Source organism: Ischnura elegans, chromosome 2 (genome assembly GCF_921293095.1).
Source record: "Ischnura elegans chromosome 2, ioIscEleg1.1, whole genome shotgun sequence".
Classification (NCBI taxonomy): domain Eukaryota; kingdom Metazoa; phylum Arthropoda; class Insecta; order Odonata; family Coenagrionidae; genus Ischnura; species Ischnura elegans.
Genome location: NC_060247.1, coordinates 57,945,598 through 58,065,494, shown reverse-complemented (window position 1 = coordinate 58,065,494; position 119,897 = coordinate 57,945,598). Strand labels below are relative to the sequence as shown.

Below are 119,897 nucleotides of genomic sequence, written 5' to 3'. Positions count from 1 at the left end.
GTCAAAAATAAACTGGTTGTTTATTAATATTTTATCCGATATAAGTTAGGGAGTTGAATCAAAGGGAAGTTAATTACGAACAAATACTTGTTGTGCGTATTTTATTTATAGTGTTTCACCACCATAGACTACATTCTAGTTTAAAAATCTAAATTAGGGTACTTGAAATTATGTTGGGAAATTTGGGCAATGCAGTCCACCTTTTTTTAAGCATATACTTTTCCAGCTAATTGAGATGACCATAGCGCCATTTTCATGTAAAAAATAACGAGAGTTGACTGCTTAATTACTGTATACATTTGCAACTAAACCAAAAATTTGTACGCTGACGTACTTAAGTTTTATATTACCATGACTGATGCATTGTGATGCATGTTATACTAGCTTCTTTTCGTCAATAAAATACAAATTCTTTATATCTCAACATTTTTCCTATGCGCAGAAAACCATCGCCGTGAGAGCGAACGTAAAAATTAGTATTTTCTAGGGTAATTGATTGGAGGTTTGGCTAGATAGGTGGATTCTACCCCCGGGTGTAAAAACCGTATCGACGTAATTCAGAAATTATAACATGGTAATTCACTCCGTCACTTCTGTAATCACTGCAATCCAAGTCGATTTTTGGCCTAGCTAACAAGTTGTCTCTACACTATTCTGTCCACCGCCATGTCAACCTATCCTTCAAGTCTTCAACCACTTGTTAATTCCATCTTAGTCTTGATCTATCCCGTGGGCGCCTTACTTCTGGCTGACATATCCATACTCTTCTTATCATTACACCCTCCTCCCCTTTTCTTACATGACCAAGCCACCTAAATATCCTTCTTCTTATAATTATATACACATATGTATTTTTTGTTCTACTCTGTCATATATTTAGTCGCATTCAATAAAATCAGATGTATGTATGAGTTCATACGTTTGTCTTGCTGATAATTGTTTATACATACATACTTATGTATTTTTTGTTCTACTCTATCATAGGGGAAAGAGGGGCAAGAGTACGCATCTAACAAACAATTACACAAATTATGCATACAGGTTCAAGCTATTATTTTTATTTTTTTCTCAATTTGTTCACTTTTTCATGTACCACAATACTTATCTTCCATTGCAGCAGAATAAATTAATAACTGGAGTTATTCAGCAAAATGTAAGAGAAAAACAAATAGGAAACTTGCCCCTCACGCGGGGCCTCCCATTGTGGGGCAAGAGTCCTAATCACTGTTTTCACATGTGAACCTTCTATTTCCATAAAATGAGGTACAATGTTCTTTCCTCCATGTTTTACATTTATAACACATTATCCAATAAACAATTGGCAGATCTGAGTACAATTTTCCACAATCTACATAGTCATAATCAGTTTTTCCTTTTAGGTGAATGCTCTGTTTGCCGTTCAGAAACAGCCGCTTAGTACTACAACCCTTTACTTTCTTTTTAGATATATTCACGTTTAGTTTCTGGGTGTTGGGGAACTCGTAAGAATTTCAGACCACTTTGAATTCTTTTTGCCGATTTTACGCTTTCAATGCTTTTGCATATGGTCTAATGCTCTCAAGAGAGACATGTGCCTCCCGATGTCTGCTAGGCAAAGTATTGTCGCAAGTTGTAAGCAGTAAATAGTAAGAAGAGTAAAGTAGTCAAGGTATGGACATGAATTTGGAAAGGGAGTATAAGGAAGGAATATTTTAAGGTAAAAAAGCTTCCATGACAAAACCAGATCATCAGCAGCGAGTTTTGGGTCTCCCTTGAAATGTTTCAACCAGCCATTATAGATGTCTAAATTAATGAATACTAAATCTATCGTAAGCAAAAGATTTCCTGGATATGATCCAACTGCAAGCTTATTTTCAAACGCTATATGTTCTATTGCACATAGCGTCTTAAGACGTGTACGCAGAGACAATCTCCAAAAATTTTTTATCCTAATGCTTCCCAATATGTTTTTTTTACATTTTCCGCATTATATTTCAATACAATTATTAAAAAAGTAAATATGATATTTATGGCAGAAACTATGAAGACATAGAAAAAGCAATCCTATAAAGTGGGGCAGGAGTCAGCGTCCGTGGGGCAAGAGTCCGCATGCGGACACTTGCCCCAACAGCACTTGCTACACCTAATACGCCATAACACAACCACATAGTGGGCTACAAACCTGCTGGCTGCATGAATTTTTTAGGCAAAGAATACATGTAGAGGAATGTCCGAGAAACGCAGCAATTAAATAAATACCCAAAGCACATATAAAAATTACGCGGCCCTACAAATTAGATAAACGTTGGGTAAAACTGAAAAATAAGAAAAACTCACGTTCTGTCGTTCGTTGTCTTCCACTGAACGCACCCCTTTGTTACATTTGGTCACGTTAATGAAACTGAATGTCTACAAGTGGCATCATCCAGGTATTTAGAGAAATAATTCGGAAAAGGAATCTTGCCCCATGCGGACTCTAGCCCCTCACTCCCCTATATCTAGTCGCATTCTGTGACATCGCTGTATAATGTAAATCTACTTATTCTTGTAATATTTCTGACTCTATTATATTTATAATCATATATGCTCCTAAGGGACACACTTGTCCCGGAATAATAAATTTCATTATCTATTCTATTCTACTTCCTATCACAGCCTCTATATCTGGTCTTCTGCATAGGTTCCTGAGCTCTCTGTTTTTCAGATTCTCCATTCGTACTTAACTGTCATATTACCATGAATGATGCATTGTGATGCATATTATTCTAGCCTCTTTTTGTCAATGCGATCTCCATACCCCTTCTAGAATTTGGGCCACTATATACTTCGTAATATTTTATTTTTAAGTGTCATTAACTTCTTATAGGTCGCTTTTGTTAGGGTAGTAATAAACTATGGTTTTTTTTTAGGTCGTCCGACCCCTGCTTTAGAGATAAAAGGAGGGAGTTAGGAGGGGAGGCCTTCCTACGAGAGCACCTCGAACAGGGAAAGAAGCTACAAGAAAAATCACGCTTGAGATTGACGAAAATCTTGCTACGGGACGAAGGCCTGAGCGAGGTTATTATACAATGCACGACTTCGAAGTTTGTCCTAATGTATAGAAGAAGGATGTGACTTTGAGGTTACCGAAACATTTCTTGTGTGCTTGTTTTCTAAGTCGCAGGAATAAGAGGAAAAAGTCATATCCATTTTTCGTCGCCTCTGCGCTAATTACTATTAATATTACCAATTAATATTTTTTTTCCTTTTCTTGACCTTATTTAATATATAATATGGTATTTCCTGGAGTATAGGTCAATGTTCCTTCTTTATGTATAAATATTGTGTATCGTCTTATTCTCTGTATTTTATATTGTTTCACACTTTTTCTAACATAGCCCTGAAGATGATTTAAGAAAATAAATCGAAACGTTGGCTGCTAACTTTTGTTTAAATGACCTATACTCCAGGAAATACCATATTATATTACCAATTAACCAAGATTCAAACGAGGGAATTGTTCAAATCGCCTGATTTTTTAAACGATACATAAAAAAGGAGCAGTACAAAGCCAATAGTAAATTAACAATTGACCACGTGAACATATCCTGCAAAAGGAGCTTTTTACGGGGGTATAGAACAGCCATAACATTTACCTCTCCATCCATCGCCTGTGGAGTTAGTCCGTGGTCCCCTTGGTGCCTTTCGTTAAGAGCTGGCTGATGATAACGCTGGGTTTCTCTCCACTTTTCCTTCTATTCCCTATCCTCAAGGCGCTAATGGCGTGAGATTTCGGTTGGATTCTCCAATTACCTGGGTTTTAAACGCGATTTCCAAAAAATATTGCTCCCATAGTCCATTTTATACAGTCGTTGAAGTACAAGTAAAGGAGCACCATTTGAAATTCCCATTAAAATCAGCCGTCTGCCGTTTGCTAGTAGGCCTACCTTAAGGATTGCTAAATTTTCATGGTATGTAATATTTCCACTCTCTGCACTCGAGAGAAATTAGCATGCTCCAGCATCATGTCATTCTCCAGCTTGTTTGGGCGATAAGGGGAATTCTGATAAAGGGGCTCCACTCTGCTGCTTAATCTGGTCCTCTCAGTGCAAGGGCCAACACTGAATAGCTTTCAACTTTCTTTTGATGTCAACTGGGGAAACTTTATATTTTCCTGCTAGATTTTTGAGTGTCCTAAATAGGGAAACTTATACGTGTATCGTGTGCATAAAAAATTGCTTTGAAGATGTCTAGTTCATCATGTGAAATTATTTTCAAATCATTCGTCATGGTAACATTATTACTTTCCATTAGCGTCACATCCAATGACGCCCGAGGCACCACCGACATACTCTCAGGTAGGAAGTGTTGTTTTTTTATTGTAGATTATTATTGTTATTACACTTAAAAGAGATTTTTATTTATTTTAATAATTTATTTCCCCCGAGTTTTCATTTATTTTGATATGAATCTTGTTTTGCAATAGAGAACGTATATTATTTCCAATTGTGTTACAATACACATCAGATTTGAATTTTTGAACTCTGAATGCTTTTATCAAACGCTTAACATAATAATGACTGCATTAAGTTTTCATTAGCAATCCATATTTTTTATGATGTAAAAATTACATCTTAGGCATTTCAGTTTTTCAACGGTGTATGTTATTCCATGGATAGTGTTCTTGATTGCAAGATATTGGTGTTTTCTCTTCCATTACTAGCTGCATGTTTGCTCTAATTAGTTGTAAAATAATATTTTGTTGATAGTATTGTTTAGAGTTTTGCACACATAGCACACACAGAGAATCATTATTTCCAAATGGCTTAATTAATAAACGTGATCCTGATTTTTGTGGTGCTCTCACCCATAGGCATTTACATACTTACAAGTATGGTCAAAAAATCATCAACATATTAGGGTGCATGGCATGTTCTCAAGTTACAAATTTTTGTTAAGATTGTAAGTGTACTTGCCATGGTTTCTTTGCACCTCTAATAAGGAGTATTGCGAACTTTCGAGTTATATAAGGATATTCAGAAGAGGCTGTCGGTTTTTAAAAGATTAGAGCTTAATAATTCTTCCCGAAAATCCCGAAAATTATATTGATTCACGCTTATCATGGATTTTGATTTATTGATGCTAATATCATGAAGGACACACTACAAATATTGTATCTCAGTTGAGTTGGGCGAAAATTATACGCGACGTGTTCTGAAAAATATTTGGCCTTTTATCTCTGACGTTTTTAAGCTATGTGAAAAGTCAGGATCTCATTTCCCTGCCAGTATTTGGGCGTTCTCGTCAACGGGGCTTAAATAATATTCATCATGATAATATTTTACTTGCATGTATTATCCTATGATACAGTAAATGATTGTAAATAAGTATAGCATCTGGGTTTCTCTTCCCATGTTAAATCAATTGACTAAATATCCTTTGCCATTTTTCTCTTAAGATGCATCTTCTTTTCACGCAAGAAGTGGACAATGGATAGATGGGGAATACATCGAGGATGATGCAGACAGCATTCACTTTGATGAAAGAATCCGGACATTTAGTTTTTTGAAGGTAGGTAGACATCTTTATCATCTTATTTAATTCGTATTACGTACCTCCTCATCGATGTTTCACGAAAAAAATCGTTTCTTATTACATTACATTGCCCATAATATTCCGAAGTTATTTGCTAAGAATGGGCCATAAAAGAGCGTATTTATGCACACCGACAGCTCCTAGGGTTGGATAAACTATTCCCATTTTTCCTGGTGCGCGTTCGATTTGCTGCAGAATAATTTTTCCGCTCAAAAGTTTTTTTTCGTGCTTCTACACTATGGAAGTGAAAATGTTGATCGATTCATGATAAAACTTGACTTTGAAACCTTGTGATAGAGTGTGCTTCAGCAGGCTTTCGTTCGATCGAAATGGTATCAATCTTGGGGTACTCAAAGCGTGCCGAAGAAGATCCCTTTTTCCTGGTGATATCATTTATCCAAAGATAAATTTTATAACTGATATATCAAGTTCTTTATCGGATGGAAGAGCTTCCTTTTACGGTTCCATAGTTCATTTGGGAATTATATCATCTTAGAATCCATTATTTTTAGGCATGATTTAAACTGTAGAATCAACAAATTTTATTATTCACAATTTAGTGTAAATGGCTAAAACTCATGCGATTGGAATAGGATCTTTACTTTGCACTGTTAAAGTCACAATGTGGATCCTAAAAAACTAAGCTTTTTCAATTATGATCACGACGTGTATAAATCCTAGATTCCGGACAGATGTAAATAAATACATTTCTTATATCTAATTATTGAGCTTTCATGGTCTATACACACACTGCATGAGTAGTTTATATGCTATTTCGAACAACCAAATATTGCAAGATTGATTTTTCTTCATTATGAACTAACATAACCGTAAAGCAAAAACTTTAAATCCAGTGATTCAAGATTATGACAATGCAAAAAGTTTAAACTGTTTTTATGCACAGTGATATACTAAACCTGTCTTTGAGTGCCCATCGATGTCTGATTTTTTTAATGCATGCTCTTGCAGAGAAATCAGCCTTGCACAACGTCATCTGGTTTGCCTGGAAGATGCCTTAAGCGACAATACTGCAATACTGTTGGGAGAATATTCTGGCAGCCGAACGATAAAGATTTCTGCCTATTCCGTGGGGTGTAAGTTTTTAAGTATAGGGGAGATAGAATCGTGGGTACTTTCTCAAAAAATTTAATTTACAAAAATCTCTTGGTGAAAATATTTGCTAGATTCTAACACTTCTCAGGGGTATAATGTTCAATTAGTCCATTCGGAAAGCTATCTGAGCTACCTTAAAATGAGGGATAAAGATTGATCCATCACAAAACTAAATCTGGGCATACAAACTCCTACTGCGTAATTTTAAATTATATCTCTATTGCACAGATATTCTTTTCCCTCTGAAAGCTATGTTACTATTAATTATGTTGATGCTTACTTGCACCTATCCTATTATTTCCTACCTATGATTAGAGGTCACAGGATAACAAATAAATACTTGATGATGCCTGAATCCATGCACTACGGAATTTTCCTGACGCCAAGGTCCATATTTTTCTGTTGTCATAGGCTTGCAGGTGTATGCTGCCCAGACAATGAGCAGTTTACAAAGGCACCGTTGCCGGTTACTTCCACTGCTGCTGTACAAACCTCTTCAAACATGCAGAAGGAAGTGATGCCTACAACTTCCAGCCCTCTGAATATGTCCCAAATTGGTACGTTTGTAATCGATTTTGAGACAATCGTATCTTAGGTATTTTACATTGATGTTAATGGGAATTTTTCATTTAAAATTCATTTTCATCGACAAAGGTCAACAAATCTGAAATCGGTCGGACTAAGTTCCCCACTCTGACCACTCATTTCATATTAACGTATGCCTTGCATTTTAACTCCTTGATAATATGTTCTAATTGTACTGTTCCAAGGCCATCCTCGAATGAACGAATGTATTGAATGTTAAGAAGACGTTTCTTCTCTCCGACTCATTTCAGCACCTCCTCATCGCCCACTCGCTGGATCAATTTCATATTACCAACAGTGATTTTAATTCAGCTCTTCTGGCGTCTCTCAGAACATAGTCCACAATTGTTTAAAATTATTTTTTCTCCAATCGGGCTTTATTGGACAACGATCTAATGCGTAAAAATACTAAATACACTTCTTGTAGCGTTTCCCCCGTTCATTTAATTAGAAAAGAAACTATGAGACAACTCATGCCTATAGTTATTAATACTTTACTATTAATAATATATTTGGAATGTGATTTAAAAGGGTACGAGTTGACATTGTGCAATAAGCAGCGAATTTTGAATGAGATTACTGAAATCACATCATTGTAAAATCACTTCAGAGATGATAAGGCATGGAGTAAAATTTAACGTGGTTGGAACCCCTAAAAAGTGTTTCACTCAACTTCATTACCGGAAAATTTTAAGTCATTACCTTAAAATGAAGTGTTTTCTAAATTTCATCACAATCATCATTTAGCAATGCGAAGAGTTTAATCCATGTTATGATATTTCCTGGAGTTTAGGTCAACGTAAACGTAAACTCCAGGAAATATTATAACATGTATTAAACGAGGTCAAGACAAGAAGAGAAAAAAATAAGAGTTTAATGTCGATCTCCACTCAATCAACGGCTCAGTAAGTCTTTTAACACTCATCATTTTTCCAAGTTACATCTTCCATCAAGTGCTTAGTAATCTATTCACAGGATTTCCTTATTCTCATGCTTATCTGTCGTAATAATCGCAGAGAAGATTTATCGAGTTTCACAACGGTAATATTTTCATCCAACACATAGTACTTCATGCAACGTTCAACATACTTTTACAGCGTTTACCTACCATATTATCCTCATATTTTTACGACCATTGCACGCAAGTTATTTTAAGGTTGAGAAGCCAAGGCGTACAAGTGATTTTTTTAAAAATAGAGTTAGATACAGAAATTGATTGAAAGAAACATTCAGAAACTTGGTTGCCAAGGGATACGAGTGAGTCTCTGTTCTGTGCTAGCATCGAGTGGAAAATCAAATGCACTGTATACTAAATATTATCTTGTTGATCTCGTTTTGTTTTCTGTACCTAATTTTTCTACCTAACTCTGTTTAGAAAGTAAACCACTTACACTCCTTGGCTTCTCACCCTCTCATATTACAGCTGCGAACTATGATTGATATAGCAAGGGAGAATTTTTTGGCTAATGAAGACGATGGAGATTGTGTGCATTATAATTCAAAATGCACTTCAATCTGATTTCTCGGGGTGAAGGCTGCGGCTTGGCCCAGCCGCAAGAGGGCCGTATCACGGGAGGATGGAGGGTATCCGGAGAGGGTCGTTGGCCCTGGGTGGTCGCAGTCATGCGAAACAATGGAGCCACCCACTTCTGCGGAGGCACCCTCATCACCAACAAGCACGTCATGACCGCCGCTCACTGCCTCCACGGGTAAGAACCTTGTGTACATTTCGCCTAAATACTCCTTTAACATAACGATAATAAATGGCTAAGTAACGAATAATTGCTACGGATTAACACTTACGGTACTTGCCTTGGATATTACTCGTCCATTTCGGTCATGAAGGGGCTTCTTTCAAATTATTTCTTCCGGCAAAAAATGCTTCTGGCAAACCTTTTGCCCCGATTTGATGTCAAAATATTTTCTGGGTATGGCATCTGTCCATTTCTTCAACATAACCAGGCAATAAAAAAATCGCACTTCCTCCGGGTTACTATTGTAACCAGACGTGCATCCCGGAGCAATGCAATGATATCCTGACATCCTTATGCAATTCTTTTAGTATCTGAAGACAATTGCTCGTTCTAAATTAGCTTCTATATTCGACAGTATGATGAAAAAAGATCATTCCCGTACCACATCACCATAAAACTAATAAGATGCTTTGGGTTAGCTATACTGCTGCCACCTACGCGAATGATTTTTCTTCAGCGACAACGGCGATGATTTATGAAACTTTAGTGCCAAGTTCGAGCTTACAACCCATGCTCTACTTCCCGCCATTTTGAGATTTGATAAATGTGTAGCATCTGTATATTGAGAGATAATTTGAGTCACGTAGTCAGAAATTGGCTTCGTTGGTCCTTGGGAAGTAGATGGGTTGCCTTCAATAGGGCAATTTCCTTCATCAAACAAAACGAAATGCATTGATTGCGATTCGTTACCCACCATCAGGGTTTTCATAATATACAAATTATTTGGTTTTAGATATCCCAGTTTAAACGAATGGCAATTGTCAATTTTAACCTCATTTGAAAAAGGCTAGATTGGTGCCCATGCGATGCCAATCCACCTGACATCACAGGGACCTAGTTTCTACACGAGATGATAGGAGTTCTACATCGTCTGAGATTACCAATGCATGCATGAGTCACAGAGCTCAGGGAAACATGTCTTAATAATCACTTCTTAATACTCTTAACAATCAGGGTACTCAGGTACCTGCTAGCAGCCTGCGTCGTATCAGCGCTCAAGCCTCGCCTCAATGTCACCTCACAGGGCGGCAGCGGGAACCAGAAATACGTCACGCGGACTTTTCCCATCATTCCTACTTAGCCGTCGCGTTTTCGCGCGATTGAAATTTTTCACTTTTCGTTTAATCGCGAAAAATAGATATCGTCAGGGCTTTTCGTTCAAATTCTTCCATATAAAGATCTGCGACGACAGGTGATAAAGGAGAACCCATGGATGCCCCTTCCGTTTGTTCATATGATTTCCCTCCCCAAGAGAAATAGCAATTACGAAGGCAAAACTCCACCATTTTCGGAATTTCTTTCGGAAGGCCTTTTTCTGTCAGAGTCTTAATGACTTCGATGGCATCTTCAATAGGTATTTTGGTGAACAAAGACACCACGTCAAAACTAACAAGGAGATCCTCTTCCGTAATCTTATATTCCTTTATAATATTGATGAAATGGAAGGAGTTCTTCACATAGGTTGCAGTTAGGCCCGAGAATGGCCGAAGGCTATGGGCAAAAGGCAAAGGCACATGCTCTCTTGCCATACGTGGCTGGAACGTCGGAAAGAATTGCTAGAGTTCTCGCCAAACATGACGTTCTGACGCGATTTATAAGTTTGAAGAAGACCTCTGACCTCCTCCGGAGTGAAAAAGATCGTCATCCATCAGATATCTATGAAGGAGTGTATGAAGTAACGTGTTCCTGTGGTTTATCATACATCGGGCAAACATCTAGATCCCTCAAATGCAGAATAAATGAACATCTTAAGGCAAGCGAAAAGAAAAATTTTCGTCTTTCTGCGGTTGCAGAGCATGCATGGTCGGAACCTGGGCACGTCATACTTTTCAAGGAATCGAAAATCATCGCCAGGGAAAATAAATATTTCCCTAGGCTGATAAGGGAGGCGATTGAAATATCGAGTCACCCAAAGAACTTCAATAGGGAAGACGGCTATCCTTTATCCTCATCTTTCAAACGGCTTTTCCAACAATGGAATTAAAAATCAACATCCGTCTGACTAGCTGTAAATAAATAAGGATCACAGATCTGCAAATCATTTGGACCCGAAGACGGGAGCTGGAACGCGCCCGAAACTGTCGTCCGCAAAACATGTATCAACGCGGTGTAAACCCGGAAAACCATCACCAGTTAAATTCATTGTTCGCAATCGGAAGACATTATTATACATGCACCTACGTTGAACAATGCAGGGTCAAAGTAGAGATATCCGTGGACTGGTGGTCTCTTTAGCACATGTATCGCGGGGATCCACCAAAAAGGGTAAAAAATTGGGAGTTACCCTCAAAACCAGTGGCGTAGCCAGGGGGGATCTGGGGGGTCTGGACCCCCCCCCCCCCCGAAATAGAAAAACACAATTATTTTCCTTCATAAAAGAAAACAAAATATTGAAAAATCAAGAATTTACAATACATTTCTTTGATTAATTAGTGTTTTTCTTGATTGTGAAAAATATTAAAGTTAGGTTAAAGCCCATTAATTAGTACCCTGCTTTTCAAAATTTCCCCCCTGGTTTTGGACCCCCGAACGAAATTCCTGGCTACGCCACTACTCAAAACCTAACCCTGACTGTGTGCCTTGAGAAACCTAGGTATTTCACTCACCCAAATCCGTTGGACTGATTGTGAGATGTTAAGCGATTTAGGCTGAAGGCCACTGGAGACTCGGAGGCTGAATGCTAGGCTTAGATTGTTTGAACAATTCAGAATTGATATTTTTAAGAAGGGACACGAAGAACGTAATATCAGAGCCCCGCTATATTTCCGGGTCCGACAGAAGCGATAAATTAAGAGAGATATTTAGCCGAACGGATAGATAAGGGAATTCCTTTTTCCTCCGAACCACAAAGAACTTTAATAAATGCTAATCGTCATTTCGTTAGAGCATTTCCTTTTTATGTGTAAACGGCTGGTGCCCTTATACCCCCTGCCATATGTCTTTTTAGGCGGCTTGCGGATTAGTGTGTGGATTTAGATGTAGATGTGGAAACCCAATTATAGTCCTGAATTCAGAGCCGTCTTCAAGCAAGTGTGGGTTTAAAAGATAAGGAGATAGTTCAAGAATAAAATGGAGGGGGTTAAGCCGTATAGTTTCATCTGGGCTGTTAACTAATAATGTTGGGTGAATGAGAAGTTTTGGCCACGGGTATTACAATACTGGGCTAAAAGTATTCCAGTTGGTCACAAAATTTGCTACGTCCAGAGAATTTTTAAACGAGTTTGCGAATGTCACCACTTGCAACGCTGATGTTAGAGCAATCCCGAATTTCAGGGGAAAATGAGCTGTAATTAGGGCTGTGGACCGAATGATAATATGGTGATGACACATTCTATCGAGTTCGTAACTTTTAAGTGCTATTCTTCACGAGTGAAAATACTACATTGCAAAAATCGCGAATAAATGGATCGCCACCGCCAGAGAGTCTACATTTCTATCAAAATATTTATGGCCGTCGCTCATCGCCTGCGCCCCATCGCCGCGCTGCGGAACACTTTGTAATCATCTCAGAAAGCGCGCGAAAAGGCAGTAAGTTTCAAATCTCAATGCAAGCTGCTGCGGGATGGAATGTGGTATTCTCTATGTAATCGTCTTGGTTAATGGCTCTATCAACCAGGTATAAAACATTGCTTAGTTCATTTTACCGGCAATTCAATGAACTGTCTCTTTGTCCACACAATAGTTCAATCTGTTAAGGAAAAGAAAAGGGGTTCCCATTCGTAAAAATGCGGAGAAACACCATTATAACCCTTTTAATATGAATTATTCACCCGTAATTTTCCCCTAATATTATATCCATATTCACTTACCTTGCTCAGCTAATGCAGTATGGAAAAGTGTCTCATGTTTTTCAATAATATACACCATATCAAGCCTGAATCAGTTGGCATTATCCACTAAATATCTTGTTTATCTTGTTATAATGAATTTATCTTCTGTACTGAAGGTAAAATAGAAGCAAGCGGTGTAATATAAAGTATTTTTGAGTAAAAATTCAAAATATATCGTTGTGGCCTAAAGAGTGGAGGGCTTGGCTGTTGATTGAGGGGTCCTGGGTTCAATTTCCGGGTGAAACCCTCGGACTGCTCCAATCAGAATTTCGAAATTTCAAAAAAAGTTCGAGTTGGCTCAGGTAAAGGAACTGGACCATAAATATGTGAAATTCATAATCTTTTGCTTAGTTCGGAGTGAGCTCTATCCTCGCCTGTCCAAACCAACCTTCCGATTGAATCACTGAGTGGTTGAGTGTTGTTAAGTGTTAAATGATCAAGTATTGTTATTGCAAAGGCTATAAATGAGACCTTTTTTATTTTAAATATAAGAACAAAATGAAGGATATAAATAGTTTTTGCAAATCTTTCAATGTAGGTGGTCAAACCACTATTATGCACACAACCTTTGTTTAAGCAAACTTCTGATGATTAAGATTATGCAATTGATTATCAATATTGGAAACTTTACGATAGATTGATTGCTTCCCAGATCTTGTTTTAAAAAACAAGTACTGCTAAGGAGCCAAAATATTTCTTGAGTAAATAATAGTTAACGTTACAAATGAAAAACAAATTACTGTAAATTTTGATGCCTCTTTTAAGAACCTATTATTTAATAAATTTTTTGATTCTGCATGAAATACTCTTAATAATGCTTTTTCACGTTTTTTTTCAGCGTGAAACCAGAAAATTTAACCGTGAGACTTGGTGAATTCGACTTAGAAACGCCGAGCGATACTGAAGTTGTTGTAGGGGTTGATAGGTTTGTAGTATACCCACGATATAATAAAATAACTTACGAGAATGACATAGCTATTTTAGTTTTATCAACTAAGGTCGAGTTTACTCGAGGTGCTATTTGGCCAGCTTGCTTACCTCCTGAAAGCCCGTCTGACGAAGACATTGAAGAAAGCGACCCGCTGATGAATGCTACCGCTATTGTTTCAGGTATGGTTGTAAAAAGTCGTGTTTTTATACGTACGGTTGGCTTATTGATAAAAATATTGAATTTACCGTAAAATAATTCCATTCAGTAGATAATAACAGTTGAGCATGAGGTGATAAGGAATATTAATTGATTTCTTTACTGCAAACCACCTATTATGAGGTCATTTGGTAAAATAATGGTATATTTTAGTTATTATGCAATAAACCTCCAGCTAAACTTGCGTTAGGACATCATATTTATGTTTCCGAGCTAGCAGAAATGGTATTTGCGGCTTAATTCCATAAGCTTTAATGAAGTTGACGCACAAGAAAGCTTAAAATTCTCCTTATTTACTACTTAACATGAAATTACAATTAAAAACATAATATGATGATACAAGGATGTTCTATATTGGAGCATTTCTTAGCCTTTTTTTTAAATGAAGAGAATAACCTGTTCTCCAGTGATCGTGCTGAAAACAGCTATCATTTACTCTCATATACTCGGCCTTGACGCACGTGGGAATAGTAACAGCAACCTTGGGTCATTGACGTCATCAAACAGCAGAGTTATAGTGCATTACTAAGAATGGTTGGACGGGGATATTGTTTGTCGATAAACTCTGAGAAGGAAGAAGAGTGAATTGGAATCAAATTAGGCGCCATAGTAACGCTCCATCAGACTCAGCACTCACATAGGGAGATACTTCGCTTCAAATCTGGAGATTTTAATTTTTCACGAATAGTTTTTGCCGGCTGTTAATAGCCAATCATTTTTCGACATTTTCAAATAATAATTTCAAAATAAATAACATTGTTTTCTACAGTTATCTCCCTTGTTGTTGATAGATGGTGGTTTAAAAGCTGTTTGCGAATAAACCTGCCAGTGTTTATATCAGTTGTGCGGTGTATCATTTTTTTCAATTTTAATGACACAATATATCTCTGCAAAGGAATTCAGTTACATTTTAAGATGACAATTTTTTTTATCCGTACCAAGGCATGTAATAAGGCCAGAATTTTCTCATAAAACAAGCCCACTTTGCTTCTTTCAGGATGGGGGCACCTTTACTTTGGAGGCCCAGCAAGTGATATCCTTAATGAAGTGGACGTCCTTATTTGGAAACAAAAGGACTGTCGAAAAGCTTACGTGCAGCCTATATTTTCCACTGCTCTCTGTGCTGGCTACAATGCAGGAGGCAAAGACAGTTGCCAGGTAATACTTACCGAGTTTTATTCTGTTATGGCATAGAATTATGGATTCTGTGCTATTAAAATTATTCAAAACACTTTTCACATGATATTAATAACGTGCACATGAAAATGAAATATTTATATAAGTTTGCAGTTTATTTAAGTGGCAAATAATTAAAATAGCTGTTGAATTCTTTACCATTAATTCAAGCGTACTTTGAAAGAAGAATAAACAAAAACGTAGCTTAAAAAGTTAATTGTAAATATTTTTACGTTAAATTCTCTTTTTTACTAATAAGATGAAGGTGTTAATGAATGAATATATCCTGAGAAGATAAGTTGTAGTTCCCATCAACTCCTTCACCCTGCTGAAAATTGGGGAGGACTTCATCACCGTCATTCGCTGGAAAAACTTCTTTCAAACCTGTGTGTTTTACTCTGGGCCCTACTTAAAATCAAACTTGAAAGTTAACCATGTGCTTCATCTAAATTCTGAGGCTGGGCTCGTGTTGAGTTCAATACGCTTTCGGTGTTCATCAGCAGCAATTCTTCCCGATGATGTCATTAGGCGATTATGCCACGATATCTCATTTTGTTATTTAACATTGGACATCGAGAAATTAAAATTTCCAGCGCATTCTCAGGAAAGGGTAAATTTGTCCCGTAATCACGAGAAGATGCTAATTTTGGAGTTGAAGAAGAAGGAAAATACGCTTAAAGATAACGTTTTACCCAGGTTTTCCACTCCAAGAAATACAAATATCACGTAATTGCTGAAAAGTTTGCCCTTTAATCTTCAAATGTAAACAGCATTAATTACATAATTCGTGAATAAAAATCTACATAAATGCTTGAAAATGCTTACGGACAATTCGAGATTTTTCTCGGATATTTCACGGCGCTAACGACCCATCTAAAACTTTGTATTATCAAATACAATATGGTGTACCTAAGTTTTAAATTCTTTGTTGCAGATGGTTTTCATACGAAAATAAAGGACCAATCGCTGCTCTAAAATTTCGATCCTGATGCTTGCAACCTTAACATTAATGCAAGCGTAATCAATAAATTGACCTCTCTTTTTCATGGTTTTCATGCGAAAATAAATGACCAATCGCTGCTCTAAAATTTCGATCCTGATGCTTGCAACCTTAACATTAATGCAAGCGTAATCGATAAATTGACCTCTCTTTTTCATGGTTTTCATGCGAAAATAAATGACCAATCGCTGCTCTAAAATTTCGATACTGATGCTTGCAACCTTAAAATTAATGCAAGTGTAATCAATAAATTGACCTCTTTTTTTCATGGTTTTCATGCGAAAATAAAGGACCAATCGCTGCTCTAAAATTTCGATCCTGATGCTTGCAACCTTAAAATTAATGCGAGTGTAATCAATAAATTCACCTCTCTTTTTCAGGGTGATTCCGGTGGACCTCTGGTGGTGATGTCTAAAGACGGCCGTTGGGATGTTGTGGGTGTGGTGTCTTGGGGTATCGGGTGCGGCGACGCTGGGAGACCAGGGGTGTACACCAGAGTTGGAAAATTTCTGGACTGGATTGTGGAAGTTACGTCGTAAGAAGGAACTCTCAGCCTCCGCTGTTACTTTGTAACATCATTGACACTCTCTCTACATTTCCTAAACCATTTACCGTGGACTCTTTCCTTATGTATGTACTTTGTTTTGGAAGTAAAGGCTAATGCGAGTTACTATCTAAGGAATTTGTAGACTGTAGTTTCCTCTTTCATTCTTAGCATGAGCTCATAAAAATCACTAAGGAGCAACACTGAAACGAAAATTCAATTTCCATTTATACATTTAATGGTTCAGAGGTTCGAAAGGTATGAAACAGCTAATATGGTGAGTGCTGAAATATATTTTAGTTTTATCTACTCTTGATTTGCAGATTACATTCTCTAGTCATGATACTTATATTCTTGGCTCTATATATAATCTGATTCATCAATTTTTCTTTCCTATTTGTGGTTTTGAGAATCATACTGATCCATATTTTATTGGAAGCTGGAATTTCAACTTAAAATTTTCGATACTCGAGAGAGTTCCTACGCAGGAATTCGCGGTCTATTTCGGAAACTAATGGTGACAACAAGAATCAAGTTAGGCATTGAAAAATTAATGTTAATTTTCTCTTAAATGATATTCATTTCTTTTATGGAATACCATAATCATTAACCTCGTAGTGTTGCCTGAAAGTAGAAATGGCAAAATGATTTTTTTTTCTGATCAGTAGATTGAGCAGATAATAACGATGCATGGATTGTAAGATCAAATTGCTACCACTAGCTATTGAAATTAAAAGCATTCAACTTCTGTCTGTGTTTATTACTGTGGAAGAGAATTAGTACACTAATGTGGAAGAGAAAAATGAAATAGCCATGTGTTTTGTGCTTTAGGCATAACCCCAATTTCTCATGGATGAAGCATCATAACATCACTAAATTACTATCAGAGAAATATAAATTAGCAAGGCGTATAAGAATCCATTTACAACTATAACTATCTATCGGAATATCTATCTAACTGTCGGAATCTACATATCACCATGCTTGTCCTTTTATGAATTATTTATAAACATCATCACTAGTCAACAATCCTAGGATTGGTTTGACGCAGCTCTCCACTCAGTTCTCCTATCAGCTAATCTTTTCACTCCCACGTATTTCTTCTTTTACACATCTCTCTTTACTTGTTCCATATATTTTGTTCGAGGTCTTCCTTTTCCATTCTTGCCTTCCACCTGTCCTTCGACGATTGTCTTCATCAGGCCATCATGTCTCAAGATGTGGCCTATAAGGTTGTTCCGTCTTCTTATTAAGGTTTTCATGAGGCTTCTCTTCTCTCCTACCCTTCTTAGGACTTCCTCGTTGCTAACTCGGTCGATCCATTTGATTTTCATCATTCTTCTGTATGATGAAAATCAAATGGATCGACCGAGTTAGCAACGAGGAAGTCCTAAGAAGGGTAGGAGAGTATTTATAAACACAGCCAAGAATCAAGCAACTGCGGTTGGATACCGATCAGATAAGGGTTGGAATTCAAATGCCTCAATTTTTTTGACGAGTGACGAGTTAACTGATCTTAAAGAAAAAATTCACTGAGGAATTTTTCGTTATCAGTCCAGCCTTGAAAATTTTTTTATTCAAAAGTTGTTATCGTGCCTCTAATTTTGTACTGAATAATTAATGTATAAAACTATCAGCTGTCCCTGATGAATAAAAATGTTAGTAATTTGACCAACTGAAAGCTTTATCTGCGTACACAGTCACTCAGTTCGGTATGAGATTATGTATTATATTTTTTTAACTATATTTCTATTACTTGTCATAGAAGAAAATGGGTGAATTTAATTTCGCACTTAAACACCTTGTATTGTTTTTTTCCCTTCTGGATAAATACTCGAGGATATTACCAAATAATTAACAATGAAAACACTTTGTTACTCCCACAAAATACACAGTTTCTATTTATTACCGGTTTCGGCTATTACACCATTTTCAAATACTGATTGTATTTGAAAATGGTGTAATAGCCGGAAGCCGAAGTATTTGAAAATGGTGTAATAGCCGAAACCGGTAATAAATAGAAACTGTGTATTTTGTGGAAGTAACAAAGTGTTTTCATTGTTAATATGGAACCCTTCCACCACGTAAATGCTTCAAGTTTTGATTTAATTACCAAACAAATTTAATCGCAATTAGGGTATCTACGCAGGAAAAATGACTTTTATTGCTATGACCAGAATGCAGTTACGTTTTGAATTTTTAATACTGCAAAAACTGCAGTGGCAGCAGTTTATCTGAAGAAATTCTGTTTGCGTTAGCATAAGTTTTTCCAGAATTTTTTGCCCCCTCCCCCACGGTCGCTTGAGATCACTTACATGTTATATATGCTCCCTTCTCATCTCACCATTCTGCTTTTATTACTTGCCTGAAGATTCAAAACTTTGACTCTATTTTCAAGAAAATATACAAAAAATTTCTTTCCTTGGTGTGCTTATCACTGCTCCAGGTGGGATAAGGAAGGAGCGAAAGCAGGGCTGAATTAAGTTCGTTGTTTTGGGTGGTTAATTTCTTATTGCGGCGCCTTTCTTGCATGCCACGCTGCGATAATGCCTCTGAGGTATGGTATGCGAAGGGAAGTTTTTTTTGGATACTTATCAATTCATATGAATATTTTTATCGATTATTTTTAAACTATGTTTGTTAATCAGGCGAAATAAAAAATTAATTTGGATGGCCAACTTAAAAAAATACCATCTTTTCAATTTTTACGGAAATTAAGGGGGGTGGCAACCGCCCGCCTTCCTCAATCCGCTACAGTGAGAAAGTAACAAGTGCAGAAGAAGTGGAGGGTCAGTTCCAAGGGGAAGAGTTGAATGTGGAGTGGATAGTGAAATGAATGAAACAGAGGCACTTGGCAGTGGCACGGCTTATAGCCTGAAGTGGGATCGTATTTGATCGTTTAAATGTAATATATCAAATATTTTTGCGACTGACCTAATCGTGCAAGATCGGAATGTTTCGAGCGGCGTGGCGGCAATAGGTGGGACTTGCGACACTCGGGATGTCGGATTGGGAGAGGCAGCGGCGGGCGTTGCCATGTTTTTTCAGAAGACTTTGTCAGTGCGTAGAAACGGAAAACTGTCTCAAAAACCCTCTTCCCACTTGGCAACACAGCTAACTTCCTCACGAAGCGGACACCACGGAGATCTGAAAGCGACTGAATTTCCTGGAGGCTAGGCTCCGCCCATAGCGCTTTTATTGGTTAGAATGGAGTCACGTGCCCTCCGCCCTCACCCCCAAACAACTCGGACCTGCCTCTCAGTCGCAAAGGTGTTTGAAACGAACTCTAGGAGTGTAAAAGTTCGTGAAAATCCCTGTTCAGCCGACAATAGTGCAGCAAATGTTGTACCGCGTGGCGCTAAACCTTCACTAGAATCAAGCTTTAAGTTTTGAAGGCAGGGAGGTTGAAAATATATTCGAGGTGGTTGGAAGGGTTATGTTTATGGTATTCGATCATAGTAGGAACAATGTGAGCCTAATGCCGTGTATGGACGATCATCGAACCGTTGGAAAGCGCCTCAAAAAATGTTCCGAAAGAAATCAACATTTTACGTCTTCATTAGTCGTAACACGGTACATAAATATAAGAGCTATTATTAGTTTAAAGTATACCGGGATTAGCCGTGGAGATAACTTTTATGGGAGTCACCCGCAATGCACAGTCGTGCGAAAGATCGCAAGAGCTATTATTATTAGCATATCGAAATGGCGCCATGATTGAACCGGTAAAATCCAAGATGAAGAGATGTGACTGATGGGTCGCACCAGTGACTGCTACGATGGGCTGATTACTTCGATAGGGTATTTTTTCATGCTACTCATTTCAATTAGACATTTTCTTTCCATTGCATTGTATGATTTGAATTATACCTCTTTATTAGACTCCATCCTGCTTTGACGTTTTCAGTTTCCACAATGACAAATAGATTTATTTTGAGAAATTTGAGGTGTCATTGTAGCTAATAGTAACGGATTGAAGTGATCCCAAATCGAAATAAGCTGGCAAAAAGTTATTTTTTTGACTTTTTTGCCAGCTTTGACACTTTCAAACTCTGCAGTCTGTATACCGTAGGGTGGCGCACAGGCCCTCCAGCAACCTGTGTCGCTCCTTTCCTCCTCCCGGCGCTCACGGCTGTTTCCTTAAAGAATCACCAACTGTCACATCTGATAGAATTATTAACTTTTTTATCTTATCATAATATCTAGATCTAAGTAGAATATTTGTAAACTACTCAAATAACTAAGAGGAGTGATATAATGTACGATATGCTTCGACGATAAATAACGAAATTGTCGAAAGTTATTCCTTAGCCATTATACTGTATGATTTGTGAAATGTTTTATATTTCTCATAATATCCTAAGCTTGATACAATATTATTTTAAGAGTAAGCACAAAGTATATTGTAGAATAACATAAAACGATGTTATCGCATACTAATGAAAAGGATATGAATATTTAGTGCCAGACAGGTCAGTGTGATTATTGTGTTGTGGAAACCTTCAAAAATGACATATTGAGGGCAAAACACCGTATACATAGAATAGTCGATTTTAGGAAAGTTTAAGTTAATATATGACTCTTTTAACCCTTTAAATATCGAATTAACTTACTTACCAACTGATTTTTATCAGTTTTTTGGATGCCCTATTTATTTTACAACTAATTAAGAGATATTGTGAAAGAAATCCCGAACAAAAATTTTTAAATGCGTTTTCAAGCATGCTCCCAAATGGGAACTCGCCACAAAATTTTGCTATTGCTTGAAAAATAAAAATACACTTGACCAAAAACTAACTTTAACAGCGTAATGTATACTGATTTTTTGAATAAATGAGCATTCGTCTCTGGAGAGAGAGTGTAGGGGAAAATATCTAATGAACCGCATATTCACTACAGGATTGATGAAAATAACCAATTTTGAAAAGGCGTAATTAACGACAAATGTATACACAAGTCATGCGGTTCACTCAAAAAACACAGGTATACTTTATTTGCACAAAAAAGCTATAAAATAATCACAGATATGGAATATAATATTCATGAGTTTTTATAAAGCTGATTCCATTCGTGAACATTGGACTTAATTAATTAATTATTTTAAGTTAATTTCATTTTATTTCCGTTTAAATCGATCAATTCTCACACGCCGCGTCGCGGACACCTTTAGCCCTCAGTTGATACCGTATCCCGAGGAATATACTTCATAGAGTGGGCAGTACGGACACCACGGAGCTGAGCACTTCCACTCCGATTTTGGCCAACCTTATCTTCGTACTTTAAGCAGCGACAATAAACATTACCTTGTGGCCTCTATCCTCTATCGCATATTTATAGGGTGGTTTCCCATTATTTTTTTATTGCCTAAATCGAAAGATTATTACTCCTGGAGTACGTATTTCACGCTTTTAGATTTTTTAATGATGATATCTATTTTTCGCGATTAAATGAAAAGTGAAAATTTTCAAGCGCGCGAAAACGCGACGGCTAAGTATGAATGCTGGGAAAACTCCGTGTGACGTCGTTCTGGTTCCCGCTGCCGCAAGTGAGGTGACCTTGGGGTGAGGCTTTGAGCGCTGATACGACGCAGGATGCTAGCAGGTAGCAGAGTACCCTGCTAGCTGATAGCGCTTGGCTTAAAGTCAAGCTAAGGAAACTTTCCGACCTTATCCAGTTTTAATAAGTGATTATAAAGAGATGTTTCCCTGAGCTCTGTGCCTCATGCATGCATTGGTAATCTCAGACGATGTAAAACTCCTATCTACTCGTATAGAAACTAGGTCCCTGTGACGTCACGTGGAGTGGAATCGCATGGGCGCCAATCTGGCCTTTTTCAAATGAGGATAAAAATGACCATTGCCATTCGTCTAAACCGGGATTTCTAAAACCAAATAATTTGTGTATTATGAATACACTAATGGGGGGTAACGAATCGCAATCAATGCCTTTCGTTTTCTTTGATGAAGGAAAATATCCTATTATAATTCACGAAGTATTGATGTTGGGGCTGAAGTCTGTTATTTAGCTCTCAAAATTCTAAACGAAGTCCATGGAAAAAAAGGCCGACTTTAACAGAAGAGAGTGCTTTTTTCTGTTTCAAGTCAGTCCTTGAGTATAATCCCATATAAATGCGATTTCATTTCTTTCCTCCCACTTCTACCTACCCTTGTAACCTCGCGTGCATAAGTGAATAGTCTTTGCTGCGGCTAAAATTGGTGTAAATTGACTTTTTTCCTCCCTCATCGTTTGGTAATCTCCCTCGACGCGGGCGAGAGATGAGGTCAGCAGCGACAAAAAAAAAGTTCAAATATCCGCCGGTGACGTCACGCTCTAGAATAAGTTTCTCCTAGACACTAGAGTGACGAAATTATTAAGTGTGCTATGATTTGGTGATAATTTACAACTACTAAATGGATGACGTCTAGAGAGACGTCGAGACGTCGAGACCTGATGATGACGTCTAACGTTGAAACCATGGTCGTGATTAAATATTAATGTGAAAGTACAAAGTTCTTCTTTCTTAATTTAATTAAGGATGAAATAGAAATGAAAGCTCCATGCTTCCAATGAAGCACTAACCCTAGAAGATTTTCAGAGTGTCTTTATAAATTAGATTTCTCCAACATCTATTAGAGAAATCTAATATACACATGCATAGCCGTAATAGTTCTATCTTTTAGGCCGTTATTCGGTGTAATGTTTTTAATTTTAATTTTCTAGGACACCCCGATCTATCTCATGCTAGGAAACAAGTAATCCGAAACTATGGATGATAACAAAAAATATGAAGAACTCCCTTCCCAGAACCGTCGCGTTACATTTTGCCAATTTTTACGCACTGGAGAATAAAGTTTCGACGAGCTTTTTAATTTTTTGAGCTTTAAATGAAATGAGCCCTCGAATATGACACTTAAATCCATATAAAAGATCATTGAGCTGTGGCAGTTTTCTCATGGAAACCATTGACTATCAATGTTTGGGTCTAAACTTTACCTAAAATTTTGTACAATGTGGATTTGTAGAAATCCCTTATTATGGACCAATGTGCCAAATATTAGATAAACCAGTAGTCGTGGAAGCCTGTTTAAGTCAAATTACGATAGTTACATAAGTAAGGCGTTATTGTCCGTTAAAATATCTGGGAAAAGTGTTAATTAAAAATGTAAGGGTTGTATTAGCCACATTCACGGAGCCCTTTTTTGTTATATTTGATGGATGTTCCCTTGATGGAAAAAGCATTAATACTCATATCACATACGAGAATTATTTGCTTTGTACCGTATCATCGTGATTCTAATTTATTGCGCTAACATTTTTTTTTGATGAGACATTGCCTGCTTCAAACTTATTTTAAAGTCTTCAATTTTTTAAGCATATGAAGGAAATCCTGGTCATTACTTGCATGTGTCTCAAATTTGAGAATTTTCCTCCGTTTATTTTTCAGTTGCAAGTTTTCCATTTGAAATACCAGCAAATGTTTGCAATGGTCTACCCTGTATATCCTCATGGTAAAAAAGTTGAACAATGACGTAGGAATTAAAGTTTTATGTCAGCAATATTTCGTCAAAACGGACAAATTGTGACTGCTTGAGGGGGAATGATGTGTCCTTTCAAACGCTGCATTTACCTAAATCAACAGCTAGATGATAAAACCGGGAAGGGAATCGTAAAACGCTGTGACTGAGTAAATGAATGCCTTTTGAATGGTTGTTAGACTCTATTCGTTTGTGTGTTCGTTCCTCCCTTCCCTCCCAGCCATCCAACGCTGTCGGTTGAATCTTGAAAAGTTTGTTTGCATTGTCATTGTTCTCCTTCACCTCACAAGCCGAGCGTAGGTACCGATGGGTCAAATTCGCAACGTGCGTTTCGTCACGGCAAGGTGAAGCCACCTCTCTTGCATGCTTTTGAAAAGTATCTCTCCCTGCCGCACTCACAAAAAAGGTTACCTTACAAATTTGGGTCTTGATAAGCTTATGCCTGCATGATGATTCGGTGTGAATCCCGATTGAGAAATGCAGCGACCGACTTCCAAGCAAAAAGCCAATTACGTCTAGTGATTTAATTTTATGGCTTGTCCCGGGATCAAGCGGTTTGGATCCACGGTGCCATTGTGCGCTATGAACGAATCATAATTGGCGCCGAGGGTTTCCCCGAATTTTTCTTGTTACAGGTAGGTTCGCAGCTGATGTTCACGTGATGTGTTTTCCAGTTTGTCAAAAATGTGAGTGTCACAGCAAAGTTCAGAAAGTGGTTTCGTATTGAATAGTAATATTCGTAAAAGAATATTTGCGTCAACATGAAAGGGACCAAGGTGACAGGGCTTCTGTGACGAAAAGAAAAATACGCGGAAAGTTAACTCAATCTAGACGTTTGTTATTAATTCCTCTTGATTCATTGCCTTAACGTGATTTTTTTGTTGATCTCTTATCAGCAAAGTTCAGACACATAAACTCCAAATTCAATTAATTATGCTTGAAATCTATATTAATGTTGTAATGTCTTTTAGAATTATGGAAATCCTCAATAGAAAAAATAAAGAGCGTGTTAGCCCAGACAGATGCGCGCTTAACTGCTGGTCGAAGCCCTGAGTGGAGTCTCAGGATACAGGACCTACGGAATCAGAAGGATCACTTCGCCGATTTCATTTGGTAATTTTTCTCTGCACATGCGCCAAGTCCGCCATGTTGTTGAAGAGTAATAATGTGGATCTTGTGGTAGAAGGGTGCAAGCGACTCGATTTTTGACGCGGTAATTCCGCTGATTTATTTATCTACGCTGGTGATAGGAGTTAGAGAAGTATTGTTTGACATTTTAAATTATATACTTATAGCCTGTGGCAGACACATCTAAAGCAGTGAGTTTGAAATGCCTAAATGCATATTGCATAGGGAATTGGTGCTCCGTCCTGAACTGCAACAAGTCCTGTAAGAAAATTGAGGGGATCTGTTTCATTCGTTTTCCAACGGGGGAGACTAGGAGAGAGAAGCTAGTAATTAATTATGGAAGGAAACTAACTCGATAAAAAACAAATGTTGAGTTGTTAGATTAAATGTTGATAAATAATGGAGCAAAAACTGTTCAATACACACTCGCAAAACAAAGCTGTAATCGGTGCTTATCCTGAAAATGGAAGTAAAACCTCATTTTATTAGGCTTTGTACTAAATTAGGAGTGCTTTATAGAATAATTTGATACGCAACTCTTCAAAATACAATCCAGAATTCTATCTACAGCTGCTCCACCATTGAGCCGTTAATTATAAAAAGTTTTTTTTTTCAATTTCTAGTGAAAAATTGGTTTTTCTCTGTATTTGCCTTTAAAAGACATTAAAAAAGTTTTCATCGATTTTTATGTAGCAATTTGGTCCCTGATTGAGCAAAATTTGGGATTTTCTGCTGAGAGATAAAATATCAACGATAATGGGGACAAAAATATATAATTTCAAAACTCTTTGGCCATGATTCGAAAAAGTCTGAATGGTTCTTAAAGATGCTACGAGAAACTTGAACTACAATTCGAAGAGTTTATGGGCTACAGAAATTATAGCAAAAGAGAAGGAGGAGGAGAAGGAGCAGGCTTATGAATTACCAGTCACATCCTGAACTGCAGAGCAACCGTACGAAATCCTTATATCTGAACCGTTTGGAATAAAAATTTTTGCCTGAAAAATTCATGTCCATAGCATTCTAAATGACAACTACAACCGTTATCTCCAGTATAATTGTAGTCGTAAAGCGTAAAGAACTATCTGGATAAGTTTTTTGCCATGATGAAATAATTCGGTGTCAAGTGACATCAAGCAATCGCATATACAAGTACTTTTTATGTATGGCGCCAATAGTTGTATTTCCCTCAAAATTAATTGCTACAGTCATCATTCATCCGGTAATATATTGGTTGTTTTCCAACAGTATTACATTTTCCTGGTCATCAAGGTCTAAAGTACGATTAATGTTCCATTTCCTTAGAAGCTGCACGTGGCAAATAATTTACATACATACATTCGAGCTAGCTCTCTCAACTGTTTCGAATGAACTCTCTGCATAAGCTATCTCTCTGATAGGGGCTGGAGCGTTTTCTGGAATTAGATTAACTATCTGAAGTATAAAAAAAACGAATAATTCGACAGCGAAGTAGCCTAGGACTAACCCATTCACCTGGAGGCCACTGGTTCGGATTGCGTTGGAGTGGTTTTTTTTACCACCATGGGCATATTTATTTGCAAATGTCTACCTCTTTAATTGTTAAAAACAACTAAATTCTCTCAATTTGCAAGTATAAAGAAGTCATATATTAATAAAAACATTAATTAGTAAGAACAATGCTGATTCAATTGTTTCGTTTTACTCACTTTAATTCAGGTACATGAGTATTCATATTTTGTACTGCTATCTATTACTTTTTTAATTTTCAATTATTTTTTCAATGTTTTTTTGGAGTAATGAGCTTAATAATATGTTGTTAGTGATAGTTCATGCCGGCCTATATTACTTGGGGATTTTTTTCGTGTCTAACAATCGATTGGCTTAATGAATGAATAAGTTAAAATTCAGTTCACTGCAAAACATTTCATGAACATTAATAAAAGAAGTGATAGGTATCCTTAAGTATTATTGTCACTACCGCTGAAATTGATCGCGATTCACAGTGAGTTTGAAGCTTTTATATGCGCTGTGTGCGGATACATTCTTGAAAATACAAAGGAACAAATGACCATTTAATTCAGGTTTATGGACCAAGAGGACAATAATAATGGTGGTATATTATGTCCCAAAGGAGTGTACGAAGTACGAACTTCATATACCCTTGACCCTTTTAGATGGAAGTAGGCCAATGCCGACGCTGTACTAAGTTATGCATCGCCCACGCACATTGGTCCAAAAAATCCTTCCACAACCGACTTACTCAGCCACCGTCGGATTTCACAATCATCCTCACTAGCCAGTAGCTTTCCACCATAAACAATTCGCATTAATTACGGATTCGCTTCTATTCTCGGTGAACAGCAATGCACTTGAAAATTTGGCATTTACGGCGTCGTATGACGAGGAAATGACAACACAAGTATTACGTTTGACGTGAGGCCTCTTGAGTAATTGTATTTTCTTCTCGGGAACCGACAACGGATCCCACCTACGGAAGAAGAGCCCGAGGCAAAAAAGGTACGTATGGCATGGAGAGGCTTCTAGTTAAAAGGTAAAAAAACAGTTGGCTTTTATTTCATCAAGTGGTGAATGCACGTCAAGACGAGTCATTGGCTTCAGTGATAATGGAGCTGGCCGCGAGTAAAAAACCGCAAAACGAGCTATGACGTCAAAACTTAATTAATGCGTCAGGTGGAAAATTCGTGTGAATATTAAATGCCCATTTAATGCAATTCAATCATACTCTAACCTCATGTCGACGGATTAACCCAGCACTTAGACGCAGTCTGTGGCTAGACTCTTTCTCATTGAGCTTATAGGAACATAAAAAGATGATGAGGTTTTGCAACCAATCTGGAAAGCTAAAAACGTTTTCATTGCCCAAGAGTAAGTATTACTGATAACTGTCTTCCATTTTGGAAGTAAGGAAATAAAACTTTGTAAGGTTCACTGTTATTTAATTATGGGCACGACCCGGGTTTCGTAACTTGGTTACATCGTAAGGTGACTGATCTTGCATGCATCATACATTTATAGATATATCATCATACATTTATTTACATATACATACATGTATAAATGTATGATGCATGCAAGATCAGTCACCTGACGATGTTACCAAATTACGAAACCAGGGTCGTGCCCATAATTAAATAACAGTGAGCCTTACAAAGTTTTATCTCCTTACTTCCAATATGGAGAGGTTTCACAAAGTAAAGCCTGAAGTTATTAATTAAGCTGTCTTCCACTTGGAATGGTGGACATGTAACTCCAGACTCTTGCTTTTATTTCAATTTAATTTATTTTCACAATTCAATAAACTTTTCCCGTGCTAATACCCTCACGTATCTTTTTCCTATTCCTAAATTTCCTCTTCCTCCTTCTTCTCCTACTTTTCTCAACATTTCCCTTACCTCCCGCGTCAAAACATCTACAAACATTCAATAATCCAACCAAGAAAAAAATATTAAGTATCCAAAAATTACAGAAAACATAGAAAAATTTAAAATTATATTTAAAAACCTAGACGTGGTGCGATAATATTTCCTTCTTGGGTATCTTTTGGAAGAGTTACTTCGTGAATAAGATCATTACTTTCGGAATCGTAGTGTTTTTTTACACTAAATATATGAAAAAATAGCTGGACCTTTCGTTGCTCAAAAATTGACGCAATAATACGTTTGAATACATCTCCTGAAAAATCTGCAAATGATAATACTGTTTTTGATGAGGCAATTAGAATGAGGCAGAAAAGAGCCCGTCTAAATTTCGACAAAATTTTGAGCAAGGTAGACTACAAGCAAAGACTTATTGACTGTATTTCCTTAATGGAATTGAAAGAAAGTCACAATTTTCCTCAGCATGGCTGGTTTATTGATTCCAATTCAAGCACACTTTTTCCATGAGGCATAAAAAATTCAAGATGGAGGTTAAAGACGAAACAAAAATGATGTAGATAAAATATTATTTGCGTTACTAATATCTGCCAACTGAAATCAATGTTTTTCACAATATTTTCTATTTCTTATCCCTTGATATTAGTTCCGATGAGCCATTATTTTTCGTAAACCATGTCTAACTAACTATTCTTAATACGATACTATGTGAAGAGTATGTATATTTATGCATGCATAGTTATTGGTATAGATTATAACCTCGAGATAAGATTCAGAGACCAGAGTTTCAACACATGATGCGGACATTGCTCCTTCACTCTTCAATTGTTTGCATAACTGACCTTAGATAAAGAATTCATTGTTTCGCCAGTTGAGCGGCCGTGTCTATATCAAAGATCTAAATAAGATTTGCTTAAGCAGAAGGAGAGGCCATTTTGGAGGTATCACGTCATTTTTTGCGATATTTTTGATGAATCAAAACTATGTACGTAATGGGAAATCTAAGGAATGGAGGCAAAGAGTCAGTGAAATTTCTTAAACTTCTCGTTAGACATTTCAAACAATCAGCTGCTTATGTATAAAACCATGGAGATATTTTTAAGCTTTGATCATTAAAAATTTGAATCATACTGCCTTATCGAAAACTAAAATACAATGTTAAAAAACATTCATTATTTTACTTATATGTAAGATATGTAAGTAACATGTGTTTTCAAGAATACCCTCACCAAGTGAAAGTGATGTCTGAAATCGACAGGAGTATTTCCATAGGGTATGTTCCGTGAACACCTTCGGTAGAAGTTGTGAAAATGATAAAAAAAAACGTCACTTGACTGACATAATTAAAACTTAAATGAGAACTCTATTCTCTCCGTAGCCTTTTATGTCCTGATCGGGCCTGATCCGAGGCCCTACAGCGCGGCCTTCGGGCGAGTATCCCTTTCCCAACCTAAGAGTAAGGGTCAAATTTTAATGGCAAGTAACTATTTGCTCTAGATCTTATTCCATCCCATTATTATTGCCGGAAGACATTGTCCTTAATCCGTCTTTGAATTTAACATATCCAAACCAAGAAAGGTGTTGAATTTTCCTTCTCTCACAAAATTTCTAAGTATATTAAGAAAAGTGAGACCTTTCAATGCAAAACGAAAGTCTATTTTTCTTTAAATATTGGTAATCATAAATTGGTTTAGTTTTACTGTCAGCTCAAGCAGTTTGTTCTAGGGTTCAGGTTTGAATCATACTGCCTTATCGAAAACTAAAATACAATGTTAAAAAAAATATTCATTATTTTACTTACTTATATGTAAGTAAGATGTGTTTTCAAGAATACTCTCACCAAGTGAAAGTGATGTCTGAAATTGACAGGAGTATTTCCATAGGATAATAGGAGTCATAATGATATAGACTCATTATGTGCCCTTGATGTGTTTTTGTCCTGGGTTTGAGCTTTGGAAATACGAGCATGAATTGGAGTTTTTTGAGCGAACAAGGTCATTGCATAAAATATGCTGGTAATCGTATCTTAAATTCATAGAAACAAACAGGTAGCGAGATATATGTCCTTCATAGGCAAGCGATCTCTCTGAGAAAATAGCGTACAATGACGTAGTTAGACGGAATAGTTTATTTGGAAATGATGTGGCCTCTTTCATAACTAGGCGAGGTCGAGTCCTTTCTCTTTTTATCCATTGCGCGCTGAACTATTATGACTTCATCATATCTGGCTGATCTTATTGTATTCCGTTGAAAATTTCGAGTGCGTGGTGGAGGGGCAGAAGGAGAAGGAGCCGGTACAATGTGAAAAAAGAGAGCTATATTTGAAATAAATATTGAGGGCTATATTGAGGTAGAAAAGATATTAGAAAATCGAGAATACCGTAAAAAGGGGGCAGATGCGAATTGAATGATATGAGATATAAATCGTAAAAAAATTGAGCAATGCAATCGTTCAATAAAATAACTCAAGTTGTCTCAACATTTTGTTTACGTAAATCTATCGAGGTAACTGAAATCTTTCGCTAATTCTTCGACTCTAATACTGAAAAAAATCGTTATTTTCCGCATATTACAAACTTAATTCCTTCGTATTTCAAATGTGTTCCACAATTTAACGGTTGATTTTTATACCTTAATTCGCTTGAAATGTCATCCAGATTAACATCTTAAACTACCAAATATGCGAATAAAGAACTGTGAATCGGGTAGAGTCAATAAGAGATTGAAATTCGACGACAGTTAGCATTTGATGTTCTGCAAGTGGAAAACAGAGTTTGTTTGGCCTTATTCATTCACGTAAACTTTACTTTTACTAAATGAAAATTTTTGATGCTTGAAAAAAATAGCGTGCATTTCATCTTCATCTAAATACTACCCCGCAAGCTACCTATAAGGCGTGTGGCAGGTGGTGTTAGGACATCAGTCATTTACACATAAAAAGGAAATGACGATTAGCATTTAATATCCATAAGAATAAACTAAAATGGTAAACTTCCACACAAATTTGTTTATTTAAGTACCGACCCGGTTTTGACACGTAGAGTCATTATCAAGGTACCATTTGACCTTCCTCGTTCTATGTATACCGTCCAGCAAGAGAAGGGTGGGGTGGAAAGGATGGAAAAAGGGAGGGGGGAGACAGTTTGACTAAAAAGGTGGGTAATAGGGAAGGTCTTTGAAGGGGGGGGGGGGGGTCGAGGGATAACGCAAAGGCAGTGAATGGGGAAGGTAAGAAGAGAAGTCATAGCAACCAGGAAAGGAGCGGGTGTTGGTGAAGGTCGGAAATTAATAACATCTATGTATTCATAATAATAATAATCTTTATTTGCCTGAAAGACAATTATATGCAATACATAAATTGTATAAGGCACGTCAAAAACACAGGTTGGGTACAAATAAAAGATATAAGGCACAAACAGCAAAGTGAGGTGAGCATATATAATATTACTGTGACAGGTACTCTGATATAGAGTAAAAGCAGCCTGAAAGTAAAAAGTCTTTCAGCTTGTTTTTAAATACCCCTTGACTCATGGGATCTTTTAGCTCCATAGGGAGCTTATTGTACAAAAGTAGACTCATAAATTGTTCACCACAGGCAGCACTTTTAGTCCGTACATAGGGGACATGCAAATCTTTGTGCTGCCTCGTATAATGAGTGTGAATGCTGGCGTTTGGGACAAAGTCTTGGAAGTTAGTCTTTACTTTGAGAAGTATGGTGAATATATAAAGACAGGGCACAGGTAATATTCGTAGATCTTTAAACAATGGCCGACAGGGTGTCCGATAAGGTTTGTTGGACAATAAGCGTACCACTCTTTTTTGAATTTTGAATATGGTAACGGCATGTGGAGATCATAGAGCGGGGAGGAATGTTCAGCGTCAAAAGAGGCGATTGGGTAGAATATACTTCATCGTTACAAAATTGATGCGGGCTGTTGGCAATTTCAAATTTCTCGTAAAAGTCCAGCTTTTGCCCTTTGTCTATGCTATGTAAAATATCAAAATCAAAGTTACTAACATGTTTACAATAGTTCAAATATTTAGCAAAACATAGTTTTTCATCTTTATCGATAAAACTTTTCCTGTGTTCAATCACTCGATCTTTAAATCTCCTCCCAGTCTGTCCTACATATGGAATTCTAAAATTTTCCATCCCCTGAGATGTCGAGGATAAAATATCAAAAATGTAAATCAGTTTTAGAAGACGTGCAAGGAAGGTTAAATATATATTATTCCATATTTCCACTAAAACGTTCCAGAATTAACCAGAGATTTTACATTTTTGGTAGAGGTAAGCGACAAGCTAAGAACTTATCACAATACATTTATTTATACGGATTTTTTAATTTATATTGAAATTAAAGGTGGATTTGTAAGTAAAGTTAATTAATTAATTTTATTGATTTTAGCTCTAAAATATGCATTTAGAGGGAAATGAGGTAGGTTAAGATGTATGGATAAAGATCCGAAGTGGCCTATTAATAGCATTAGACTTCCGAGACAGCGTAGCCTTCCATCTCATCTTGTGGATGATGTATTTTAACTGAAGTTTACTACATTTCGAACGAAAGGAGAGACTGCGAATCATTTGCAAAATCTCCGCCACCGCAGTGATTCCAGCTCGGGCCCTTGGGTTGGGAAGATTAGCCACTAAAATTACCTCAATTTCATATTTTACTTATCCAATGAATTAAAAGATCCCTCAAAATAATTTAATATTGATTGAATATGCGAATAATTATTCCATATTTATCCCTCAATTTCTGTCTTGCTTTGATAGTGGTGCAGTTTCACCCCATCACATGTGAAAAAGTTCCGTGAATTCTTCAACCGTTACTGTTCCTCTCACCCATATCACTTACGCTATGAAGAGCAGCAATTTTTGGGACGATAATATTGCGTTAGACTTGAAATCTTCACGTGGGAATTGGGTAAACGGAGGTCGCAAGATAATGAGAAAATTTGATGCGAACTATTTTTCACTTTCATGGGTAGGTTAATCCTAACGGTGGAATGGATAAAAAGAGGAGGATAAAAGAAAGATAACCCAACAGATTTATTTAAGGCAACGTTTTACATCCCCTCATATACTTGAACCTACACTGAACGCCCCCCAATTCAAATTATGTTGCTTTCAGTACATGCTGCTAGATATATACTTCAAAATTTCAGAAACTTTCGCTATTCGTCGTGGAACGGATTTTATTGTATCATGTGGCAAGCGCAGAGCAGTTTGCGGGCCTTCAATGCTGGTAAGATGAGTTCGACAGCAATAGGGTAGTTTCCTTCATCAAAGAAAACGAAAGGCATTGATTGCGATTCGTTACCCCCCATTTCATTCGTTACCCCAGATTTCTCTAATAGATGTTGGAGAAATCTAATTTATAAAGACACTCTGAAAATCTTCTTGGGTTAGTGCTTCATTGGAAGCATGGAGCTTTCATTTCTATTTCATCCATTTAGTAGTTGTAAATTATCACCAAATCATAGCACACTTAATAATTTCGTCACTCTAGTGTCTAGGAGAAACTTATTCTAGAGCGTGACGTCACCGGCGGATATTTGAACTTTTTTTTTGTCGCTGCTGACCTCATCTCTCGCCCGCGTCGAGGGAGATTACCAAACGATGAGTGAGGAAAAAAGTCAATTTACACCAATTTTAGCCGCAGCAAAGACTATTCACTTATGCACGCGAGGTTACAAGGGTAGGTAGAAGTGGGAGGAAAGAAATGAAATCGCATTTATATGGGATTATACTCAAGGACTGACTTGAAACAGAAAAAAGCACTCTCTTCTGTTAAAGTCGGCCTTATTTTCCATGGACTTCGTTTAGAATTTTGAGAGCTAAATAACAGACTTCAGCCCCAACATCAATACTTCGTGAATTATAATAGGATATTTTCCTTCATCAAAGAAAACGAAAGGCATTGATTGCGATTCGTTACCCCCCATTAGTGTATTCATAATACACAAATTATTTGGTTTTAGAAATCCCGGTTTAGACGAATGGCAATGGTCATTTTTATCCTCATTTGAAAAAGGCCAGATTGGCGCCCATGCGATTCCACTCCACGTGACGTCACAGGGACCTAGTTTCTATACGAGTAGATAGGAGTTTTACATCGTCTGAGATTACCAATGCATGCATTAGGCACAGAGCTCAGGGAAAAATCTCTTAATAATCACCTATTAAAACTGGATAAGGTCGGAAAGTTTTCTTCGTTTGATAAGGCATTAATAATCCTTATTTAAGCCAAGCGCTATCAGCTAGCAGGGTAATCTGCTACCTGCTAGCATCCTGCGTCGTATCAGCGCTCAAAGCCTCGCCCCAAGGCCACCTCACATGCGGCAGCGGGAACCAGAATGACGTCACACGGAGTTTTCCCAGCATTCATATTTAGCCGTCGCGTTTTCGCGCGCTGGAAAATTTTCACTTTTCATTTAATCGCGAAAAATAGATATCGTCATTTAAAAATCTAAAAGATTGAAATACGTATTTCAGAAGCAATTATCTTTCAATTTAGGCATTTTAAAAAATTAAAGGAAACCACCCTATTGTATGGTATGCTTTGAAGCTTTAAACGGCATACATGAAAGTGTTTGATGAATTTCGCACCCTGTCACGAAGTGACTGAAAAAAATTCAAATCATTTTATGCCACGATATACGGTTTCATCGCCTCATTTGAAAACACTCTTTCGCATTTTATGCACATACGCCTATGCTTTTTCGTAGATGACTTCTTTTTTGATTAGTCGGTTCCTGTCATATTTTTCTTATACAAAACTTAAATTAAAGAGCATTAAATTTTGTTAAAATTAAATTAAAAATTTATTAAAAATATAGAATACGGGTATGCGTTAAAGATAAAACGTGGATTCCATTTGTAACTGTTTGCTTTTCATAATTAAATTACTGAAAAACATACAAAAACATCAAAACGAAATATTTATGCTCTCGTGGAATAATTTCAAAAATATATAAACAAGACCTAATTAATGTATTTTTTTAGAATAAGCATCGTGGCATAGAACTGGATTTTTAGCCTCGTTTTATTGATCTTGAACGGTAGTAGTATTATATCGGGTATACGGAAAATATTAACTAAGTTTATTTATCTTACATGGGTATTGTAAATAACAAAAGGATATGGAATATGTTTAACACGCGAACGGAAATTTCGGAAATTTCGGCGAAAGTGCGAAAACTCGCACTGTCGCCGTGCATAATAGGGAAACCATATAACTCAGATGCCAAAGTAAGCTCCTCGTGAATGCAATTTATAATACTGATATAGTCAGTTGAAGGTGAGTAACATTTATTTGGCATTTATTCTATCGGCACGAATCATATAATTTCATGCCATTCCCTAAGTTGTACGAGGGTGGTTTGAAAATTGATCCGAATCACCACGAGTTGTCAGCGCTAGAGCAACGAACTTTTCACGTGATATTCATAGGACTGTTCGCTGTAAACGCATGCCACGTCAATGCTCGTGGAAAAGAACTGTGTCGGTGACGTGACTTTTTTGTTGTTCCCGCATAGTGATTTGCGAAGATGGAAAAATCGAGATTCGTGCAGTGATTAAGTACTTCGTAAAGATAGGTATGAAAGCAAAGGATATTCATGCCGATTCCCAGAATACACTTGGAGACTCTGCTCCTTAATAGTTAACCGTTGCCAAGAGGAAAAATGAATTTAAATGTGGTCGGGAGAGCTTAGTTGATGGTCCGCGCAAAGGTCGGCCAAGGAGTATCACAACTCCAGAAATCATTGCAAAAGTGCACAAAATGGCAATGGAGGATCGCCGATTGAAAGTGGGTGAAATTGCTCTTGCTTGCCAGATGTCATATAAAAGGGTATATTATATTTTAACGGAAAAATTATAAATGAAAAAATTAACTGCAAGATGAGTGCCGCGACTCTTGACGCTGGATCAAAAACGCATGAGAATGGACATATCGGAACAATGTTTGACCCGTTTAAGGGAAAACGAACAAGTTTTTTTGCACTAGTTTGTGACCAAAGATGAACATTGGGTCCATTACTATTCCTCAGAGACAAAACACAGCCAAAGCTGTTGAAACATGATGATTATCCACCTCCAAAGAAAGTAAAGACAATTCTTTCGACTGGAAAGGCCATGGCATCGGTATTCTGGGATGTGAAGGGGATTCTGTTTAGAGATTGCCTTCCCACTAGGCAAACAATTAATAGAGAATACTATGCTTACATTTTGGACTAATTGCAACAAAATATACGCGAAATAAGGCCAGGTTTGGCAAGGAAGAAAGTCATCTCTCATCAATACAATGCGCGCCTGCACATATGTGCTGTCGCCATGGCAAAATAACACAAACTATGGTATTAATTGTTGCCACTTCTGCTTTATTCCCCTGATGTGCCTCCGTCAGATTTCCATCTCTTCCCAAAACTTAAATTTTTTATGGTGGACCTGGTGGATAAAATGATTACCTTCAAATGAAGAACTGATAGCCGGAGTTGACAACTATTTTTCAGGCCTAGAGAAATCTCATTTTCTAGATGGGATCAAGGTACTAGAATATCGTTGGACCAAATATACTAATCTACAAGGAGATTATATAGAAAATAAAATAAGTTTCAGTGATGTGAGAACATTTTTTCTATTCCATTCCGAGAACTTTTCAAACCACCCTCGTATTAATAAGATAGGCAATTCAAGGGTCTGTTGCGGTGAAATTAGCTTTGCTTTAACTTTTGGTTACTACTTTTATGTAGGCACTTGGGATCAAATAAAGTTTATCCCATGGCAAGGCCAAATTTTCATTTGATGACATATTGTCAAGAGGAATTTTTTGAATAATTATGATAACTACTCATTACATTCTTTTCATTCCAGGAATTAATGTGAACATTAACATTGGTCGAAAAAAGCTGCGCTCCAATGAAATGAAAAACCGTGGCTTATATCGTACCGGGAATTAATTGGATTGATATTCAGCTGGCGAAGGGGATATGTATTCGTGCAGATATACGAAGTATTAGAGTAAAGTCCTCGTTTTTAAACAATCCATTACTATTTCATGGTAACATGAACAATATATTGGCCGTTTATTTTTGTAATATAATTTGCTGCCATAAAATGATGCAAAATATTTTATAATAGTATCTACCACAACAAGATAATATGATGCTATGAATGAAAATAACCTTTCCAATCAGCCTTGAGAATATCATTGGAACGGACTTGTTTGGAAAATGATTATTCAGGTAAATATTTGATGCAAAATCACCGATTTTAAACATCAGAAGACTTGATTCCTCTCCGTTTCATTACTCTTCAACTAACACCCATTTTGTAGACACTCAACCTTTATTCCAAAGCACTCAGTGTCGTAAATTTGTGCCAACGAGAGCCAAAATATTATTAAACCCGTTAAAAAGCTTTCTTATTTTATTTTCACGCTACGTTCTTTTCACGCCGGTTAGCCCCGACCATGGTTACAAAACGAGGTGTGAACGCAAGTTACTGTTAGGCGTGGTTGGAATTCTGACCACCGTTTTCCGACCATAGTTGGCGGTAGTTTATGCGTGTGTGAACTCAAGTTGGTTAAAAGCTGGTTAGAAAAAGAAGAAGGTGAATCTGCAACGGTGGGATAGGAGGAAAGGAAACAGAAAGTAAAGCATTCGAAGAGGAGACGGCCTATATTGTTGGACAATGTTCGTCAGAATTAATTCTAAGGAAAGTGTTATAGATTAATTTCGTAATTTGTTGTATATTATGAGATTTTAAACCTGATGTAAGTTATGCAATACACCATAGTTCGTAGTGAATTAGCCATTATCTCGCGTTGTATTGGTACAGATATATTGAATAATCTCTATAAATTTTTTGCTAGAATTATGTAAAATGTGAGAAACTACCTTAATTAAAATCCGATGGTCACAATAATTTTAATGTTTTGGTATGAGATCTTTGTCCCAGTTTGAAAAAGATCACTTATGTGCATACTTGAACTAAAGTTCCTCCCATATCAATATAAAATATCAGGCTAACTGCTAGTTAGATATAACTATAGAAAATAAAGTTATAAACGTCGGGTGATACTTCATATCTTCAACAAATACCACGTTTTCTCTCTTATTTCATAAGTTTAATTTCTACAATCAAGTCACATTTCTGCACGTTATTCGTCCACCATTTAATTGAAGTAAAATAGTTTTAATTTACGGCATAGCATCAGATTAGATCATGTCCTTTGTCAAAATCGGAAAACAATACTTGCTATGACTATAGTGCAGCGACAAGTGTATCTCAATCCCAAATCACCACAAGTGTGCCTCAATTGAGGCTTAAGTCTCAAGATTAGGTCCTCTTTTCTTCACCTACATCAATGATTTGTCAAGACATCCGAATCAAGGGCAAGTAGTAGTATATGTTGTTGATATCAACCTAATTATCACTAATGGTGGCTTTAATTCGTATGCAATAGAGCAGTAGAAAAATGCAAACGACGCTATCGATGAAATGATTAGTTGTACGAACACATCTTAATTAACTTCTACGAAGCAAGGAACAATGCTCGATGACGCTGGAATTCAATATTTAATTCATAAGCAGCTCATAATATGCAAGTACGCTGAAAATAATTGCAATTAACACAAGAACTTTTCCCTGCACATTCTCTATTTCCCTCCAACAGGTTATTCGCTCTTGTCAATTCCTTTTTCACTTGGAATTACTTTACCACTCATCAGATTCCGCTAGTGTCTAACCATGGTATATGTGAACGCACGCTGGTTCTGACGTCATCTTACGCTGGTTGAGAATAATGGTGGTGTGAACCACTGGTGGTGGGGCATTAGAGCGAGAAAGTCATTGAAATATTTATCAACTGTTCTCACTTCAAAAACGCAAGGAAACGGATTATATTACTTTTAATGCGGGTAACAATGCAAATTAAAAAAAATAAGCCTGAAAACAGAGACAAAATGAAGTTTACCGAGACTTCGCATTTGTCTCGTTTTCAGAACCCTCCGGCACCCTCCTGCCGTCCACTATAATAGACTCTTCACGCCCCCATATACGAGCACCGCCTTCTAGGGGGCATTATCGCCAAATTTGGGAACCACTCATTTAAGTTATTATCGATTCAAAAGACTTTCAATCATAAAATATACCGGATGGACTCAATAAAGCGGCTTTGTCTCTGGAAAAAGTGCATAAATTGAAAAAATAATCATTTCTGTGTATACTTTAGGGGATGAATTTTGTTATTAGTTGATGAAATGAATCAAAACTCAAATGAAGGAGATGACATTTTGTAAAATTATTTTATTCACGATAAAATTAAAATGATTATTAGCAGAGCTTACAATAAATGAACCAAGTAGAGTGAGGAAGTATTTTAATTTTACGATGAATGAAATACGAGTGGTTCATCTCGAATAAGTATTATAAAAACATGAAAACAAGCATGGGATCTGCCGTTAAATAGTAATTTTGCGTATCGAGGACTCGAATTTTGTATCATATCCCTTGAAAAGAGCTCGGAAACGGTAAAAATCTAATTATTTAAGAGGTGAAATTATTTATTTATTTTTTTTTCAAAAATTAAAAATATCAAATCACCAAGTTTTTCAAAACGTTGAGAAATGTCTCAAAAAAACGTTGAGAAAACGTCTCAAAAAAATGAGAAGAGACTAAAATGTGTAAAACCTTTCGAATATGGCAAATGAAATAATAATCTTTGATAGATTCACTGAAATATACGAGATTATTTATTTTTTGACTTGTATTTGATAAAAGACGACTCGGGTTTCATAAAATAGTTCGTCGTCAGGTCGTAACACATTTACTTTACGACGTAAATATATAGTGAAACTCGGGTTTACTTTTTTAAATATATTAGTGAATCTAACAAAGTTTGTTTCATTTTTCATTCCGAATGAGACAGTGACGTGAGTAGGAAAATGCTTTGAGAAGGGGCCTTCAGGCAACGGGTATCCGGGGAAGAATGACATGTCAGGAAATACATTTAAAATTATTTTCGTACTTAATATTTGGGTTTCATTCGTAATTCTGTGGGGAATCATCACAACAGGAAAAATATTAGTACCTAGTTTTGAACATTTTTAAAAAAATTCTCTGTGGCAAGGCCCGCTTGGGTTAGACAAACTTTCCACCGATTGTTCTATCACATTGTTTGTGTCCGCCGAGAGGTAATGTATGGTGCAGGTGGGGGGAGGGGAACAGTGACGCTAACACTTCTCAAGGTGGAGGGGGGAGGGGGCTCGCGGGTGTGAGAACTCTTTGAAGGGAGAGGACGGAAAACGGGTGGGAAGGTCAGGGAGACTTAGAGCCTCGCCGGTGAGAATGCGAATGTGTATATAAAGGCAATCCATGGCGGCGATCCGCCCTCTTCGCCACATGCCTTATCCCTTCCCCGACACAATACCCACCTGGGATAGTCAGTAGAGAGCGAAGAGAGATAAGACGCTCAGACGGGAAGCGGTACGGATCGTTTTGAGGATGAGCGGAGGCAAGAAGCCATCCGTGGCCCAGGTGTTCCAGGGGCAGAGCGTCCTGGTGTCCGGAGCCACTGGATTCGTCGGCAAGGTGCTCCTGGAGAAGCTGTTACGCTGCTGTCCAGGGGTCGGAAGGATATATCTGATCGTGAGACCGAAGAGGGGTAACAGTCTGAAGGAGAGGGTGAAGGATCTCCTGGAGAATACGGTAGGGATTTTGGTACATTGGTGGAGGAAGGAATTTTTGTGATACTCATAGGTACCAGTGACGAGTTGCGGGTCGAGGGCAGGGACAAGGAGGGGTTCTGGGGGTAACCTTCCAGCAGTGGTGGGGATCCGAACAAAATCACCATTATATCTAGTGTACATTGTATAACCAATTTGCCCTTCTCTGGATCCGCCACTGCTAGTGACTGCCCGCTCTTGCAGCATAAATCTACTGGGCAAATTTGGTTATGCATGTGTAAATATCGTTTACTCAAGTTTCTTTGTTAGTGGCCAGATTAGTAACGAGTTAAATAATTATTCAAGTTCATGCGCACTTCGTCAAAGATATTTGTATAGGGGTGTTGTATATTGCTCAACCGTCAGGTTATGGGTTGCACCAGTGATACTGATTCAAGCACAATCTATTTGTATGCATTCGCAGAATGGACTTTTTTCATTATTGACAGTAATTTCTAAAACATAACGCTGTTACCTGAGTGGCTACACCTGAAAAAGGTCCTTCCTATGAGTTTTTCACCGAGTTTTTAGTTTCCTCTTAGGCCTTAACATCCGTTTTAGATCCCAAAGATATTCCAATACACTTTTAAAAATTTGAAGTGTTTTTATTGTGCCTTGGTGCGATCGTGAGAAGAAAAAAAGTGGACAGTGATGATTAAAAGTGCCAAGCTTCATGCCCCAGTGGGTGCCCTCCCAGTAAGAGAGACTATAATTTGTTCCGTTTTCGTACAATTAAGACGCAATGAACTTGCGCAAGGCCATTGAACGAGAAAAGCAATCTCACCCTGATGAAGTTTTCAGCGATTGGGGAAGAAGTGTTGAAATAACGACCGCAAGAAGACGATGATGCAATCATGAGGCAATTTTAACCATCCTAAAGATATACCAATCGTGGAAGTTTTTCTCATTGGGCAATTAAGTTGATAACAATAAAAAGGTATGATACTTTTTCACACAATTTATTTAAGACGACCGGTTAAAGTACTATACCTTTTTATTGTTTGCAATGGATTTTCACAAAGTTAAGCCAGAAACAATCGAGTTTAATTAAGTTGATGCTTTTTGATATTTAATTAAAACCTTAAAAATTAGTGATATATGCATTTATAGACCGCGCTTACTAAATATGCTTGAATTATCAAGCATTTTCTCGTACATAGTTATATTATTTTGGCAAAATACGCTGTCATGATATAATGGTTACTAATTTCACGTTTACTATGAAATGAATAGGAATAATTTGTGTGCTCCAATTTACTCGGCATTCTCCCACATGAAGTCTAGTACAATCCTCTGTCTGCCTCATGTGCGCAAGCTAAACCAGTTTTATTGTAATTGTGTTTCCTAGGGTAGAAGGCCAACGACTCTACTTAAGTGATAGTAGAGTGAGTTAATTGAATCTTCAATCGCAGATACTTTTAGGCAGAGTTTTCCTTTAGAACACACATACCGTTCGTGCAGAAATTATGGCATTAGTTTACTACAGGATCAAAGCGTGAATTAAGGCTAGGGGAAAGTAATTTTCAGCGGAACTCTGGAGGGTTTTTATTATTATTATTATTGCATAAGTTACAATTTGGCAACTGGCCAGGTGGTAACATGTATATACAAAAAATAAAAACACAACATCCCCACAAAGTCACATATCAACTAGACAGTTGTACAAATTTTAAAATTTCATTAAAATTTCTAAAAAATTAAATACTTTTTCAGCTTTTTCTTAAATATTTTTACATTATTATTTTCACTCTTTCTTGATGAACTCAAGAATTATTACGTATATAACACAGCGATAGTCAGTTACTCCAAGCGTATTTATGTAAATAATTTGCGGGAAATGTTTATAAAAATATTTTTACATGCCCTACTAATCCAGTTAAATTAGGTTTACTTAAATTCCATCCATTGGAATCATTTATTAACAATTCATTTCGTCATTTTTCCGAACAGGACTTTCATGCGTTCTTCAAACTTTATTGTTTCCTAAATATGTATGTCGTCTAATACGTGATAGAACATTAACGTGCTGTAAATAATAATATTCGGGGGACTTTTCTTTCCGATTACTAGTTTAGTATTTACCGTATTTTAAGATCTATGGTCATAAACTAAATCCTTTTTTGGTCAAAAAATATGTTTGAAAACATTTTTCACCGATATCTGTGCACAACTACTACTATTTGTCAGATTAATTTCCTCCACATGTAGTATATTTCTGTTTCTTTTTAACTATATTCTTATGGAAATAAATAAATAAAACTTTATAAGGTTCACTATTATTTAATATGGGCACGACCCGGGTTCCGTAACGTGGTTACATCGCGGTCAGGTAACGATGTAACCTCGTTAAATAACCTGATGTTATGCAACCTGACGATGTTACCACGTTACAGAACCCGGGTCGTGCCCATATTAAAATAATAGTGAACCTTACAAAGTTTTATTTCTTTATTTCCAATATGGAGAGGTTTCACAAAGTAATGCCTGAAGTTATCAGTTATATATTCTTATGAGCTTGCGTGGTAAAATTTTTGTACAATTATTGTAATTTAATGCCCACGCCCATTGAAATGGAGAATTTGTTTAGTATGCAGCTGAACTCCTTTATTATTTTCCGTTTTGATGGAGATCATGGCTGAATGCCGAAGCATCTGGCAAAAAATTGGTGGTAAAAGTATTTTGGAGGATAATATCGCTCATTTTTCCGTAATCCATGTGAATATTAGTATGATTTCTTGAAGTAGATATGGATTGCTACTTACAAAATATATATATTTTTTTGATTTCGGTAATTGGATTCCAATTCCATTGTTTTATTTCATATTTACCTATTGTATATTACTTATGTATGAAAAGTTCATCAGGAAAAGAGAAATAAATTGATAAGGTAGGAAAGATAAGTATTGCAACACATGGCACGAAAAGATTGAGGACAATCGCATAGTGGTAGATGAATAAAGCCAGAAATCAGAGGGTAAAAATGCGGATTGACTGGGATACTACCTCTTTTGCAGCCTTAATTAATGTTATAAATAATTAGATATTGGATATTTTGACTGGTACCCACAAGGGATACCAGTCAGGCCGAATTTTTTCCTTCTCATTTCTGTTTTTTTTTTCTATCTAATACAGAACCGTTGTCCTCGTCCTTTTTGTGCTATGTGTTTCAATCCATTTCTTTCCTGCCCTATGAAATTATTTGCATGTTCGCGCTTATGGGGTCGTGTGAATGAATGATGGAGTAAATATATATTATTAAGACCTGATGAAGTCTTCTCGCGAAATTAGCCGGGTTAGGATGGGCATTGCTGCCAACCGAATTGGGCGAATCATTCGCCCTGATGACGATGGCAGAGAAGGCCGTCGAAACGTTGGCATCAATGTTCATCCTGACCCGGCTGATTTCCCGAGAAGACTTCATCATCAAGATGCGCCGGGAAAGCACCAAATCCTTTGTTATTAAGACCTGTTTGTTTACGCGATAAATTAAAACGTACGAGTTAATATCTGTTTGCATGAATGATTTTTGTGCACCGTAACGGAGCATGTACGAATGCATAAAATGAATTAGAACAGGTTCAATTTTCTGTACAGGCGTTCGCAAAAATTGGGAGGTTACACGGTGCATTTTCGTGTTCATTCACGTGTTCATACCTATATTTAGGCATTAATTCGCACGGGTTAATGCACCGTTTAACCAGGCCTTTACATAATAATTGTCCATTTCAGTTCTTCGACAGATGCCGATCCGAACGGGGAAGCATCAACTGGTGTTGCGGCTCCGCGGAGGTGGCAGCCACGGAGGATGACAAGAAGGGTCCTCTGGTGGTCGCCATCCACGGGGACGTGTCCGAGAAGGGCCTGGGACTCGACGAGAAGGACAGGACCCACCTTGAACTGCACGTCACTTACGTCATCCATTCGGCTGCCACCGTGCGATTCAACGAATCCCTCCGACAGGCCGTGTTTCTCAACGTGAGGGGCACCAGAGAAATGCTCGAACTCGCCTCAAGGATGCCTCTCCTTAAGGCTGGTATTCTTTCACAATTTCATGCCGTGCTCGAAATATGACAACGATTATTTTTCATGTGACCCGGATTGCCTGAGCTGCTATTTGAATTATGTAGTTGACCTGTGGCTGAGATTATCACAGCCATTAAATGTCAGTGGATACGGTGCGTAAGGCATGAACAAAAATGCATATAAGGGAGAAAAACCGTATAAATTGCATGTGTGTAGCGTTACCGACGAAGTGCTTTGACGGCGTTCGCCACCACTTGGTCTAGAAAAACGATAGTAAATTAATTATAACATCAATTACGGCTGCGAAAGAGGTAAGAACGAGAGCGCATTTCTAATGTTCAGTGCAAACGTAAGCGGTAAATTTGTCGTTCAAGTTTTTGTTTATGTTTTTGTAAGTGCTGTGACGGCGTTCGCCACCGCTTAGTCTAGATAAACGATAGTAAATAACTTATAACATCAGTTACGGCTGCGAAAGAGGTAAGAACGAGAGCGCATTTCTAAAGTTCAGTGCAAACGTAAGTGTTAAATTTGTCGTTCAAGTTTTTGTTTATGTTTTTGTAAGTGCTATGACGGCGTTCGCCACCACTTGGTCTAGAAAAACGATAGTAAATTAATTATAACATCAATTACGGCTGCGAAAGAGGTAAGAACGAGAGCGCATTTCTAATGTTCAGTGCAAACGTAAGCGGTAAATTTGTCGTTCAAGTTTTTGTTTATGTTTTTGTAAGTGCTGTGACGGCGTTCGCCACCGCTTAGTCTAGATAAACGATAGTAAATAACTTATAACATCAGTTACGGCTGCGAAAGAGGTAAGAACGAGAGCGCATTTCTAAAGTTCAGTGCAAACATAAGTGGTAAATTAGTCCTTCAAGTTTTTGCATTCGTGTCCCTCGTTTGCAATGCCAATCTAAAACTTGCAGGAGTGGAAAAGTTTCCCACTCTTTTTCCTGCAAGATTTGCTATCTTTTCAGGAATTGTGGTTTCCCTAGCGACAATAGTAGATTTTTGAGGCATATTTTTCAGATTATGAGTCCTTTTTAGCTCAATTTTCATAGGTTCAGACCCTGATAGAGAAGAGATTTTTCCAAGAAATAATGAATCTCAGTTGAAGGGAAATGCAACAGTAGTCCCTTGGTTCAGGGCTGGATAAATGTGATTTCAAAATTGTCTACTCTTTTCCTCTATTTTAAAGGGTTGTTTACCCCATTCCCTACAACTGCAGGGAAATGCCATTAATATTTATTAACCAAATATCGTTATTCATTTTGCTTGGATATACCAGATAAGTCTAAATATTCTACATTTCTTGTTGGGTTTTGACAAGTAATATGATAGAAAATAAAAGAGAGATGAGAGAGGAATTTTCGTATGCGCTCATTTAAGGCATGAATTTACGAGCGAAGGAAATACTCATTAAATATCAATAGGGAACCCCAAAAGTTCTTTTCTTCGTAGAGCTAAGTGGTGACAGTGTTGATGAAAATTAGTCATGTATTATCCCAAATCTTTCATTGTCTTCTCTACCGAAGGCTGCGGATTTATATCAGTTCCTATCAATGATAAAAAAAACGGAAGACTGTAAAACATTGGTACTATCGTCAAGATGAATTTCATTTTTTCCAGAATTCAAAGGAAAGCCATCAACTTATCTTGAGTGCTCGTCTAGACACGCAAAAAACTGCATTCTTCAGCTGTTTCAAATTTCTCTTAAAATTTATCGAAATCATGCGATATGCTGTGGTTGAGTTCGTCTATCGCTTGGTCGAAGTATACGTGCCCTCTTGTTCTTATCTTAAGTCCTCCAGATGATTTCTTCGACAAGGTTGCACGTTGGATGAGGAATCTCGTAAACTAAAACAAGAAGCTTATTGGATTTTTTGATTTCGTTAACGCGCGGGAAATAACTATCACGTTATAAAATGTCAGATGAGAAAGAATTATCTTCAAAAAGGGTCTGAAACTCACGCAGACTTCATGCTACAGCAGGGGAATATGTCAGTGACCCGAAAACCTAATGGTCATTAATTATGTTATTATTACATAAATGACATTAAGTATTAAGTAGGTAGGCGATTAGAGGATGTAATATTACAGTCATGTGCACTACTTACAGTTTCATTAAAATAATCTCAGCATAATTCGACTATTTTCGGCCTACGTAAAGATGCCAATTTTAGTATGCGGCCCACCGTCATGAAATGTTTGATTTAAACGCACGCATAACTCCAGCTTGACCAATATTTTTTGGTGACGGATTCGGAACCTGCTAAAAATGTATGCTACTACCTCGAAATTTTTAGGGCATATAAAGTATGCTGTGGTCAATATATCCTTGTATCTCCCATTTGAAAAGTTTTCCGTTGAGATTTTTATTATTTTACCATTCAGAATATTTTGAGATGACAGGGTTAGTTTGACGCGAATAATCCGTCACAAAAATAAACCGGTTGTGAGAGAGCCGTCTTCTTAATTTCATTTCTACGTATTTCATCAAATTCATTTTTCCTTAGGCTATTTTAGTACGAGACGTTTTCAGTAGCATATAATGAACCGGTTATTCTAAAATTAAGTATGATATTAATTAAAGTCAGCGGAGGAGAACGGTTAATTCTTTTCCATGAGTTTTAAAACGCACTTAGCCCTATACAGTGTAAAATCAGAAGAAATAAGCGTGATGGAATGGAACATCTCCATATTTAAAGAAACACTTTCAATTTCGAGGAAAATTGCAAGCATTTCTTTCACTATACAGTTTAACGTTCTTTAATGCGAGTGGTTTTGGTGAAGTCATGATTGTATCCATTACGCCTCGCTTGAGTATGAAATTATTCAAATAACTAGTTTGAATACAATTTTGAGTATACTATTGTCTAATTCTTTTCTGGTTACATCCAGGGTCCAGCTTTTTATGATTTAGGTACTATCTAAAAACATCGCCCTCCTCTACATTGGGAAAGATCGACAATGCCAATGATGGAATACTTTGAATCAGCGGCGGAACTCTGGGGGGGAGGGGGGGGGGATAGATCACCTCCCAAAGCATCCGTAGTCCCCTCCTGTGCCCCTCCATCCCCCCAAAGCATATTCCTAGTTGTGCCACTGCATTGAATTATATCCGATCAGAGCTTTATTTCGGCCAATACTATGCGATTGCCTCTTTCATTTATATATGAAGAAACCAATGCACGTAATTATCTGCTTTGAGGTTTTTAAATTAAAATACAGGTCAAAAATTCTTTTACTAAAGGTGTAAACTGTAATATTTCTTATATCGTTGGAGTTTAAACAAATTATTTGATTATGATTCAATTGGCTTCATTCTGATTCATTGGACTAACCTACGTCACTCAAAGCGATTAGAAATAGAAAATTATGGGGGTGATGGGAGGATTCTTTTCCGATGCCGAGAATTTGAAGCGTTGCCAGCACAGTCCGTATCGATTTGCCGTGGAGGCTGTTCATAGCAAGGGCAACCATACGTGAGTTGACTTGAACTTGCTTAGGTTTGTTTTCTTCTCTATTTGAGGGATTGCGCTGAAAGAAAGAAGTGTGCGCAATGTGCGAAAAGTTTTACTGCGGAAAAAGTCATGTGCTTAATACGGGATTCTAACCATAATTCCGAAATGTCCGGACAGAAAAAATAATAGTATGATAACGCACGCGCATTGGAATAGCTATGAATTTAAAATACACGTTCATATGTGGATAAAATCTCCATGTCATTTCTCTTGAAGGAATTTGCATCTATATTTTGTTTTTGCCACGCTGGAATCAAAATAGATTGTTATATTTTAGATAAGTACTTCCAAACTTTCCACTATTTAGGAAACTTAAATTTTTATTAGATACCTGATTTGAATGAAATGTTGTGCTTGCTTCAATTCAAATGTTTATATGTCAGCAGGACCCCATGCAAATGATGGTAGCCAAAAAACAGGTTGTCCTTAATGGCTACCTAAAGTTACTCCGTTTTATGTCATTTTAATTCTATTCTATTCTGTACTTTTATTTTTTGGAGTAATAAACAATTATATTATTATTAAATAAAAAGCCGTTGATTCAGATAAAACGACATGTTATGTTTAAATCACTTTTGTGTTGGAATATGAATCATTTTTTTGGTAACATATTTATTTAATTGATACCAAACCTTAAGTATATTGTAGAAAACAAACAGTAGTTACAATTTTGTCTCAGGGGTTTGATTGAATAAGGGGTCTCATAAAAGAGCAAACTTTATGAGACCGTTGATTCATTTTTTTATTTGCATTGCAGGCTTTCGTTCACGTGTCCACGGCGTACGCACATGTGTCAAATCACAATAGCACGATAGAAGAAAGGTTTTACTCAGTTCCGGCGGAGCCAGAGGTTGTAATCAAAGCTGCGGAGGAAATGGAAGAAGACGAATTCGAAGAAGTTTCGAAAAAGTTTGTATTTCTTTCATTTTGGCACGAAGTTACGGGTTGTTTTGTTTGTTAATTACTATAAGGTGATAATATATCTTTCTATGGTATCCACAAAAGCTAACACAGTGTCTTCCATTAATGTTTTAGATATTTTAAAGCTTACTTTCCGTGAAAAAAGGGATAGTCATGCCTATGGTGTAATACTTGTCAACTTTTTGTGACTTGGCAAAAAATATACAAGGCATTGTCACTTACCATTGTGATTATTCATGAAGGATTGTGTTTCAATCCCATAGGATCGCTGAGACGTATCATAATACGTATTTATGCACCAAGGCCTTGGCTGAGCGGATGATTGAAAAGGATTACAGCCATTTGCCAGTATGTGTATATCGCCCAGGAATCGGTAAGTTACGCAACCTACAAAAAGTATATCATAACACTATAATTATTGTGATAAGGCCATTTTCATGGAGTTAGACGTTGTCAAAAGAAACTAATTTGAATTCTGTACCGCCACGTTCCGTTCAAAAAACTTCCTCATCAATTTTTTTCACTCTCCAAACCTTGAACGTCACTATGCAATGACAGAATGATTATTTAATTTAGTTCTGTCAGTATTTTTAATTAAGTGGCGTAATATCGTCCTTAGACGTAAAGTTACTCAAATATGTTTTGCAATATATATATATGAAATTCGTATACTTTTTGTCCTTAAAATGGTCTAACTCCGCAAGTGGTCTAATATCTGTGTAATCTCACAAAACTCGTTATTGACGAACAAATACACTATTCTGTTGTTATAAGTTAGACTAGGTGAGATCGATCCTAACTTTTTTTATTAATCGACGAATTAGTAACGAATATTATGTGAGATACGTCAAATATTACCATAGGCCGTAAGATTGAAATGGACAAGGATATCAATAGAAATTAGAATTACAGCAGCAAAACCTTTAGAAAGGGAAAGGAAAAAAAATGTTAAGATAAAATAATTTTTAATAAAAATTTGAGATATTTTGCGTTAAGATACCTACATTAAAAATGAGCATCTGAGAAATGAGAGCATAAATATTGTTTGATTTATATTTTTTGCAAATGAATCATTTATTACAACTATGAAGTAGATACCAAGGAAAACAGCTGGGAAATTTCATAAGGTGATAAGGTATTAGTAATTTGTGGCGTTCATCTCTGAAAAAAAGGCATTTGGAAAACATAATGCAATGATATATTGACTATACGATGTAGAAAGGAAATACTCAATTGGCCGTATAATTCTCCGTAATTAATTGGCCGTTCATTGGCCGCATGAGTATTTCTTTTCTAAAGTTCCGAGGCCGTAGAAACTCATCCCCCATTTTTGCATTTAGTACGACTATACGATGGCCTAAGGTGAGTCATGTATCTAAACCAGAGGACATTGAGATTTGCATTAATAACTTCTTAGCATTCCGAATTAATAAAAAAAATCAATTAATAATTTCACCATTGAGTTACTTCATTGAGAGCGTGTAGGCTATTTTGTGAGGGAAAACGCTGGAAAAATTTTTAGCTGGCTGATTGGCTTTTGAAAGTAAGGGTGAGGAAGTAGGAATTACTTCAAGAATTTTAAATTTGGAACCAACTGCATGCATAGCTCACAGGCTACAGATGTTCGGGAAATCCTTATTTACAGCCTGCTATGCATTTTCAGATTGAAAATGTTCTTGATTGTATTAAACAATCAGGAGTGCTCCCCAGCTCCAAAATCTCTACGATTGGAAGCATAGAGGTAAAGCTTTGATCAACTTAAACTCTTTCATCTTTCTTAAATCATCTTTGAATATTTCGTAACACCATGCATACCCTATGAAAATGATAAGAGTAAAATTAATGCACCTCGCCAAGTGGAAAATATTCTTACTTGTGAAATCGATGAATTTCACTCTCACTTGGTGAAAATTAATGCTGAATGAAGAAATACAGACTTGCAGTACTCGAGAATAGCGCCTTAGCGTATGGAATCTCGTCGTACCGAATAAAAAATCTGTGAAAATATTCTACGGTTGCGTTTCGTCATTCGTTCTTGCTTAAGCTCTGACAAATCCCTCTGGAGATAAAGTAATGATTATTGGTTTTTCTTAAGTAAAGATTTTGGCATCAAGTTCGTGGAATGGGACGAAAATTTTTTATTCTTTTGTTATTCATTCCGAGTATCAGCCTTTAGGAAAACACCACGTGGCGTATCTCCCATTCTGAGATCTTCGCGGAAGCCTTGGCAAAGACGCAAAAGTCCTATTGTGGGAAAAAATTTAAGTACCCTTCTCAGCTGTTCTGTCGACAATTTTGTCCTCCACGGGCCTCGTGCCGTTTTTATAGCCATGGTGACGGATGTGTTGATTTTCACACAGGGCGAAGGTCGGATTACTCCACGAAGATCAAAGCGATTCCCGCGAAGCGATACGAGCAAGATTTCTTTCTTTGAAAGCCAGGCACTTATTATATCACGTTTTTCGACAGAAAAAGAGTACATTAGCTACTATTATACCAATCTCATGGCCTAACTAGATTTAAGAATTATAGATTTACCCAGGCACGGAACTAGGCCGGGGCAGGGGGGGCACCGGCCCCGGGTGTCAGATTTCAGGGGGCGGCAAAATTTGAAAAGTTTATAAAAAGTTATTTAATAATTCTGATTAAATAATTCAACAATAATTATTCATCCATAAACCTTTGAACAATAATATTAATAACAAAGATACACTGGTGCAATTTCAACTATCATATCTCAAAAAATAGCTTACGGATATATTATATTTTAGTGGTGGGGAGGGAGGAAACATGGGAATGGGGGCGGCAAACTGATCTTTGCCTCCCTGACAAAATTCCCTAAGGCACTGGATTCACTATGACAACACTGTCTGCGAATCGGAACCTGAAGTATAATTACGCGAAAATGTCAATGGAACGTAGTTTATATTGAATAACTTGGTGAATTTTTAATCCCCATCAGATATTGATTTTATATTAAGTAAATAGTTTATTTGCTTTAAAGAATATATTTTACTCATTCTTGTCATGTATGACAGTGACTTCATGGCAAAATTTGCAGTGCCGGAAAGCACTTTCCATACCTTTTTTCTAGACGTGAAATATTACTGTTTTTTTATTACAAGTAATTTTTTACATTTTATTACAATTTTTTGTTTTGGTTACGAATGTATATACTAGAGATTTTGTGGCAGCAAAATTGATGAAAGTGTTATTTGACAATTATGTCTTCTGCTAACTATCTACATCTACATCTATATAATACCGCGCAAGCCGCCTAAAAGGCGTGGGGTGTTAGGACACCAGCCGTTTACAGCTAAAAAAATGAAGTACTCTAACGAGGTTGGTACTAGCGTTTATTAAAGTCCTTTATGGTTCGGGGAAAAAACGAACTCCCATACCTATCCGTTCGGCAAAACATCTCTCTTAATTTATCGCTTCTATCGGACCTGGAAATATAGTGTGGCTCTAATATTATATTCTCTGTGTCGCTCTTAAAGATATCCATTCTCAATAGTTCAAGCAATCTAAGCCTAGCGCGCAGCCTCCGAGTCTCCAATGGCTCCCAGCCTAATTCACTTCACATCTGGGTAACGCTGTCTGTACGCCCGTAGCAGTTTTTGACGAAACGCGCAGCCTTCCTTTGTATTTTATTCAGTTCGCGGATTAAGTCTTTCTGCACGGGATTCCATACGCTCGCTGCATATTCAAGGTGCGGTCGGACGAGAGCGAAATAGCACCTTTCTTTTACTTTCTCATCCGAAAATCTTCCCACAATACGCTTGACGAATCCTAATTTCTTCAGGGCTATGCCGCAAATATTCTTTGAATGTGTTCCCCACGTGAGGTTCGAGGTTATCGTAACTCCCAGGTATTTCACTTCGTCTGTTGCCTTTATGTTAAAACCATCCACTGCATAAGCATGGTTAGAGTTGGACGACTTCCGCAAGAAATGTAACGCACTGCATTTGCTCAGATTAAGTTCGAGTCCCCACTCTTGGCTCCTCAAATGAACGTTGTTTAGGTCAGATGATAGAATTTCATAGTCAGAGTGATCACTAATTTCGCGATAGATGACAGCGTTGTCAGCAAATAAACGTATTTTACTGCTAATGCGGGAGCAGAGATCATTAATGTATATAATGAACAACAGGGGGCCGATTACGCTTCCTTGTGGAACACCTGATGTAACTTTTACAACATCAGGGCTGATTCCGTCAAGAATTACTTTTTGTTTACGATCTCTGAGAAAGTCGCGTATCCAGTTTACAACTGTCTCGTTTAATCCGTAACCAGTTAATTTAACAAGTGCCGGAACGGCGTTCCGGCACCATGTCACCACTCCTGTATGGGATATTTATGTTGAAAGTCAACATTTAAAGATAGAATAAGACTACGCGCCAATGTATCTCCATTCACTGTCTCGTCATATCTTCGTATTTTGTCTTCTACAAATGACGGCTTTTGAATAGGGTGGTTTCCTATTATTTTTTAATTGCCTAAATCGAAAGATTATTACTCCTAGAGTAGGTACGTATTTCACGCTTTAAGATTTTTAAATGACGATATCTATTTTTCGCGATTAAAAGAAAAGTGAACATTTTCAAGCGCGCGAAAACGCGACGGCTAAGTATGAATGCCGGGAAAACTCCGTGTGACCTCGTTCTGGTTCCCGCTGCCGCAAGTGAGGCGACCTTGTGGCGAGGCTTTGAGCGCTGATACGACGAAGGATGCTAGCATGTAGCAGAGTACCCCGCTAGCTGGTAGCGCTTGGCTTAAATAAGGATTATTAATACCTTATCTAACGAAGCAAACTTTCCGATATTATCCAGTTTTAATAGGTGATTATTAAGACATGTTTCCCTGAGCTCTGTGCCTCATGCATGCATTGGTAATCTCAGACGATATAAAACTCCTATCTACACGTATAGAAACTAGGTCCCTGTGACGTCTCGTGGAGTGGCATCGCATGGGCGCCAATCTGGCCCTTTTTCAAATGAGGATAAAATTGACCAATGCCATTCGTCTAAACCGGTATTACTAAAACCAAATAATTTGTATATTATGAATACACTATTGGTGGGTAACGAATCGCAATCAATGCCTTTCGTTTTCTTTGATGAAGGAAACTACCCTATTCATTGTTACTAATAATTGGCTCTTTTTTATTACCAGTGCTTGCCGTTCACAAAAGCCCTGTGCCTGGGTACGCGGAGAGAAACCAAGGTCCCGCAATTGTGATTTCTTCTTGCGCCTGCGGTATGTTTGGTAATGTCTATTGCGCTGGCGAGGTAAAGCCGGAAATTGTTCCTGTCGACCACGTGGTGAACGCAGTGATGGTTATCATCTGGTCGATGATCACCGACCGTTCAAACAAAACTGTTAACGGCGTGAAAAATGACATTCGGATCTACAACCACGTGAGCAGCAAGCACTCTGACTTGACATGGACTAAATTCAGGCTTACGACTAACGACTCTCTCCGATCGTGCCCGGAAACGAACTGGTTGTCAGAGATGGAGTTCACGTCAAGTTACATGTCCTACGAGTTCAGCTCTTACTTACGATACGTCTTCAGCAAACTGATGGATGTGCTGAATCACATGCGAGGAGAAAAATCAACGTGAGTATCAATTGCATTATTACTTTTTTTTTGCCGTGATATGAATGAAGCTATGTTTTGCGTTCATTTATCCCATTTTTTACTTTGCAACGCTGATACGAACCTAAGTCGAACAGTGTAAAGAAATCTGGATGTAATATTCGTTAGATAGGACACCGAAGAGGAAAATTATAGACAAAATGATAATTTTCAATTCAAATCAGATATTGATTACATATTAAGTAAATAATTTGCTTTTCAGAATTTATATATTGAATATCTCTCATTATACATGGGATACTTTCATGAAATTTAAGATTTAAACATAGAATAAAACTAAACGTCAATCTATCCCCATCAATCATGAATTCGCTTCGTATTTTGTCTTCTAGAAATGAGGACTTTTGAATTCATTTTCTATCTATGTATATAAACCATCAGAGTAGGTACCTTGGACCAAGTTTTAATATTTTTGGCATTTAATGGAGCAGCAGAATGCATTGAGTCATATTTTTTCTATCTTTTGCGAAACATGACTGGAGGATATTTAAGGCAACGTTTTTGACGCTATAAAACTTTAGATATTGTTTACCTAATCCGCCAAATTCTTGAAATTTATAGTAAATATAAGGCCATTAGTAACTTCAGCACAATTTAGTAGTTAGCAAAATTTTACTTTAGGCTTTCGATAGATATCACATTGAACTGACGGTAAAATTTAAATGATAACAGAATTGAGCAAGTAATTACTGATAAAATAATTGAGGTGAAAGAGATCAAGATTCGTTTGTGGATGTAAACAGCGGTTGAGTCAGGATGCTATGATGCAACTAAGTTAAAATATATTCAGATACTGCTTTGATAGTTAGCAAAATTTTACTTTAGGATTTCGATAGATATCACATTGAACTGACGGTAAAATTTAAATGATAACAGGATTGAGTCGAAAATTGCAGTTTTTGAACCGTTTATGTTTTTACGTTGTTACCACCTTCATGGGACGCGTCACTCCCACTCAGCAAGTAATATTTTGTCTTTTTTACGATTTAATATTTATTTAAAACTTGACTTACCTTTAAGCCTTCAAATTGAAATTTCCAGGGTTCATGAGTTCGTATGGTAAACACTTGCTAAATATGCCTTTATCTCAAACGCTAACATTTTACATAGAGGAACATACTGGGGTTGAATTTGAAAACTTCAAATACAGGCAAATTCTACTTACTGTCCACACAGAACTTCCTAAAAATTTCATGGTGATTGCATGGATTTTAAGATGTCAATATGCCACGAAAAAGTTACGTATGAGCTGTAGTAATGTGTCTCCTTAACCCACCAGAATAATAATTCTTTCCGTAAAAAGAGATATTTTTAGAGAAATGAAAAACAAAAATTTGATTTCAAATTGATGCATAAAAAAATTATAAAAAATCATACTTGATTTTCGACGTGAAATTTATAATTTACTTACAATTAGGAACCTAACAATGGCTACGCATGCATCATAATAGAGATTTATTACAGCGCTGCTAGTTGCCAGCACTGAATCTGTAGTAAGCAGATACTTCTTCTCTGAATGTGAATGAGCTTGAAATTTTCAATTACAGCAATGCTAGTTCGTGAGAGTGAAAATAATAGGGGTTCTTTACTTTAACTTCTTGACTTGACCTCGAGAACAATATGAATGAATTGATGAGGGAGATATCCTAGAAAGAACTGTAGTTTGAAATTCAAAGCTGAATACTAGCTGTTACTGGCTGATGAATATTTAAGTGCCTGCAAGCCTATTTTTATAGCATGTTCCGTAATAAAGTCCAAACGCTGCACGTGCTTCGCGCAACTTAGTGGTTAAACCAGATGGCAAATAACTTCAATTGATCAAAGTCTATCATAAGTAGGAATAATTATAAATATTTTGAATGCCATCTAATCAGGAGATATTATAGACATTGACTCTTACAAAAGTATTTTCGGAAATTGAGGTCTACGCCAAGATTCGCTGATTTTCTTAGAATTTTTCCTTGCTAATTGGCATGGTTTTCATGAATTTTTACCCTGAAGGATGAATAAAATGGCATTATTCCATCGATGTTCAAACTGAATGTGTAGGAAGCAGATAATTTTTCTCAGAAGGTAATTGAATTTCAAATTTTCCAGTCAATTTCATAAAAAATGTGAGTGCAAGAAGTAACGGTCGTACTTACAACGAGATTTTAAGCCTTCAGCCATCTCAACCTATTGAATTACAAGTAAGATCATTACAAAGTAATCATTAAAATAAGTCTTACTTCGTTTCCTACCCATTCTACGTTTAAATAAATATGTATTACGGTATCAACAGTGACTTAAACCAAATCCCTCATGTCACAGTTACTTTCCATCATAAATTGTCGTGTTAATGAAAATTATTCGTGAAATTGGGGACTAGATAGTAAGAATATCAGATATAGATATAGATACAGATATAGATCTGAGGGTGGACATTGGTTAAGGTTTTCATTTGGTTTTCGTTAAATTTTAATGACCAATCGTCAAAATCAAACTTAGGTACTTAAATATAATGAATCTACTAGTAATGTCTAAATTATTCATTTTAACACGCTTTCTACCGAAAATAAGGTCCTTGAAGTTAATTTATTAAAGAAAAACAACGTAATTCGAGCTTTTGCTAAATGAAGAATGGAAAAATTTAACTAATATTTCTAGCAGATTAATATTATACCGTAATAAAAGTAACGTAACTGCCATAAAATTTAAGTTGCTACCCTTGTCAGCAACAAGTCTATCGTGAAGCTTCGGCGGTTATTTTTATAGTGCAAAATGTGATTGAATTTACTTATTAAATGAGCTTGATGAATAAGTTTTCACTTTTAACTTGAAAAATTAGAGTTTTAAGCTATAAATTTGATTACATTTTTGCCGTGAAATTTAAAATTGACTACAATTAGCAGCCTAACTATACCTATACCGATATCATCATAGAGATTAATTTACGGCAATGCAAGTTCTTAGGAGTCTTACAAATATAAATAATTTAATTTAAGTGCTTGACTTGACCTCGAGAACAATATACATGAATTGGTGAGATAGCTTTCTTAGGAAGAACTATAGTTTAAAATTCAAAGTAACACTATATTTCTTACTAACTCATGATTATCCTCATAGACAATTCTTTACATTTCCAAGAAGTTTAAATATTAAAATTACCGATATTTGCCAGCCTACCGTAGAAGTTCAGTTTTATTTCCTGTACTTATTAGTTTACGATCATTTTTACAGGGTGGCTGAGGTGCACCAGAAGGCGAAAAACGGATTAGACACCCTGTGCTATTTTATGGTCAATCAATTCAAATTCTCCGACGATGGACTCAGAACTCTGCGAGAGAGGTTTTTAAAGGAAGCCAGTGGTGACGGAAGTGGATACACCTTATCCGAATTTGATTTCGACATAACTGCAGTGGAATGGAGAAGCTACGTTAGGTGCTATGCGGACACCATCAGGGATGATCTTATGACGTATTTTGGTGACAAAGTGAAAACTTCACTGCAAAACGCTCGAAGGTAAGTACAGCAATTTTCAATGCTATTATTTTGCTGTATGTCGAAAATTCACTCTTTGCCATCAGCTGAATATTTTCTGATTAAAACGTTAATTATCATGAATTTGTTAATCAGTGGTGTTTGTCATTCATGACAAATTATGTCAGCTATTTTGTTCATTGAAAGATAGGAAAATATTTTGTATCATTTTCTGCCATAGGAACTTCATACAAATAAGCCACATACATTTTACCATTATAAAAATTTTATCCTGCAAGGTTATGTGGCAATCTTTTTGTCCCTTTGCACAATAGTTTACATTTTTAAGAAGTTTCAATAGTAAAATAACTGATATTTGCAACTCTACGGTAGAAATTCTGTTCCATTTCCTGTATTTACATTAACGTATTATATACATTGCCCAAAGTTGGCTAATTTTAATTTAAAAACTTCTTAATCAGTAATAAATTGCATTAATAAAAATTAAATTGATTTCATTGCGGTATATCAAATTTATCTCATAAACTTATTTCTGGTAACTAAAATTATTCTAAGCACTTACTGCGCGAAAAATATCAATTATCCAGAAGAAATTGCTTTTTTCGAACTTCAACGATAATTATTTATCCTTATGAGTGTTAAATGTTTTAACGACCTTTCTTTTCCTTGATTATTTTCCTATAGGTTTAAGGCTATCGAGAAATCACTGAAATTATCCGGCTTCATCCTATCCTCAGTTGGTATTTACTACCTGGGTTTATACTTGGACTGGATGTTATGACTTACTGGTCTGAAATGAAATACCGAGTATCATAAGAGTGAAGCATAATAAAAAACTATTTATATCACCATCATCATTTTGGAATTGAATACTTATTGTAAGAAATGAATATCGTTAAATGTTACCAATCAAACTAATTACTTTAATAAATAAAAATACATAAATAATGAATGAATGTTCGCATATTTCGAAGAAAAGGAAATAATTAGAACCCTAGTAGAAAAAATTGTGTTCTTTTGGTGTTCTTTATATGTTCATTCAGTGTTCAAGTGTTCTTTTGATGTTCTTTTGGTGTTCTTTTATGTTCACCAATTTCTTGGTGTGTTCTTTTGATGCTCAATTTATGTTCTTTTTATGTTCATCTCAGTGAACACAAAATGAACATTTTTCTTTATGTTCATTTTGTGTTCCCTTTGAGTTCATTTTATGTTCACCATGGTGAACACAATATGAACATTTTTTTATGCGTTCATTTTATGTTCACTTTGTGTTCATTTTATGTTCACCATGGTGAACACAAATTGAACATTTCTTTATATGTTCATTTTATGTTCACTATGTTGAACACAAAATGAACATTTTTCTTTATGTTCATTTTGTGTTCCCTTTGAGTTCATTTTATGTTCACCATGGTGAACACAATATGAACATTTTTTTATGCGTTCATTTTATGTTCACTTTGTGTTCATTTTATGTTCACCATGGTGAACACAAATTGAACATTTTTTTATATGTTCATTTTATGTTCACTATGTTGAACACAAAATGAACATTTTTCTTTGTTGTTCTTTAAAATAAACCATAGTATAAAAATTCTCATTCCTTGGAGGTGATTGTGGATAACTGCAGTTCATGTGTCATGACAAGTAGCTTTACATAAAACAAGTAATACAGATGATTTTGGAGACTTTGTCTACCAAAAATGAGTTTGAATTTCGCCATCTTGAAATCCACAAAATTGTATTTTTTAGCAGTTTTCCATAATATTTCTAGAAATTTAAAATAATGAATTTCCGGGAAAATTATCCCAAAATGAAGGCATATCATCAAAAAATGGACATTGAACGATCCGAGAATGCAATCAAGGAACACCTGAAAACACTCTCAATATGTACCTTATTGCATACTAAACAGGGATAAGGCCTGAGCATATGGCTTTTAGTTTCTAATAAAAAATGCTGGAAATCATATGATTTCAACCTTTACCAAACACTGACATCTGATTCACGAAGATGTGAAAGTGTTCATGGTAATGATGGGACTTCTGTGAAAGCTTTTTCTTTGTTGTTCAACAAAATGTTCTTTTTATGTTCATTTTGTGTTCTTTTGATGTTCAAAAAAGTGTTCATTTTGTGTTCAAATTATGTTCTTTTTATGTTCAAAGCCGAGTGTTCATTTTGTGTTCTTTTTATGTTCTTTCTGTCACAAAACACATAAAAAGAACATAAAGTGAACATTCGGTGAACATAGAAGGAACACAATTTGAACATTAAATGAACATAAAAAGAACACTGAATGAACACACTTTTTTCTACTAGGGAAGGCAGTATGATGTAGTGGAGGGGTAAGAATTTTAAGAATAAATACTGCTGACGAGTGCTGCCACCGAAGGGGAAGTAGTGAGGCAACCTTCTGTCTTACCTTGCCTGCCGAGGATTTACCTTAACATTCAACGCCCTGGACCTTGTGACTCTACCGTACAGGTAAAAAATTCCTGCTTCGTAGAAAATTATACCCTCAGATTCTTTCTGAAAACAATACTAATTTTCCCTTCGATAGCGTATCATCAATTATAACGTTGCTGCTTAGTTTAGGACTCACAATTAAGACGATCGTTGTGCCGGAGAAAATGAGTTAGTGTAAGAGATTTCTGACACTACTCTATGGTTTGCAGACCTCCAAAAATAATGGAAGGCTAGATTTCTTCATGAGAAAACAAATATCTTGATTCAAACGCAGGCAAAGTAAAGGTATTTCAAATCATTGAAGATACTTGAACTCGCTTGTCATGAAAAATAAAGTATACTGTCACGCAATTCAAAGAAAGATGGAAATTCAATATCTGTAATAAATTTTACTAATCCGAAGTTGAAATAAATAGCAGTCAGAGAGTGACTGGTATAAAATCCACCTTCGAGAAGATTACTCAAAAACTTTTTGACATTCTAAAACTTTTCTCCGGTGGAAACTTTTACAGAACAAATACATGAAGCATTATCTTCAGCACGAGCTTTGATAATGAAGTTTTTTATTTGCCTGCCAATGATGCTACAGCGCCGAAACCGGTCATGGGGTTTTCATTCTTCTCAGTTTTCGTTGAATTTCCCTCCCAAAAATCAATAATTTGTAAAATAAGCAAATTTTTCGAGAAAGAAATGTCGTGATTCATCTGGTTCACCAATGCATGGAAGGCGGGCATGTTTTTTCCAGCTTTCTCCGGAGAAGTCATGAAGTCTATTACATTCGAACTTAATGACAAATTACGCCGAAATTGGCGTCTGAAAGTGGCCAGATAAGGAATTATTTGAAGGTGTCCGTATTCAAAACTTTTGTCATCGTAATGCTCTCGTAAAACCGGGAATTTTAAAAACTATTCTTCGCCCATGTCTTACCCAAAATTGAGTTTACACTCGTCGGGACATCTGAGAACACGATAGGCATATTGGAAATGGAAACTGCCAAAGAACACAATCGTTCCAGTGGTGTAGGAAATTACGTATCAAGCAACGAACCAGAGATTCAACGGATCGAAGTTTCAGTGACGGATGATTTGATGCTGCACGCACAATGTAACTTTATTCTGATCTTCCAATATTTACATAAGCCAGCACGAAGTCCAGAGGGACATTGCATGGAAATTGAATTATCACACACTTATTTATTTGTAGTAATTAAACTACTATCTTGAATAACTATTTGGGCATTCAAAGGCCTTCTAGAGGGTCTGAGGGGAGAATGATTTTAGATCAAGCTCTTTCAAGATCATTAATATAAAAATCCGACCACCACTGCGGCTACTTATTTGACTAAAAATAGCATAATGGGTATCTCTTCTGCTTCTTACAGAGTAATGAATATGAATAAACGCAAAATTACACACATAAAGTTGTGGTGAAAATTTTAAGCACTAGATGAATCGGACTTGGCAGGTTTTAGAGGGAAAAATTTAGTGATTCAGAGGCTGCTTATAACGTGATATCACCAAAAGTGTCACCCCAAGAGTTGGTTTGACAAAAATTTAGCCAATTGCAATCCATGGATCCCAATGTTTACTCAGCCAATCGTATGTTTAACACAGGAACACATGAGCCGATACTTTCCATGAAGACATTATCATAGTCGAATACTCCTTGGCTTTCAGTTAAGTGTCATGAAAAACATTTAATATTGGCTATAGCATGGAATAGGGTAGTTTCCTTTATCAAAGAAATCGAAAGTCATTGATGCACTGTATTCATAATATACAAATTATTTCGTTTTAGAAGTACCGGTTTAGACGAATGGCAATGGTCCATTTTTATCCTCATTTGAAAAGGGCCTGATTGGCGCCCATGCGATGTCACTCCACGTGACGTCACAGGGACCTAGTTTCTATACGAGAAGATAGGAGTTATACGTCGTCTGAGGTTACCAATGCATGCATGAGGCGCAGAGCTCAGGGAAACATGTCTTAATGATCACTTATTAAAACTGGCTAAGGTCGGAAAGTTTTCTTCATTTGATAAGGTATTAATAACCCTTATTTAAGCCAAGAACCACCAGCCAGCAGGGTACTCAGCTACCCACTAGCAGCCTGCGTCGTATCAGCGCTCAACTCGCCTCTAGGTCACCTCACAAAGGCGGCAGCGGGAACCAGAAATACGTCACACGGAGAGATTTCCCGACATTCATACTTACGCGTCGCGTTTTCGCGCGCTTGAAAATGTTCACTTTTCATTTAATCGCGAAAAATAGATATCGTCATTTAAAAATCTTAAAGCGTGAAATACGTACTCCAGGAGTAATAATCTTTCGATTTAGGCAATAAAAAAATAATAGGAAACCACCCTATTGAACCCATAACTCGGTCATGCATTTAGGTATTCCACTTATAATCTAAAAGAAACAGCACTTTCAGCTTCGATAGAATGATGCCTTTGGTGGTACATAAATTGGTATAGTTTTAATCATAATTTGAATAAGAATTATCTATATTTTGAGCACAATATTTATTTGGAATTAAAATTATCTTCTAACAAAATAAGCTTAGTCAAAAACAAAAGTCTCTAAATGTTGCTTCAATAAGATATTGACTCAGGGAAAAAGATAATAAACAATCGGATATTAAAGATAAAAAATAACATGCATCGCAGTGAAATAATATTTCAACTATTTCTCCACGGCAATGCATACCAAAAATAAGTATTCTAAACAGGAGGTTTACTCCCTTATGTAGGCCTTAGACTAATATCCATTGAATGTCTTAAATTGGATATTGTTTTGGTTATCTTTGTCTGTATGAACTAAAATGAAATGAGACATAAAAATCATAAATAAATGGTAACATGCACTTATTACACAAACCTGAACCTGATGGTGAACCCCGATCAGGATTATGAGATTACGAACTTCAAATGAAATTAAATAATCTTTATTGCTGCATTTTACGACTTTGGTTGTCGATTTTTGACATAATAATGAAGATGGAACGTTTAAACCGTGTATATGCAGCTTACAGCGATTTCATAAAATGGTAAAAAAATAGATCTCGAAATAATTTGAGGTATTTTCTTAAGAAATCCCCGAGAAAAGGGTATGGCTTGGAAAAAATATGAGTTTCAATTTCAAATGCCTGTGGTACCAGGGCTATTTTAATGAAGGTGATCCGGATTCGTTGAACTATAGAGACGCCGACGCTGTGCCTTGACTGGAATCAGAGAGTGGTATTGCAGTGCCGCTGAACACAGAAAATAGTTCCAGACTCAATCTTCCAATTGCTTCCCGGATGGTGCTGAACGGTGGTGGTGCAACGGAGAAGAAGAACCAGACCAGGAGTCCCATTAGCACCACTTTTGTGATCCTGTCCACCCAATACATCCTGAAAGAAAAATAAGACAATGTTACCACTGCTTTTACTGTACAAACCGCTAAAATACTTCCTTGCTTTATTGAAGGATGCCCTAAAAAATAAGGTCTATTGATAAGTTCAACCGTGACAGGCGAAACATGATGGAACTCCCTCATGATGTATCAGAAAGGAAAGACAATGGCAGGCTCCGCAATTTATTAAATACTACGACCGATTTCAAAGCATAGTATCATCATCAGGCCATCATATCACAATCTAACGCTCGCTGGGGGGATCTGCCCCCCCCCCAGACCCTTCCGGAAAAGGCCTCATGATGATACTATGTATTGAAACCGGTCGCAGTATTTAATAAAATGTGGAACCTGCCTTTGTATTTCATATCTGATGACAATTAGGCCTACTCACCGTTATCACCAACACTAATGAGTATGGTATTAGGAGGAGTCGACCTACAGCTAAGGTCATTTGCGCCATTAGGGTAATAATAATAATTCGACTTTATTGGGCGATATTTGGGACTAGAAAGTCTCATCTTCCATCTAACTCCTTTTCATACATTAAATACTGCAGTTTATTTTTTCCAGTTACTTTTGAAATTACATGCAGTCAATTATAGCAAAAGAGACAAAGAAGTACGCTTTTAATAACCAACAAACAAAATTCAAAGTGAACGAAGTTACATTTACCAAGTGTAAAAATATGAAAATAAGCGTGGGAAAACCCTAAGGATAATGCCTTTCGTCCTTATTAGAAAAAGATACCGTAGCAAAACGCCCACACAAAAAGGGGAGTTTAAAAAACCTGCGAAGGCCTCCGGTGGCTAGTGTGTTGGCTTCCCACCTGGTGGCATCGGGTTCAAATCCCGGCGGAGGCAGAGAATTTTCATAGACTGCCCCGATCCTGCTTGAATGTTATATGGAGAACATTTCAAGAGCAACACTCCGTCCGTCGAATGGGACGTTAAGCCGTGGTCTCCAAGGCGCCTTTCGTTGAGAGCAGGCAAATGCCGACGCCGGGTTTCTCTTCCCCCTTCCTTACCTACCCCATCCCTCATGGCGCAAATGACCTCAGCTGTCGGTCGCCTCCTCCAAATACCATACCATAATTTACTCGTATTATGTTGTATTTGGAGAAGCCGACCAACAGCTGAGGTCATTTGATTCATAGGGAAGGGTAAGGAAGAACGCAAGGAGAGAGACGCGGCTACGGCATTAGCTTACGTGCTCGCTGGGGGATCGCCCCCCCAGACCGTCCCGGAAAAGGCCTATCTTTTCTGGTCACTCGGCCAGTTTCCACAATTTTTGTGAACTCTATGACGCAACACTGTATCTCCCTTAGTTGCTGAGATAATGAATTCATGAATTGCACGATTTAGCCAAGATTAAAAGTACTCCGATCGGTCTGACAATTGTTTTCCCGACGTATTACGTAGTCCAGGTTCGAAAATGATAGTTATCATTTTAAAACCCCATCATTGATATCATGTTTGCTATTTTAAATGTTAACACAACCGTTTTGGCTATAATTTGTAAAAAGTACGTCGAGCATGGTTGGCGTAATGAGACAAAAATGTATAATGAACTTCTGTGTCTAGTTTGCGCGTTTTTAGAATTTTAACCATTAGTTCAGTGGAGGGCCTCTATCGCGGATTGAAGGGTAGCGCTCGTGAGTTAAAGTTCACGATTTTCGTTGCCACCTATGAAAATTGTTTCGTACCTTCAATGAATCTGAATGCCTCCCAGGTATTAACTGCATTGGGTTATACACTGGGAAATTGCCCTTTACTTGTTGGAGCCGGTGAAGAGAAAGCGGGGAGGGATCGGCTGAGTATCAAAGTGAGTGGGGTTTCGAAGTTTTTATGAGAACTGGTAAGTCGGGACTCCAGCAGTGGCGCTGACTCCATAGGGCCTGGGGGGGCCCGAGTCCCCCCAAAAATTCGTTACAGATGTGAGGAAAAAAGTGTCAGGCTTGTCAATTTTCCCCGGAGTGTCCAGATATCGAGATTCGAGTGATAAGGGTTCTAATTTTGATCATATGACTCTTTTCAAATGCTTAAAAATCTTAAAATTCACTAGTACTTATAACATTTCTCGGGGTAAGGTCCCCGGTTTGGGCCCCCCAATATTTTTAGTAAGTCGGCACCCCTGGACTCCAGTGCGACACTGAAATAATATACCGGAAAGGGAGCCTGTGAAGACGAAGAATTGGAGTTTTCGGGCGACATTGTAATAGCCCTTACTAATGAGTAGCCGGAAAATCAAAATTTCAAAACATATTTTCATGATTGGTATTCTTCCCTTCAACTAGCAGTAGCTCTAAATGAAAGAGCAATATTCGGATTGGACACAATTTACTGTAGTAGAATGTTCAAATGTCCTCTGTCTTCAGAAGCTATCCGCAAGTCATCTGGGAGGGGAAGTTTAGACTGGTGAATTGAAAAAAACTAGTAATGTTGCCTTAGTAGGATGGCTTGATAGAAAAGCTATGAATTTCATTTCAACTTACGTGGGTATGAAAGTTATATAGACATGAATGAAAGAACTTTGCATGAAATACTCATTTACTGCGGATTAATCCGAAAATTTTCCTCATCGGCCCAGTGTTGCCTTGAAGCAACAGGTTGTAAAATCTTCATGTGTCAGGGAAATTTGAAAAAAAAATGCATTAACGTATTCATTGATTATATTGAATTAACCTAACTACAAAAAGAGTATGAAATTCATGGCAAAACATTTTGGGTTTTAAGGGTTAAGGAGAATACAAGATTGTAGTTGGCCACATTATGAGACATGATAGCCTCATGAAAACAATCGTAGAAGGACAGGTGAAAGGGGAGAAGCTCAAGGCACCACCCCGAATGAGTAACGTAGGACAGTTTAAAAAGCATATAAAAGATGAGAAATACGTCTCTATCAAATGGCTAGTGGATACCAGAGAGGAATGGAGAGTTGCGTTAACCAATCCTGGGATTGCTGACCTTAGATGATGATAATGATGGCGCTCTTAAGGCCAAAAATTATTTCCGCGAATCACAATAATGTTTTTTTCTATTTTCCAAGTTACTTAATGAATTTCTCCCTTACTTATTGGACGTACACCCTGCAAGGCTGGCCATTAGTTTTCTACATTTAATAGCTTGAAAGCGTAAAAAAATTCCTTTATTATTTTAATCCAGTCTTATCGTGGTTTATTGTGGTCAAGCATTTTCAATGTCTTCAAATGCATATCCCCTTTAATTTTATACGGGATGAATATTAATGATAGCCTCAATGGAGACTGCGCGTTACATTTTACAATGTTCTCCATATTCTCACTCCCTTTGTTTCCATTTGAAATCTCCTCAAGAGGACGTTCAACGCCACCCGAAAGGTCTTTTTAGCGACGGATTACTCCATTAGCACTTACGCTACCATCTTGAATTTTTCATGCTCAGGTTTTCTAAAGTAAAGGTAGGTCAAAATTTACTCTATCACAAATTGGAAATTTTTACCTTTTTATTTTATTCTCAGATGTATTTTTTATTAATGAGATACAGGCGAATACGGAACAGGGTCTACTACTCCTGAAAATTTTTGAGTTGCACGCGAGTTATCCGTCACCAAAAAAGACCAGTCGTGAGAGAGGTGATTGTCTCCTCAATGGAAATAGCGACATCGCGCAGAAAAAAGCAATCCCGCATAGCTGCAAGCATAGTTAGCTGGTCGTGAGTTTCCCCGTTACGGTCGGGTGAGCGTATATACCTCGCGTTAAAGGGATTGTTGACCACCAGGCCGTGGAAGGTTGCGTGGTCAGCGATTCGAGACGGAGCATTCGTTTCCACTCTCGCTTGGATCCTACGCTGGGAAGTGAGAAGGACGGACAACGACCGCTGTCCTAGCCTTCAATGAAAAAAATAGCATTAAATTTAAATTTAACACTCAACAAAAACTTAGTTTCAAAGCTTTGGGGCATACCTGGAAAAAGTTAGCGCGTACTCCACGCTGCCTATGATTCTCCTGATGAACTAATATCAAGCTGCATGAATTCACTTTGATAAGATGGAGTGGTGTTGTAACTGGCTAACGTGCCTGACTAGACCGGCTAAGCTAAATATTTTTTCATGGCGAACTTCATTCTTGGTACATTTACATAATATCAAACTACCGCACGCTACTTATTGATATTAATTTGAGTTGTTTTTTTTGCTGTATCATTGTCTTTTCCGGAATCTACGGAAAATCGTAGAAATTTTCTTCCTCCTAGGAAATTTTTTCGTGCAATTGTATAAGGCTCAACTATGTGGAAATCAATACCCGAAAAAGAAAAGGAGACTTCGTTTATTTCCACTTCGTTGGTTCCACGAAATAAATCAGTGGAAATCAACGAAGTATCCTTTTCATTTTCGAAGAAATTTTTTCCTTTCTGTAGAAACGTTAAGTTATGGTTTCGCTAGTATTAGGACCCGCCCGCCTCTGTAACGGTGCGGGATTCCTCTTCCCCATCCCTTCCAATCCTATCCTATCCCAGGACGCGTCGTCGAGCTCCTATCGCAGCGGCGCTTCCTTCTTTTCTCCTTCTACGTCCTCCCTCTTCCGTGGTGCAGGGGTTAAAAAGCGAAAACTGAAAACCCGGCCCGGGAGTGCAATGCCTCTTTCAGGTTACGATTGTTCCAGCAATCGTTGGAACTATCGTGCATTCACACGACGATGGTTAAAACCTTTGCTGCTCCTCATTGCTGACATCTAAAGTGAACGGGAAATTGACGGTTAGCAAAGCTGTTGAGGTATGCAGGGACTAAATATTACTGTCCTCAACGTGTATTTAACGAATACTTTTTCTTCCGTTCATATTTTTCCTTCTTAAGACAAACCCATGAAAAAATAGAGCGAAGAGAGCTTCGCGAGCTTTTTTTCTTTCTCTTGTCGCTTCCTTTTCCAGTCTCCCAGCGCCTAACCATCGTAAAGTGGCAATGTTCGGAACTACGTGAAATATTGTCAGGATATGCATTCACACGGCTAGTTCGGCCAACTATCCTTAGGACGATCGCTCGGACAATCGTAATGTGAACGAGGCATAACCCTGCGAGCCCGCCCTTGAGTTGGATTCTCTCGTCTTTTCCGGAGATTACTTCTCGATTCCATAACATATCCATATTATTTTTCATCCCGTGATGTCTTCATCCATGATTCACAGCTAGAGCTAGTAAAACACGTACGAAGAAAAATTACCAGTAAACTACGCGTTCCCAAGTTTCACTGTAATTTTTTCAGATTCATCACAGTGTTTTCTAAGGAACCAAGAGAGGATAGTATTGCTGGTACAGCTGAGTGCTTACTAAGAATCATGGCGGATTCGAGAAAAACCTTAAACCTTTTATCAGATCTTAAAATGTTATATTATCAACTTGCCCGCACTTTGAGATTATAAACGTTTTCAAACACATTGTACTTATGTTCAAAGACTAAAAATAGAAAGCTTAATTCCTAATTTAATTGACTAGAAAATCTATTTCCTGATTTAACACTCGTTGTTGGTTTTTTGGAAACAATAGTACTTACTGCCAGTGGCGCAGCGAGGGGGAGGGGGTTTTTGGGGATAAAACCCCCCCAGAGCTCGAGAAAATTTAAAATTTAGTCCATTTTATATATATACTAATAGAATATATATAGATATAAGTACTAATACTAATATAATATATATAGATACTAACACTAATAGAATATAGACATTACTAATAGAATAATGTAAGGATTAATTAAATATCCCTCAGAAAGCCGTAAAACTCATCATTTTGAACCATTTATCTTACAATTGCGCAATTTATTAATCTCGCACCTACCGCTTATCCTGGTTGGTATTCCATACCCCCACACACCCCGGTATTAGTTGCACCTAAACTCCCCCAGCCTTATTTTACCAGCTGCTCCCCTGCTTACTGCAGGTTTTGCAACTACGTGCGTTGCGTGAAACTGGCTCTGGGTAAAGAACTTGACTCACACTTTGAGGTGTCTCCGTGCGGCCGGGAGGGTATCCAGTGTCTCCCCGAGCAGGTACAACCGCGCGGCCAGCGTGCACTTCTCGAAGTAGTCGTACAACTCCAATGACTTTCCGTCAATGAGCAGTTCTTCGTACTCCCTTTCGTTTTGGAGCTGCCGCAGGCCCACGAGGTTGTCGTTGTTGAATTCCCACTGCCTGTTGGCGTAATACTCGAACACTTCGAAACCTTTGGTGATCCGAGCCTGGACGCGTCGAAGCCTAGGTCGTTAGGAGGTCGGGGAAAAATGGAATAAAAGCTGATATGGAGCACAGTAGTTTTGAAATGTTTTATACAAAATGACTTTTCTTTTTTGTATTTGATTTCTGTTGAAACATAATGTGTTTTTCATTTTGTTTAAAATTATGGAGTTAGGGTTACTTAGTGGAATTAAGTTACAATAATCATGGTAATGAATGATTTTTTACACTTCCACACTTTTTATTTATCAATTTCAAAGGTTCTTCATCAATTTCTTGAAGATTACACGGGCCCATTGAAAACTATTGCCAATGTTATTTTATAATTATTACTTGCATCACAGATTTCGTTCAAAACCTACCATATTTGAGTTTTGAATAGAGTTTTGCACCGTAGATGAGTGATCATTTCTAAGCATTCTGCAATAAATTTCTAAAAAAAACTTCTAAAAAAATATTGTTACATTAAATATAAGTGATTTTACGTCACAACACTATGCTGCAGGAATTTTATTTGGTTTGATTAACGTCAAGTCATTAATTGTTAACAATAATTTTGATTGATATTTATGGAGAATAATGATTGTATTTCATTATCATCCGTTGATGGAATAAAGAAAGTGGAAATCAAAAGAAAGAAGAAGAAATTTGATAGCTTTTTTTTAGGAAAGTAAAAGCAAATTCATGTTAACACTGGTGTTACAAAATACCAGATAGTCGAAGATAGTGAAACAAACTAAGGCAAGGAAAAAGGACCGAAAGAGAAAGTACAAATTCTAATACGCACATTGTGATTTGACCTCGTACTACTTAAAATGTGCCAGAGTAAGTTGTAGAATTACACCGCCAAATTAAAAAAAATCAATTGCAGAAAATATACTTATATTAAAAAGGAAAAACATATTAGAGCTGGATATGCTTATTTTAAAGCCAGAAAAAATCACTGGTTCTATTTGACCGAGAAAATTATGATAGAAATATAATGAATATGTAATTCCCTGTCGTCTTATAGACCAAAGAAAATATACCGCGGGTTATAATAGTATTTTCAACATCACTTGGGCATGTGTTACCCCAAGCATGCATAATAGCCATATCTTTGAAATCTCTTCCCGAATTCATGCTTTGCATATAATCAGGCAGAAGTGTCAAAGATCTAAGAAAATTCATTACAATGGTTGAATAATAATAAGACTAATAAATTAATTTAAAGGGTATTAGGTTAATTAAATTTTTACCTACTACAAATACGTGTTAGCGGCAAATTAAATACCATTGGGTGACATATCGGCTATATTTTCAGCATGGAGTGCATAGTAACAGTGAAGTTGACAGTCACTAGTATGGAATATAGTGTGTCAATTTTTGGTTTTAATACTACTAGGGTTTGCTATAATACCGGAGGTTTTTAGTTTTATGAAAATACTTACACTGGTTTGTTTCCGGAGAGGAAAATAATGGCGTCTAGGAAGTATGCAGGTATCGTGTGAAAAAGGAATACACATATGAGGTGCAAAACTTTCGATCGCTTCATGCTTCCTCCTGGATACCACACAATTCCATTCAAAGGGATCTTCTTCGAAACGGCTCGCCCAATATCCAGTATCGCCTCCCAGGAAACTTTATGCTCCGAACTTGAGGTTAGGTTATATACACGCTTCTCTGGATCTTTGGGCCTGCAAGTAAAGGGATATATTATTTAGTTATATCTAAAATAAAATAATTCGTTGTGTCATAACAGGGAGGAGTCATAAATACTGGATATATGTATTGCTTAAAGATTAGGAAGTAAAAAGTCATTATAAATAAAATGATTTTTTTGTGAACCTAGATTGATCAATATGAGCGTAAACTACGTATATTTGATTGGGTACTTGAAAACTTCCCCCACGAATTTATCGAACGATACTTAATTTTCTTCATTCTAGGCCTCATTAGTAACACAATGCGTGCAGTAGGAGTTTTTCTAAATTATTCTTAGTGCTAATGAATGTAATACAAGAATGTAAATAATGTATTCTGAGGGGTTTCAGGATGTTTTTACAGTGTGATAACATTAGTGTTTTTATAATGAGAAGAAAATATAGCTTTGATGTGAAGAATTTATGTTGAAAACATAAATATCTTTTTTCCGTACTCTATACTGCCGCCAAAAAAAGAAACTACTATTGTTAATTAAAGGAGCTCTAGATAAAACGGTGATAGCAAATTCAATACTGTCAAACGTTTATCCGAAACTGTAATCTTTTGATTCGGTATTAATTCTTTTATCAGAGGAAAATAATTATAAATGCTTTCTTGATCGAAAAAATGAAAACTATTATACTTTAATTTTCCTTCCATTTACATTCCCCATTTGCTTTCATTTTCATAACACCGTTAAGGCATGGCTATTGAGGCAATGGGCTATCTAGAAGAATTCTGGAAAAATTCGATATCATCTATAGGGCATGAGCTTCCCTTCAAAATTTATTTTGCTCAGAACACATGCAGTACAACATTATACGCACCCAAATTTATAGACTTTCTGCTTATTTAATTTTTCTCTGATGAACAGCTTTATTTATTTCAAATTGCAACGCGAAATATCAAGTCCAATTTCGCGTTATTATTTCTTTCTTCGTTTTTATAGAGTGATTCCGAATACTGTTATATTATTATCTATTTATTCAGGTTGAAAGCTTCATGCCCAGAGCGTTCACTGGAATCATTACTTTTACTTTTAGGTTACTTACGATATTAACGTTTTACCACTAATTGTAAAATGAAGTAGTCTCAGGTAGAAATTGATGCGAAGCATGATGCTAATTCTAAGACATTTATAAGAATCATTTTATCACATAGAATTTAACAATCTTTGAAAAAAAAGAGGTTATGGTTTTTGGAGGAGGCGGCCGACAGCTGAGGTCATTCGCGCCATGAGGGTAGGGTATGGTGGGAAGAGTGGAGAGAATCCCGGCGGCGACATTAGCCTGCTCTTAACGAAAGGCGCCAAGGGGACCACGGCTTAACGTTCCATCCGACGGACGGACGTTGTGCTTTAATTGTTCTCCATACAAAATTAACGCAGGGATCGGGCATTCTCTGTAAAATTCTCTGCCACTGCCGGGATTTGAACCCGAGCCCGCCGAGTAGGAAGCCAACACTCTAGCTTAAAAAATTGTGAATTTAAAAGCTATCAACGGATATTGGGTCAAATGTTAAACAATGGAAGCAATGTCTTTGAACGAGTAGAAGCGGTGTCACCAATGTAAGAAGTAGCTGAAATAATGCAATGCCAAGTCATCAAGCGATTGAGCCACACGTTCCATTACTATTAGTAAGTAATGCGGAGAGGATAAATGAATTGAAACCGAGTATTTATTGTCACCAGGTGGAAATTGTTTTAATGGTCACCGATTGTGGTTGATTATTTTTTGAGGATCGTAGACTCATTATATCTTAGACATTTATAAGGTGTTTTTTTGTGCGAGTATTTTCAACTGTTGGATTTAAACATCTTGCAAAATGCTAATTTTTCAAATATTCACGAAAATATCTCTTATAGAGTGTCTTAGGATGGAGCGTCGAGCCAAATATAGAATTCAAGCGTGTAAGATGCACCTTCTACCTTTGATTGAGTACTATCTGATGTCTGAATGAATATTTGAATGGTGAATATTTTTGGCAATTTTATTCACACCTTTTCATTGCAGAAATATTAATTTCAAACACAGTGGCCTTTTCAGTGTGCAATCCATAGTTTACTCCCGAATGTATAATAATTTTATTAGTTTATGTTTTATTCCGTCATTTAATTCAATCTAAAGTAATGGTTTTAAGATTACTGAAAAATGACAACCATTTAAAAAATACGCTTTGTTTAAAAAATAAGATTTTATAGTTACATTTCTTGTTTTCTTAAATATTTATTAATATTTCCACTCGGGTATTCTGCAAAAGCCTTTGATTCGAAGTTTTTTTTACACGCTCGGCAGCAAATCTCCCTATATCTAGCGCCTTTTTGTTTTATTTCTAGACAAGGTAATAGCAATAAGGATATGCGAGGAAAAGAGGAACAAAGTGAGTGATCTGATGAGTATGAATGCCTATTTATCACCGAGATGTTACCAATGTTTAATGCCTGAGATTGTATGGAGTATAGCCTGTGATTTCGAATTAGAAAATAAGTTTTCGGCAGGTAAAACAAAGAGCAATTAGTGTTCATAATCGTTTGATGGTTCTTCAAGCTAAACATTTCCGGAGAGAGCTGTCATATATCTATGTAGCTTAACGGCGAGTTCAATTTGTTTTTTACTTTTTCTAGTGCATTTTGACAGTGCATGTAATCTAAGTTGAGAACCATTTCCATTATTTCCCTAATAACGCAATATAAAATAATAACTGTCTTCATTTCCCATTCAAGCGTATCTTTTCGTCATGCTATTGTGATAGGTGATGTGCAGATTTCGGCTGCAAAGTTACTAAGCCCTGTTTCTGTGGAATATTTTCACAATATTACTACCGTTGGCAGTTTTAATGTGTACAGATTCATTTTATAATTGATTTTCATGGTTTAATCTTTCCCCTTAACAAGTATTCCTTTTGAACCAACGAAGGAAGCAAATTTAGTAGGCAGATAGTCCCAAGCACCATAGCGTTCGGTGTTTAGTGTTCAATTATAATCAATTTATTAGAATTATAGCATAGACTATTATAATTTAGATGGAAAAAATTGTTATATATCAGTAGTTACATAATAACGAGGGAGGATTTAATTCTACATTATTTACAATTACTAAGGATATCCTACCACATGATAGTCAGTACTAACCACTGGAAAATAGACTGTCATAATTGTCCTCGCATCGTTCAATAGGTCTTACTTTTTCGTCACGAAGTCCCACGTGATCATTAAGGTAGCGTTGACCGCAACGTCCACTGGTATGAAATCCGCATGACCTCTGGAGTCGCAATACATGGTCCTTATGACTCCCTTACCAGCGCCTATTAACAGTCCCATTGGGCCATTCAGGTTATCCGTCCACCCAGGTATGGGCTCCTTCCATATAGGTATCACTGCCATGATCACGGATTGAAAAAAATATAAGATCAGTGGTAGTTAATACTCCCTCGTAGGGTTCTGATTTTTTCTATGTATCCAGCGAAAGTAGCAATTTCCATTTGATAATATTTTTAGTTCTAAGTTGGTGACATGTATGATAGCATGTAATTTTAGTACATAGAAAACCTATCTTTAAAAATGAATGATTTTTCTTCAATAGTCTCCATATTTCCAATTATCATGAAAGAAATATGAAATTGATTTTGCTAAGTACGTAATAAGCTATGTAATTATATTTTACTCCACTTCTTCACCGCTTTGAAAGCGTAGGCAGGAATTTCATGAATTAAGGTGTTTATACTAACAAATAGATGTATTGAAACTAAATAATTGAAAATAATTTTTAGCATTTTCATATGAAGGTAAAGCTGTTAGTAATTTTAGCTAAGCAAGGAAGATTTTCATTTTTAAAGTGATGTGGAGAGTTTCTTCCCTTCAGTCAACCTCACCTATTGATGGCCTGAGTATAACGACTGGGAGTTTGTCCATGTACTCTACGACGATACCCTCAGATAGGGCCTTGGTGAAGGCGTACGTGTTTGGTAGGGTGCCAAGGATCCTGGGAAAATAAAATAGATGATTATGCGGTGAAAACCTTTATTCATGCTCATGCCATATTTTTTTCAAATTTTTATCTCGCTCATTACAGCGATTATGTCACGGAATCAAATGGTATGAAATCTAAATATCTGATCAAGAGCATAAATTTCAAGTCTTATTCCTCTTTTTTATTCATGCTTAAATGCATTCACTGGCTTTAAATGCCTCTTGCGGCGTTCAATGCGATATATGTATTTATTGGAAATTCAGCAGTGAAAACAGCGTGATGGTTCTTTTGATTCGTCATCCAATTATTCGTAACTTACGTTTTGGTCATAGATTCCGCAATATTGTCTTCCAGCAGCTCCATGCATTTTATTATTTTATGAGGGTCAGCTGGCGGTGGATAAGGTTTCTCGAAGAGTATCTTCTGTTCCAAGTGACAGTAGGCAGTGGACACGTGGATAAATGCCTGTTTAAGGATTTGAGAAAAAACGTGAATTTTTGTCTTGGATTGTGTAGCTGTTAAAACAAAGGATCTCTACTGCAAGTGACCAACCAGACATACACCAACCTGGAGAAAAATATGCCATTGAAATGTTTTTGAAAATTGGATTGAAAATCAGTTGCGTTTTTTTACATGATAATAAATCGATATTTTGATCATTTTGAAATAGTTTTCAGAAGGACATATTACTAATTTGTGGATAGACATCGACTGTTATGACGGCGGAGAAATTATGCCAGCATGAAGAATGCCATGCAGATGTTTTAATGCCGTACAAAAAGTTATGAAATATAAGCTTCAAGCTTTTGGCAAGGAACGATTTCTTTTCGTTCCTATATACATTAATGCTAAATCATATTTTAATCAGACACCTGAAGTGAAACTTGTTAAGAGAATCCCTTTCCTTAAGAACAGAAGAGACGGGCATCGATTATCTTCATTAGCATTTGCCACGATGCATCTGGGAGGAGGACTGCCGTGAAGTACTGGAGTAACGCTAAGTTCTCCGTACTGATAATGCACCGCTAATTTTTGTCATAAATTGAGTTTTTTCCTTTCTCTTGACGTCTATATTTCTATGATGTACAAACCTATGTCAAGTCCTATGCTCCAAGGCAAGGAATCAACGATAATTTTTTCATAGGATTGGATGATGGCATAACAATACTTTCCATGAGTTTTCCTATGCCTTCATTGTACTCATCACTTGCAAACCTCTAATTTGGGCATCTCCATGGCCAGCTGAAGCACGCTCCTGGTCCCCCTTGTGTTGAGCATTACAGCCTGTTTGAGTGGGGCGTCGAAGCGGATGGTCGCCGCGCAGTGATACACGATGGAGGTGTCAGCGGTGACGCGCGCCCTGTCATCCGCCGAAAGACCTAGGTCCTCGGCCTGCACGTCGCCCATTACCGCCTTCACCCGCTTCATTATCTCCGGCTGCTCGCTCTTCAAACGATCGAACAGCTATAACAGATTGAGACAAGGAATTAGATCACATATCAAAGGGGAATGCACTGAGAATCATGTGAAGTTATCGGCGGTCGTTCACTCCTACCCATATCCACACTTCAGTGGTATTAAACGAATTCATTGATGTGATTGCGATTGTATGACGCGATGCATTTTCTTGAGTGTGCTTATGCGTCTACCCTTATAGATTTATTCAATCCTTTCGTTGTCAGTTTAAATCAAGGTCCATGAATTTATACGGTCAATGCTTTCTAAAAATTCCTGAATTTTTTAGTCCATACATTTATCCTTACATAGATTGGGGTAAAACAGAAGGGTAGGTACTAAACTCAATCAAAAAGTAATGACACAAATTTGTTCCCAAATTATGCAATAAAAATTTAGACTTCAGTTCAAGAGCTGAGTCGCATTGACTCCGCGGAAAATATGTGAACTCGCTCACTGAGATAAAATTTCGCTGATCTATAACAAATATGAGCAAGTTACTACTTGCAGAATCAAAATATTTACGTAGAAAAAAATGTCAAAAATTTTGTGAAATAAATGGCAAGTATATCAGCAATGAATAAGTATCCCCATTCAATTATACTTTCAACCTGTGTAACCTCAACGAATTTTCAAGAAGTCTGTAAAAATATGCTTTCTTATAAAAAATTATAGCTCTTAATTATCAAGTGAGACCCATCAAAATAAAACAGCCCATATCAATGGTACGCAAGGTTATTGAATTCTGAAATTTGATTTTTAGGTTATTTTCGATCATAATTAAATTATCACTTTGCCCATAAATTATTTACAAATGGTTGAGTAACAATTAACATGGATATCTTAAATGTGAATAAATCAAAACATTTATAATTGTACATTATTAATAAACAAAATATTTATAATCGTAATTCTTGAGCACCGATAAATATCAAGATAATACCTTTACAATTTTTCAATTTGCTGCAGTTCGAGAAAAGCTTGTTCTGAGGAGTAAAGCATTAAGGAAAAGCGGTGATGTCCGCGGGGAAAATATTTATCCATATGCCTCTAAAAAACGTTCTAAAAATGTACTAAACATTTTTAGAATGTCGTAATAAGTAGGTATTTTTTAATTCCTAAATTTTACTTTCCGATCAGTCCTCGTAACTGTCACTGAGATTATCACATGAAAAGTGTTTAATGGTATTTTTATAATTTCTTTCGATTTTCTTCCAAACACTTTACTCTTCCCATCAGAAAGACAATTATTTACTCACCGACGAGTTGAATATCTCGCTCATCCTCGTCTGGGGCTGCTTGCCCTTCTTAGGTCTCACCAGGAGGATAACCTGCCCCACCCGCGGGCACATACGAAGGATCTTCTCGACGAGCACCTTGCCCATGAACCCGGTCCCGCCGGTCACGAATACGGTGCGACCCACGAACATCTCCTCCACGCGGTTCGTCATGCCCTTGGCCCTGTCCGCGCGGAGCATCGAATCCGGCGTCTCAGCCACCGGCGCCATTTCCCTCCTCCTGCTTCCTCCTCGCTCTCGGGCTTTGGTCTTTGGTCCTCGCCGGGGAGAGATCGGGTGACTCGGCGAAAGCAGTGGAAATGGATCGGATGGTGGAACTCGCTATAACCCTCCCACGTTCACGGTCCTGATGCGGAGGGGAAGATAAAGGGGCAAAGCTTAGTCCAAAGACGTCATATTAACCCTTAACCAGTGACGTGCAATTCTTTTTACTCTACCAGTGACGTGCGGTCTGGGAGACCGCGATAAAGCAAAAATTCGTAAAACGACGCAAAGTCATTTTTATTGCTTAGTTTAATGTTTCATTGACTTCTCAACTATTATAAAACTTACATTTAATATTATGCATTCCAAATACGAACCCAATTTTTCAGTAAAAATTGTTACTTGAAACAGGATCAAAAAACTGATATCAAAAACACTTTAGTTATTATTTTTACTATGGCACTTTTTTAAATGAAGCACTTAATTATCACGTCATGAAACTAAAAATGCTTCCTTACAAATTATTAATTAATATCATTATTATTCTTGAAGAATCACTAGCAATTGTTTTTAACGACTTTTTGAATCATTTCCACCAGTATTACGTTTATCGTTGTTTTTTTTTCAATTTAGTGACGTGAGGTCTCACATACCGCTACTCAAATTCAGTTGCAAATTTTCAGAAATAAATAATAAAAACATTAAATTTTAAGAATGCTATGTACTTAATATACAAAATTAAGACGCTCCCGAGGATTATAGATATTTTGAAGTAGCGATTTTGAAAATATTCACAATTTAAGAAACGCAGCGGTCTCTCATACCGCACGTCACCGGTTAAGGGATTGTAGTCAGTAGATGCCGGGACTGGAAGATGAAGAAGCAGTGGTAGGTGGTGCGCAAATATCAAAGTCATCAAGAACTGGTAGAAATTGAAATTTTCTGAAAGATAGTCCCAGAATAAAGGAGGTTTGGCAGGGCTTGGGTGAAATTGGGGTACATTTAAGTTTTAGGAAAGGTAGCAAAAAGGTGTTAAATGTACTGTAGATTCTAGCTTCTCTAACATTCTCACTGTCTACAATATACAGAAATGAGATTTGGATTTTAGGCCGAACACTGCGAGATTCAACTTCTCGAGATGCTGTGGTAAACGATGATCAAGCTGGTTCTAACTTCAGAACTAAACAGTTTATATCGGAGTACGCTTCCTTGGAAAAAAAATTAATGATAAAAGTCATTACAAAATTTTGCATTGATGATATGGCCATCATATGACTAGTTTCTGTCCCATGGAATGTGAAAACAGGGCGATTTCGTTGTTCTAAAAAATTATGAGCAAATACCTACCAGTAGAATCACAAATATTTATGTAGAACAAAATATCAAAAATTTTGTGCAAAAAATGGCAAGTATATCAGTACCTAATGAAAAAGTATCCTCATTCAATTACACTTTCAACTTGTGTAGCCTCAACGAATTTTCAAGAAGTTTGTAAAAATATGCTTGAAAGTGGAAATGGAAGTGGAAAGAGAACTCTTGCTGTTTGGTAAAATAATAACGGCATTAAAAATTTTGTAAACCATCTAATCCTCGTGAACTAAAAAGAAGACAAAGTATTTCTGTAAACTTGACAAGAGCGCTGAATTAATTGATTCATATTCAACGAAAAACGCTGGGTGCAAGTAGTTTCATTATGCTTCACATGTTATTATCTATTCTCAAAATTCCTTTATAGAGTTGTCAGTTTGTACTACCCAACGTTTTTTGTGGTATATGGAGCAATTAATGCAGAGTTCTCGTCAGGCTCACGGTAAAATTATTTTCTTCTTTTTAGTTCGTGAGAAAAACGTTCCTTTATAAAAGTTTCTTTTATGCTGTAATTATAGCCATATTTTTTGCGATCACTTACACGGGAATAAGGGGAGCGTCAACGAGGAGTCCATCGAAGGGTGAACTCAGGGTTATTCAAGCGGCGAAGGAGGGCAATCGTAACGTCGAAGAAGCGTTATGTACATTGCCGTAAGCGTTAAGCCATTTTCGGCACCAGTATCCATACAATTCTGTCCCTGTGTGGGCACCTTAATCGGTAGAATACTATAATAAATAAAAAGGGGTGTTATGGAGGGCCAGAGCATAGAGCTAAATGGCCAAAATCCCATATTTTAATCGCATTTTTCGCGATTTTTCACCATCTAAAAATTATTTTTTCAATATGCCAGCCGAAAGGTATTAAAAAACACCTCCAGAAAACGTTTTTCATTTTTGGCCCTCTAAAACAGATTTTATAAAAACATGCGTTAGAAATTTTCAAATCAACGCCATATCTTCTTGTCTCGCTCAAAGTTCTTGAAAACAATTGGAAATTTGCTCCATTAAATAAGTTTTCAAATGCCACAAACCGCATTAAAAATATGCCTTCTTGACCGAGATATTAAAGAAAGAGTGAAAATCGTATTTTCGATCTAGCCGGCCCTGGTGGGCCTCTAGCGGGCTGGAAATGTGGGAAGGTTTGTCCTATTTGACCCCAAATCGCATACCCTAAGTACGGGTAAAATAACGGAGGGGGGACTTTTCACCCTCTTTATCCGGCTATGCCCTTTGAACGCAATTAATTCTGTACCTAAATTCTCCACTTAGTTGCTTACTAGTATTTAATTATTTTGACACATTTTTGTATTCATTACAAGTTTCATATGTGTATATCAGATGCAAGTTTCAATGAATAGTAATGACGTCTGTGAGGTGAAAACTCAGTTCATCATAAAAACCGCATAGAACTTTGTTATTTTCTGATGCAAATATGTCACAAAAACCAATATTTATGTAATAGTATATCATAGCCATAAGAAAGTATTTACTTTAATGACGAGTTTAATTTAATTTTACTTTACTTTAATTTATTTACGTATTACAATGTATGGAATTCTGATGATCAAATTAGAAGTCTTCCCGAACGTTATTCAGCACCATTATCATGATAGGTTACATTATTCATCAGAATGGCTTGAAAGTTGGTAAAAAGATGCAGGTAAGCCCCATACTTCTACTAAATCTATCAATCATCCGAACCATCATGAGTTACAATTTTGGAACAAGAGCAGAGGGAAAAAGTACCATGAAACTTCTCAGAACTACTGGTATTTTATGATTTTTTAGGAATTGAATTAAGGTTGAATACCGGCTACAGAAGCTGATGGAACCAAATATATATCGCTAAACATGAATTCCAAATTCTACTATGGATGAGTTATAATTAATGTCCTTGAGAAAAATGGTATTATATTTTTATCTTGGATATCCTCAGAGATATTATAAATTAATATATACAGTTTAAACAGCATTTTCTCATCCTCTATTATATTTTTTCTCTCATCTGTATAAATCATATGTATACAATGTTACACAACTGAGATGAAAGAGTTGGCAAATTACATTTCCGTGTGAAAATTCTGCAATGGTCATTACATAATTATTCACAAAGAGATATTTGAAACCAATGGTCGGTATCTATATGTATTAAACCTTTCGCTAAAGTATGAAGATACAAAAACTATGCAGCTCTGCCAGATGTTCGCACCAATTTTCCAAAGTGTCTACTCCTTAGTTCTACCACTTGACCTCAGTAGGTGGGCCACTTTGAAGTTTAAACCGATGATTAATTTCCCCTGAACATCTCACATCTGTGAGCTTCAGATCAGATGGAATCTCACAGTTAAATTTCTAGGCGAAAAGGAAGCATGCCCAGCATTAAAATGGCTGCCAACTATTTCCAAGGGTGTAGTTACTTTGGGCGCACTTGATTTCTCCCTGCAAAGGAAATAATTCAACTCGTATGGCTTTCACTTAAAACATGTTTTACGCAAGAGGTCTTTAAATGTGTAAATGATCTCAGTTATGGTAACTCCTCTGTGCTTTCTAATGCTTCAGGAGGATGGAAGGCAAATGTACGGAATTAACGTAGGAATCTCTTTTTTACTCTCACACTGCAATAATTCCTTCGAAAATCATGAGAGAGGTATGACCCAAACACCCAAAGATCTCTTGGAAAATATCTTTGGATGAGTAAATACTATTAGTTATGGTAACATCTTCATGATTTCTAATAATAATTAAAAGGGAAGAAAAACGTACGGGTCTAGTTAAAAAATTTCTTTTTACGTTCGACACCGCAGTAAAATCTAATAGAGATCCTTGGCCAAACGCATTGGAAATGTGGTTCGCATTTTACCATCGTAAAGTTAAGACTCTTGAAAACGAACCTTTTCTGAACAAAAAAACCAGGTTACAACAATGAGGCTCAGTGAGTTTTTGTAAGAGTTCCAATTTTTTTCAGAAAGCTCATTTCATAGAACTACGATATATATTTGGCAGTAGTACTTATTGTAAATATTAGCTTTTGTAAAGGAGAATTACATTGGGAGCATTTAGAATATCATGTGTAACCACAAATGGGATGTCACCAATGCTCAAAATGTTTAAGCCAACAAAAAGCAATGAATTTATCTTCGTTTAAAATGTTTTCTTAGCTCAAGGCACGTAAGGAAAAAATCATTAAGCTAGCAAATAATAATTAAAAGCGCATCGACCGTCTGAGGCGTTCAATTAACTGTACGTGCCTATTTCACGAATTGCGCTTTACTCTAGTTCCTAGCGACTATTTTGATCTTAAATTTTCCATGCACGTTAAGTTCAAGCATTGGTTAAGCATAATTTACAATGAGTATCAATATACGTAAACCACTATAGAATTCATTCCATTAAATTTGAAGGTGTCAGGTGAGACATTAAATACTGGCCAAACTGAAGGCATCATATTTAGCATAATATAACGCAATTCCTCATGACGTAATTGAACTTATCGAGATAAATATCCTTATATTCTGTTGCGTTTGATTCAAGATCGGTGATTAGAGTGAAAGACGGCGTACGATAGGATGTAATATTTTGAGGCAAATGATGTCTTTATGATTGGCATGGATGTCTGATTTTTTTCTCCAGTTAGATGAAAGGTATGAGGAAGACTTCAAATTGCACATCACATATCCAGCGTATTTTGTCGACTGAATATTGCTAAACTTATAGGACCATTTAGCTATCCGTACATTCCAAATAGCAGTACATATATATATATATATTTGCGGAATCATCGTATTAGGAAGGAGTAAAACAATGGTCGAGAAAAAAGTTAATGAAATCGTTTTAGAAAGACATAAGAATGGAGCGCTTGCTTTCGTGTTGCTTATTTCGACTGTAAATTTTATTCGCACTGCATTGAACACAGCCATAGAGAAGAAATATAAGGATTTTATTAAAATCTCTATTGCTTATTATTAGTATAACAATTATAGGTATTTACTTGGCCAAAATTTTCCATTTCCTATCCATGTAATCTCTGGAAAATCTGAAAAGATAGCAATCTTTCTGCTGGCTCTTTAAGGAACATATTCAATCCACCAGTTTGGCAAGACATGTTTAATAATAATAGATGGATATCAAAAAGCAATATTTCTGAGATATATTTCTTACCACCAAGGGCCGTGGAAAATAATGATTCCCCAATTCCGCCAAACACAGCGACCTTTATTCACCGCTGCCATTGTAATACAAAAGTGGTGATTTAAATTATAGCCTCGGCTTTCGGCTACTTCGCCATCATTCTGATAGCTCTTGTCTGTATCAATTTAGTTTGTAGCGTGTCGGTCTGTCTACATTTTGAGCAGTCACACTTTAGGGTCTATCTCAGTCCCAAAAAGTTCTACAGGGATGGGGTTTAGTGCGTTCGGCGCAGAATATTTACACGCACATTTTAAACTTTGTCCCAGCGCTGAAGCTTGACGCTGTGTAGAGTTGCGAACAGAAAAAAACGGGTAAAAAAAAGCCGGTCCACAAAACGGGAGACAAACAGTGGAAAGCCACAATTAATTCCAGTCTAGTCACTGCTGTGGTTCTCCTTTGCAAAACCCAAGCAACCGGCAACTGGTGCAACACAGGTAACAACAACATAATACTCGGCTAATAGCTAAACTCGAATGGGAATCTCTGTCGGAGCGTAGATTGAAAAGTAGACTAAACCTTTTAGATAAATTCAAGAGCAGTGTCTTTTCCTACGAAGTTAACCGTATCTTACGGACACCAACATACTACGGAAGATCGGATCATATAAATAAAATAAGAGATAGATTGTAGAACAGACAGATTCAGAATGTATTTTTTTCCACGATCAATAAGAGATTATAACGGCAGCGATAGAACTCATAAATATATTGCATGACTTGTAGTTTAGCCTACTAACCCATGTAAAACTTAATGCATGTTTCTTAATTTTATTTTTATTTCTAACAGCATATGGTAGTATACTTTGTTAGTATACGTGACGTTTTTTGGACCGTGTGGTGTGCATGTGGGAGTCCAATTGCATGCTGCATGCTGGTAATTGATCACCCCCTGCCAAACACCCTAGTAGTGGCTCGCAGGGTATTATGTAGATGTAGATGAACAGCGCCACAACGATAGGCGACAAGTCGACGACCGGTAGCGCAGCAGAGTCAACCTGGCTGTGGAGTAGGTCGGTTGACACTGCTTGCATTCATTAACTCTGTGAGAGTATTTGTGCCTGGGGAGGAAGCGGTGTTAACTGGTATGAGTGACAATAATCGCTGGCACGCGAACTATCGGAGAATATGTGACATTTTCATCGAGAGCGCCCTCGGTGTGCCGTGCGGTCAAATGCCTCGTGGTGTCGGTTAAAGCCCTTTAGCCGGAGTGCGCCAAGTGATTCAGATTGCGGTAGTGCTCATGACCGCATTCTTGCGCTCTCAGCTGATGTCTCGGAAGTTAGCGCTCGCTCCGTCACAAACGCTTCCTCCTTATCTGCCCCGGCCAGCCATGAACCCGGCGAAGACTCGAGGTCGAAGTTGACCCGAGTTGTGACTTTCTCATTTCATTTAGTTCTCATCTGTGAATGCTTCTTGGATGAATGGATGATTATGTGCATAATTTATTTGTTTACATTAGCGGTTTGAGTACCAATTACACTCGTACATAGTAATTTCAAAAGTATAATCTGTAATTTTATAACTAAAAAAATCGTTTAAATTCATTCGATAATTCGCCATTTCTTATTCTGCAATGAAAGTAGTCTCTAAGTACAAACACTCTATACATTTTGAAGGTAAATTTTAATAATCTCTCATATTATTTAGAACACGTTATTATGGTATAAATGTATTTTTATTAATAATTTTAGAGTAAAAAAGTATCTATAGAGCATCTAACTACTGCAGTCCAAAATGTGCAAAGTCAGAAGGCTGAAGTTGTTATTGTGTCTTTTACTTCACGCGCTGATGTTATTCTCCCACGTCTCTGGATACTTATTTCTAGCTGGTGAGCTATAATAATTATCTCCAACACACTAATCCATGATCGTAATGAGTTCAGGTATTCCTTTACAATCTGGGATAACTGCTAACCTGATCCAATAATAGTCTATTATCCCGGTGAGTCACCTATTATTACCGCTATAAGGAAAAAAACTATAGAATAGGTATTCCGTTGTTGCATAGAGGTTTACTGCCGTGTCCATGGCGTCGAGGCGCGTGAACCGGTTTCCGCCAGCCATTGCTCGTGCCTTCCTCCGCAACCTTCCCGGCGGTCGTTGGCCTGATACACTCGGTGCTAGCTGCAACAGGTGACGCTAATCTGGCTTAGAGGAAGTCGGTCACAAGGACGGTCGCGATTTGCCGGAGTTTGCACTACACCTCGGCGGTCAAAGATTCGCACGCCCCCACTCAACTTCAGCTGAACAATGCTTGCGATTCGTGGAGCATCGTGGGAGGGTAAAAGGGTGGACCGCCGATACGGGCACCAGGCAATGTTCTCCGTTTTCATGAGCTGAATCGGGAGATTCTTTGGTTGAAATCTTCATATTTTACTATTAATCCTCAAAAGGTATTCATCATCTTCATAGATCAACAATCGTGAGATTGACTTGACGCAATCCTATAATCCGCTCTCCTGTATGCTGGCCTTTTACATAGCAACGTACTTCTTCTCCATGATAAAAACACAAATGGTAATTTCCACACTATTTAATACAACACTCAACGACCGACCATGGATTCAACACTTTGTGTCATTTTCAAGGTGAAATTTTTCTTTCCTTGAAAATGACACAAAGTGTTGAAACCATTTGTGTTTTTATCATGGATATAGCAAAATTCAGCAAAATCAAGCCTGAAACGATTTTATACGAACTACTTCTCTTTGACATCCTCCATGACCTGTCTTATGTAACTTATTCAGGGCCGTCCCTTTCCCTTCTTCCCATGCAGCTATCCTTCGACGATTGTCATCATCAGGCCATCATGCATCATGATATGGTCGATTAAGATGTACTGCCTTCTTCTCCGGATTTTTAGAAGATTTTATTTTTCTCACATTCTTTATAGAGCTACCTTATTACTTAATCGGTCGATCCAATCAGTAATGAATATTAATCTAAATTAAAATTATCCCTAGGAAAGAAACTGCCCCAAAATACGTGGAAATCACAAGCAATAGGATTAAACTGATGTGAGGGAGCTTTACCTTCACGTATTCAAGTCAATGTGTGTCATTCAAACGCCTTCGGCTAAACAGGGGCGAGGTATGTCCTTACCTACTTAAGCGAACATTCGGGTAGAAATACTAAAAAAAATAAGTAAGTGAGAGTATGATTTGTGTACACAAATGTATTTTTTGGCTCAAGCCATCCTCATTCAATGATTTTGCCAGCGAAAAAATTACAATACCTCTTACAAGATTTATTTCCTCTGATAAATATTCCTTGAAATTATTTTTGTTATGGTCTCTTTTGCATACCGCTAAAAGTCGAGTTAAATTTCATATTCAATGGAAAGTAGTTTCTAGTGCCCTTAATGTGAAAACTTACACCAATTACAGAGCAATTTCCATAAATTTAAATTTGTAGGTTCGAGCGTCATAAATATTTCGTTTACTCGCTAGAGCGTAACAGTCATCTCTACTTATTCAGAACTGCAGCAGGATTGGCTGCTTTCTCCTGCTCTCATCAACTGTTAACTTATGCATTTCTGATGCTTACTCACAACTGCTATGCAAAGAAAAAAATATTTATTAAACGACTTATATTCCTAATCATGAATTTTCTGCTTTAATTTACCCCCAAGAATATTTAAATGTTCACTGCTTGTTTTAACTCTTGGGATGTCCTCTCACTTAAGATTATTTCTACCGTTAGGCCGAAAATGGATTTCCGAAAATTTCAAGGTAAAAAATTTGGATAACAATTTTTCTTAGAGCTTAAAAAACTCAGATTACAATTCCATCGATAGCCATTAATTTGAAGTTATTGCGAATAGAAAAAGAATAATTGATTTCCATTTTGATATGCTTTTTATTTATTGACCTACTGCTTAGAAATTAACTTTCAAACTCAGTACATGGGTGAAACATCGAATGAAATTAATATAAAAAGATTCACTGAGGAGTTAGGAGCGAAAATTTTTAGTATTCCATGCATGGATTACATTATTAGTTAATTATATTTATAATTTGTCCAAACCATTGGAAGAATTCCTTCTCAATACTTCACTCGACATTGTTATTCATCACCCACTCAGAAATTCAAACCGAAGGTCGGTTTTTATAAGTTAGGGTAGAGATCACCAAAAACTAAGTCACAGGTTTATGAATTTTACATATTCTGGCTAAATGAGCCAGATTTTTTTCTCTCACCCACCTCACATTTTGAGGACTTGGGTTTGCCTATAGGATTTATCCGGGCTTTGAATCCAGGACACTTCGATCAGTGGTTCAAAAATGTCCGCCACGCATGCCAAATTCGGTTTATGCTTGATTAGGTGAACTTCCTGCTATTGCTCCAACTATTTCTCATTAAGTAAGATAAGCTTTGATTTCAATGTCCACTAGGCCACTGAGCACCTATTAAACGCTACAGAGCTGCTCATCTTAATCTAAATGTTAACGCTTGCAAGAGTCGTCGTTTTTGTTCAATCCTTTTCAGTATGGTTTAATTATCCAAATTTCAGTCGCATTTATCATGCAAAGCATTTGGAAAATAACAAGGGGCTGCGAAGAAGTAACGCAATGCTTCATGGCTCCTAATTCCTAAACTTTGAAAATTATCTATACCTTCAGTTTCTGCTGGTAGTCGCAGTAAGAACTTTCAAATTGCATCATTGTGCAACCACTTTTCTGGTGAATAACTCTCACGAAGGAATGAGGAAATCCGTTCATGCCGTTCTGAAATTAGACCACAGAACTAGACCGAGTGAATCAGAAGTGAGGTGACTCTGTGATAGAAAAAAAGTGGAATAAACTAAAAAAAGATTGAGTAAAAGGCATTTTATTCAGGGTGATTTTAAGTAAATTCATGAACCATTTCAGGGAAATAAAGAAATGAAATTATTAGGTGATTAGCAACAAAAATGTATATTTTCCGGTAAAAATTAAAATTAATAATAATAATAATAAAATGTCTTTATTCGGGCGAGGTTGAGACTAGGAAGTCCCCTCTTCCACCTAATCCCTCCAGAGCGTCAATGAAAACATATTAAAAATAATAGACAAACGTTTACAATACAAAGGTTATATAATATTTGTGAAATGTCAAAATATGAACAACTGTATGCGAAAATTTTGTGGAAAAAAGATTTCTGTTTGTGGGAAAAAATATAAGGATAAGGGTGTAGTATCCTTCAGCGAAAAAACCCACTGCAGGAAAACGCCCACAAAAGAAGGGGGGCATGAAAAACCTGCGAAAACCTACTGAGTGAAAGCTAAAGTCGTGTTATTTGTAAAATACAACATAATCAATGAGGTACAAAATTCCCCATACAAGAAATGTAAGAGATCAACTCTTCTTCAACTCACCTTTTAATTTCACCCATGGCCTCGATTTAGAATTAACTCTTCGCAGTCAAGCCCTTCATGTTCAATTTTTCCTCAAATTCTGTCGGTATTGATAACGGTTTAGTTTTGTGGAGTCCAGGATTATGGCTATTCAAGAATTTAACGGCATACCATCAAGCCATGGGAAACATCACGTCGACTCCAAATTATATAATCGAGTGTAATCTTCAAACTGAAGGTATCGTATGAATGAGAGTTAATGAGATCTTACCTTTCACTCATCGGGGAATGGTGAAAGCTAAAGGGATTAGAAAAGCATTGAACAATACAATGACGCCGGCATTATTTCATCTCTCACAAGGAAAATAGAGGAAAGAAACATGGGATAATACTTATTCACCTCAGTATATTTGCTTTACTGACTGAAACGGTCAATAATTTCGAAATTTTTAGATGATCAAAAACTAAGAAACACGGGACAGAATAGTTGTAAAATTAATAGAGGTGAATGCTTAAAAATTAGACGGATTCTTTTAACTGTGAATTATATTTAAACTATTTGTTAGTATTAGAAGCCATGGTAGCGGAACCTCCTTATTGCGGGACCTAATTAACTCGAGAGACTGTTATTAAAGCAAAGATTCCACGCATTGATATTGGCTGCCGCGTGATAATTGGTAATACGGTAGCCGTAATATGACAGAGAGGTACTCTTTCTGCTCATCCGAGCGAATCTCGGACGTAACTAAATCGCCCAATTAGTAAAGAACTTGCAACAAACCTTCATCTGATTCGCTTATGGTAGATTACAATCTCGACAATGTTGAGTTAAGCTGCTGCAATTAATTACCTGCTGGGATAGTTGCGAAAGGATATTTTGAATTAGAGCACAGCGTTTTCAAATTGATTTCCTCATACTACTTCTGTGGCCTATTTTGAGTGCCTATTGTTCACTGCTATGTAACATCTGCCGCATTTAAATTAACTCAGAAATATGTTGAACTTTAGTCGTTAGTTTAATTATAAATATATATGGTCCTATGCTAGACATAAAAATAAATAAATATAACATGCATATATTTATAAAAATAATGATCCGATTTAGAGTAGTCTTCATGATTATCTTCTATGTAACTATACACGGGGGGCACATGGTAACAGCTATGATCATCATAAGACCACTTAACCTATACAGGGTGCGTTCCAAAAGTAATACACTTAGATTTTCTGCGCCGCTCCTAGTTTTTGTAGTGGATCAAACCACTTGAATTAGTTGGGGCCAACGCTAAGCTTTACCACGAAACCAGTTTCAGTGCTCTCCAAGCAGTGGAAGCGGCCACGCGTCAGTTATTGTAAACCTCTGCGCGCTGACCGTGTCACTAAAAAAATGGAATCGACAATCGAGCAAAGTTTAAACTTGGTGCTAAACTGAAAAAATCTCTTGAAGAGAGAGAGAAAATGATTCGTGAGACTTACGGGGACTCTACTCTGCCCTACTCACAAGTTTTAAGGTGGTTAAAGGCCTTTCAGAAGGGCCGGGAAGTGGTAAATGCCCAAAATGGCAAGAATGGGCAAATCAAAAGTGAAATCAGTGTTCATTGTCTTTTTAAATAGCAAAGGAGTAGCCTATTAGGATTTTTTCTCAAGAACAGACAGTAAATGCTTTCTATTACATGTAACACGCTGGAAAGACTCCAAAAAAGTCATCAATACGAGAAAAGACATCTCCGCTACTTGGCAAATCCATCTCGACAAAGCGCCTTGCCGCAACGCGCTACGAGTCCGCGAGTTCCTGGCAAAACATGAGGTTCGAACACTGCGCCAACTCCCTTGGACTTTTTTCTGCTATCTCATATTACGACAGCCCTGAAATGAACCCATTTTTCATCCAAAAAGAGACACAATCAGTCGTGACAAGGACTTTGCGAGAGGTGTCCGAAGAAGCTTTCCTAGGCACATACCGGTCATGGCAGAGTCGCTGGAAAAATATGTAGAAGCCTAAGGGCAGTACTTTGAAGAATTTAAAGTGTTTGTGTAAATATTTTAAATATACATTCCTTTAAAAAATAGTTGCATTACTTTTGGACCGATTACTTTAGTAAGAAGTAAGTAAGTAGATAGTAGTAAGAAAAATTAGTTTGTTTAACAATTGATGAAGTTAGTTCTGTTACACGAGAAAATATAAAAACAAATGGTAATTTCCACACTGCCATATACATAAAACTCTACTACTGACCATGGTTTCAACACTTTGTCATTTTCAAGCTCAATGGAAATGACACAGTGTGTAGAAATCGTGGTCGGTAGTGGAGTTATGTACTAGAGTGCTGAAAATTACCATTTGTTGTTTATATTATATCATGGAAATATTTCATTTCCGCCTCGTCGAGCCTGAAACGATTTCATACTTTGGTACGGTTTGAATAAAATACATGAATATTACGTCAATTCCCGCGTATCGAGTACCTTATTTTGCAATTTCTGCCTCGAAGTCATTGTTTTAGAGCAGGAGGACTCACCTTTTAAGTAAAAAATTGTTTATTTCTAATTTTTTCATGTAAATCCTTTGCAAACGACAGCAATAGATTCCCTAAGGCTGTTGACCTCCTAAACTAGTGTTTTTACTTTTCAACTGTGAGCGTATTCCATTATCCATTACCACCATGAATATTTATACATCATGGTGAAATAGGTGGTGAATATGAAAGAGCAGTTCGCCGAATGTGACAATGGTCTTTCCCAATCGATTATTTTCGTGCACCAACGCTGACTCGAGTCACGTGCTCCGATTTTTTAAAAAGTTCTGAAAGTCAGTGGAGAGAGGCGAGCGAACACGTGGTTGGTGCGAGATCCAGCTCGAGGGAGAGATGTTTTTTTCTCACTTTTGGCTATGGAAGAGAAAAAAATTTGACATTTCCCGAACATGCTCGGGGTTACACGATTTTTGTGGTGGTCTTGTTCAACGGAGGTAGTTGTGTGTTCAATGGATGAAATACGTTCACGTGCCCAAAAACGTCGAAAATGCCAAGTTTTTCAGAGAGCAGGGATGTGGAAATGATTGGAGAGTTCGTTCAATAAGCGGCCGATAACTGAGAGAAACTGTTCCAAGGGTGGATTGCTTTAGAGTACAGGTAAGAGGGACGACTAAAGAGAAGTTTGAGTAAATTTTCAAATAACTGCAGATGGAGTGGAGATCTCAATCAAGGATGCAAGATATGGCAGGGCTATTGCGTTTCACCTATTGAGATAAAAATGGATAATTACATTCTGTCTCCAGCATTCTCACTCAATAAAACGGAGGGATATGGTTTATAAAAAGTCATTCTTTCCTATGAAGAATAACACTTTTATCTTTTTATGCTCTTAAATGACCATTTTGCAAGTTTATTAGTGGCAAATGATCAAGAAAAGATCAAGAAATCAGCCATATTTAAATATCTCTCCTCCTATCCTTCAATTACTAGAGAACAAATGAACTTTTAGTATATGCTGTCACATAAAATATACCGTAAAAGAGCTGACAGAACTACACCTTGATGTGAATACAGAAGCGCTTAATGGAAAGTGACATTGTCCGGGGATGAGGCCATGATAAATTGAAAAGTCGGCATGCCGTTTTCTCGCGGCATTTTAAGAGAGCAGAGTTGAATGAGATGAGGGCTGTGCGCGGCGGTCATGAGAACGATTATGATGAGGAAGAGGTGAGGTAATAGAATGGGGAATATGACGGAGCCGGAGGGTTTGAATATGAGAGCCGACAATCTCTCTCTCGCAGAGCGCTCCAGCAAAGAGTCATTCTTTCGATCAATATGCTACATCATTACTTTCCCTTGTCGTTATCCGCGATTACACCGATTGCAACATCGTTTTCATTCAAGGGAGTCATTTAAATTTCTCCATGGTTCCCATCGCCCTCGAGATAAGTGTTAATCGATCGTCAAATTGTTACGTGTACGCGAGAGGGAAACTCATTGTTGTCCCGCATGTTTTTTTTTCAAGTCTTCCAAGTCATTTGTCGTTGTCAACTGACGACTATTTATTTTGAAATTGCGTTTTGAATATTTCCGTGTGTTGCCCCCCATTATTTATTGTTGCAATTCTGTCGGATAACATGTGGTTAGTGGTAAGAAGAGTTTCTAAAGTTTTTAAAAATTATGAAAAGTAATCATTTGATGAATGTAAAAATAAGTCTACTTTTGCAATTATGCGATTTCAATGGCACTTTTTTCAACAAATTGCCACGATTAGCATTATTGTTTTATGTTTACCATAACTGACTGCTAACAACTCCTGCAATTCTTTGAAAATACATCAAATGGGTGCATTCAGGTTCAGGCTCTTGTAAGTGTTGGTCTCTGCATTTCTTTAGGATTTCTTCCGCGTCAGCTTGTCTATAAACAAGACAAGCTGACGCGGATGAAAACCCTGAAGAAATGCAGAAATCAGAACTTCGCCGCGGAAACCTACGTTCTTGTAAGTGTTGTTTAATCTTCCGGAGAGATATTTATGAAGCCTTAAAAGAATTTACTGTGCATTTTAATGGCTGTTCCCTAAACTTACTTTAGATTTTAGGATGGGGAATATTATTTTTCTAAATATAAATTTGCTAATGAGCGAATCACTTTAAAAAGTTGCTTTAATATGATGTTTTGTTAATTTAAAAAAAATTATGGATTAATACTGTGCAAAAAACATATCAGAATAGGTGTAGGGTGCAAGATTATAATTTAAGTATTGACCGTTGAGGAAGGAGATATTGAGTGATCAATAAATTGGCTTCATTTAGCTTTCGCTCGCCTAAGACGTAAGAACTATTAAACCGAGAAATGACGGCGCACAAATTATTGGGCATTGCGCTTGAGCGTTCCAAGAAATGACGTGGTCAAAACTTAATAGGAAGCAAGTAATCTTTGCACGATCGAAGCAAGTACTTCAACGTAATCGCAGAGAGTCAAGTGGAGCTCTTTGTGCTCATAAAACCGACGATAAACAAGGAAATCTCGCTTTCTTCTGACCCGATTCCTCCTTCAACGCCGTTCATGAATCGACGAATGGGTTTGAAAAAACATTACATCCCTCTTTTATCTTTTCTTAGCGAGTACCTAGACTTTCTCTGCTACCACAGGAGCCCATGCGGAATACGGAGTGGGAGAATTGCTAACCCATAGAGACGACTTAACGATTCGAGGAGAGCTTGCAAAAAAAACAGAAGAAGGATTACGCAGCTGCATTTAAGGAACGGCGTTGGAATGATTGGGCGAATTCGTTGATGAGACGTCGAATGGGGAGGACAAAATGCATTATTTCGAAATGGATTTGTCCCCAAGCAGTGACGACCGTATTTGTACCTATTTAAACAGGCCTCTCTTTCTCATTTCCCATTTACATACTCAGCGACTTCACTTTTAACCTACCACCTTGACCCTCCACCACCACCTTCTTTTTCTTCCACCGGGAACTCAATTCCATTGTATCGCCGCTGTTACTCCTGCTGCTCAGTTGGAGTGTATTTATTTCATAGCCCAATCACCTTCTTTTGTTTCAGCGTTTCACTTCTATGTGGGTCCGATGTCTTTTAATGGTAGAATAATCAGCAAATAGACATTGCGGGAACATGTGAAGTGAGCCACGCAATAAAGGGAGCTAAAGTAATGTTTATTCGTATTATCACGTAGCATTGAATGATCACCAACCATACGTCAACGGCCTTCACCAATGGAGGTCTTAAGGGGGTGAAAAATATTTTAAACTAAATAGTTTTAACTCTTAAAAATGATAATAAATTAACTAAACTCACTGATTTATTAATCAAATTAATATTTTAATAAACTTATATTGCATTATAAACATTCTTTAGTCTTCTTTCTATCATTTCAACGTTTGTTTATGAACATTTACAGGATAGTTCGCCTAATTTGGACAGCCGCTTAATTGGGGCAAGGTGAACAAGTTCCGATATGTCCCAATTAACTGGAATCTACTGTAAATGTATACCTGGAAAAATTATGCATATGGCCGAAACAGCATTGCTAATTTCCTTTTGCCACTAACAAGCCAACTATTATTTCGGATTTTCTGACGTTAACCATTAATAGCACATCTTATGTGTCAAGCTGGAGATAATTAACTAATTAAATAAGCCGATTCTCTTGCTGACGTGTCGCAAAATTTATTTGATCGTTTTCAGGGATTGATATTTTTTAAATTTTAACTCGTATCGCTGAGACTATTCGAAAGTTTGGCAATGCGCTCCAATAGTTTCAGGTTTGTGTGTTAATATTTGAGTTATTCTCAAACCCTAGAGATCAACCCTATAGATTCTCAAACCCTAGAACATAAATGTTGCGAAACGTTGGCAACAGCATTGATTCATTTCGCGAGTGACCTATCACTAAAATAACAACAAAGGGATTTTATTGTGATTAAATTTTTGATAAATTTCAGAGTAGCAGGGGTAATATCATCTTAGAGATTTACTGTCACCAGGTCGGACAAAAACGATAAAATAAGAGTGATTTTTTGCCCAACGTAAACGTATAGGAATAATCCTTTCCTTTAGGTAATAAAGGACATTAATTAGAGAAATTTCTAATTTAGACGGTAAAGTCTCTCAAACTAGCGTGCACCTAAATGCTTGGCATTCTCGTAAAGGATAACGGCCGCTGTTGTAATACCTCCCTCCAAATGCCTATTAGGACAGCTTTCGGGATAATAATATAATTTAGTCGAAATTTACTTGATAGATAACACGTTGACTCCATGAATAGGCATTCTATGGTAGTGATTAAAGCAAGTAGCGAATAATTCAGCAGCTCCATATAAAAGGAAACGGGGTGTTAGCAGTGGGGTGGTAGCAGTTGGGAAAAAAATCTAGACGGTACTTACCAAAACTCACTTAAGGAGGTTCCAAATGGACTCGTATTGGACTTCGTTGAGTGGGTCACATTTTGACTCGCTGTTTCTTCAGCTGATCTTTTTCCTAATATGAGCCAAAACTGCACATTAATCTCTGGATTAATTTTTTTCCAATGGCGGCCCAACACTTCTGAGGAAAATTAATCTTCCGGTTCGTTCTACCAACAAACTGTTCCTTTTTTTAGTGCGAATGTAATTCATAGCACTAAATGCTCATTCGAATTCTGATGTCGAAATTGGAATTGAATCAATTATTTGTAGTAATCGTTCAAGGTCTTTAGGTGTCATGTTCGTGTCCACATATTCCCTGAATGCCTAAATGTATTTTCTCTTGTCTTGAAGTCGAAAATCCTCACATATATTAGAGATGCTCCAATCTCCACAAGTTATGTCAGTATCTTGTGGCCAATGCTTTGTCGCTACAAGAGCAAGATCTTTCAATAATACTTCAGTCCTCTGCTTCTTTTCGCTTTCTGTGCTCCTTTGCTTGGTCTGAGAACCTATATAGGATGCATGGCTAGGAATGGTGACAGATCTGTGTTTGAGATTCTCAGCTATAGACATCGGTAAAACTTGCCACTATTTATTTGAACGACTTTATGTTTTTTTTGCAACGCAATGTCTTTAAAAACCTTGTTTTTAACTGCTTTAGTTGCGCCCTCAGCTTGAGAACCAAGAGAAGATGCCATGGACTCCAGTGCTCGGATACTACGTTTTATAGTCTCGGTAATGGTATTGTCTTTAAAGAAGCAAAGATAAATCTGAGAGCTCAATTAAAGCATCGTATACAACTGCTAAATTTTTAACAAATTCAGAAGAACTCGAAATTTTGCTAAGGCCTGCATATTTAGACCATCCTCTATAATCTCTGTACTTATCAGCAGCAGCAGTTTCACTAAACAGAAGTGTTTGAACATCGTAGTAAGCCTTGTATGAATGTGGCTCAACGTGGCTGCGCACCAAGAGCAAGACAAGGCCAGATTTGAAACCACGCGACCTTGGAAATATGCTCATAACAACAAAGAATATATTTCCAATGCAATTGGTTAAGTCTTCTTTGCCTCTATATAAGTAATGAACCGATAAATCTCCTGAGGTGTAGGTCTATTTTATACGTAATTATTTAATTAAATGGGACTGTAATATTCACTCTAAATAAATAAATTCACCTCTAGAAGTGGAAACCTCCTCAGCCATCTTCTAAATCAATTAATTAGCGGTATTTTCTCACATAAATACGTGAGAAGGTTTCGGTGGGCTGCGTGAGTTTGGGGATTTTAATTTTGGCTCAATGCACAGAAGTCGAGTATTGATCTATAATATTCTTATTATTAGGTTTGAACCTATGAAAAATTAAATTCGTGCGTAGGTTTCCGCGGCGTTGTTCACGATGACTGCTAATTTTCGGGTTCTCCAGCCGCGTCTGTCGTTTATAGTTGACAACAGTTTCGGGAGCCATCCTGCTTCCGTCTTCAGGTCGAAGGATCCGTCATCCGTCCAAGGAAGGTCATCCGTCCTCCGTCTACAGTCCTTCGACCTGAAGACGGAAGCAGGATGGCTCCCGAAACTGTTGTCAACCATAAACGACAGACGCGGCTGGAGAACCCGAAAATTAGCAGTCACTATGAGAAATTAGGTTGTTAAGAGAGGGATCCAACCAAGCTGTTTGATATCGATTCATCTAAATTGGCCTTTATCGAATAATTGAAACTCAAATGCACCCGGCTTAATAGTTATAGCATTTATCCACAACGCTGCGTGAATAGATTTCTGGCTGAACGAACACCACGCAAAAGCTTTTATACATGGCAGAAAGGTTGAAGGCAGAAACATTATCCCTGGCTTCCCAGTCGAAGAGATAGCAGTTAAAATGTCGATGTTAATCTTGCGTCGTATCTTGATCCATAATAATTAGCCACGAAGGCAGCACTTCAAGCATGGGAATATGTTCTCTAGCCAAGGTAAATAGTGAGCTCGTTAGCGACTACATTGACAAAAGGCAAGGAGGAATGGTGTTTCGACCATCTGCAACCTATTACTACGTGAATATTAGTTTGATATGATGGGCTCAAGTCGAGTAATTTCATTGAGATACTAAAATTCACTATTTTGGGCTTTCTGATCCAAAGAATAAAGGTATCCATTCCCTTGAGGGCTCCGTTGGTGACGGTTGTTATTTACGGCTGGCTGTACATGCTGCTAGACAATGGGCATCCGCTTTCTCCTAAAGTTTGCGAGGAATAACGATAGCTTATTCTGTGAGAGCTACAATGCAATTTGTACCTCATAAAACTACGCGGTGCTCTTTTCGTTTTGCAAAATTATGAAAAATATTTTTATTTAATGATGATAAATATACTTGTGTAGAGTGCCTATTCCTAGGATATCTACAATTTCTTCAATTTTTATTTGAGATATCCGATTTATGGTACTTTGTCCTCAATTAAAACTTATCCCATAAATTCAAAGTTGTAGCCTAAAATATGTTGTACTATTAAATTCATAATTTTTATGTGAATCATACACCACTTGAAAACTTGCGTAGGTCTGTAGCTCAAAATTAAATTTGTGTTAGAAATTCAGAGAATATTTTGGCAGTCAATCTTTGTCAAATCTTGAGACAAAAAAATTTGAATAAAAAAGTTGTCAGAGCCTTAAACAGTGCGCTTTTTATTTTAATTCATGCAAAAATAGGCATTGATTTTTATGATTAAGTTTTTTGCCTCTAATTTTTCTAAAGTAAGGTAAATATATGTCAAAATGCACAAATTTTAAAATTATCTATCACCTTTCCCTTAGACTCAAAGAAAACTGTTGCATTTTGCGAGTCGATGTCTTATAATTCTGAACAATTATGTCCATCTATATTGAATTCCAATTATGATCTTAGTTTGATTAGGGTAGAAAAAACACTTGTATTGGCTACTCATAAATCATAAGGATAACTCTTAATTTAATGACTTGCCATTCAGCTCGGAAAATAATCTGAAATTATTTTTGAATTTATATGTATCAGGCATGCTTTTCGCGGCGGCTCCTCCTTCCTATTTCCTTCCTGTCCTCCTCCTTCTGTGGTGCAGAGGTGATAAGCTTATAGCTTCAGACTTCTGCCCAGGAGAGTAACCCCGCGAGCCCGCCCTAGGGTTTCGAATCCATTGTATCAGGCATGCCACTGATTATTTTGCTGTAATTTAGGCTCTCTTCATATTTAAATTCATTATAGATGCGGTTGAATTATCGGTTTCATGATTAAATTCACATGAACCTCTTCAGTGAGTAAATACATTAAATGTACAAAAGCGTGCGCTATATATGTAAAACTGATTAAATTGAAATAGTTCCGACAGCACTGAGCATTTAGACGAATTTCACGACCTGTTGGATATATTTCATGGCCTAGAAGCTCGCGTGAAAGCCAGTTTGTGTATTTTCCTCTCCTGATATGCGTAACCTCATTATTTAGGTGAAGGTTTGTAAAGTATGTGAGGTAGACTCCGAAGTGGTGAAATACTTCCTCCTCAAGCCCTCTTATTGCGTAAGGGGCTAGGCGTAGATACGGGCGCGGAGCAAGGCTTCTGGAATTGACTTCATGAATCGGTGCAGTTTTCACTCCGTTTAGCGTCACTATCCTCTGGAATAAAATCGTCATGTGTATTCAAATTTTTTTGCCATTCTACAGGAAATTGTTCCTTGAATACTGGTATACGATTAATTAAAAAGAAATTTCGTCTTCATTATATTAATAATTTATTTATTCTCACTCAAACCCTGAGTAAGTGAAAAGTTGCATCATTTTAATAGTGACCAATAATATTGGGTATTTGTTTCATTTTTTGTGCTTGAATAAAAATTAATGTTTCCTAAAATCATCATTACCGAATTAAATTGAAATTAATTTTCTATGTTCGTTGGCAACGAGTTTGTTTTACGAACCTCAACAAAAATGCAAACTGATCAAAATCGATGAAAAACGACTTTTGAGGATGGCAAAACAACTGATAGCTAAAAGCAGATAAAAAATCAAATTATAATACCCTTAACTAATCGTAATCGATATTGTCTCTGAATATAATCAGCAAATATAACAGCGAAATGATATAGAAAAAATAAAGAACCTGATTCGTGTTATGCAAAACTTATTGTGTCATCTAGGACCATACATCTAATTTCATCATGCATGAAAAAGTATGTTAGACATTGTTCAGTGAAATAGAGTGTTTTGCAGTACTGATTATTAATGTGTTTCTGCGATAAACTCGTATTTACTTTCTTTCTTACGTCATTAATTGCATACTTTTATAGGGCATAACTAAAGATACTAAATGAAAGAGCATTGGAAATATAGAATGGCATGTATTTGTCTGAAAATAAAATACAATCGTTTCCATCAATAACTTATACTGCCAGCAGCTAGTGTACTCGTTTATCTGAGACGGAGAATAAAGAGCTCATGGAGTAGCTTTCACAAAAGTTGTGAAACTATGCTGCAATGGAAGTAGCATGCTGCAATAGAAATTCCTCATATCATAGAAATTGCTCCCCGTACGCAGTTATGGGACTTTCATGTTCTGTTGATGCTTAGGAGGTCAATTAGTTGTAACTATTGCAATCGTTGCTGATTGTCATTTTCGGATACCATGTGTTTCATTGATCACTGAACGCATACAGCTCCTGAACACGTTTATTTTATAACTCAAGCGTTGCCTTATACCCGTCAAAATTTTTGATTGCAATATGTATCTGATGATGACGCCGCTGCGTCGAAACTAGTCATACCTTTAAATAAATTGTTAGAATAAAACAATTTTATACCTTATATAAAGTTAATATATCACTCACCACCCTTATCTTGCTGTTTGTGCATCCAATATGGTGAACATATCCGTATTCTTTCAGGATAATCCTTTTCGAACTAATGCATTAACGACGCACAACTCTTTCTATACCTTCAAGCAAAAACACAACTTCGGGAACGGTTTCACTATCCCATCGAAAGATCCGCAAACTCCTTGGACAATAGGCTTGATATTACTGCAACAATCTTCTCGGGTACAAAAAAATCACAATATTTCGTGCAGAGATCGCTTTTTAATATCCCACCCTGCTCTCTCTCCACGTAAATATCAACTTTTTCTCCTCCGCCGCGAATAGCCGGTCGGTCGTTCAAATCACTGAACTCTCGTTAAATGCGCTCGTCTTCGGACGTTGGAATCACCATCGGAGAGAAAACTGGGAGAGAAAGGTAGGCACGAAGTCGGGTATTTCTACTCACCCCGCCAGGAAAAACTCCTCCTCAGCGCCGTGCCAATTCCAGTCGCAGCTGGAAAATCGTGAATGCGGAATAAGGAGTGGATCCGGGGACGGTTTGCCGGTGCCGTTGTTGGGAGTGCGAATGAGCCAGCCGCGGCGGTCGAGTCGGATGCGGAGGAGGGAAAGTTTAAAGGGAGAAGGGTGACTGTGTGGAGGGGTGCTCACGGGAGGGGGGTAGGGGTGCGCCCCCTGGAAGGAAGTGGGAGTGGGTAGGGTGGTTGAGTGGGGGCGAGAAAAATTGAGGGCAATATGGGCAGGGATATTACACTACCAAAAGGATTGCGCCATCACGACAAAATAAATAAGAAAAATATTTTATAATTTGATCAATGTAAATTATAATGAAATTCATTTGTAGCAAATAATTATCCTTGTGACATACATTAAAGAAAGACTTATTAATGCTTGACAGCAGTCGTTTAGTCGGTAAAATGTCACCAAGCGCCAATTATCCTTGATTGCATTTATTAAAAATTGTCATTCCTATTAAAAATTTTAAAATAATCGAGGATTCAAGCCAAATAAAAAGTAACTGAGGCGGGCGAGATGAAGTGGAATCACATTTGTATTCAATGAAGAAGAGAGATGGCAATTTTTCACAAATTTATTTAATTATATACGACGCGTTTCGACTGTCAGGTCATTCCCAAGTACATTGTACTTTAGAATGACCTGGCGGTCGAAATGAATCGTACATTAATAAATAAATTAGTGCAAAATTGCCATCTGCCATTGTTCATTAAATGACTAAGGTTGATGTAACACTCTGACAACTTTTTCCTTAAATAGACGAATAATAAAAGAGAAAACACTTCGACTGAAGTATTTGGCGCTTATTTGGAAGCCCATTTTACATCATCACTTAAATCACGCCGACTCTTCAAGCTGAATCACCAAAAATACTACCAATGTAGTGGCTCTGATAGAATTTGACATAATTAATGTTACAGGTGCTAAGAGTGCGTAATTTTTTAACTCAATAGTTTTATATCTTTTGTTTTTAATATTATAAGCAAAAATTCACTATGTTTAATTTATGTATTTCCATCATTCAGAATTATTTTAATGGTATTTAAAACATCCTGCAGTAATAAAAAAACACATTAGTTTCCTTTGAGGAAATAGATGTTGGTTTTCTCTTCAACCATGTAGTTTAACCAATGAATTCATCTCGCTATTCTCTGAATTTCGATTTTAAATGTAACCTTCACAATTACTCTTGAGCCATTCTTGTTCCCTGAATTACAAAATATATGCAGATATTCTTTCAGCTTTAACAAATGTTCGTCATTACAAATGAGTTGGAATTAATGGTATATTGGAAAATTATCTTTTGTTATAATAATTTCAGCAGTCATTACGGGATGGTACTATACAGTACAACCATTATATGGTGATATAAATCATTCACTTCATTAGTAGTTCGAAACACTTTCCATTCATCTACATCTACATAATACCCTGCGAGCCACCTCTAGGGTGTTTGGAAGGGGGGGCAGGTCCATTAGATCAGGGCACGTTGGTAATACATGATTTTTTTGTAGTACGTGACAATATTTGTGTCAGGAAATTATTTTTACCTCTTATATTACCAGAGGAATTAATTTGCTATCCATTTCATTGAACTAAATAATGAGAATCAATATAATTTACCCTATCTATGCTTGTGAAAAATAGTATTAAATCAATTTGCTTCTGTTGGAATTGAGAAGTTGATGTCAATTTTTAGAGTTATTCATCAAAGGCGTTTTTGGTTGCATAATGTGCTTCGACAATTATTATGTAGGAATGTGATTACCGGGATGTTGGAGTAAAATCAGGGAGGATGTAAGGTGTGAGAATGGAAAGGGGAGCAGTTGAAAATGGGATAAGAGTGAAGAAATGAGCCCGTTTCACGTTCAGTGAGGCTGCGTCTGGTGGGATACACACGGCTGCCTCAATCCCGAGCGAGAGTTGGGACGTGCATAGCGTGCACAAGCTGAGATATGTCACGCGTATCGCCCACTTGGGGCCTTCTCTTTTCGACGTTCCTCCTTAAAGGCCGTTTTACACGGGGCACGTTATTGCGCAATATGACGAACGTACGAAGGCGCAATCAAAATTTCGTCGTGTAAAGCGGTGAATTGCGAGAACACATGCGAGAATGCGAGGATGCGAGACGGCAAAATAGCCCCTGCTCTAATTCCGAGCTCGCATTCTTGCAATTTCAACAATTTTTTCCGATAGATGTCGCAGTGGTAACCATGAATATTATTAAGAGTATTCTCGTGAACTGAGCAAAATTGTCCCTAATTTCTACTTATAAATATGTATCGGATGTAAAAATGACAAGTTGTATGAGAATAAATGTCTGGGTACCTGTATGAAATATTTGGTATGCCAATTTTGAGTGATTTGCCGATCATGGTATCTTGAATAATGTCTCGCGACACTCCAGTGATAGATAAGTAAACTCAATGAAATATCATTAGAATATTGTTTTTCGCGAATTTATGCATACGTGTTGCATTTAGTATTGAACTATAGTAAGGTTTGCGACGCAAAAGCTTTTTTATTCTGCCATAACGGTTTAATGAGTGAATGATTCATTGATAAATCTCGAGTGTATGTCCTACGAACATACATATTAGTTTAAGTTCATGGTACGTTCCACTACATTTCCGAGAGATATGAGACTCACCGTGTTACAATATTTATACGTATGTATGACATTATTCTAAAGGATTCCATGAATTTGATAGACAAGTAAAATTTGTCATTTTAGATTATGCTTTCCGTCTTATTCCAATTAGTGCGCGTCACGGAAAAGTATAAATTCTAAGAAGTGGCAAAAGCAATCTTAGCTATGCATGGAATCTTCGTCTCCCATTTCGCTGTATTACCTTATTAATTGTACGCATAATATCGTCTGCTCAAGTTTAAGGATATTCGGCTTTGTGTCAGTGCATTTACTCGAAACAGACCAGTATGTAAACAACGTTGCGCAGTGACTTTCGTTCGTTCCTTGTTCTAACAATTAACACGCTACTCGCGCTCACAACAGACGACGAAATTTCGTGCGTGAATGCTTAATTGCGAGTACCGTGTAAAGCGGTAACACATTCTTCTGCGCAATAAGTATTGCACGCAAGAATGAGAAACATTGTCTTCCAACTGGAAGAATGTACTCTATTAAATCACTGAAATGATTGGACCATTTGTCATTCCGGAATTCTACGTAAAAAATGATTTTTTCATGAAAGACACAAATTTATATTGATTTATTCACATAGTTGGTGCGCACAGACAATGAAAATTCTGTTCCAATAATAATGCCTTGAGTTGGACACAGCGTTCGCCGCATGTAATTCAAAGAGAGGAACAATCTTCCTATCAGTTCAATATTTTGTTTGAGCATGCATTGAAATAATTTCCTGGTTATAAACTGCATTGTTACCCTTGCAAATCATTTGTGATGCATATTTATTTTCAGCCATACCTGTGAATGTCTGCCTACGGCGAGAAGACTAAGTGGAAAGGGGAACGAAATTCCTACATTATCGTAGACTTCGTTCACTATGTCCAGAGCAGCCGCTTGTAGCTCATGGTATATATTTACATAGATGTAGTCGTTGTAAAAAGTCTCTCTCCCTGCTGTAATATTCAAAAGTGAATTGTGCATTTCATAAACCTATCTTAAGACAAAGTACGTAATTAAAAGAATAATGCGGCAAATTTATGAATTTTCAACCAAACATATAGGCATGCCGATAAAAAAAGGACTGTAATCCTGTTATGTTTTTATGTTATATATATTTCACGTTTTTATGCTTCATATTTTTATCTGGTGCATCTTAAAATACAGCATGATAAGTTAATAATTATAATGAGGCCTACTCCTTCAATTAGTCCCAGTAGCATGTGTACTTACACTAAACAAACTTTTGATTACAACTACTTACATCTGCAAATTGAAGTCATTTAAATGATTGTTTAAGTAGACATAAAAACTTCCGTGAATGTAAGGTGAGTTATTCTTCTGACGGAAGCCGCACAGAGACATAAGAAAAGTGGGAAAATTATTCACTAATTGAATGGAAGATTTGGTGATATCATAAATGACTTTTATCGTCCTTTTTCATTTTTCGACTTCATATCACAGAGGTCATACACCGAATAAATAATGAGTTACACTCATATGCCTCTTGGAAAACTAGCCCAAGGATGCCAAACGTGAAGAGTTTAAAGTAAATACTGCTCTCTATATGTTCTTACTGACCTTTCATAATGCACCGAAGAACTTTCGTAGAGAATCGGGGGACAAGGGCAACTTAAATGGCTCTTGAATGGTGTTTGAAACGGAATCATCTAAAAGAAATTGGATCCATATCCACATAGCTAGCTGACATAAAATGAGGTTCGTTTTTATTTTCCGATGATGACTGGATTAAATATTAGCAATGAAAAACTTTCGTTACTTCCACAATTTATTTACAAATTACCTCACTTTTTTTAAAATAATTAATAATGGAAATACCAATAACATTAAAAATATAATTTTTTATTCCTATAATTGATATTTCAATTAGGTACATGATAATGGCGTGACAGCAATAACCGGTAGTAATTTGTAAATAATTTGTGGAAGTAACAAAGTCTTTTTCATTGCTAATATGGACCGATTCCACCACGTACAAGCTTCGAGATTCGATTTATTTGGATTAAGTATCACATCGCTTGTCATTTAACGAAATTAAAGAGGCTGCATATTGGGTATCAAGAAATAGAATTTACTTAGCCGCTTACCCAAGGCCTACTAATTACAAGTTATTAATCAAGCAACTCATGATTAAACAAGCTATAAAAAAGCAGCTTTTCGTTTTCTTAGGTGGTGATGTGATAGAATAGACTTAAATAGATTATGTACGGCATTTAAAAGGATATTTTCCTTTTATTTAGTTAAATAATTGTCATTTATAATTTGATCCCTCCTCTGCCATACTCCCACTAATAAAACTCGCATTTATTTACTTCTTGTAATATGTGAGGCACTACTTGTAGGCCACCATTTTTTGAGTTTATTTTGTCCAATTTTTCATAATAGAGGGTAACTACCAATTAATTGATTGGATTATTAATACAGAATAAAGTTTTTTGAAATGTTAATTCTGTCGTTCTCGTTCACTTTGTGATTAAGAGTAGAAATTTTGGAATAACGAATGTAATCATGATATTTTACTCGTCAAATTAGAAATTGCCTAATATTCCGCAAAATAAGGTGAGGAATTTATCAACTAACTATTTGTAAATACGGTTTCCTCAAGCAGCCGGCATCAAACTGAAAGGCAGTTCCTCAAAATGGGGAGACTTTCATCCATTACTTGTGTTTGCTTACCACTTTAGCGGCAGACTTCGCCTGGTCTCTTTGATGGTATTGAAGGAGAGCTCCTAGTCGGGTACGAAGAACGCGTAGGTGTTGCAATTGCCTTTAATATAAACACACCTCGAGTGAAAATCAAATAAAAGAGTATTAAGGAAAAGAGGAAATGATCTCGTAACCCCTGTTGGTCCTTATTATCGTGTGTTATTAAGTAATGATTGCATTTCAGATCAAGCAAGCATGTACTTTAAATGCATGGAAATTTTTATATTCATATATTCAGATTTTCATGCTATGATTCGATACTGAGGATAGCTTACATTTGCAACTTATCAGTTCATCGCCCAATTACGGAGGTCTATTCTACTCGTACTTTGGCAAGTATTAAATACATTAACCCGTTGACACAGCTAATTTCTATGAGAAGCTTGTGGCCGTGAACATTAAATTGTTACCACCAGGTCGATGGCCTGCTTGTAGCAATTTAATATAAATAATAATAACACCCGCTTCCGTGAATAAAGCTGTCTCTTGGCTTATTGCGAGTTATAATGGTAGCATTTTAATTAAAATCATTGATGTACTTGACATGACATATTAGTTTCTTTCCTTGATAATTCTCGTCAAGTGTTTTGCACGTTTTTTACCGTGCCAATGTCTATGTCTAATCCATTATCTTCAAACTCACTAATAACCCTCTATCAAACATGAAATAATATGTGATAATATGTCGGGCCTTGAGGAATGCTGGCAACTATATAATGTGACTGGTTACTTAATTTACTGTGATGAATTATAATATTTTATGAATGAATGAATGAATTAATTAAAATATTTTATGATGCTTGGAGAATCATATGCTTTTCAGCAGTGTTTACTTCAGGTTTAATTGTAATTTTCAATCGTACATAAGGAAAACCTGACCAATATTAACAGTAAATAGAGTAGCTTATTGTATAATCGGAATTAGCATTTCCTTTTTCTAATCTTCAAGGAGATAATTTGAAGTTTTAAAATAAAAGATGGAATATTTTCATACTGCGAATAATGCTCTTATTAAGTATGAGTAAATTTGACGCATTTTCGTCGTTTTCTCATAACCGCCACGTCACACAACTTTAGTGTTTGGACATTCTGCTGGGTAGGCACACCTCTTCACTCGCTAAAAGGGAAAACAAAACTCAAAGGATTCTAAACCAAGGTTACTACTTATCCTCATAACGCAAACCTTTTTGCTGGAGTATGCGTTCAGACGAAGGTTGCGGTCTGCGCACCTACGCACACACATAATGATCAATGTTGTAAAGCGGAGAATAAGCTGATCCCATGCGCGCATATACGGAAATAATTTTCTCCATTGTTTGCTGTTAGATATTTTTACCATCTTAATACCTGCTTTGTTCCTTTACTTAAAAATCCTATGTGAACATGAATTCCAAGTTCGAAGTTTCCCACTTCTCTGACAACCTACTATCTTTACAGTGCAACGCCGGGTGCCCTGCAAGTCTAAGATATTGGTTTGATTAGAATACAATACTAAGTTCCATGCAGGCTCTTTAATACCACTACAAAACCTAAGTTGATAATTCTAAATTTAGCTAAAGATAAGCCTGGGAAAGCTGAGCCTATAGCAATGCCTATGTCTCTAATATAAATAAAGATTTGAATAGTAATGGAGAAATTGGATTGCAGTTTCTCTAAACGTTTTCAATCATCTTTGATAGGAAATGGAATATGAAGGTTTGAAGCAATAATTCACAAAACTGGTGTCTTTTTGTATTACAAAACAGACTGTACATTACAGGCAAGACTAATTTATTGACGTTTCATTTATGTGATAACACCTGGGTCATCACTACAAAAGGGGATTATGCATAAATCCATAAAATTTTATTATGCAAAAATTTCCTTAATAATTTCTTTAATGGTTTACTTCTCTTTAATGTATCCATTTCTCTGGCTACCATTTTCAATGAGCACACAGCGCCAAAACATGGCAAACATTTTCTACTGAAAATTAATTCTATCTCGTTAAGGTTGTCACTGGTTACGCATTTTATCTACACTAATTTGAATACAAAGTTCACAAAGAGAGTACAAAAACTGAGCCGAATAGGATAATAAATGCATGAATAACAATTGGAAAGCCAAAATTTAATTCACATAAACTTTCTGTGGGCAAAATCACGAAAGTTTTTTTCACATGGGAATCCACTCCCTATCATAGTATCCACTATCCCATTTGTTCCGCTAAAATAACGAAGAAAATGTCAAAGCCATTACGTAAGCTTGTGTTTCCCAGAAGTAAAATGTTCCTAGAGTTTTTCGACACAGGTATGGGGAAACGTTAGAATCCGGAAGTGTTTTCTAAAAGCGAACGTTTGAAAGAAACCCTTTTTGAGCTTCTCTCCAATTAAATTAATTGTCGTACTTTTGGCAGTCCAGATGAATTTTCTGCTGACTAATAATTCACAGCCTCTCTTTACAAAGAAAATAACAGAAAATGGATGGACATTGAAAAAAGCCTTTGCGGATTTCAAATAAATTTTATGAAAATATCCTAATTTTAATGGCTTGAGGAAGAGACGATATTTAACCACGAGGGAAACTGAAATGATGAGAGATATGATTTAATTTGAGATAAATTTTATATTTGTCAATTTTTTCAATGAAATACTTAATGAAACTAACGAGTGTATGTGCTGTAACATTAATAAAACTCTCAGTTTCAATCATACAGAAGTAATTATTACTAACACGCTAGGGACATAAACCGTAGCAATTCAAAAATTGCTAATTGAAATAAACATTACTTGTAGCTTCCGCATCGTAGTTTTCAAATAACACTCTTGCCATTTTTGTTCAATAAGCTTCACTACTCTGTCACACGACCTTGAAGAAATATGTAAAACTCAAAATATAAGTTTTACGGAATATCGCTGTGGTAATAATATTGTTATAACATACTTTCCAGGCGGTGGTTAAGCAAATTGATTTTCAGTAATATTGTACGCTAAGAGATAATAATAGCTTATTAAGTGTATTTCTGTGGCTTGAAGTTTTTAACCTCAAGGTAAACCAAAACCATGGTGAAAATCCCTCTCATGCAATCTTTTTCTTATTGTCTCTGAAAGTATTCCAAAATCCTCTAAAAATAGCAAAAAGACAGCTGAAAGATATCTTGAATAGTGTAAACCGTGTCTATGTTCATATTCCTGGCATGCTGCCATTTGGTATCTTTGGAAAAGCTACTCCCATCATAATTAGCATCTATGGAGTACGCGAGAAAATTATCGATGTGAGAAAGTCTGCCATGCAAAGAGCCGTAAGAAAATTTGTCGCAAGAGGAAAATGCCTTGGAGACTCTAAGCTTGGGCGCAATTTGTGGTTTATGGTATACGCTCTAAGTGAATTGAATGATCAAACAAGTTTCTCTTCTAAGGATAAAAAAGATGAAGAGTTGAAGAATGCCCCTTTCCCTGTCAATCAATGAGCCTGGAAAATTTCATGGGTAATTGTAGACAATTTTCTTCCACTCTCTTCTTGTGTAGAGGATGCCGCTATCGGTTGTGTGTTCCTTCAGTAAAAAGGTGCTCATTTTACCAGACGAAAGAGAGCAATCGTGTAACCTCAGGTGCATGTGGGGAGAATTAATTCCTCATCGAATCTTAGGCCACAATTTAAAGCAATTACTTAAGACGCGAGGGTTTCAGTTGAGAATGCTTGTCAGGAAAGAAAAAAATCACTTCATTCGTAACTTGAAAGTGAATTTCACAGGCGAAAGAAAGTATAAAATTATGAAATGGAAGGTAATTGCACTTTTCCACAATAATTTAATTCGTACGACGCGTTTCGGCCCACAGATCCGTCATCTGATACAAGACACTGTAGTACATAAGAGCATCACATTTATACCTCTGAGGAAGGAATGGGGGAGGATTTGACAATTTGTCGAACGATTGTCGTTTAATTCGTCGCGCGAATTAAATTACTGTGGAATAGTTAATTACCTTTCTTTTCAATATGTCGAACTTCCACAATATGACGTCTGAATCAGTTGAGCTTATACAATTGTGACATCTCTTCCAATGGTGAGAGAACACAATTGGCATTTTATTAATCAAGAAAGAAAGGGACATGTTTGAGCATTCCTCATAAACTTCATTCATCACCGAAATTTAACATTAAAACTACAATTTTCTATTGAAAACCATGCTGGTTAAAATACGGCGTAGAATAAATTGCCTTAACTAATGACCATTTTCAATACTTGCGGTTAAAACGGCACTTGAAGTCACTCGTAGGTTCCGCAGCACTGTTAAAATGCTAATGTTCTCCTTTGATGGGGAGTATACGATGATTTACAAGACTTCAGGGCTTTCAAGTGAACTTTTTGGTGCTAGCCATCATCCGCTGAACTTCAAACAAAGCTATCACTTTCATACTGATTCAAGTTTCCTCGGCAAAATACAACAGATGGTGGAATATCGACGTCCGCCTTCACTCATACTTACAATTAGTATGGGTGCATATGCGGTCTACAAAAACAGCTACCACTAAGTATGTGGAACAAATTAGCGTATAACGGGTGGGGAGAATTAATTCAAGACAGTGTATTGTTCACAAATCAATCGATTGGTCCTAAGCAGGTGGGAGGCGAACAATGAAATTTAATGGAATATATTCCGCAGTCGTCATTTCACTTCTCTTTAAAGTTGTGCGTACTCATTTATGAATTGGGATCCATTTGAAAGAATGCTACGCGTTGTTTGTAAGTGACCTAATTCATTGCTTGTTAAGTGAATTTTATTCTTTTTAAGGTGGAGTAAATAGAATCAAACAAAAGAATTAAACTAAATAGCGTACTTGCTCGAATAGCACTAATTTAGGTTCCAATTTAACAGAAGACATTCAGAAAATGGCGACAGAATTAATTAACGCTATCATTTTATTTGATATAAATTTCTTTATTCCACTGTTTCTTGATACGTGATTTTTCTATTTTTCTATTCGAGGTCCATCAATGCTATAATGAAGCTTGTCAGCTGATTTCAGTTTTATCCTCATATTTACACACATAATGTTTTTTTTTGAGCAGTCACACGAATAATATAGCTTTAGAGTGGAGGAAAATATGCAAAAAGATCTTCAATATAAATGGAAACTTCAAGCTTGCACGTGGTGTAATGGCTCCATATTAGCAATAAAAATCACTTTAGTCCTTCCACAACACATTTAAAAATTTCTATCGGTTTCGGCTATTACACCATTGTCAAGTACGTAAAATACCTGTTTAAATAAATTATATTTTATGTACTTGATAATGGCTTAACTTCCGAAACCGGTAGAAATTTTTAAATATATTGTGAAAGTAACAAAGTGTATTTTATTACTAATTTCAACAATATAATTATCCGTCTTTAAGACACCTATTGATTTGTTTTCAAATATATTCACGTTCAAATATATTCACATTCATAAGAAAGGGCCAATAACTTAAAAAAGGGCCAATGTGAAATGCCACAGAAGGGTCACTGTAAAAAAAATTGCGTTTTAATTATAATGAAAAGTATACTGTGGAACATGTATTTTTTCTAATTATTGATCCAGTACTCTGTTACTTACGTATGTGATGCTCGGCATAACGGTTAACAGTGAAAAATAGATTCACATCTTATTGATATTTATAATCAGTCAACATCATTTTAAGTCATCATCAATCATTCTTAACTCTTAAAAATGCTTTTGGGAGCCCTGGTATGGAGAAAAAAATGTTAAAATTTATCTCTGCCAGTAAATATGAAGGAATCGACAGTTACATTTCTTTCAGAGTGAAATTAAATGGCGTATCATGTTTTACCACATCTGATCTTGATGATAGTTTTCTTTTTCTGTGAAAAATACCCCACATTACTTCTCCACGGTCTTTAAGCATGGCGATCCAGCCAAAAAATAGCCATCCACAGCGTGATTTACTACCGAAATGGCCCTTTCATCGAACAGGAAGCCCGAAACAGAATCACTCGCCCAAATCGGTGGTGAAAGTAAACACTTAGAAGGGTGATGAAAGAAGATTCCAGGGAAGAAACGTTATTTTGATACTTTAAAACACTAACGATGCATGAAGCCATATTTCTTTACTATTATTTCTCTTCATTATTCACCAAACCCGAAGGATGAATATTATGCAACTTAACGCAGTCACCGCCGTTTCTAAAAGGTATGGGGCGAAACAAAATATCTATTCATCTTATTTTATTAGAAAATGATATTTGTACGAATAAAAAATTTATTAGGTCTTACGTATTACGTATTACTCTATGCGGGGCATCTTGTTTGAGCAAACTTTATTACGGCCTATGTATTATATGTTACACCATGTCGTTCATCCTGTCATAGCAAATTATTATACCGGTGAGTCCTTTGAATCTTGTGCTTCCTCATTATTGTTTTGCATACCCATGGCATTTCCAGATCCTTAAAAATTGATGTATGATTTCCTAATTGGAAACTTACAAATTTAATGTTGATAATAATTATCAATATTTTTAAATTTACTTAATTGTAGAATGTTTTATAGTTTTCAAAACTGTAACGTACGCTGGTGTCTGGCGCCAGTATATTTTAGCATTCAATCCACAAAACGGGTATTTTGTAGGCCATCAGCTGTGGGCATAAAATCACTGTTGAAGACGTAAGGATCGAGTGACAATAGAATTTTTTGGCGAGTCATGGCTATTTACTATTGGTTATGGTTACTTTATGTTTGATAGCTCATATATCTCTTGAGAAAACCCCTTGAGAAATATCATCCCAAATTAATATGATGATATGATAAATTTGACTTTGTTTCCATAGTAGTGAACTGTAAGAATGTCACAGGTATCCATAATATAAGAGTTAGTAGGCAATTTTGAATTTTTAACATCAGAAAGAATTATTTCAACTCTGAATTTTCACATTTTCGTTTTATATTTCAAATAAAATAGTGGCCAAAAATATGGGAAATACTTTTAAAAAATCTAAGACTCATGCCAATTGTTCGTAAGAAGAAATTTCTCCTGGTATTGTGATGGTGCGATTATGTGAATTATCAACCTTAACACACAGCTAACCAATGAATGAGTTCATAATTTTAGTTTTTTATGGATGAGGTTAACAAATGTTATTGTGACTATTAACTAGGCATTACAAAACCTGGAAAATAAGCTGAAGTATCGAATACGATCCATGTTACCTCATCCAGTTGATTTTATGCACTCATGATATAATTGTTGTTAATCTGAAGGGTGAAAGGCATTTCTCTCTTGGCGTGATCAATAAAGTTACTTCTTCAAAATGGTCTGAAGTACTGAGAAAATACATTCAGGTATGTATTACATCAGCATAGTGTTATATAACGGAAATTATCATAGAGGAACCAATTGATATTTGACCTGAAAATTTGTTTTCACTGGCTATATTAAATGTTGAAGGTGCTCTGCTTAACATGAATCTTTTGTTCTCTCGAATGAAACATTAAATGTGCAACATAAAGGAAAATTGGAGTATTACTATAGATGTATTTGCGTCGTAATTAAGTTTATGCAAGAGGCATTCAGTTACCTAATGGTTCTTGAATGGAACGCGTTCAGGCCAATTTTTCGCCCCGTGATCCCTTTACACTTTCCCCGACAGCGAAAGTCGTTGAAGCGTTTGACTGTGAAGCGGAACTCCGAGCTGGGCGTCGTACGCGAAAAAAAGGAACAATAGTGACGTTCAAAATTGGTTGCAGTTCTTGAATGTCAGAAATATCAGAATCCCAGAAAGGTAGCCAAATTAAAAATGTAGCATACTTTATGCGTACAAAGGTAATGATATAAACTAAACCTCTTCATTAGCTCCATTCAGTGAATTTAGACAAGCGTTATCAAGGAAAATGAAAGGATAAATTTTGTCAGGTTCATTGATATATTTGAAATAACAGGAGCCAGGTTTCATTAAATTGTTACATTGCCAGGTCATCGCCATCTACATATATTTCCCGAAAGAAATATGTCCTCAGTGTCGCACTGGACTTAACCCATCAGTGCATAGCGTCCGATATATCGGACGTGTGCCATGTCTCACATAAATACTTCTCTAGTCGATAAATTTAATGAGTCAACTAAAATATTAGCGCGGGGGTGAAGACAGACATCTATTTAAACTTCATACAGTATTAAAATGTAGCGCAAGTCAACGGGAGCCCATAAAAAAATAAAATACACACGTCCGATATATCAGACGCTATGCACTAATGGGTATATAAAAGGAGATGCATGCACGATCGATGTCCCTGACGATGTAACAATGTTATGAAATCTGGGTCGCGCTTTTTCAAATATATCCAAACTGTTCAAGCCTAACAAAGTTTAGTATTTCATTTTCCATGATGGGAAGGTTTCACAGAATTAAGCTTGAAATCATCAGTTGTAAACATTATTATTTTTAGAGGCCCGCAGTGAACTACCCTTCATAGCAAACCATTCTTCGGAATAAATTGCTGAGTGGATGCATCATTTTTCAAATTTAAAATTAAATTCATTTTAATAAATAACTTCTATAACAGCTGGGATTAAAATGGGAATTTGAAATCTTACAGATTCTAAGCATCATTAGCGTTGCAACTAGAGTTGATCGGCGATTCACTACAACAAAATATTTTCATCATTCTATCCAATTAAATAACGAATTTTTGATCAGGAATGACAGTCAAACTGGCATCTACTGAAAAAGCTGACTCGTCATTTTCCATTAAAATCTGCATCCCATCAAAAATTATCGGGCTTTTCCCCCATGTGAAGTAAAATGTAACTTTAAATAGAGATTTTTGAGGCTGCAAAACTTTTCTATACCCTTTCAGTAGAAGGAATGAGTTTTTGCTTCCTATACGAATGCCAAAATGACATATTGGAGTTTTTACTTTTCTTCAATTGCCAAGAGAATTGAAATCGTGTTTCATTGCTTAATGTTGGCTACCATAAATAACTCAATCCCATTGGAGCATTCTTTGAAAACGTGCGGGGAAAATTGAGAGCAATTTTGCTTTGTGTCAGCGCTATGGGGAAGTTGGAATAAGGGGCTCAACTATCTCTCGTAACTGAAATGTCACATCAAAAGACGAGAAATGCCTCGTGGTGCACTTGTGCTTGAGATCACCATGTGAATGTCACTTTATGTATGAGATCCCATGGAGGCGACGAGTCGTGAGGTAAAAATGTTCACATTCTCTCCTTTCAACTAATCCTTGCCCTCTTACAAAGGACCTGTGATTTGAGCAAGGAGAAAGAAGCCAGATGAACCAGATTCTTCAAGAAAACGTACTACCGCATGCTCGCTTAATACGGTAGTTTCCTTCATCTAAGAAAACGAAAGGCAATGATTGCGATTCGTTACCCAACATTAGTGTATTCATAATTTACAAATTATTTGGTTTTAGAAATCCTTTTTAGACGAATGGCAATGGTCAATTTTATCCTCATTTGAAAAAGGCCAGATTGGCGCCCATGCGATGCCACTCCACGTGACGTCACAGGGACCTAGTTTCTGTACGAGTAGATAGGAGTTTTACATCGTCTGAGGTTACCAATGCATGCATGAGGCACAGAGCTCAGGGAAACATCTCTTAATAACCACACATTAAAAATACCTTAAAAATAAGTTCGGAAAGTTTCCTTTGTTTGATAGAGGAATAATAATCCTTATTTAAGCCAAGCGCTACCAGCTAGCAGGGTACTCAGATACCTGCTAGCAGCCTGCGTCGTATCAACGCTCAAGCCTCGCCCCAAGGTCACCCCACCTGCGGCAGCGGGAACCAGAAATACGTCACACGGAGTTTTCCCAGCATTCATACTTAGCCGTCGCGTTTTCGCGCGCTTGAAAATGTTATCTTTTCATTTAATCGCAAAAAACTGGATATCGTCATTTAAAAATCTAAAAGCGTGAAGTACATACTCCAGAAGTAATAATCTTTCGATATAGGCAATAAAAAAATAATAGGAAACCACCCTATTGACCAAATTTCTGCACCACATGCACCAGTGACAATGATTACATAACAACGAACTTCTACGCCTTCAAATTTTGCGGCCTTTGATGGCAAGTTCTCAGATTTCCGACCGAGTCCAGGCTCAAATAATACGGTTATGCTATTTGCTGCTGCTTAGCAACTAGCGCTCAGGCACTTGCACTTACTCCCAAATAATTTACTGTTATTTCGTGGGTAGTCGAATGAGATGTGAATAACAAGAACCATTAGTGTGTAGCCCCTTCAACCTACGGGCAAAGAAATTTACCCTGACGGAATTTATCTATTGTTCTGGCGGTGATTTAAAAAACTATCGAATAGTTTTTTTATTGAAAATAATAGCGAGTAAGATGAAAGGGAAAATTTTTTTGGACGGAGAAAAAAATTTAAAAATCACAAAATAAAAAAAACAAAGCACTGTTAAAATATTATCTTTACTTTCTGTTATAGCAAAAAAACTATGGCCATTTTAAAAATTTCCTAATGAATAATTTGTAATTAGTACTATCGTAGCTACGCTGAAAAATTTACACGAGAATATTTTGGAATATCTGTCGTTGATTCCACAAGATGTAAGACTTTATTATGATACTTGAATTTTTTTAAGAAGCGAATACGCTTTCTTTCTAAGTGTTCAGCAGAAACATATGGCTCCAAGAATGAAATTTAAACTAACGTGAGACATTTGCCTCGCAGAATATATGCGAAGGCAATATTTTAATAATGATGCATAGCAACCATTGGACATGCTGTTAACTTTTATTTAAATTTTAACTGGAATCAGTAATAGAGGGGAAGGAATTCGATTGGTGGAAAGTTACTTGTTTCCAACTTACCATTTAAATACGAAATCCCATTGTTTCTAAAGCTCACTGATTGGTATTCGTAGCACGTATGTTCATAAAATAATAGCAAAAATGCACAGGTAAGACCCGTTATCTATCTATCTATAAAACGCTTTTCCTGCCTAAAAACCTTCATAAGTCCACATCTGGCAATTATTTTATGGAGGACTGTGGCCGAGGTCATTGAAAAAGCTTTTTAACCACGGACTCATACGGTTTGCTTATGGGCCGGAGATAAATACCACAGAAGCCCCTAAAGGTTTTGTTTGAGTTTTCGAAACGAAAAAACGAGACGTGTTCCACGCTCTTCGCTGAGTGGGAGGTAAACACAAATACCTTTTAATTGAGAGCATGGCCGAAAAGGTGGAGTTGGATGAGGATTTCTCCTGATTTTCTTTCGTAAAAGACCGTGCCTGGTCCCGAAAAGTCATCTACCGGGCGTTATGCTGAAAGAGCCCAGTAGTATAGGACAACGAAGTTTGTGAAAGGGAGCGTTTACACAAGTCAGATAGATCTTGGAGCAGAAACAAAACGTGGGGGTGGAGTCTAATATCGCATCTTTTTCGCGAAGTGGAGTTGAACGCAGGAAATCTCCTCCCCTTTGTTCATTCGCAATGCCGTTTAGAACGCTCGGACGGGAAAATTCAGCACTTTTCAGTTCCGCCTCATCCCATACGTCTATTTCCATCACTCGAGTTTGCGCTACCGTTCATTCTTGCACGGCCATTTCACGACTGTCTCCCTACGTGGTGTCTTTCTGAGTGTATTCTCTCCGACTG

General features: G+C 36.8%; 3 protein-coding genes across 3 annotated transcripts; 2 read left to right on the top strand and 1 right to left on the bottom strand.

Annotated features, from left to right (window-relative positions):
• The first annotated feature begins 4,044 nt into the window (after positions 1 to 4,044).
• On the top strand, positions 4,045 to 16,836 carry LOC124153786 (trypsin-7-like). The gene is made up of 8 exons (XM_046527142.1): positions 4,045 to 4,316; positions 5,417 to 5,529; positions 6,523 to 6,647; positions 7,078 to 7,223; positions 8,786 to 8,960; positions 13,674 to 13,945; positions 14,980 to 15,140; positions 16,539 to 16,836. The coding sequence occupies exons 1-8, from the start codon at positions 4,205 to 4,207 to the stop codon at positions 16,695 to 16,697; spliced, it is 1,263 nt and encodes a 420-aa protein (XP_046383098.1). The 5' UTR covers positions 4,045 to 4,204; the 3' UTR covers positions 16,698 to 16,836.
• A 24,266-nt stretch (positions 16,837 to 41,102) lies between these two features.
• Positions 41,103 to 60,033, top strand: LOC124153785 (putative fatty acyl-CoA reductase CG5065). Its single transcript, XM_046527141.1, has 7 exons — positions 41,103 to 41,460; positions 45,207 to 45,506; positions 49,776 to 49,927; positions 50,203 to 50,312; positions 55,115 to 55,562; positions 58,821 to 59,102; positions 59,766 to 60,033. Exons 1-7 carry the CDS (start codon positions 41,257 to 41,259, stop codon positions 59,860 to 59,862), a joined length of 1,593 nt encoding a protein of 530 aa, XP_046383097.1. The 5' UTR covers positions 41,103 to 41,256; the 3' UTR covers positions 59,863 to 60,033.
• A 4,508-nt stretch (positions 60,034 to 64,541) lies between these two features.
• Positions 64,542 to 102,970, bottom strand: LOC124153784 (fatty acyl-CoA reductase 1). Its single transcript, XM_046527140.1, has 9 exons — positions 102,829 to 102,970; positions 79,509 to 79,893; positions 78,010 to 78,258; positions 77,114 to 77,259; positions 76,697 to 76,806; positions 76,009 to 76,201; positions 72,574 to 72,819; positions 70,907 to 71,164; positions 64,542 to 64,939 (listed from the first exon to the last, which is right to left on the bottom strand). The coding sequence occupies exons 2-9, from the start codon at positions 79,755 to 79,757 to the stop codon at positions 64,741 to 64,743; spliced, it is 1,650 nt and encodes a 549-aa protein (XP_046383096.1). The 5' UTR covers positions 79,758 to 79,893; positions 102,829 to 102,970; the 3' UTR covers positions 64,542 to 64,740.
• Between the last annotated feature and the right edge of the window lie 16,927 nt (positions 102,971 to 119,897).

What these genes read in the sequence shown, in the direction of transcription:
- LOC124153786 (XM_046527142.1), top strand. Translation starts at nt 4,205, where the DNA reads ATGTCTAGTTCATCATGTGAAATTATTTTCAAATCATTCGTCATGGTA. An exon ending in TCTGAATATGTCCCAAATTG is followed by an intron (nt 7,224 to 8,785) that starts GTACGTTTGTAA and finishes CTCGGGGTGAAG; the next exon opens with GCTGCGGCTTGGCCCAGCCG. An exon ending in TGCTACCGCTATTGTTTCAG is followed by an intron (nt 13,946 to 14,979) that starts GTATGGTTGTAA and finishes TGCTTCTTTCAG; the next exon opens with GATGGGGGCACCTTTACTTT.
- LOC124153785 (XM_046527141.1), top strand. Translation starts at nt 41,257, where the DNA reads ATGAGCGGAGGCAAGAAGCCATCCGTGGCCCAGGTGTTCCAGGGGCAG. An exon ending in TTCGAAGAAGTTTCGAAAAA is followed by an intron (nt 49,928 to 50,202) that starts GTTTGTATTTCT and finishes TCAATCCCATAG; the next exon opens with GATCGCTGAGACGTATCATA. An exon ending in TGTATATCGCCCAGGAATCG is followed by an intron (nt 50,313 to 55,114) that starts GTAAGTTACGCA and finishes TTTTATTACCAG; the next exon opens with TGCTTGCCGTTCACAAAAGC.
- LOC124153784 (XM_046527140.1), bottom strand. Translation starts at nt 79,757, where the DNA reads ATGGCGCCGGTGGCTGAGACGCCGGATTCGATGCTCCGCGCGGACAGG. An exon ending in GCGAGATATTCAACTCGTCG is followed by an intron (nt 78,259 to 79,508) that starts GTGAGTAAATAA and finishes AATCTGTTATAG; the next exon opens with CTGTTCGATCGTTTGAAGAG. An exon ending in TGGAGATGCCCAAATTAGAG is followed by an intron (nt 77,260 to 78,009) that starts GTTTGCAAGTGA and finishes ATCCTTAAACAG; the next exon opens with GCATTTATCCACGTGTCCAC.